General features: G+C 44.7%; 1 protein-coding gene across 1 annotated transcript; it reads right to left on the bottom strand.

Annotated features, from left to right (window-relative positions):
* Positions 1-42850: 42850 nt before the first annotated feature.
* Positions 42851-117320, bottom strand: TENT2 (terminal nucleotidyltransferase 2). The gene is made up of 14 exons (XM_077462603.1): positions 117213-117320; positions 101999-102124; positions 84676-84928; positions 80154-80268; positions 79986-80077; positions 74780-74846; positions 69382-69448; positions 67070-67146; positions 66336-66464; positions 58167-58210; positions 55291-55427; positions 51849-51940; positions 50295-50374; positions 42851-43294 (listed from the first exon to the last, which is right to left on the bottom strand). Exons 2-14 carry the CDS (start codon positions 102112-102114, stop codon positions 43214-43216), a joined length of 1350 nt encoding a protein of 449 aa, XP_077318729.1. The 5' UTR covers positions 102115-102124; positions 117213-117320; the 3' UTR covers positions 42851-43213.
* Positions 117321-144179: the final 26859 nt, after the last annotated feature.

Genomic DNA, 144179 nt, shown 5'->3' with positions numbered 1-144179 from the left:
ATACCACAGCAGTGGCGTACATAAGAAGGCAAGGGGGTACCCGAAGTCTATCCCTTCTCCAGGAGGTGGAACCGATCATGACCTGGGCTCAGAGGAACCTGAAGGATCTGACAGCATCTTATGTCCCAGGGATTCAGAACGTTCAGGCAGACTTTCTTTCCCGGATACTTCTGGACAACAACGAGTGGTCTCTCCACGAGGAAGTGTTCAACTGGATCCTGACAATGGGGCTCTCCCCAGAAGTCGACCTGTTTGCCTCCCCTTGCAACAAAAAACTGGAGAAGTATTATTCAAGGTACAGGGATCCTCAAGCCTACGGGGTGGATGCCTTGACAGAGAAATGGTGGTTCCACAAGGCCTATGCCTTTCCCCCAACTCCTATTATTCATCAGTTCCTGAGGAGACTCAGGTCAGAGACAGCAGAAGTGATAGCCATAATTCCCTATTGGCCCAACAGACCCTGGTTTCCGCTTCTGATGCTCCTCAGTGTCAGGGATCCAATTCCTTTACCATCCAGGCCAGACCTTCTGTCTCAAGGGTCGAGATTACATCCTTGCCCGGATCACCTGCGCCTAAAGGCTTGGTTTTTGAAAGGGGACGGTTGAAGGCTTTAGGCTGTCCTGAAGAAGTCATTCCCACTCTTCTTAGTGCTCGAAGAAGCAGTACTAACCGGGTATATGAGAGAATTTGGGCGAAGTTTGCAGATCACTTGTCTTCAAGGTCCAGTTCCTGTAATACCCTGACAGTCCGGGACGTCTTAAGCTTCTTGCAATCAGGATTGGATATCTCCCTTTCGGTTAGTTCTCTCCGGGTCCAGGTTTCAGCAATTTCAGCTTTTTCTGGAGTCGCATGGGCCAATCATCCCTTGGTCCAACAATTCTTCAAAGGAGCAGTCAGGCTTAGGCCACAAAGGAAGCCTAGATTCCCCAAATGGGACCTTCCATTGGTTCTAGATTTCTTCTCTCAACTTGACAGAACACTCTCAATCAGAGAATTAACCCTTAAAACATCTTTTCTGGTAGCCATAACTTCGGCGAAGAGAATCTCCAAAATTCAGTCTCTAGGTACAAAGGAACCTTTTCTCACCTTCTTTCCAGATAGGGTAGTCCTAATTCCGATGTTGGGGACAAACCCCAAGGTGACCTCTGTTTTCCATGAAAACCAGGAAATCACTCTTCCTACCTTCAATTCTGCTGGAAGTCAAGATCCACATCCACTCGATTTGGGAGTTACTCTAAAACAATATCTGGATATTACAGCTTCTTTTCGTCAATCTGACTTCCTCTTTGTACTATTTAACGGGAAAAGTAGAGGCGCCAAGGCCTCCGTTAGATCCATCGCTGCTTGGGTGGTTCAGGCAATTCAATGGGCTTATAGAGAGAAGGGCTTGGCTCCTCCTGAGGCGGTTACAGCTCACTCTACCAGAAGTCTCTCAACCTCATGGGCAGCTTCGCGCCACGTTGCACCTGATGTAATCTGCAGAGCAGCCTCCTGGTCTTCTATTCATACTTTCATGTCTCACTATTGTGTTGAGCCAGCTTCCTTATCCTCTGTTGATTTTGGTTTGAAAGTCCTGTCGGCCGACAGTGTTAAATAAATCTTTTGTTCAGCATTTTTGCCCACCCGGGTGTGTTTGGCGAGTTATTTCCCACACGTTGCTGCCATGGAGTCTGTCAGGAAAATGGAAAATTCCTATCAAAATACTTACCGTAATTTTCCTTTCCTGATGGACTCCATGGCAGCAGGAGTTCCCTCCCAAATGGCTGGAGTAGGCTAGTTACCGAACACGGCCAGGGGCAGGGAGCAAAGATTTATGGGAGTAGTGTCCTATGGGTAGTGGAGGCGGGACTTAACCCACACGTTGCTGCCATGGAGTCCATCAGGAAAGGAAAATTACGGTAAGTATTTTGATAGGAATTTTCCATTTTATTGTTCAAAATTTTCAGTCTTTTTTCATTTATATCAAAAAAAAACAACCCAGTGGTGATGAAATGCCACCAAAAGCTCTATTTTTGTGGAAAAAAAATTGTATACATTTTGTTTGGGTACAGCATTGGATAACCATGCAATCACCATTTAAAGTAGTAGCATAGTGCCGAATAGCAAAAAAAAATGGCCTAGTCATGAAGGGGGTAAAATCTTCCGGAGGTTAATTGGTTAAATCCAGTTATTCCATAACTGGATATTGGTTCTTCTCTGTGCAGTGCAGGCAGATCAGGGGCTATACATAGCTTCCTGAAAACATAGCTTCCAAAATCAACAGATCGGAAATCCAATGAATGAAAGCAGCAAGCTCACAGTGTGCAGTGAAATCATAGCAAACTATTTCAGTACAGAATAGGAACATGTACAACTGTGCAAGACTAAAGTGAAGGCTGGAGTCCAGCTTTAAGCTGGGTTCACTCTATAACGTGATGCGGATCGCACCGGAGCGCTGTGCGTCCCTGTTCCCCGTTTCAGGGATGAATCAAGGGCAATTCTGTGCCTAAATTCAGCCCTGAAATGGAGCCAAAGACGCACAATGTTTTTGTGCAGTGCGCTCCGCAGCCGCCCCAGAGATATGTGAACTGGCTCCATAGGGAGCCAGTCACATTCTCCTGCTATGCGATTTAGATGCGGGGAAACGCACATCTAATTCGTATATGTGTGAACGGGGCCTCAAAGTGTTTGTGAAGCTAATATTTTTTTTTCTATAGTTCCCTCTGATATATAGCAGTGCATGTACTTTCTAAAAATACAGTGCCTTGCAAAAGTATTCACCCCGTTTGGCTTTTACCTATTTTGTTACATTACAGCCTTTAGTTCAATGTTTTTTTAATCTGAATAATATGTGATGGAACAGAACACAATAGTCTAAGTTGGGGAAGTAAAATTATAAAAATTTATACAAAAACGATTTTTCAGAAATAAAAAACTGATAATTGGCATGTGCGTATGTGTTGAAGCCCATAAAAAGCTTGGATTCAACCAATTACCTTCAGAAGTCACATAATTAGTGAAATGATGTCCACCTGTGTGCAATCTAAGTGTCACACGATCTGTCATTACATATACACACCTTTTTGAAAGGCCCCAGAGGCTGCAACACCTAAGCAAGAGGCACCACTAACCAAACACTGCCAAGAAGACCAAGGAACTCTCCAAACAAGTAAGGGACAATGTTGTTGAGAAGTACAAGTCAGGGGTAGGTTATAAAAAAATATCCAAATCTTTGATGATCCCTAGGAGCATCATCAAATCTATCATAACCAAATGGAAAGAACATGGCACAACAGCAAACCTGCCAAGGGACAGCCACACAACAAAAATCAGGGACCGGGCAAGGAGGGCATTAATCAGAGAGGCAGCACAGAGACCTAAGGTAACCCTGGAGGAGCTGCAGAGTTCCAGAGCAGAGACTGGAGTATCTGTACATAGGACGACAATAAGCCGTACGCTCCATAGAGTTGGGCTTTATGGCAGAGTGGCCAGAAGAAAGCCATTACTTTCAGCAAAAAACAAAATGGCATGTGGGAGACTCCCAAAATGTATGGAGGAAAGTGCTCTGGTCTGATGAGACTAAAACTGGTGGCACAGTGGTGTAGTAGGTAGCACTCTTGCCTAGTAGGAAGAAGGGTCGCTGGTTCAAATCCCAACCATGACACTACCTGCCTGGATTTTGCATGTTCTCCCTGTGCCTGTGTGGGTTTTCTCCAGGTACTCTGGTTTCCTCCCACACTCCAAAGACATGCTGGTAGGTTAATTGGTTTCTGTTCAAAATTGGCCCTAGTATATGAATGGGGACCTTGGATAGTGGGCTTCTTGAGGGTAGGGACCAAGTGTGCGATGTACAGGGACAATTGTAGACACTCACTCACTCTGGATGGATTGGTGTCTTTATTCAACCTTACTACATAAACTACTACTACGTAAACTTACTTACTATGTAAAATTTAACTCTGGCTATCAAAGAAAAAGCTATGTCTGGCGCAAACCCATCACATCATCCAAAGAACACCATCCCCACAGTGAAATGTGGTGGCAGCATCATGCTATGGGGATGTTTTTCAGCAGTCGGGACTGGGAAACAGAAAGATGGATGGTGCTAAATACAGGAATATTCTTTAGCAAAACCTGTACCACTCTGTGTGTGATTTGAGGCTAGGACGGAGGTTCACCTTCCAGCAGGATAATGACCCCAAACACACAGCTAAAGCAGCACTTGAGTGATTTAAGGGGAAACATGTAAATGTGTTGGAATGGCCTAGTCAAAGCCCAGACCTCAATACAATAGAAAATCTGTGGTCAGACTTAAAGATTGCTGTTAACAAGCGCAAACCATCCAACGTCAAGCTTGTGAACAGCAATCTTATAGTAAATACTTTTTATACCTTTCTCGTAATTTTTTATTATCTCAGTGCTGCTGGTATGCTGCAAAAGGTGGCTCTACAAAGTATTGACTTTAGGGGGGTGAATAGTTATGCACATTGACTTTTTCTGTTATTTTGTTGTTTGTTTCACAATAAAAAAAAACTTCAAAGTTGTGGGCATGTTCTGTAAATTAAATGATGCAAATCCTCAAACAATTCATGTTAATTCCAAGTTGTGAGGCAACAAAACATGAAAAAATGCCAAGGGAGCTGAATACTTTTGCAAGGCACTCTATGTGGTATAATAGCTTACTTCAGAGCGCTGTTTGGTGCTCAGCTGACTGCCCGCTAGTCTCCTCTTCTGATGGGAGGTGCTGGGAAACCACCCCTGACGTCAGCGGAGATGAGGAGAGGAGGAGACTGACAGGAAGTCACATGAGCACCGAGCGCCGTCTGAAGTAAGCTATTATGCTGCATATTTTTAGAAATGAAATGCACTAGGGAGCTTACTTCTGTATAGAAGCGGTACAGCAACGGTAAAAAAAATGCTGTTATTTTTAGTGCAGGAGGGGAGGATCGGGGGAACTGACAGGCAGAGAGGGGAGGGGGAGGAGGACAGAGGTGCACATAGGAGGACAGGAGGGCTGCAGCTGACGGAGGCATGTACTCTGACCACAGTGTCAGGGCTCAGCAGTCCTGATAATCGGGTCAGTTTACAGGGGGGAGGGTATAGCCAGGCAGGATCAGCCAGGTATAACAGGTGATACAGGGGACCAAATGACACTGCACAAGTACTTTTCTTTTTGTTAGGTTAACAAACGGTTTAAGTTTCAATAACAAATTGTTTATAGAATGAAAGTGCAAAAGAAAAAGCAGTGTCAGTTGGAACACCTAATATGTATGTGTTTGTTATACTACAGTTATGTTTCCTTGACGTCCAACAAATCTGATCACCTCCTACAATATCCTGGCTAATTGACTCATCATATGACATAGATGTATTATCGCTAAAATGAGCCACAGTGCTTCAGACTAAGTGTTGTATATTACTCAGATAAATAATACGTCACTCTATGTACAAGGCAGTAAATGTTTTCTCTCTTGTACAAATCGCAGTACCACACAAATGTTTACATCATGCACAAGGACTACTATATCTGAGTCATACTGTTTTCATAAATGGATTTATGGCAGATTTACATCCTAACTGGGTGACATTTAATTTGCTATCAAACAATTGTCATGTTTTTCTTATAGTAAATACTGTTTATACCTTTTTCATTATTTTTTTGTATCTCAGTGCTGCTGGTATCATCCAACCTCTTTGCAGGAACTTCCTGTCTACATGCGAACTCTCCAGCATTGGCTGAATTAGAATATCACTGCTCGGAACCTTCATTTTTGATTTTGATAATGGAGAAACATGTCTAAGCAAGCAGAAAAAAAAGCTGCTTATAGCCTCTTCTGGAAGCTCACGTGACAACACAAGAGAACAACTGGACAGGGAGAGTGCTGTGCCTAACCAGTACTGAATGAACGAGGACATCATCTTCAAAGCACTGTAGATTTAAAAAGATTCAAATTAACTTTGAAATGACATTACAATGTTAAAGAATATATGAGATTTTAGTGATTGAGAATATCTTGGTACACGTGCATTTGTCCCTTTCTCACTCTGTAGCTAGGAAATGCTCTGCATAACTAGTCCCACTCTATTGTGTGTCTTTAGTTTCTGTTCTGAGCAAATGTAATTGCTAGGGCTAGACATACTATAATCGTTTTGATCCGATATTCATCTATGCACAAGTTTTATGCCCCATACACAGGGTCGGATTTTCCGACGAAAAAATAAAATGTTTGATGGGAGCTTTTTGTCAGAAAATCTGACCGTGTGTAGGCTCCATCGGACATTTCCATCGGAATTTCCGTCGCACAAAATTTGAGATCTGGTTCTCAAATTTTCTGACAACAAAATCCGTTGTCGGAAATTCCAATCGTGTGTACACAATTTCGAAGAACAAAGTTCTACGCATGCTCGGAATCAAGCAGAAGAGCCGAACTGGCTATTGAACTTAAATTTTCTCGGATCGTTGTATGTGTTCTTGACATTCGGAAATTCCGACAACATTGTGTGACCGTGTGTATGCAAGACAAGTTTGAGCCAACATCCGTCGGAAAAAATCCCATGGATTTTATTGTCTGAATGTCTGATCGTGTATACGCGGCATTAGATTAACGCTTTCTATGAACTGAAAGATGTCATTTGGATCAAGACACTAATCCTACTGAGACTGTAAATTCCAGCTGTCTTGCCACAACTGAATCAGTTCAGTGCTTAGATTGGAGAGGCATCTTTTGTGGGAGATTATCATAGCAAGGGATGGTTGCAGGGATCTCCAAACTATGGGCCTCCAGCTGTTGCAGAACTGTACATCCCATGAGGAATTACAAAACTCTGACATTGACAGACATGACTTTTGGAAGCAAACCCGTAAAAAGTCACGGGGGTGTCCTTGTAGTAGGGAGACAGACCAAGGCCCTAAAGTGTAAGGCCTGAGCTGGAGAGCTGCGTTTACAAGCCAGGGGGGGCTGAAAATTGTTTACTTTGGTAGCAGGACTGAAATACTGAATACCCCTGTGAGGGAATCTTCTGTGTTTGTTTTGAACTTTCTTTTAAATAAAAGTGGGCAAAACCAGCCCTGAAACGGATGAAAGCGAGTGGTGGTGTCCTTTAAAAGGGCCACAACTGAATCAGTTCAGTGCTTAGATTGGGGAGGCAGAACAGATGTTACATCTTTTGTGGGAGATTATCATAGCAAGGGATGGTTGCAGGGATCTCCAAACTATGGGCCTCCAGCTGTTGCAGAACTGCACGTCCCATGAGGAATTACAAAACTCTGACATTCACAGACATGACTAGGAATGATGGGAATTGTAGTTCCTGAACAACTGGAGGGCCATAGTTTGGAGACCCCTGGTCTAGGGCACAGGTGTCAAACTGGCGGCCCTCCAGCAGTTGCAGAACTACAAGTCCCATGAGGCGTTGCAAGGTTGACCATTACAAGCTTGATTCCCAGAGCAATGATGGGACTTGTACTTCCACAACAGTTGGAGGGCCGTCAGTTTAACACCCCTGGACTCTAGGGCACTGTTTCTCAACCTTTTATCAGTCTTGATTAGTATTGCAATGTTTCTCTCCCTCACTTAGTGAATGTGATCCCAATGCTGGCACCCAACGCCCTCCTTATCAACCAATGATGTCACTGGTTCTTAAGGTGCTGGCGGCTGGAAGGTTGTAATGGTGCACAATAAAAACCCGTGGCTTTGTGTAAGCAAAAGGCAGGCATGATCCACCCAATGCCTTGTATGCAGTTTTTGTGCAATTTTTAGGTACCTCTTGTAGCAGGGTGGTACTTTACCAGGATCCAGGTCTAATAAACAGCCAGTTCACTAATGAGTCAGCTGTGTTCTGGGCTTTAAGTAATCACCAGACCAAACCCCTAGGCTCCCGGTTGGAGGCAACGCCACCCTGCAGACAGAGAGTCTGTGATGCCTAGGAGGGCTGCTGTTGCCCCTAGCAATGCTGGTGCAAGGAGACCAGTTACTGAGGTGTAGAGGCCTAAAAGTGGGCAGTGTCAGAAGCCCTGACAAGGCATGGAGCCAAGTGCGCTGTCTGCGGTGCAGTGAGTGGGGGGATGTTGTTTTAAGTGCCCTCTGTCAATGCAAAGAGATGTGACCAACCAAAGGTCAGTTTCTGCAGTTTGGAAGCCTGATCTGAGTGCCTGGAAGGAGCAACAGACTGCACACACAGGAGTGGAAGTGACCCCAAATAGGAGATCCACTGGTTGTGTTAAAAAGGACTTGCCTTGCTGCAGTGCCCTGTTCAGTGGAGGGAGGCAAGTGTTACATTTAAAAATGATAATGTGTTGTTAATGAGGAGATTAAAAATGATGTGTTAACCACTTAAGGACCGCCGTATTGCCATTATACGTCATCAGAATGGCACAGGCAGGCACAAGCACGTAGATGTACGTGCCTGCCTTCCAGCGGGTGGGGGGTCCGATCGGACCCCCTCCCACTGGATACGGTGGTCCGTTTCCCTCCGGGAGCGATCCGTGATGAGGGGATGGCCGTTGGTTTCTGGCCACCCCCTCTCGATCGCTCCTGGCCAATGACGAACTTCCTCCCACTGTGTATTGTTTACACAGGAAGGAGGAAGTGATGTCATTCTCCTCGGGGCGTTCTTTTTGACCGGACTACGAGGAGAAGACTAAATATAAGTGCACCAAAACACTACACTGACACATAGGTACACATAGGTACACAAACCCCCCCCCGATCCCCCCCCGATCGCCCCCCCCTCCCCCCCCAGTCACAGTGTCACTGATTGCATTGATCATTTCTTTACTGATCAATGCATTCAGTGTCAGTTGTAAAAGTAAAAACTGTCAGGGCAGTTAGTGTTAGGTCCAGGGTAGCCCCCTATCACCCCCCAATAAAGATTTAACCCCCTGATTGCCCCTAGAGTTAACCCTTTCACCCCCTTTTGCCAGTGTCACTAAGCGATAATTTTTCTGATCGCTGCATCAGTGTCGCTAGTGTCGCTAGGTAGCTAGTTATTTTTTTAGGTTCACCGCCAGGTTTTTATATCGCTAGGTACCCCGATATACTACCCAATAATGGTTTTAACATCCTGATTGCCCCTAGTTAACCCCTTTCACCCCCTTTTGCCAGTGTCACTAAGCGATCATTTTTCTGATCGCTGCATCAGTGTCGCTACTGTCGCTAGGTAGCTAGTTATTTTTTTAGGTTCACCGCCAGGTTTTTATAGCGCTAGGTACCCCGATATACTACCCAATAATGGTTTTAACATCCTGATTGCCCCTAGTTAACCCTTTCACCCCCTTTTGCCACTGTCACTAAGCGATCATTTTTCTGATCGCTGCATTAGTGTCGCTACTGTCGCTAGGTAGCTAGTTATTTTTTTAGGTTCACCGCCAGGTTTTTATATCGCTAGGTACCCCGATATACTACCCAATAATGGTTTTAACATCCTGATTGCCCCTAGTTAACCCTTTCACCTCCTTTTGCCAGTGTCACTAAGCGATCATTTTTCTGATCGCTGCATCAGTGTCGCTACTGTCGCTAGGTAGCTAGTTATTTTTTTAGGTTCACCTCCAGGTTTTTATAGTGCTAGGTACCCCGATATACTACCTAATAATGGTTTTAACATCCTGATTGCCCCTAGTTAACCCTTTCACCCCCTTTTGCCAGTGTCACTAAGCGATCATTTTTCTGATCGCTGCATCAGTGTCGCTACTGTCGCTAGGTAGCTAGTTATTTTTTTAGGTTCACCGCCAGGTTTTTATAGCGCTAGGTACCCCGATATACTACCCAATAATGGTTTTAACATCCTGATTGCCCCTAGTTAACCCTTTCACCCCCTTTTGCCAGTGTCACTAAGCGATCATTTTTCTGATCGCTGCATCAGTGTCGCTACTGTCGCTAGGTAGCTAGTTATTTTTTTAGGTTCACCGCCAGGTTTTTATAGCGCTAGGTACCCGATATACTACCCAATAATGGTTTTAACCCCCTGATTGCCCCTAGTTAACCCTTTCACCAGCGATCACAGTATAAGTGTCACTGGTGACGCTGGTTAGCCAGTTAGTTATTTAGGTTCCCCGTCAGGTTTTTATATAGCGCCAGGGACCCCCATATACTACCTAATAAAAATTTGAACCCCCTGATTGCCCCTAGTTAACCCTTTCACCACTGATCACCGTATAAGTGTTACGGGTGACTCTGGTTAGTTTGCTTTTTATAGCATCAGGGCACCCACCATTTATTACCCAATAAAGGTTTAACCCCCTGATCACCCGGCGGGTGATATCAATTAGGTTTTAGGGTCAGGGTCTGCGTCGCCCCAGGCAGCGCTAGGTTAGTGCCAGTACCGCTAACACCCACGCGCAAAGCATACACCTCCCGTAGTGGTATAGAATCTGAACAGATCAATATCTGATCTGATCAGATCTATACTAGCGTCCCCAGCAGTTCAGGGTTCCAAAAAAACGCATTGTTAGCGGGATCAGCCCAGATACCTGCTAGCACCTGCGTTTTTCCCCTCTGCCCAGCCCACCCAAGTGCAGTATCGATCGATCACTGTCACTTACAAAACACTAAACACATAACTGCAGCGATCGCAGAGTCAGGCCTGATCCCTGCGATCGCTAACAGTTTTTTTGGTAGCATTTTCTATTTAAATCCGGAAGGCAGTGCTTGGTTTTCGGGGTCCCGTACGTGGCTAGGCTCCCAAAAAGTCCCCCACATGTGGTATCCCCGTACTCGGGAGAAGCAGCAGAATTTATTTTGGGGTGTAATTTGACTTCTGCCCATAGCATGTGTGAGCAATATATCATTTAGTGACAACTTTGTGCAAAAAAAAAAAAGTTTGTAATATTCCCGCAACTTTTGGCAAAATATAAAATATTCCATGGACTCAACATGCCTCTCAGTAAATAGCTTGGGGTGTCTACTTTCCAAAATGGGGTCATTTTGGGGGGTTTTGTGCTATTTTGGCATTTTATGGCCTTCGAAACTGTGATAGGTAGTGAGGAGTTAAATCAAAAATTTGCACCCTTAGAAATCCTGAAGGTGGTGATTGGTTTTCGGGGTGCCGTGCGCGACTAGACTCCCAAAAAGTCCCACACATGTGGTATCCTCATACTCGGGAGAAGTAGCGGAATATATTTTGGGGTGCAATTCCACATATAACCATGGCATGTGTGAGCAATATATCATTTAGTGACAACTTTTTGTAAATTTTTTTTTTTTGTCATTATTCAATCCCTTAGGACAAAAAAAAAAAATATTCAATGGGCTCAACATACCCATCAGCAATTTCCTTGGGGTGTCTACTTTCCAAAATGGGGTCATTTGGGGGGGGTTTGTACTGCCCTGCCATTTTAGCACCTCAAGAAATGAGATAGGCAGTCATAAATTAAAAGCTGTGTAAATTCCAGAAAATGTACTCTAGTTTGTAGACGCTATAACTTTTGCGCAAACCAAAAAATATACGCTTATTGACATTTTTTTACTGAATAAATTTTGCCCTCAATGTATGACTAAAATTTAGTTTATTCGATTTTTCTTATAACAAAAAGAAGAAAATATCTTTTTTTTTCAAAATTTTCGCTCTTTTCCCATTTATATCGCAAAAAAAAAAATCGCAGAGGCAATCAAATACCATCAAAAGAAAGCTCTATTTGTGGGAAGAAAAGGACGCAAATTTCGTTAGGGTGCAATATTGCATGACCGCGCAATTACCAGTTAAAGCAGCGCAGTGCAAAATTGGAAAAAGACCTCTGGTCCTTAAGGTGTTTATTGGTCCGGAGCTGAAGTGGTTAAATAAGGGGTTAATGCGACCTGCTGAAACAGCAGGGTCATATAAAGCTAACAAGCAATGTGTTTCTGATAATGTTGTTGAGAAGTATAGTACTGACAAGAAACGTCTTTCAGATGCTGCTGAGCCACTCTGTCCTCTGTCTCCTGGTGCAATTGGAGCGGTACTGTGTAGTACCTCTGCTGGGAGCACAGAGAAAGTAGACTAGGACAAATGGGCAACAAGCCTGTTGGCTTTAATAAAAAGAGATCTCGGTTTGTAACGTTAGAGTGGACACAATTTCTGCTGTGCTAAATGGAGGGACTACAGAGCAGTTTTTGGACCAGGGCTCGCTTGCTGCTGTTGCAGATGGTATCCCGCACCAGACAGAAGGGCCAAGTGAGCAGATAGCAGAGGTTGTGCCAACAACGCACCAAGGATATGATGGTGTGGTAATTAATAAGGGAATGCCAAATGTGTCAATGGAAGTGCTTAATTGGGCGTCAGTAAAAGGGTTTGATTCCCAAATAAAAGAACCCACGTCTATTGCTAAAGTATTTAAAAGGTGGCCCCAAGGAAAATGGGCAGATGGCCCTTTTGGAATCACACCCGTAAAAAAGTCACGGGGTGTCCTTGTAGTAGGGAGATAGACCAAGGCCCTAAATTGTAAGGCCTGAGCTGAAAAGCTACGTTTACAAGCCAGGAGGGTTGAAAAGTGTTTACTTTGGTAGCAGGACTGAAATACTGAATACCCCTGCGAGGGAATCTTCTGTGTTTGTTTTGAACTTTCTTTTAAATAAAAGTGGGAAAAACCAGCCCTGAGACGGATGAAAGCGAGTGGTGGTGTCCTTAAAAGGGCTACACTTGGAGTGAATCCCTGACACCCTGAAGAAACCTGAAGACACCCTGAAGACACCCTGGTCTATGTTGTTGTTCTGTCTCTCACTGTTAAAATAAACCATAGACTGACCATTCTTTGTCAGTGGGCAAACGTACAAAATCAGCAGGGGATCAAATACTTTTTACCCCACACTGTACCTGCTCTGTGCAATTGCACAGAGCGGCCCCTAAACCTCCTCTTCTGAAGTTCCCTGCCAGCGTCCTCAGCTTCTCCTCTTCTTGGTGTGCACCATAGGAAGCCCCTTGCTATGGTGGTCCACCGGCAGGCTCACTCCCAAGCTGGGCTGTGTGTGTCCATAGAAACACACGCATCACGACTCATGGCTCACCCCTGCTTCCTGCTCCCTCTTCAACGTTTTTGACTGGCAGCAGCAGGAGCCGAAGGCTCTCGCTGCTGCCTCTGCCCTGTGAATGCAGAGAGAGAGAAGAGAGACCGGCTATAGGCAGGCACAGCGCTGGATCGAGAGAGTACTCAGGTATTTACTGAGGGGAGCATACAATGCATTAGTGTAAAAAATGTCTAGCCTTTACAACCACTTTAAGTTTTCATAGGGCATCACTATGAGACTGACTTGACACCCAGAGATGGTGAAAGGGAACCTGCATAATACCTGGTATTTTGCTCACCCTGTTCTCTCCGCCTAGCAGTATGTTCCTTCACAGCACATGTACATGCAGCATAGCCTGACTCCTAGTGCTGCCTTTTCCTGCTCATTCTGAGATCTGCTATGGAAATTACATTTCATTATTTTTTTAATGAATAAATAACGGCATTGGTGTTTTTATATCTGCCCAGAGTTCAGCTTTAATAAAATGCCAACCTTTCACAGTAAAATATGGTCTATTAATGGTGGCTGTACAGTGCAGAAGCAGTGCACACACTGCTCTACACACTGCGCTTCTAGCAATGAGTGGCATTGCAATTGGTATAAGGACCACAAACTGAGGTCACTTAGCGGTTTAAATAGATGAACTTTGCATTGGTAACAAAAGGTATCCATTCGCCGTACATCCTCCACAACGTCTCACATAGCATATGTTGTCACATACATGCAAAGAGAAGATCGCTCCAAATATAGTGCAGGTAAACCAAGCAACTTTTATTAAAACAGGAGTGAAACTTACAAAATTAAGATAATGCAGGCACAAATAATCAATTCCTCACCGCCACATCCTTCCACAATGGATGTAATGATATCTGTGCGCTATGCTCTGATATATTTAAAGTGCAGCGTGACCTCAATTTGTTTCCACTCTCTCTGGTAAGAGTTTACATTTGTCATAGTGATGGAATTAATGTCATGGGAGGGTATGCTAATTAGAATTGGAGGAGGATTGTTTTGGCCTCTAAAGCGCTGAAAGAACAAAGTCAAGGTCCCACAGAGTCACAGGAGAACAATGTGCACAACAACCCACACAAAGGCTTTAACTAAAGAATGAGGTCCCTGAAACAGAATAGCCCAGGTGGAGATTTGCCCCTTGATGGTACTCAAGGCCAGATGCTGGCCCTGAGAAGACTGAAAAAAAATGACAGAATGTGCTCTCTGGGGTACTTAACATAATAGAATTCTCACCAATGCAAAGAGCCTTTCAGGTATTAAAGCCAGCAACCATGAAGCAGAATGGTGGACTGGCCCTTTTTCCAGGTGATCTGGAAGAGCCCACGGAGTACCATGTCAGCATGGGCCAGTTAGGTATGCCCTTCATCTTGATTCTGCACAGCGCACAAAAGAGGAGCTGTAAAGAAGGAAAGATTTAACTGATCTGTGGGAGTCACCAAAGCATCCAATGGAAAGGCCTGAAGGTCCCTGATCTGGTGACAAATCTGTTCAGTTTGTTATTGAACCCTGCATCTCAAAAATGCACAACCTGCATCCCCAAAGGATGGCAAAAAAGTTCAGAACATCTCCTGGTAGATTGTCCATTTTCTCAGATGCAGACACTGGTGGCTGAGAAGACCCCCCTTCCATGCCTGGGATGTGGATGAAGGACAGGGTTGGAACTTGCAGTTTTGCCCAAGTGAGAATCAAGTCCCCCTCTCATTAAGCAGCACGGCATTTGGTACTTGATATGGGCCACTTCTGTAGCATTGTCATACTAAATACTGGTCAAGTGACCTTGCAGCTGAGAGGTCCAGCATGGAGTGGACAACAGAATTTCCCTGAGCTCCAGGATGTTGATGGGAAGCCAAGCATCCTCAAACAAGTTCACTGCACTGAGAGGACATTCAGGTCTCCTCTCCAATGTGATAGACTAGCATCCCTCATCAGAACTTTCCACATCTTTGGTAAAGGGTTTCTGTGACTCCAGGACAGGATTGGAAATCCAAAACGCCAAGGAGAGTCTGGTCTTGCAAGTCAGATACTTGGGGAGGTCTAAGGACCACATCTGTTTATCTTAAAACTACCAGAATGTGAAGTTGTAAAGGACTGGAGAGAAACTGAGAGTATGAACAGCCTCAAAGGAAGCTACCTTCAGGCACTCGCATAGGCATGAATCAAGAGCTGCCCCCAGTGGTGTAACTAGAACCTTCAGGGCCCCGATGCAAGAAACCATGAAGGCCCCTGAACCCCAGCCAGGGCCCTTCCCTCAGAGTCCAGTGGTGGAACTCCTGGGCGTGGTCACAGGTATGACCTTTGTGAGCCCTGTAGTTCCACCACTGGTATCAGTAGTTTTTTTTTATTATTTTTTTTTTTATTTTTAGGTGCCCCATTGGGGGACTTTCCCTAGGCAGGATGGGGTCCCTGTCCCCAGCAGAGATGAGGTCCTTTTCTCCAGGGCAGATGAAGTTACTGCCCCAGGTGAGAAGGGGTCCCTGTCCCCAGGGGAGGTGGGGGACCCTGTCCCCAGGGGGAGATGGAGGGGCTATGTAATGGTGTGTGGGGGATGGGGTCCTCTCACTCACCATGACCAAGCTGCAGGCTGCACACTCATCCATGTTGGCCTGGGCTCCATCCAGTGTGCTGGACGGGTGATCAGCATATCTCCCAGAAAGACCTTTCATCATCTGTGTATGACTGGGGGAGGAGGGGGGGCTGGCAGACAAGCCTGCCATGTCCTCCGGGGAGCCGGCTCTCATAGGGCTGCACTGCATCTGTGTGCTTAAAGTTTGTTTACTCGGGAGAAGTATGCAGTGCAGTGTGGGCCGGACTCAGGGGGGGGCGGGACTCTGGCTGGGGAGAACAGACATCGGACTGAGCGGCAATGCATGGAGCAGGAGAGGGGTACTCTGAGGAGCCGGCCAAAGACACAGGTCATGCGGGGAATGCACAACTAAAGAGCAGCCAGTGCAATAGTCGAGCATGGAGCTCTGCTAGTCACCATCCACCTCCAGCCACCTGTGTGCATGGTGCACTGGTACCCCTAGCTGCCTATGCTGCTGCCGGCCATATGTAGAGGGGGCTGCATGGGCCCCCTGCATCACAGGGCCCAGTTGCGGTCGCGACTGCTGCACCCCCTATAGTTACGCCCCTGGCTGCCCCTTTGACCAAAGGGTCTGGGTATGAGAGCAGAGGGACAGCAAATTGTACTGGTGCCGGAAGGTCCTGTTCAGGCCCATATCTAATATCAGACCCACCTACTCCATTATTGAGTCCAGGAACAACTTATGAAGGTAGAACATGCATCTGAATATCTTCACTGTCTTCTGACCATTGGCTCACAGGGCTTGGGAGGACTATGAGGGCTATCCAGGGTGCCATGAACAGACCAAGGGAGAAGGCAGCAAATTGGTAATAGTTGTTGTGTGTCAGCAAAATGCAGACAGTGTTGATGGAGGAAAGATGAAGATGTGCACATTAGCTCCCTTAATGTCCACAGAGGCCAGAAAGTCCAGGTGGAAGAGAGGCAATGACAAACGTGTGCAGTTCTATGTAGAACTTATGAACATGCAGGCATAAGTTGAATGTTTTCAGATCCAAAATGAGCTGAGTGTTTCCATTTGCCTTAGAAACAGTAAACAGGTTTGAGTAAAAACCCTGAAATCTTTCCTTGTTGTTTTTAACTATAGTAATGACTCTGACTGAAGCTGCTGCATAGAAGACCTGAAGCGGCTACTTTACACTGTAGCAAAGTATCATTCCTTCAGTGTTGTCACAAGAAGAGATATAATAAAATATTTACAAAAATGTGAGGGGTGTACTCACTTTTGTGAGATACTGTATACATACAATGACTACATTACATGAACACAATAAACCTGAAGCAAATTGAATGAGAGCACTGCTCACAGGAACCCGATGAATCATAGATGACTAGCATTCATATGTTACCAGGAAGTAAGCTTACACACCGATACAGATGGTAGGAGTCTATTAAAAGTAATGTCTGCAGCGTCAGTATCAGTTTTTCTGGAACTGATTACAGCATGCCCCATACAGCAATTATGTGTTAAGTGCAAGTAAAGCTAAAACTTATTGGCTGGCTTAAGTAAAACAGTACTTTTTCATTAATGAGCTAAAGTTTAAAAAAAAAGTAAAAAATAAGTTTACACACGATAGCCCAAACTTTTTTTTAAATCTTTTTAACGTCTGCAAAGAGTGGAGAAACTTTTGAACCACTATAAATTTATTTAATTTGTTGTTTGTGTTCCCAGAGGAAACATTTCCCTTGTCTCATGAGCCGATGTCAAGGGTATTGGAGACATGGGACGACTGTAAATCTCTCCACTAGGGACAGCAACTAAAACCTTTTTATATCTTATTTCTTATCTAGGGAATGTGAAATCTTCCGAGCTGGGCCACAGAAAAATATCCAGAAACAGAACAGAGAAGGGTTAAACCACTGCCAGTTTTCTTTTTGCTGTCTGTATCCCATTTGGGAGGTTTTTTCTTTATTTCCATTGCCAGAGAAACAGAAAATCTCTCCAATGTGAGGGGAAATTACCATGTTGCCATTGGAAACAAGCATCCCCATTGGAAGGTTTCTACTTCCTGTTATAATAACTACTGTAACCTTTTGTACTTTCTGCCAGTGACTACGGTAATCAGTACTAAGAATATAATCAGAGGGGACAGAGCAACGAAAAACTGACGTATGTCCTATTCTTCCATAGTATCCAAAACAAACATGACATAAAATAATGTGTAGAAGAAACAGAAATCTTGAACAATATTTGACAATCATGGCTTGCCATATCTGTGTGGATATAAACATGTGGTGGGCTTGTGCTCAGGACAGCTTTCCTTTAAGACCTCTCTGTTTCCCTTTGTTATGCCTCAGGCTGGGTTCACACTGATACTACATGACAGTCATAGGACTATCATCCTACTGTGCTCTGCGACATCAATCCTACATAGGTCCTACATCCATCCAAATTGAATGAACAGGACACTACTTTGATCCAACTTTGTAATAGTATGATATGTCCTTTGACCAATCAAAACAATCCCAGAGTGTCCAATTCCTTTTACTGCAGCTGCAATCATAATGTCGGATGTCACAAGTCGGATGGTTAGGACAAGGATCCTACTTTGACCCGACTTCAATGTTAGTCAATGGGCTGAAGTAGGACCAAAGTCGGACCAAAGTAGTGCAGGGAGCATTTTCAAAGTCAGACCAACTTGTGTCATGCCAGTTAAGACAGCTCTCATAGGAAACCATTGATTTACATACGTCATGCGCTTCCAAAGCCGGAGCGTTTGTTGTACCGGTGTGAACCCGGCCTCATATACACAATGAGAAAATCAGATGAAAAATACCACTTTCAAAGCGATCGTACAATAATATGATCATTAGTACACAGTTTTCGAGAGCCGATCACAATAGTTCATGCAAAATTACCTAAAAGGACAGCAAGAAAATTCTGGTATCATACAAGAAAAATTAACAATTTTCATTTAATCAGTACAGTATTCGTCTGAAAAAAGTGGCCAAGACCACCACCTATGCTCAGAAACGAAAGAATACATCACTTCTGAAGTTGTATTCTGTTGTATGAGAATTTTTGTAACCTCTTCATTTTTGATATGAGACTAGTATAAAAACAGACAATCATTTGTACGATATTCTCATGGTGTGCACGAAGCTTGCCATCAGGACTAAGCTATCTAGGATGTCCAGCTGTCTTCCAGCAGCCCTTCATTGGCCATTAAGCCTACTCATTAACTACTTCGGAAATACACAAAGTTTTCCCTTTAAGTGGGACTTTAAAGTCCCACTTAGAGGAAAATTGCATTTCAATATGTTTTAGGGGCGTGGGTTGATCACCTTTAATGTTTGCAAAAATAGCATCATTTAGCTAATTCATTAACTACTTCCAGACCGCCTACCACACATATACTGTGGCAGGGCGGCCCAGCTGCGCAAAACAACGTACCAGTACATTGTTCACACTTCCTGGTCAGGGGCGCGTATGCGCCACTGGCGACCCGCTCTGATTGGGCACAGCGGGCCCAGTGGCCACCCCTGATCGTTCAGGGGCATGACAGAATGGCGGTCTGCCTATGTAAACAAGGCAGACCTTGGTTCTGTCACAGAGGAAGAGAGAGATCTGTGATTCCTACTAATTAGGAACACCAATCTCTCTCTTCGTCTAGTGTCAGCATCCCGCACACAGTTAAAAAGCACACATAGTGAACACATTTAATCCTTCAATTGCCCCTGATGTTAACCCCTTCCCTGCCAGCGTCAATTATACAGGGTCAGTGCATTTATTTATTTTTTTGCACTGATCACTGTATTGGTATCACTGGTCCCCAAAAAGTGTCACTTGGTGCCCAATTTGTCCACTGCGATGTCGCAGTCCCACTAAAAATCAACGATCGTGACGGTCTTGCCTGCCCAAATCTACAAAACTATTTTTTTGCATTTCAGCTTACCAACATCTATAACTGGTTGCACTCTGCTCCTCTGTCACCCTCCTTTCTGCTTTTTTTGGCCTTTTCACCTCTCTGCAACATGAACTACACAGATCAATTGGTTTAGATATGCTCAGTGTTCCCCTCTTCTCTTCTCGTGTCGCCACGGGTCCCTTTATGGACTAACCCCAATCTCTCTGGGTTCTATGGTCATCCCTACTTACTCTAGTGGGGTCGCTATGGTGTTACCCATATCTCTCACATCGTAAATAATATCTTTGTATCCTTTGAAGCCCTAAAAAGGTAGTCACGGTGTGGATAATACATTTTCCTTTAAATACCTTTTGTTTTGCCATGCTACCCAGACGCAGTTTGGGACTCTGACCTTGGAGCTCATGGAATCCCCACTGGAGGATTTATTATCCTATCCAGAAGTCACTAAATTGGTATCTACCTTTTATAGTTGTCTTCAACTGGCAGGGACCAACCCATTTTAGAATTCCTATTGCAAGTGGCTTTTGTGACTGCCTGAGCTTTCAGAGGAGGGTTGGGAGGAAGCCACTGAAGTTTGTTTTAAGGATATGATTAGTACAGATCAATTTATCCAATTTAAGTTTATTCATCATTTACACTACACCCCAGCTAAACCCGATTGGATGGAATTTGAAGCTGCTGTCAATTTTCCTCTATGTGGACTTGCTGGGGCAGATCTGCTTCATGTTTTGGAATTGTCCAGGTCTAAGGATTTTTTGACAGGAATTATAAAAAATTTTTGAAAATACAATTAATATTCCAATACCTCAAACCTTAGGAGTTGCACTGTTCGGTATTCTAAATGACTTCTTTCCAAGGACTCATGCTCATATTTTGTTACGTATGTTACCATTTTATGCACGTAATTAATGCACGTAAGTAATTTTGTTACAATGGAAGGATGCTAATCCACCCACAGATTCAAGGGTATCCAAGTTTAAATTAATTTATAAGGGCAGGGCGTGCTCTAAGAAATTTACTCAAATATGGCAAACATGGTTGGACGTGTCTAATTCCTTTTTGGGAGCAGTTCTATCCTCACAAATTAAGGGGTCTATATGTTTCTAATATTTGGTTGTAATCACGGTTGGGATTAGCTACTTTAGGATTCCAGTCGCAATTTGTTGGCCAATCAAGGGACTATGGCGATGTTAATACAATCTTATTTTATTGAAATAGAAGAAGCAAGATAGAGAAAATACAAAATAAACAAACATACTCAATGTACAATGATACGTAAACAGAAAAATCCAGCTCTGCTACAGTGGTGTCAAACTATCACTAGGTTAAAGTGAGTTGTTGAGCTTCGGTTTGTTTAGTATGGTGTAAGAGCCTGTATACCTACAATGTCTAGTCCAAGTTAAAGTGGGTGTGTGCGCACCACTATATACTCAACAAGTGATGCCCACTCATTACAGGTAGGCTAGGGCTATTGTTTTTAATCTGACCACGTTCTCTCTGGGGGGAAGCTCTGCGTGTGCCACCATTCCGGTCTAATGAGTCTAGAGGTCATGAATTAAATAATCGGGTAGTACTGCAACATGTAAAGGGGAGGGAAGAAAAGGGGAAGAGAGTAAGGAAAGAGGGGTCAGGACAGTAAAGAGCTTAGGGGTCAAGAGGTAGACATTCCACCCTGGTTACACAGGTGTATCGGTAAAGTCCTCTGTGGCCCATGGGATAAATTCTGAGGAATATCGAAACATAGACCACGAGGTCCAGGTCTTGGAGAATTGTTCCTCCCTACCCGTTTCCTGTGACAACATTCATTCCAAACTATTCATTTGGTCCACTTCAATTGCCCAATCCCCCAGGGAAGGCATGCCCGTCATCTTCCAATGTCTGGGCAACACCATTCTAGCAGCCGCCAAAAAGTGACGCAGAACATCTTTCTTGACTGACTTAAGTGGTCCCGGGAGCAGAGATAGCAGAGCTACCTCAGGAGAGGGAGTGATTGAGGTCGCCATGAGTCTGCAGTACAAGTCGAGGATCTTTTGCCAGAACTTCCTCACAGGGAGGCATTCCCATCAAATGTGAAGTAAGGTTCCCTTAGTTGACAAGCAACGCTAGCAGGTATCCAGAAGCGTCGAGTTTATCCGATGCAAAGTCGAAGGGCATCTGTACCAACGGGTCAACAGCCTGAACCCCTTTTCTTGAGAATTGGAGGCTAAGGACATTTTGTGAGTCAGTATGAAGCACTTTTGCCAGTCTACAGGCGAGGTGGTGTGGCCCAGGTCTTCCTTCCATGCTTGTGTGTATGGGGGAAGGTCAGGATTATAAGCCATATGTAAGAGAGAATATAATTGAGAGACTACATGTGTAAGGGGGTGGCCTGGAGCAGCATGCTCTCCAAGTCTGTTAAGTCAGTGAGTACATCAGGTAATGAAGGGAAGGTACAAATTAAGGAAATCACCTGTTGCCTCTACAGCCAATGCGTCGAGGCATGAGAAGATGGGTCGGAGGCAACGTCATGAGTCAGAGAGGGGTCTGAACGTAGGAAGTCGTCTGTGGTCCTCCTCACACTAAGGTCCAAAACTTGCTCCCTGGAGGGCCGGTGGAAAATCCGGAGTCCCAAACAGAGGAGTCATGGGTCCCTTCAGGGGAGATAGGGTCTTGGAGGAATTCATTCGGGTCCAGATTTGTATGGTTTGTCGGGTGTATGGTTTGTCGGGTGTATGGTTTGTCGGGTGAGGTATCTCTCCTTTCAGGAATTCAGTAGGTGTCCACGGCAAAGCACAGAGATCTATTGGGTTAATATGGCTCTCTATCTGTACCCACAATTTGGAAGAGGAATGGTGGAACCAGTATACGCGTGAGCACATCTGCTCTATAGTAAATGGAGGCGTCTGGGGCTCCAGCTCCGCCACGAATCTTGGGGAGCAATAAGGTCTCATAGCGTATCCGGGACGAGCCCCTCCCCAAATAAAGGAGGAGAATAATTGGCGGAGCTTCTTGTAAACCAGGAGGGTATGGAAATGGGAATTGTTTGGAACAATTAGAGAAACCGAGGAAGGACGTCCATTTTTAGGGCATTCACTCTGCCTAGCCATGATAGGCATTTCTTATTGTAGTTTGAGAGATCCGTCTTGGTTCTAAGCAGAAGGGGTGCATAGTTCAATGAGAATAATTGGGATTTCTCCATAGGTATATGGATTCTGAGGTAGCGGATGGAGGTAGAACCTGTTTTAAACGGGTACCTAGCGGAGACCTGGCGGAGGACCTTCTGGGACAGTGAGATGTTCAGGATTTCTGATTTAGTATGGTTTACTTTGAAATTGCTCAGCATGCCAAACCTCGTGAATTCCTGCATTATATATGGTAAAGATATATGGGGTTGGGTTACAAACAATAGCAGGTCATCTGCGAAGAGCACCAGTTTAGAATGAGTGGGGCCTATCGATACACCTGAGATAGTGAATAAAATAGGCCTTCACGCTACTATTTGCAGGTGAAAAATATGAATAAAAAACCGGGTAATAATATACCTCATAAATGAAATCAATATGCGAATAAAGTAAAATATGTTAAACAAAAAATAATACAATGAATAAGTGCACGTGCAAATATCGCAATAGAGTGCTAAAAACTGCAGCTGGACCTGATAGCGTTACACAAAACTACCAAACAGAAAAAATAACAATAGAAAATGGTCATGTGCAAATCCACTATAATCATACATAAAGTGCTACGTGCTAAAAAAAAATAATATATATTGTTAAATATATAAAAAGCAGGCATAAAATAAAGTCCATATAATAGATAGAAGTATTCAAAACAGTTCTTTAGAAAAACAGCAGGTAAAAGGTACTTCTAAAACACAGGAGACTAAGGGCTCCCAGAACTCTCACCTCCAATTGCAGAAAAGTAGGCACATCAAGCAAAGCAAAAAACCTCCATTCTTGTTAATAGCCACCAGGGGGTCCTCAGTTATGGCTGACTAGGGAACAATATTCTCCACACTGGGCCACAAGGGGGCCATGTATCCCTGTGCCGACTGTCTTGTAACTGCAGGTGGTGGTTTCCACAGGAGTATGTAGCTCCAAAAAATATTAACATGGAGACATGGACATTGTTCCCTAGTCAGCCATAACTGAGTACCCCCTGGTGGCTATTAACAAGAATGGAGGTTGTTTGCTTTGCTTGATGTGCCTACTTTTCTGCAATTGGAGGTGAGAGTTTTGGGAGCCCTTAGTCTCTTGTGTTTTAGAAGTACCTTTTACCTGCTGTTTTTCTAAAGAACTGTTTTGAATACTTCTGGCGCCATTGAACAAGATTTTGATATCTATTATATGGACTTTATTTTATGCCTGCTTTCTATATATTTAACAATATATATTATTATTTTTTTTTTAGCACGTAGCACTTTATGTATGATTATAGTGGATTTGCGCAGGATACACCTGAGATGTTGGGGTTATTGCGTAAGGCTATTGCTAGGTGTTTCATGACAAGGACATAAAGAAGGGGAGATAGAGGGCAGCCCTGCCATGTTTCATTAAGAATGGCAAATGCAGGTGACAGTGAACCATTTACCCGAATTCTGGCGGAAGGTGAGGAGTAAAGGGACATAATTCGGGATAGCATTTTGGGACCCAGGCCATCTGCTGCAGAGACATCCGAAGGAATTGCCAGTCGACCCGGTCAAATGCTTTTTTGGCATCGACCATCAAAAGGCAGAGAGGGATTTCATGGGTGCGGGCATAGTCGGTAAGAAGCAGGGTTTTCAGGGTGTTATCCCTTGCCTCGTGGCCACTTACAAAACCCACCTGGTCCAGATGTATAAGGCGGGGGAGCAGCGGTTGCATTCTAGTAGCTAATATTTTGGCATATATTTACAGGTCCACTCCAATTAATGAAATGGGCCTATAATTTGCGCACAAGGTAGGGTCCTTATCTGGTTTTGGGATAATGGTAATGTGGGCTTTGAGCATTTGTGGAGGAAACGCTGAGCCTTCCAATAAGGAGTTAAACACCGTAGCCATAAAGGGGGTCAGTAAAGGAGCAAATGTTTTGTAGAATTTAGGGGTAAAACCGTTGGGTCCTGGGCTCTTCTACAGTATCGCCATCTAGTCTAGGGAGCTTAGTTTCCTCAATATAGGACTGTCCGTCGGGCTCAGAAGTATGGGATGGGCTAGAGGTGATGCCGGTGGGTAGGTTGTACAGTGTTTGGTAGAAATCTCGGAATGTTTGTGATATCTTGGAGGGCTCGTTAAGCATTTCCCCAGAAGGGCCCCGAATATGAGGTATAAATGTGGAAGACGTGATTGGGTGAAGGGCGTGAGCCAACAATCTACCGCATTTATCTCGTAATCGGTACTGATGCAAAGCCTCCATGGCAATTCCCAGAATGGCGTGGAAGGGATCAATAGTGTCAAATAAATAGGCGAGTGGTCAGACCAGACCATTGAGTCTATTTCACATTCAGGTGACCAATCTAAGCAGCTATGGTCAAGAAGAAAGTAGTCGATACGACTATAGGAGTGATGGACCTGTGACAAATGAGTATAATTGCAATTTGTTGGAAACAGAACCCGCCAGATGTCGATTAAACGGAGGTCGTATATGGCCCGCTTAAAAGCCCTCAACTTAGTAAAGGAGATGGATGAGCGAGAGGTTGAGGAGTCTAAGAGTGGGTCTAGGGGAGCGTTAAAATACCCGCCTATGATTAGCTTACCTTCTGCAAAGTCTAACAAGATCTTCATGTATCGTAGAGCAGTCGAGATTTGGTTAGTGTTTGGTAGGTAGAGATTGGCTATAGTGAATTTGGTGCCCCATAGGGAGAACTTTACAAACATATACCTTCCCTGGGGGTCCGAGAGCTGGTCTATCAGTTCAATCGGGAGCGTTTTGTGGAAGGCAATAGAAACGCCTTTAGTTTTCTGAGAGGGGTTTGTACTGTGGAACCATCTGTTGGAGCAGGAAGGGGTGGAGTTTGTGTGGAAATGCGTTTCCTGTAACAGTAACACGTTGACCTGTTGTTTATGCATTTGGTAGACGATTTGTCCTCTCTTGGATGCAATATTAAGGCCATTAACATTGTAAGAGCAATACTTCAGGTGAGGACGAGATAGTACTGTGTGGGCCATAGTGGAATGAGGATAAGAAAATCAGGTTATAGACAGTGGGGGGAGGAGAAGGAAAGAGGGAACTTATAAGGTAGCAAAAAGCGTACTAGTACACAACTAAGTAAGGAGGACACCTAGGTAAGGAGCCTAGCAAATCTAAGGAGTCCATAAGAACGGGACACCCCGTGAAAATTCACGTATATAGGTACTATTCGTGCCCGGCCTATTGAGGGTGGAGGGTCGAAGCAGAGAACCTGAGCCGTGAGCCCAGTAGCATGACAGGCATGTATAACTTTACTGAGGCACATCAATATAACAAGACATTAAAACAGAGCACATATCAGGTCCTCCATGAAAGGGGGTGACGGTCCGCACGGGCAATAGCTCCATACCAGCCCGCCCCCCCTCCGCAGAGGAAATAGTCCGCGAGACACCCCACAGGAAGGGAGCAAACACCTGCAACACAAGTTATCCACATACCCCAACAGGGGGCCCAGAGATCAAATCCGTGCAGTAATACTGAGAGCATGTTAGGGTGAAACTATCCGGTGTATAAGAAACCGTGAGTAGACAACCATGGAAGCCCACGTGGATCGTGGAAAGAGACCGCGGACCCGGTCAGTCCATCTGTCGCCCCTCCATCCGTATCCAGGTGGGCCATTACCGCTAAACACCTAGAGATTATACCTGTACAGTAAATACTTTTAGAAACTCAACATTTGCATAACTAAGTCAAACATTAGCTGCTTGCTGTTCCATTGCCTCTCCCAAACCCCAGCCAGGTACAATACACTAGCAAAGGACAGGGAGAAGGTCCGTCATTTTGGTGCACCAGCTGTCTTGAGGCATTGGTTTATGTAGCCGACCACCCCATTTCCCATCGTGGCATAACCACCAGAATATATGGAGGAGCAAGTAAGATGAGAGGAGGGGAGAAACAACAAAAAAAGAAAAGCTTCCCCAAAAAAGAAAAATTGCGGTCTGTCCAGGAGACAAGGGATAGGCATAATAATGAGATGATGCTAGTCATACGATGAGCATTGAGATAAGTCCAAAAAGATTCTTGGAGCTTCTTTAATCTTCTGGAGATGTAGGATGACGTGGTCCAGGATCAACAGAGTGTGATGCGTACCTCGGATGTCTGTGGCGTTGTGGGAGAGGGTCATGTGTTTGTACCCTAGCACGGTCGTCTGGCGGGTCCAGCCAGTTAGGTACATCAGTTGGATCTTGCTCCAAAAAGCTGAAAAAGGCTGGAAGTTGATCCGGATCAGAGAGGACATATTTATGCTCGGCCCTGGTCACCTTGATGCTGAAGGGGTGCCCCCAAGTGTACGTTGCTCCGGCTTGATGTATCAGGTCTAGCAGTGGGCGGACCATTCGGCGCATGTGGAGAGTGTTGCGAGAAAGGTCTGGTTATAGGTGGATAGCTGAACCGTCAAAGTCCACAGGACCCAAACGCCATGCTTTGCGCATAATTTCCTCTTTAAGGGTGAAATAGAGAACCCTGCATAGGACGTCACGTGGCGGTCACTATGTTCCCTCCTGGGCCCCCCACTCTGTGCACCCGGTCTATCTCAATAGGGGACGAAGTCTCTCTTCCTAGGACTAGATTGAGAATGGCAGTGACAGATGGTTTCAAGTCCATACCCGCCGTGGCCTCCAGTATGCCCTGTAGTCGTATGTTATTCCTGCGGCTCCTATTCTCCCCGTCTTCTATGCGTAGTTGGTGTTGGTGAATACGGTGCAGTTGTTCCTTGGAGGCCCGCTCAAGGGACGTGATGCGGGCTGGATAGTCAGATTAAGTATCAGTTAGGGCAGAGATTGTGGTCTGATTAGTGGAGACCTGCTGTTGGATGGCCTGAAGGTCTTTGTGGAGTGAGGTCTCCATTTTGACCGCCCAGGACTCAAACTCCGCTCGGAAGGCCGCCAAAAGAGTCAAGGCTTCAGATCTAGGTAATTCTCTTGAGATTTGAGGGGCCTCGACTCCAGGGCCTACATCTGGAGGCGGGACAGTAGAGGTGCCAGAGCTGGACGCCACACTTGGAAGGTCCGAGTGCTGGGTCGGGGGGTCATCTGATTCATCGCCGCTGTCCGTTGCCGGTTGAGTAGGGGGAGGAGGTTTGCACTTCCCTGGGTTACGTGTGGGTGCCATCCTGTCTTTGGGAGTGCCAGGATCGGACTGAGATGTGCGGAGCAGGTATAGCTGGATTGTGCTCCGTTATAGATCCGCTGATTCATTCGATCGAGAGCTGTGCGTGGACATGCTTTTCAGGGATGTGCAATGTCTGAAGTATAGCCTGTCCGCTACGGGCAGTCACGGGACTCAGCAGATCATTTCTTTAGCCAGACATGATCGTTTTGTTTCTCGGCGGAGTTGTATGGACAGAAACCCCAGGTGGGCACTTATCTTACTGGACTGCTTTTGTGGCTGTGTAAGTAGAGATCCAGGCTCGTAGGGATGAGGGACCTCAGGAGTGTGTGTGCATACAGCAGCTTGGGTGAACCAAGATGGCCGCCTTTCTTGGTTTCTGGGACCATATCAGCAGCCCGTGCATTAATGGGGGGTAGAGCTTTGAGGGTATCCCCCATCTATGCCCACAGACTGCCAGGCCAGGATGTCTCAGGGGATTAGTAAGTCTAGGATGGGGCCCAGAAGAGGAGACGGGGGTGTAGCAAAATGGCCGCCACTCTAAGACTCAGTAGCCAGGGCCCCAGCTGTAAATACAGCCAGATAAAAGTGTATGCCCCCTTAATAACACCTTTGGGGGGTCTCTGCTGGTCAGGTTAGAGTGCTCCTGGGGGTGGATGGGGACGGATTAAGCACAGGGAAGTCAGAGAGGCCACTGGGTGTACCAAGATGGCCGCCGTCACTTACCAGGGCCCTTCTGGCTGATCCTGGGGCGACTTAGGGAGGACTTCGGGCCCCAGGTGGCAGGCTGGATGTCGCTGGGCTTTACAAACCGCCAGAGCACGGCCTCCGGGTGGAGCCAGATGGCCGCCGCTCCTTGCTGCAGGCCGAAGCCTCAGACTTTCCCGCCGGGCGGTCGGATCTCCGTGAACGGCGAGCCCGTTCCAACTTCTTGCCACAGCCTCCAGTGGGGTCTGTCACGCTCCAGCGGACGGGAAAGCCCTGGGTGTGCGCTCTATTAGAGGAGCTCACCCCAGGCATGTCCACTCGGGTCTCCGCTCAGCCACGCCCCCCTATGGCACTGTTATGTATGTTGTATGAATGAGATTATGAGTGTGTGCTTGATCTTTTCCCTCTAAGGGGTTCTCAGCCCCCATGATTTCTGTGAGGTACCACTGATGTTCCTCCTCCTTCCCTCACCCATCTCCATTATTCTACTTGGGAATGAGTGGGTTCTGGAAGGGATAGCCTTGGTTTAACCCTTTTATAGTATAAATCTGTACACTGGTGATATTTTTATTAATATTACACACGATTTATATAGCGCCAACAGTTTACACAGAGCTTTTTACAATGTGGGGGGGGGGGGGGGCAGCACAATTACAGTACAGTTCAATACAGAAGGGACAGGAAGGCCCTTCTCATAGAGCTTACATTCTAAAGGGAGGGGGTGGTGGTACAATAGGTAATAGATGCAGGGAATGATTTGATGGGGTGGCTCGGGGACAGTTGTTAGGTGGGTGTGGGATAGGCTTCCCTGAATAAGTGAGTTTTCAGGAATCTCCTAAAGGTGGACATACCGGGGCAGGGAGTTTCAGAGGATGGCAGAGGCTCTGGAGAAGTCCTGAAGGTGAGCAGGGGAGGAGGTAATAAGGGAGCTAGAGAGCAGGAGGTGAGGGGACGATTTGGGCGATCTATGCAGATGAGGTCAGTGATGTAGTGGATGGCCTTGTATGTTGTGGTTAGCATTTTGAATTTTATACAGTGGGGTAGGGCATGCCAGTGAAGGGATTGGCAGAGAGGAGAAGCAGTCACAGATCAGTTAGTGAGGTGTATTCATTTAGCAGCAGCAACATTCATAGACTGAAGGGGGGATTTTTACTGACTGTCTCTTCCAATGATGCCTTCTATTTTGTGTGATGTTTTCTTGTTTGCTTTTATGAAAAAGAAAATTTTCAAAAAAAAACACCTATTTAAAAAAAAAAAAAAAAAAGTCCCTAAATTTAACCCATAGCTTGTAGATGCAATAACCGTTGCATAAACCAATCAATATAGGCCAAATGGGATTTCCTTTCTACCAAAAATATGTAGAATACAAATTGGCCTAAATTGATGAAGAAATTAGATTTTTTTTTTTTTACATATTTATTGGACATGCGTTATAGCAGAAAGTAAAAAAAATAATAATAATATAGGATTTTTGTACTCACCATAAAATCCTTTTGTCTGAAGTTCATCGACGGACACAGAAGCTCTTCTTGAACTTAGGGTTATAGCTCCCTTTTAGGAGATGACTAGGCAGAAAGTGTTAAAAACAGAAACACTTGCACAGTACCACCCAGGGGGCGGTCCTACTGGCTATAACCCCCTCACACTTCATCCAGCAGCTCAGTTTGTCATAAGCCGCACAAACAGAAATAGGAGGGGTGAGTGCTGTGTCCGTCAGTGAACTTCAGAGAGAAGGATTTTACAGTGAGTACAAAAATCCTATTTTCTCTATCATTCATTGACAGACACAGCAGCTCTTCCTGACCCAAGCAGTGTCAAAGAAACGAGGGTGTCATGGTTATGCAATAGAGTTTCGTCTGCTTACCTGTCTCCATGTGTTCATCTCTAGAGACCAGCCGACCCTCACCTGACTGCTTTTGTAATCCATCCTCTGGCATGACTCCACCCTAGCTCCTATCAGAGAACTCTATATTAACCTGTGCACTGCAGGCCAACCCTGCTGATCAACCTTTGTGCGTTAGCTTCCTGTTACCTGCTGTGTGCTCTGCTGTTGTTCCGTTACCGACTTTGGCGTGTCCTTGACTATCCCTGTTTGCCTGTGATCCTGACCTTTTGGCGTGTCCCTGACTATTCCTGTCTGCTTGTGGCCCCAACCTTGGCTTTGTCTCTCACCATCCCTATCCTCCTGTTGCCTACTGTGGGTGTGAGCTGGGGGACCCTGGGGGTCGCGCCCTGGAGCCAGTTGCAGCCAAGTCCATCCTCACCACTAGAGGCTCTGGTGAACACCTGCTGGCTCTTAGACTCCGCGCCCCAGGGAATCTTATGCTCTAACCCCGGTGGGATCCATCTTGGTGTTCTGGCGGCCCTGCCTTCCTATCACCTTGACCCCCGTCCACAGCAGTCAGCTGTAGGGTCCACAACCTTGCGGTGCACTCCTGATCCCTACGGTGTGCATCTGTCACCTGGCCTCAAGGTGACCTGACAGAGGGGTGGGAACAGCAAACAACAATAACTCCACCCAAAACAGCCAGAGCTCCTCAACGGAGGAGCTGCAACCTTAAACAGCTGCCTGCAAAACCTTGCAGCTGAAGCAAGCATCCAAAGATGCACTCACATCAAGCTTGTAAAAGTGTGAACGGATGACCAGGTCGCCACTTTACACACCTGAGAAACAGACACTTGACGTCAGAAAGCCCAGGAGGCACCAATTACCCTGGTAGAATGCTCCGTGACAGGAAAGGGAGGCGCCCGTCCCCTTATGGCATAAGCCTGAACTACAGTCTGTCTGATCCACGAGATGGTGGCCAATGAGACCGCCAGTCCCTTCTTTGGACCAGCCACTGATACAAACAATGAGTCCAACCCCCGAAAAGGAGCCGTAGCAGACCATGTCCAGAGAATGCAAAGCCACTTCTTTAGGGTGCGACGGCCGAGGACATAAGAATGGAAGCACAATGTCCTCATTTAGATGAAAGGCCGAAACAACCTTTGGAAGAAACAAAGGCTGCAGACACAGCACTGCCTTATCCTTGTGGAGGATCAAGTAGGGAGACTTGCAAGACAAGGCCGCCAACCCAGACTAGAAAGACCACCTTCTGAGAGAGTGTCAATAAGGGAATCTCCCTAATGTTTTCAAACGGCAGTTTCTGAAGCACGAGAGCACCAGATTCAAATCTTATGGAGGTAGCGGTGGCCGGATTGGAGGGGCCACATGTCGAACACCCTGAACAAATGTACTCACCAATGAATGAACCGCCAAGGGTTGCTGAAAAAAAAAAAAGACAGCCAAAGCTGATATCTGCCCCTTAATGGTGCTTAATGCAAGTTTCTGATCCACTCCTCGCTGAAAAAAACAGCAGGATCCTGGAAAGTGAATATGTACGCCAGGGATGTCCAAACTTTTTTCAAAGAGGGCCATATTTGATGAACTGAACATGCGTGAGGGGCAACCATTTTGCCTGACATTCTTTGAACCATTAAAATTCGGTCTAAGTGTGTTCGTCCGAGCACTAATACACTGCCCAACAAGAATTCTCTTGCCTTTGTAGCTGTGTGTGGTGAAGAGATGAACTCAAGTGTATTATTTGGATACACCGTATTTATTGGCGTATAACACGCACCTTCACTTTAAGAGGGAAGCTTCAGAAAAATAAAAATATTAAAATTTTAAATAAAGAAATGTGAAGCAAAATAAGGGTCAGTGCCCATCTGCAGACCCACAATTGCTAGGAATGCAGCGCCCACAATTGCAATTGCCAGGAATTCACTCACCATTGCCAGGAATGCAGCCCCACAATTGCAATTACCAGGAATGCAGCCACCATTACCATCAGTGCAACCATGGAGGGCAGGACAAGCGACAAAGACATCCTACAGGAGAATTTCCTGTTTACACAACGGCCTCTTTAACCACTTGCCGCCCGCCCTATTACAAATTGACGGCGGCAAGGTGGTTTCGTTATCCTAACATCACGTCATATGACGTCCTGTAGGATACAGTGGAATCGCGCGCCCCCGGGGGCGCGCACCACGGCGATCGGGGATGACGCTTGTCCCTCGGACACAGCGCTTCCCCGATCAGGGTAAACAGCCAATGAAATTGGCTGTTTACCATGTGATCGGCTGTATCCAATAACAGCCGGTCACATGTCAAAACAAACCCGGCCGCGCGCAATGCGCGCCGCCGGGAGTGAACAGTACGCCGATCGGAGATGGTATATGTCCCTCGGACATATCCCCATCCCGATCTGGGTAAACAGCCAATGAAATGGCTGTTTACCCACGTGATCGGCTGTGTCCAATCACAGCCGGTCACAAGTGTAAACACAACAGGCAGTATCCAGGGATCTCTCCTTCTCTCTCCTCACACCGATCGTGAGGAGAGAGAAGGAGAGATCTGTGAGTTAGAACATTTCCATTTTATGATACTGTGCTCAATAATCAAAATCCCCAATAAAAGAGGACCTGTCACAGCCCATCAGGACCTGTCACAGCCCACCTGTCACAGCCCACCTGTCAAAGCCCATCAGGACCTGTCACAGCCCACCTGTCACAGCCCATCAGAACCTGTCGCAAGCCCATCAGAACCTGTCGCAGCCCATCAGGACCTGTCGCAGGCCAGCAGGACCTGTCGCAGGCCAGCAGGACCTGTCGCAGCCCGCCATCAGCACCCCCATCGGTACAGCTATCAGCACAGCCACCGCCATCAGCACCACCACCGTTACCGCCATCAGCACAGCCACCGCCATCAGCACAGCCACCACCATTAGCACCGGCATCAGTATCATCTGAATCTTTTTGCTATGTACATGCTATGTGTTGGAAATATCTTATAAATGGACAACTTTGTGTAAAAAAAAAAATGCATTTTCATTTTTTTCCCACTTTTTCTGAAAACTTCTGGAAAAAAATGAACCGTTAAAAAGACTCATTATGCCTCATAGATTATACGTTGGGGTGTTTGCTTTCCAAAATGGGGTCATTTTGTGGGCGTTTCCATTGTCCTGGTGCTCCAGGGCCTTCAAAACTGAGCTTGGTCATCATGAAATTATATGTGTAATTTTACTCCTAGAATGCCTGGAGGTGCTACTTGGATGTTAGGCCTCTGTATATGGCCAGGCTGTGTAAAAGTCTCACACATGTGGTATCGCCATACTCAGGAGGAGTAGCAGAATGTATTTTGGGGTGACATTTTTGCTATGTACATGCTATGTGTTTGAAATATCTTCTAAATGGACAACTTTGTGTAAAAAAAATGCATTTTCATTTTTTTCCCATGTTTTCTGAAAACTTCTGGAAAAAAATGAACCGTTAAAAAGACTCATTATGCCTCGTAGATTATATGTTGGGGTGTTTGCGTTCCAAAATGGGGTCATTTTGTGGGCGTTTCCATTGTCCTGGTGCTCCAGGGCCTTCAAAACTGAGCTAGGTCATCATGAAATTATATGTGTAATTTTGCTCCTAGAATGCCTGGAGGTGCTACTTGGATATTAGGCCTCTGGATGTGGCCAGGCTGTGTAAAAGTCTCATACATGTGGTATCGCCATACTCAGGAGGAGTAGCAGATTGTATTTTTGGGTGTTGTTGCAAGTATGCGCATGCTGTGTTCAAGAAATAACCTGTCAATACAATAAGTTTGTGTAAAAAAAAAAAAAGTCTTAATTTTGCAAAGAATTGTGGGAAAAATGACAACTTCAAAAAACTCACCATGCCTCTTACTAAATACATTGGACTGTCTACTTTCCAAAAAGGGGTCATTTGGGGGGTATTTGTACTTTCCTTGATTGTTAGTGTCTCAAGAAATGAGATAGGCCTTCAGTACATCAGGTGTGATCAGATGTGATCAATTTTCAGTGATTTGCACCCTAAATTGTAGACTCTATAACTTTCACACAGACAAAATAATATCCACTAATTTGGGTTATTTTTACCAAAGATATGTAGCAGTATAAATTTTGACCCAAATTTATGAATAAAAATTACTTATTTGCAAAATTTTACAATAGAAACGAAAAAAAAGTGTTTTTTTTTCAAAATTTTCGCTCTTTTTCCGCTTATATCGCAAAAAATAAAAAACTCAGCGGTGATTAAATAGTATCAAAAGAAAGCTATAATTGTAAGAAAAAAATGATACAAATTTTGTTTGGATACAGTGTAGCTTGAAAGAGTAATTGTCATTCAAAGTGTGAGAGTACTGAAAGCTGAAAATTGGTCTGGGCAGGAAGGTGTTTAAGTGCCCTGTATTGAAGTGGTTAAGAGAAAGTCCCGTCTCCGCTGATGGACAGAACAGTCATTCCAATGGCAGAGATGGGACTTCCTATTACAGCTGCCGTATAAACAGGAAATTCTCCTCCTGTGTGCACTGCACTTGTCCCGCCTCCTCCCTCCGAGGCAGCCAGACTATATATCTTTTGTGACCCCGGTGCTGGGAAATCGCCAGGGGCCACAAAAGATGTATATGTTTAAATAACCAGACGGGCCGCTCAAAACCGGACAGCGGGCCGGACTTTGGACATGCCTGATGTATGCGGACGCCACCACATCTCCTCACACATGGAGATGTTGCCTTCCACGTACGATGATAAATCTTCAGAAAAGATGGCTTCCGTGCCCTCAACATAGTGGATATTACCAAATCCGTCAGACCTCGGTCCCTTAGCACCTGCCTTTCAACAGCCACGCCGTTAAAGCAGGATGAAATATTGGACCTTGCGACAGAACGTCCTCTCGCATCGGCAGTCGCCAAGGAACATTAGCCACCATTCATACTACAGTGCCTTGCGAAAGTATTCGGCCCCCTTGAACTTTTCAACCTTTTGCCACATTTCAGGCTTCAAACACAAAGATATAAAATTTCATACTGACCGTTTTCCGCGCACTCCAAACTTCGCTTGGGGAAAGCAAGAAGTTCGGGGAGGTCCATCCGTTCGCCCAGTGGGGCGCTGCAGCAGGATGTCCTAGGTCCCCCTGTGTTTGCGGTCAGCTTGGAGCTGGGGGCAGGACCGGATGACGGGCGACATCAGTTCCGGTGGGGGCGGACATTTTAGTTGGATCCGTGTCTTCCGGTTCCGGACGCGGTTCGTGAAAGGGGACCAGGGTTCGGCTGGTGCAACCTCTTTCTCTAAGCTGTACAGGCAGCTGTCGGAGGCATGTTCATACCACTCTTCCTCAACAGGAGAATGTCCGAAGCAGAGGCTTCAAGAGCTCCTGGGGACAACAGCACCAGCCACTCACAGGTAAGGGGAACCCTGGGAGGTGTTCCCTTACTCTGTAACACCAGTGGAGCTACTGGTTATTCCCCCTTGGTGGTCGGGGGGGGGGGGAAGGGGAGTGTATCTGGGATCCTGGTGGTGGTTGGTCCTGGGGGGGGCAGTGGTCCTCTAAGGAGCGCTGGTGTTTTTTTAAACTTATGCTGCCCTCTTTTATTTCTGTATTTCAGAAAGCCACGAGCAAGTCCCCCCATGGTTCTAGGAAGAAGTGTCCTTCATTCCTCTATGGGGAATTCCTGGACCAAGGCACTTTGTAAGGAGTGTATTGAGGGGTTGGTTAGGGAGCAGGCAGCAGAACAGGGTGCAGACCTGGCAGTTTCTGTGAAGGAACTCTCTAGTACTTTCCAGTCCTTTAAAACGCTCTTTTCTAGTTTCCAGTGGCCTCAGCCCCAGAGCACTCCTCCACCAGCGCAGCAGAGTGTACCACCTAGCCCAGTGGCTGTTCCTCCTGTGAGTGGGGAGAATCCAGGGGATTCCAGAGAGGAAGTTGAGAAAGAAGTTGACAGTGCCGCCTCAGACGCCCAAGGGGAATCTGATGGAGAGGGATTGGATGGGGAATCCAAAAGAACCTCACGGTATAAACTTTCCCTGGAAGAAGTGGAGGAGCTCTTAGGAGCTATTCATACCACTTTAGGTATACAAGAGGAAAGGCAGGCATTGTCACTCCACGATCAGATGTACAAGGGCCTGGGGGAACAGAAAAAGCGGGTGTTCCCGGTTCATGACGTCTTGATCGATGCCGTCAAGAAGGAATGGCAGGATCCCGAAAGAAAACCTTTCCTTTCTGGTGCGTTGAAACAAAGGTTTCCTTTTGCGGATGAGGAGGCTCTTGTCTGTAATAAATCTCCCAGGTTAGATGCTGCCTTTTCTCAGGTGTCCAGACATACTGATCTGGCTTTTGAGGACATGGGGGTACTTTCAGACCCTATGGATCGAAGGATGGATTCACTTCTGAAGGAAGCCTGGGATTCATCACAGGGAAATCTTAAGCCTGCTATGGCAGCCGCAATGGTGGCTCGTAATATGGAGTATTGGCTTACCCAGATTAAGGCACACATTGAAGCAGGGACGGCAAAGGAGACTATTCTATCCTCCTTTCCCATGCTGCTTAAGGGGGTAGCATACAATGCGGATGCTTCTGCTGAATCTGTGCGAATGTCTGCAAGGTCTACGGCCCTGACCAACTCAGCCAGGAGGGCCTTATGGCTGAAGACATGGCAGGGGGACAGTGCATCCAAAACAAAGCTCTGTGAGATCCCTTTTACAGGGGACTTGCTGTTTGGGCCAGGTCTTGAAGCAGTGCTAGATCGCACGGCTGATAAGAAAAAGGCCTTTACCGTTAAGAGGAAGTATGGGGAGCAGTCAAAAAGAAAGACTCGTCCTCAGAAAAAGTTTGAAGCCCCTAGAACTGATCAGCAGAAGAAAAGTTGGGGGCTGAAGGGCAAAGGGCGTCGGGGAGCGATTTTTCACCCTCCTGAACAGCCCAAAAAGTCTCAATGACAAGGTCACGGTGGGAGGAAGGTTTGGGGCCTTCCTCCCACAGTGGGAGATGATCACCTCCAATCAGTTTGTGTTGGGGATCATCAGAAGAGGTTACTGATTGGAGATTTCAGAGCCCCCTCTCTGAGACTCCTTGTCACGAGCTGCCAAATTGTGCAGAAAAATAGTCTGCCCTTCTTTCCTCTCTACAGGAGTTAGAGGAACAGGAGGTGAGGTACGGGTCCCAGCAGGAGAGACAGGCAAAGGCTTCTATTCTCACATTTTTGTGGTTCGCAAGCCTTCGGGAAAGTTCAGGCTCATCCTGAACCTGAAGCCTCTGAATGTCTCAGTCACCTACAGGAGGTTTCGGATGGATTCAGTTTACTCGGTAAAGGCACTTCTTCCACCAAACTGTTTCACGGCATCAATGGATTTAAAAGATGCATACCTGCATATTCCCCATCGCAGAGAGCCACCAGCGTTTCCTCAGGTTGGCAGTGAAAAGCTCAGTAGGGGTGCTACACCTCCAGTTCAAAGCACTTCCCTTTGGGCTATCCTCTTCCCCCCGTATCTTCACCAAAGTGATGGTAGAAGTTCTGGCATTCCTGCGTCTCGGGGGAAGCTCAGTGATCACATATCTCGACAATCTTCTCGTTTGCCCCTTCTCCGGCACAGTTGACGCGGGATCTACAGGTAGCAAAAGACCGGTTAGTGAACCTGGGGTGGATTCTGAACCTGGAGAAGTCCAACTTAATTCCACCCCAAAGGGTCACTTTCCTGGGGTATGTGTTGGACAACAGAACAAAAGGTCTTCCTTCCCTTAGAGCAGGGATCTCAAGGCATTGCAACAGCTGGAGGGCCACCAGTTTGAGACCCCTGCCTTAGGCTGCTTTCACACTGGGGCGGGAGCAGCGTCGGCGGTAAAGCGCCGCTATTTTTAGCGGCGCTTTACCGTCGTTTTAGCGGCGGTCTGCGGGTGCTAGCGGGGTGGTTTTAACCCCCGCTAGCGGCCGAAAAAGGGTTAAACCCGTGGGTATTGCCGCGGTGTCCCATTGATTTCAATGGGTAGGAGCAGTATAGGAGCGGTGAATACACCGCTCCAAAGATGCGGCTAGCAGGACTTTTTTCACCGTCCTGCCAGCGCATCGCTCCAGTGTGAAAGCCCTCCGGCTTTCACACTGGAGGGAAAGGGGCTGGTTTTTTTCAGGCGCTACACAGGCGCTATTTTTAGCGCTGTAATGCCTGAATACCGCCCCAGTGTGAAAGCAGCCTTAGAGAAAATCCAAAAGGTGGACAAAGCATTGTTGTTTCTCCACTCTACCATGTGCCAGAAAATCCCCATGGTAGAGTGCAGTGAACCGATTCCATCCTGAACCTTTATACTTTCACAAAGCTGTTGAGGGCTTGAGGTCCAGGACCGGACAGACCCCTTCCTTCTTTGGGACTACAGATTGGAGTAGAACCCCTGAAACTTTTCTGGTGTTGGTACAGGTACTATCACCCCACACAGCAGCAGGTCCTGTACTGCCTCAAACAGGGCCTCCCGACGAGCCGGAAGACGAAGGTTGGTGGGAAAGATCTGTTTGGCGGACATGAAAGAAACTATCTTGTACCCTGATCAAACCTAGTACGCAGACCCACTGGTCGGAAAGCAGGGAGGTCCACAGAGCTGCAAACTACCGAAGTCGACCCCCCCCCCACCCGAGCGTCAGGCGGGCACAAACCTTCATGCAGTAACAGATTTGTTCGCAGGCTTGCGAACCCAGGGATGCTTTTGTCCCTCAGCAGGCACCTTTTTCAGACTGGGAACGCTTACCTGCTGACCCGGGAGAACGAAAAATCTGCTTCTGAGCGGAAAAGGTGGGCCTTGCCTACGGCGTGGCTCCTTACCTTTCCTGGACTGTGGGAGCAACGTACTCTTACCCCCAGTAACATTCTTAATGTTGTCATCCAGCAAGGCTCCAAATAGCCTCTCTTCCTGGAAGGGCCAGTCTGCCAGTGCTTTCTTAGATGCCTGGTCCGCAGACCAGCGTTTCAGCCAAATCAGGAGACGTAGCACTACTGCCGATACCGAGGCTCTAGAGAGCAAGTGGGCCGTATTTAAGGCCTCATCACAGACATAATTAAGGCCCTGCACCTACTGGTCTGCCAGCTCCATGCAGACCAGAGAAGCCTGTTGCTTCTCCAATTCACGGTGCAACAATTTAGCCCATTCAGTCAGTGTCTGTGATACCAGGGCTGTGGCTAACACTGGCCGCAATGCTGACCCCCTCCCCACCATGGTAAACATGGACTGGGTAACCGCCTCAGCCCTTCGGTCGGTAGGGTCCTTGAAAGCAAGAGTCCCTTCCACCGGAATCGGGTTTACTTTATTTAACCTGGATATCGGGGGGGGGGGGGGGTCAACAAGACATTTTGTTTGGGTACAACGTCGCACAACCGCTCCACTGTCAGTTAAATCAACGCAGATCTGTATCACAAAAACAGGCCTGCTCACTAAGGGGGTAAATCCTTCTGGGGCTGAAGGGGTAAAGATCATGTATACAGGTGGGCAGGTCTTACCCCAGAAGTCATGCTAGTGTAGAGGGTTCCACCCCATAAAAAGCAGTATCAGGTCCCTGCATACACAGGATAGAAAATCAGTTTGTGATTACCTCAGCTGCTGGTCAATCCAGCAAATGTAGACTGTTCTAAACAATAATTTGGACATAATGAAAACCATTTTACTTCATGAGCACAGAGATACCAAGCCTAAAACTACACAATTTCACGTTCCTTATTTTCCCTTTATTTAATATATTATTTTACAAAAAACAAAACATCAAAAAGAACATACATTACTCATGTGAACGGAAACAAAAATTCAATGTATATTACACAGAGATGGGCAGGAGCAGTTGTACTATGATGTGTGCATCACACACTGTCATGTATGTCACCTGTTATTTTCTGAGAGGGAAGATGACCACTACAGAGTACAAACTGAGCTACTTGGTACCCTACCTCGTTACCTCAGCTGGACATCCCTTCTGTGTATGAACAGCAAGAAAACTTCTTCCCTCAGCTCTATGGCCTCACTTATATCAGGCTACATTTTCCAGTTAACCCAGTTCCTTTTGCAGGAAAAGGCAGATATGTTTTTGCAGTGGGAAAACACAAAAACAAAGCATGTTTCCCTACAGAAAAGGATTGCTGTATTACACCCATGTGGGGCTATGGTTCAGCTGTTTACAAATGGATTTTAGGAAAAAGGGTATACCCTCTATGTAACAATGGAAGGGGTCATCAGGCATTTTTTGTTTTCAGGGTTGCAGTGAACACCTACAGCGAGAACTACACAGTACTGCAGACCTGTGATGTAGCAATGCCTTTAGAACTTTGTGTGCAGCGGAGTCCTTAGTCCGCAACGGCTAAAATTCGTATATAAAGAACATTTTCCTCTAACCACTCAAATTCCTATTGGGAGAACATTGCAATTTACAGCATGAGAGAATGAATGTGTTTGAACTGCAACAATGCACCGAAGGTCTCAGGAAAAGGGTTTATTCACAAACTGTACTTGTCACCCATACAAAGCAGAGGTAGTTATACTTCGAAGGTTATGAAATAACCACTTACATGTATAAGTATATAAAAGCACCACTAAAGGTCTGTAAGGTATTTATTGAGAAGTCTGTTAGTCATGCATGAATTTTCTCTAGGTAAGCTCATTATAAAGGGTTGATTGTTTTGCACTGCACTGAACTCCGCTTAAATTACTAAATGTGGCATTATGAACATATGGGAACTTGCCATTTAGAAAACATACTTTAAAAGGCACCATTGGACACTGAGGCCTGGTTTCACCTTTGCATGTTTTAGTTTTGCAGAAACACACTAAAGTCCATTCAACATGGTTTCCTACGAGTCATGCTCACATCTGTGCATTTTATGGAAAGGTCTAGGGACTTTTGTTCTGGTTTTTGGTTCCATAGACTTTAATGGATCAAAAATGTGTATTTAAAAATGCAAAAAGCACCTGGAATATGTGCAGTGTGAACCAGACCTGAAGGACAAGTGAGGCTAGAAATGATGTCTGGGGTAGTGAAAGCCATCCTTAGGTGATTAACTTTTATTTGCTTGTGGGGCCACAGCAATGGCTATTGGTTAGTCTTGATTGGTAGTTTTAAGAGAACTATTGTTTCATTAGCTCAAGACTAACATACAACCCAACTATGTCTACCCTGCTGGTTTTAAAGTAAACCTGTCATATGAAGTGCGCAACTACCTTTCCAACTCTCCCAGTCTTTTATACTTACTTGGACTACCTCTTTAAAGCGGAGGTCCACCCTAAAGTGGACCTTCCGCTCATCGGAACCCTCCCCCCCTCCGGTGCCACAATTGGCACCTTTCAGGGGGGAGGGGGGGTGCAGATACCTGTACAGTACAGGTATCTGTACCCACTTCCGGGATAGCTCTCTGCGGAAAGGGGCGTAGATTACGCCCCTTTCCGCAAGTGCCCCGCTGCCTGCTGGGAAACTCACAGATCCCAGAGGCAGCGGGGACCGTCCTTATTGCACAGCGCGACTCGCGCATGCGCAGTAGGGAACCGGGAAATGAAGCCGAAAGGCTCCATTTCCTGATTCCCATACCCAAGATGGCGGCGGCAGCACCCGAGAGACGATCTAGAGATCGGCTTCGGGTGCCGACATCGCGGGCGCGCTGGACAGGTAAGTGTCACTATTTTAAAAAAGTCAGCAGCTGCAGTATTTGTAGCTGCTGGCTTAAAAAAAAAAAAAAAAAAAAAAAAAAAAAAAACGCGGAGTCCCGGCGGACTCCCACTTTAATAACAGTATTATTGCACACAAAAGACTTGGCTTGTGTCCCAAACATTTTCGGACAAACCCCAGTTGCCAAGGCCCAGGTAATTGACTAACAGACATGCGACACAGTGGACCACAATTGAGAAATGCTAAGACCTCACGGGGAGCTGCATTTATAGGCCACACCTAGATAATTTTAATAAAACATTACGTAACTTTGGAACTTATAGTAAAAAAAGGCAACTTACAAAATGTAACCCTAGTGAAACGGGCCATACAAACATTTCCTGAAGTATTTAGCTGCAACATTATGTAACGTGTAATTTATCAACTGGAAAACAGATGGGGGGTGCATTCATTTACGTTTTTTTTTTAAACCTACAACCACTTAGAGCTACAGAGAAGCAGCAAGTTTGATTGGCATGCCTGCGCTAAGTCAAAGCGGCGATTAAATTAGAACTATACCCATCGATCTTCACCGATTACCAAACCAGTTACAAGCAAGGCAAGTCATTAATTCTAACTGCCATGGTTGCTTGTAACACAATAGTCAAGCCATTAAATGGTTGGTTTGATAACTGATCACATATGCAGGCCCATGGCAACTGCAGATAGAGGCTAAGATGGCAGCTTCCTTGGCTGTAAAAAAAAGGGTATAGTTCCCACTTTAAGGCCTAAACAGGACAGCTCCCCTAGGATCGGGAAGGTTCTCCAGGTGGTGAACTGAAAATATAGATGCAAGCAGCTTTTGATGCCAGTTCTTCAGCTACACAATTATAGTCTGTACACTTCTGGAGTCAGGTTTCCTTTATTTTCTATTTAACATAGCCCTCTCTTTTTCTGCATTTTGAGCCCAATTCAACAAAAGGAGATTGCTTCCAGCGCAAAAGATTTTTTTTATAACAGGAACTCAAAACACATCAACTGAGGTAAACAGATTCAGGCTCTTATTTTAATCTCTATAAACAAAACAGCAGTACATTGCTAGAGTGGCCGTATATTCATACAGACTAAGACGTACATTTTATCAAAGTGTAGTGCAATTCTAGAACAGATTTCATAGAACAAAGGCATTGGTTCCATTCTCACAATGAGTCACGACCAACATACATAAAGAAAACAAAAAAAAGCACAATAAAAAGAAAGATTATGTACACAAAAACAATTTTTTTTTTTTTTTTTTACTAAAAGTTTTTTCTCCTTATATATTTAATTTCTGGGTTAAAAAAGTAGTCCATAAACTCTTGAGGTGTAAGGTGTTTTTATATATTCAAAAAGGGAGAAGCTACTATCTTTTTGGCATGCAAGTAATTCTTCCCATAGGGAGCACACTGTTTAGGTCTCTGTTGTCCCGTAATATGACCCATGCCTGAAAAAGAAATAAAATTATGATCAGGAAACATGTACACCAGAATTTACACAGTTGTAATGTACATAAATGAACTGCTTTATCTGCCAAACAATATGTAATGCTTCCTAGACACTTCTACGGCTAATTAGCCAACTTATTGCATCAAAAGCTGCTGCCCTCAGCCAGAAAGTGGTCAATGGGAAGAAGGTTTCCAATATGACAATGACCCAAAGCACACAGCAAAAATGATCACACGATGGTTGAATGAGAAAAAAGGTGAATGTCCTTGCATGGCCTAGTCAGAGACCAGACTTAACACTCATTGAAAATCTGTGGAATGACTTGAAGACTGCAGTCCACAAATGGTCATCATCAAATTTAACTGAAGTTTAGCAGTTCTTCAAAGAAGTGCAGATGTAAAAAATTAGTAGAGACATGTCCCAACAGACTAAAAGCTGGAAATTACGCAAAAGGTGGTCCAACAAAATACTGACATTTGGGGGGAAGATCCTTTTTCCAATTCAATGATTCAGTTTTTGACATGTTGGTGTTCTCTATTGGATGTTATAAGCTGCACTGAGTAAATACTGCTGAATTAAAATAACGGTCTTCATTTCAGGCAGCAAAGCAACAAAAATGTGATTGTTTTAAAGAGGGGCAATTCTTTTCTATACCCACTGTACAAAAGGGGGGTCTCCAAACTTTCTCAACAAAAAGGGCCAGGTTATTTTCCTTCAGACTTTAGGGGGTCGGAATGTGGCCTATGGGAGTAAATGGCACCCTATTGTTGGTGTCAGAGGGAGGAATTGTGCCCCATTGTTGGGGCAGAACAGAATTCCATTAAAAACTTTAAAATGGCATATTGAACCCAGAAGTCTGCAATGTCTCAGATTCAGACTGGTGCAAATGTCAAAAGACTTCCCCCACTATGAGAAGGTGACCTGGTCAGTATAGTACTATTTTTGGTACCCATCTCTCTTTATATACATGTGTAGCCATGTGCACTTATGTTCATGCTTACTTTCCAGATAAATTATCTGCCCAATCTTTTCTGACACCTCTAAAGAGGAATCCTAGAAACGAGTTAGGTTTTGTCATATAAAATTCTATATCATCACGTTTATCTATATGATCTTTTAGTATGTTCTATAAAAGTTTCTAATCATTTGTACCAATAAAATTATTATATTTTTAAACTACCCTTGACCTTCAGCTAGTGCCAATATAATCCCACTATTAGAGGGGTATGCATGTAATATATAGATATAGATATAGATAGATATATATCTATATCAGCTGCACGATTCTGAAATTGGGCTAGCTTTACTGTTTCTTTTTTTTATTCATTGAAGTGAATTTTTTCCCAAAAAATTGCATTTGAAAGACCGCTGTGCCAATACAGTGTGACATAAAATATTGCAGCAATTGCCATTTTATTCCCTAGGGTGTCTGCTAAAATACATATAATGTTACAAGTAATTTTCTAGCAAAAAATATTGATTTTAACTTAAAACCGACCTCCACCCTCAAGTGGAAGTTCCACTCATTGGAAGCCCCCCCCCCCTCCGGTACTACAATTGGTACCTATTCGGAGGGGAGGGGGGTGCAGATACCTGTACAATCCAGGTATCTGCACCCACTTAAGGGGACAGATAGCTGCAGATCCTCCTCCCCCCCCCCCCGGTGTGTTCTGGGAAACACACAGGTGCCAGGACACAACGGGGACCAGTCAAGAAGCACAGCGCGACTCGCACATGCACAGCAGGGAACTGGGCAGTGAAGCCGCAACTCTTAACTTCCCGATTCCCTGACAGGAGGATGGCGGCGGGGGTAGCCAAGAGACAAGCGATTGCTCATCTGCTGCCAACATCGCTGGACCCTGGAACAGGTAAGTGTCCATTTATTAAAATTTAGCAGCTGCAGTATTTGTAGCGGCTGACTTAATTTTTTTTTTTTCAGGTGGCATTCCTCTTTAAAGAAAGAAGTGTCAGAAAAAGATTTAGACTAAGTGGTTAAACTTCCTGCATTTACATGTTGTTGAAAACTTGGCAGTCTGCCTAGATTTACACAGAAGTTCTATCCCTTTGATCTAAGAAGGAAGCTTAGTTACAATGTTGCAAGTTAAAAAAAACTTGGCAGACTGCCCAGATGTTTACTTTTGACAGCTGAGTTAGCAGATAGTCTCTCCACTTGTTTATATTAACCACTTGGCACTCAACCTACATCATATGGAGGTTGTGGGCCACAGACATTCAGATATCAGCATTTTCAGCTGGCGATTCCCTGCACCATAAGAACGCTCATAGCGGCTGTTTCACCACTCGATCGTTGTTACGGGCGGTGGGAGGGGACGCCTCCCCCTCCCGCCGCTCTCTGGTGCTTGTACCGACTCACTGCTTCCATCGGTGAGATTGTCATAGGATCCGCCGGCCCCCGGATGATACCATAGAGATTTCCGGCGGACCAGATGGTCCCCAAAGTCTCTATGATTGTTGGGAGGCCGGGCGCGATGTTATGACATCACCTCTGCATTCAAATTAACGCCGCCATTTTGGCTGGGAAGCCAGGTCATCAAAGACAGGTTTATGGTGTCTATCCATTTGTCTTTTACAATTAGCAAGAGTCTGGCAAATACACATGACAGTAATTGCTGGCTGCAGAGTTGGACCTGCAAGTGCAAAGGAGGCCTTTTTGATTAATATATATATATATATATATATATATATATATATATATATATATATATATATATATATATATATATATATACATATATATATACACATACATATACATATATATATATATATATATATATATATATATATATATATACATACACACACACACACACACACACATACTCTATATCATATATATACTCAGAGATAGAGATGATAGAGATGGAGCATATAATCTCTAATAAAAAAAGAAAAAAAAGAAAAAAGAAGAAGAGTTAATAAAAGGAGGAACATTCTCAATAGGAAATGCAGGGCATTCATCAAGGACTTAAATAGCAGGATCTATGCAGTTATTCTTAAAGTGGAGTTCCAGGCTTTTTATGTTCATTAAAAGTCAGCAGCTACAAAAAGTGTAGTCGCTGACTTTTAATAAAACAAACACTTGTTCCACGGTCCAGCGATGCGGCCGAACAGAGCACCGCTCCTCTCCCACTCCTCTCCGCCGGCGCCTCCATTGCCACTCTGGGCACCCAGCCGTGACAGCTTTTGGCTTCACGGCCGGGCACACACTGCGCATGCTTGAGTAGCGCTGCGCTCCTGGAGTGGACAGGCGATCTCCTGGGACCCGCCACGTGTCCCAGGAGATCACCTAGAGGGAGGGGCTGCCTAAGGCGAAAGGAGGAGTCACCTTGGCGGTCCCTGGGTGGAAGGAGGAAGTGGGACAGGAAGTGTTCAGCAATTATGGAAGGGAGGCGTGTTGCTATGAATTCTGGATGAAAATATTCATCAGATTTGAAAATAAGGTAGATATTTGTTGTGCCAAAAACATGACACAATTACAATAAGGAACACCATAAAGGACTAACTCCCCATTCCTATGCCTGTGTATTTGCTTTGTGTGCCAAGCAATGCAGGTTGTCGAATAGGCAGAAAACAGTCCCAGGGAAGCCCTGTCTTACCTTATCTATGTCCCTGTGCCCATTAGTCCAGGTCTCCTGGTCACAGTGGGCATACCCTGAAGGGGTCTTCACAGTCTGGATCTATAGGAGATGGACCATGGCCCTGGACATCAATAGCACCCTTCAGCTAACTACACACGTGGCACTTCATGTCAAGTTAAAGCGGGAGTCCACCGGGACTCCGCGTTTTTTTTTTTTAAAAGCCAGCAGCTACAAATACTGCAGCTGCTGACTTTTAAAATAGTGACACTTACCTGTCCAGCGCGCGCGCGATGTCGGCACCCGAAGCCGATCTGTAGATCGTATCTCGGGTGCTGCCGCCGCCATCTTGGGTATGGGAATCAGGAAATTGAGCCTTTCGGCTTAATTTCCCGGTTCCCTACTGCGCATGCGCGAGCCGCGCTGCGCAATAAGGACGGTCCCCGCTGCCTCTGGGATCTGTGTGTTTTCCCAGCAGGCAGCGGGGCACTTGCGGGAAGGCGCGGGCACTTGCGGAAAGGGGCGTAATATACGCCCCTTTCCGCAGAGAGCTATCCCGGAAGTGGGTACAGATACCTGTACTGTACAGGTATCTGCACCCCCCTCCCCCCTGAAAGGTGCCAATTGTGGCGCCGGAGGGGGGGAGGGTTCCGATGAGCGGAGGTCCACTTTAGGGTGGACCTCCGCTTTAAACACCTAATGCAGGATCCAGTGCCCACACAAAAGGTTTGGCGAATGGTCCCCAAGAGGTACCAATCTGAAATTGCTGCACAACCCATAAGGACACTAGGAAAAAAACAAAAACCTGTAGTCTCATGGGGTGGATTGGGTTATACAATTGTCCATTTGGGGTTAGGGCTCCAACATGTTTTTTGCCAGTGTCAAATCACCTGATGGATATACTATACACACACAAACACACACACAATATAAAGTCTACACACCCCCGTAAAAACGTTTGAGATTAAAAAGGAAAAAAAAAGAATAAGAAAAATTATTTAAGAAATGTTTCCACCCTAAATGCGACCAATGATCTGTACAATTCATCTATACAAAAGTGAAATGGTTTGGGGGGGGGGAATGTGGCTGCATAAGTGTACACACCCTCTTATAATTAGGGATGTGGCTGTTTTCAGAATCGATCGCACTCAAACTGATGTTAAATAGTAATCCATACACACCTGCCATCAATGAAAGTGACTCAGATTAAGCACATATAAATATATAACTGTTCTGGTTGCCTCTTAGACCCCTTTCACACTGGGGCGCCTTGCAGGCGCTACAGCGCTAAAAATAGCACCTGCAAAGCACCCTAAAACAGCCACAGTGCGCTTGCAGGATGGTCAAAAAAAGTCCTGCAAGCCGCATCTTGGGAATGCTGTATTTACCGCTCCTAAAGCACCCCTTCCCATAGAACACAATGGGGCAGCGCTGCGAACCCGCCTGCAAAGTGTGGGAAAATGTATTATGGTCTGCTGAGACCAAGACAGAACTTTTTGGCAAAATCACCTGCACATCACCAAAGAAAAACACCATACCAACAGTGAAGCATGGTGGTGGCAGCATACTGCTTTGGGGCTGGAACTGAGGCTTTCATCAAGGTGGAGGGACATGAACATTTTGTAAATTTTAGCACAAAACATTCAGGCCTCTGCTAAAAAGCAGATGAAAAGGAATTTCACAAAACAGCATAACAACCCAAAGCATACCTCCAAATGAAAAACTAAAGAAAGGAAAAAAAAAAGTGCTTCACCAAATGATCAGCATTTTGGAATGGTCCAGCCACAGCCCAGACCTTTGGGGTGACTGTGTACAAGAGATGCCCAAAAAGACTGAATGCGGTCATAAATCAAAAGGTACTTCAAAGTCTTAGCTTAAGGGTTTGCATATTCATGGTAACTTATTTTTTTTTCCTCCTTTAAAAGCGGTAGGTCCTACAGAAAAGAAAAAAACAAACCCTGCAAGGTAAAGGCATAAAGTGCTGTTGCCACTAGAGAGGCTTATATCTTCACCTGGTTCTTCCTTCCAGGTTTGCGGGCTACAGCCACTTGAATGACTGGAGTTGCAATGACGTCATTCACGCACATGCATGCTGGGGTCACCGTTTATGGCCCAGGTATACTGTCCCTTCAGAGCACATGCGTTGGTGACATCAATGGCTGCTGCGTCCTCCAGTGCACGTTTAGGAGATATTCCTTTAACTGCTTGCTGCCCGCCAACCATCAAATGATGGAGGGGGGACGGCGTGGCTCTCATTCTGGGTGGACGTCACATGACAGCGCACCCGAACAGCCGCGTTGCTAGGACACGGCGTGACCCTGATCTCTAAAGAGCTGTGACCCTTTAACCATGTGATCGGCTGTGTCTAATCAGAGCCGGTCATGTGTAAACACTGAAATGCCGGTAACCGGCCCTCATCCCCTCACACTGACAGGGTGTGTGGCGAGGAGAGCCGATCAGCGGCATCTCCTCGCAGGGGACATCAGGACATGTAATCAGGGCACTTATAATCAGTGCCCCGATTACAATAAAGTTCCACCAATCAGTGCCCACAAGTGCCACCAATCAGTTCCCATTAGTGATGCCAGTCAGTAGCACCCATCAGTGCCTATAAGTGTGGCATATTAGTGCCTCTTCATAAGTGCTGCCTCAAATTTTTTTTTTCTTTTTTTTAAACAAAATTTAGCAAGAAAAAAAAAAAAATTCTCAACATTTTTGGTATTTAAAAACAAACAAAAAATAAAAAACAGCAGTGATTACATACCACCAAAAGAAAGCTCTATTTATGTGAAGAAAATGATTAAAATCTCACATGGTTACAGTGTAGCATGACCACCCAATTGTCATTCAAAGTGTGACAGCACAGAAAGGAGCCTCTCCCATCCTCTGGAATTCCCTGCCCCAGAATATCCGATCAGCCCCTACCCTGTCCACCTTTAGGAGATCCCTGAAAACTCTTTATTCAGGGAAGCCTATCCCACCCCCACCCCCATCAAATCATTCCCCACATTTATTACCTTTTGTACCACCACCCCCTCCCTTTAAAAAGTAAGCTCTACGAGCAGGGCCCTACTGTCCCTTCTGTATTGAACTGTACTGTAATTGTGCTGTCCCCCCTCTACATTGTAAAAAGCGCTGCGTAAACTGTTGAAGCTATATAAATCGTGTATAATAATAATAAAATAAATAATAGTACAAACGTACAATGTGTTTGTGCCTTACTGTTGCTCACTACAAGTCTACTAATGTGTTCATGCTGACTGAAAATACATTTAGTGTGGCCCATCTTCCAATATTTTCAGTTGTTTGGCAGGGATGCTAAAATAATCCTATATCCATAGCTGCCTGAAAATATATGGCAGCTTCTGTAAAAATATAGCTGTATATGGCTATTCTTACCTTCCTGAATTCATCTTGAATTATGTCAAACTTCAGTTTTTCATGTACTGCTCTAGCAGTGTTTGTTCTGTCAAAGGGCTCTGGAATAGAAAAACACATCCTATATGGTATTCTGTTTAACATGTACCATCATGTATGCAATAGAAGGCAATAGTTAGGTTAGGAGAAGTGGACATGGGCATTTGCTTGCAGTCTAGAAGCTAAGGAAATCAATATCACTGATCTCTATTATTTCATGGACCCTTTCTCCATCTGCTTTGTAAAGAAACATCAAAATGTGACCATTCTACTTACAGCAAAAGTAAAGTATGCTTGTACTCAGATCAAATGAGTAAAGCCAATTACCGTATTTAATCGGCGTATAACATGCACTTTTTTCCCCTTAAAATCAGGGGAAAATCGCGGGTGCGTGTTATACGCCGATCCTCCGCGATTTCTGAGCGATTTTTTGGGCTCTGGGTGTCTGCCACCTTCGGCCCTTCTCGCCGAAAACCGCCAAGGGCCAAGAGCGGCCGAATGCCGCCCAGTATGGCCGAGAACTACCGGGCGCCGCCGAGATACACAGGACATCTCGGCGGCGCCATTTTTAAAAATAAATCTGACAACGATGCACAAGGCTGCAATGACGGACAGGCTGCAGATGGACACTGATAAGGCTGTATTGATGGGCATTTAAATGTAGGTTTTTTTCCCTTTAATTTCCCTCCTAAACTTGGGGTGCGTGTTATACGCCGATAAATACGGTTACGCTTTGACAGCCTAATGTAAGCTTAAACACAGGTTTTTCTCCTACCGCTGCCTGCAAATCTGACACATTTTAATTTGTACTGTACTACCAAATTGCAGTAGAGGAAAGCCAAAACTCCAAACTGCCTATGCTGCCTGACAGAGCAAGTTACTTTTCAGAAATGGATAGAAAGCGAGCAGTGCACATCTAGGTGATCCCTATAGTAACCCAGGGGTCTGAACTGCTAATAAAATCTCAAAAAAAAAAAAGTACCGTATTTATCAGCGTATAACAAGCGCCGGAGTATAACACGCACCCCAAGTTTAGGAGGTAATTTTAAAAGGAAAATAACTTTTAGGAGGGAAGTTTAAGGGGAAAAAAAAAACAACTTACATTTAAATGCCCATCAATGCAGCCTTATCAGTGTCCATCTGCAGCCTTGTCCATCATTGCACCCTTGTCAGTGTCATATGCAGCTTTTTTTTTTTAAATGGCACCGCCGAGATACAGAGCCAGGTGTCCTGTGTCTCTCAGCGGCGCTTGGTAGTTCTTGTCCGCTTTCAGCCGTCAAGAACAGCCGAAAAGGCGGGCGAGAACGGCCGAAAAGGCGGGCGAGAACGGCCGAAAAGCCACCCAGAGGCTCAAAACTGTGGAGGATCGGTGTAGAACACGCACCCACGATTTTCCCCTGATTTTAAGGGGGAAAAAAAATGCGTGTTATCCCCCGATAAATACGGTAAATATGTGCTCTCTACCTGTGCTATGCTTGTTAAATGTAAACAATTTAGTAAAAACACAGTTGGCAATTGCATGTTTCTTCGCTTCACCTTCCACACAGATGTACTTGTGTCGCCATTCAATGCCATCCGTTCTCTGCATAGCTTCTCCTGTTCGCACAGAAACGATCTTGTCTGTGCAGCTAAGAAAAAAAAAAAAAAAAAAAAAAACACATGTACATAAGTAAATCCCTCTAAATTATTACATAAAGCACGTTACAAACACTGAACGTATACTAGAAATGTGTGGGATAAAACTGCAACCAACAGACAATACATCAAGAATCTGTATAAAATTTGAACTCATTACTCCTCTCCGAGATTAGTCAATCTGGGGAGGGGCTTTACCAGAATTGTGACAGGCATCTGTTCATTTCCTTATTTTTGTAGAATGGGTGACAATTTTCTGATGTAACGCAAAAAAACATAAGCTGTACCTAAGGTGTGCTAATCCTGGCCTAAAATACATTGTTTACTCTGGGTACTAGCGGGCCAGTATCTTTGGAACAGAGCAGGCTTCAGCGGTTAATCAGAATCCAAATAGGAAAAAAAAAAAAAAAAAAGCTGTAGACATATGAAACTGCACATTTATGTAGTTATATCATTGAACACTACTACACAAACGTGAATGGGTTACCGTCTCCAATTGTCTGGTCTTGAACTAGTTGTCCAAAAAACTGTACTTTGAAGTTGTAGAATACATAAAGCAGTAAGCCAGGTAGGTCTGACCAACTCATGATCATTTCATGCGCAATGCACATGTGGATAAACATAAGATTAGACGATGAACCTGTCTGGCGTGTTTTATGGATCATGGAACTATAGAACTATCATTAGAATTGGGCTGATGTAGTAGGGGAACCACATTTAAAACATGAAGACCTTTAGTGGAGAGGCAATATGGACTTTTAAAGATATCCATAACTATTACAAGTAAAGGATAGAGGAGATGGAGATACTGCTTCCCCCCACTCCTACCTATGCTATATGGTCCTGGAAAAAAAAAAAAAAAAAAAAAAGAAATATCTAAATAACAGTCTCTGAAACAGAAAAAAAAGGGAAACATCACCCTTGATTGTGCGCTAGTATTTGGCTCTCTGCACTATCACAAAGTGAAGAAAGTCTTCCATATCTGAAGATAGACCTTGCTGGAAGTAGATATCCAAGCTTTTAGCACCTTGGAAATGACAGATTTGAAAATGCCTCAGAACCTAGGCTTCAAGAACCATGCCATTAAAGCCAGCAACTATAAAGTTGAGGGATTGACAGAGAGGGGGGTAGCAGAGACAGAGAGAGCGATTGGCAAGGTGGATGCATGGCAAACAAGATTGAAATGGCAGCAAAACAGACTGCAGATCAAAATTATACCTGGCTCTTTGCAAGCAGGGACAATGCAAAGATGCTTTTTCAATGCTGTATGGCAGGAAAAAAACGTGGAGACTGCATGCAAGTGACACTCTGCCAGCACATGACAGTCTCAAAAAGTTACCACATTCTGTGGGAAAAATTGAAAGGAACAAGGAATAAATTTAGTGACCTATAATGATGAAGCCTGAAGAGTGCTCCATGCAGAACGCAGAGCCTGAAAGTCTCTTCCAGGCTATCCCCATAATCTCCTGTCCAATGGAGTCTGGACACAATACACAAAAACCAGGCTGAGGATAAAGCCCCATACACACTATCGGATTGTCTGCTGATTTTTTTCCTTCAGATTTACCAAGACCATATAATATGAGGTCAAACCTTAGGAGTTTCAATTTGTATACAATCAGGCAGGCCCTTGCACTACATGGTTTTGGTAAATCTGAAGACAAAAATCTGCAGAAAATCTGGGCTTTAGAGTGCTAAATAGCTGCAATCGAAAAGTCTTGATTGATTAAAAAAAAAAAAAATAAATAAAAAATAGACCTCCACCCTCCTAGAACACTAGGAAAAAAAAATAAAATAAATGGAGGCATGCTGGTAGCAGAGGGGTTTATCCTGGGTGGCCAACAGTTTCTCTTCGTCAGCGTCCAATCCTGCTGATGGACAAGAAATAATCTATTTTACCATCTTAACCACTTAAGGACCAAGCCTATTTCTGACATTTGTTGTTTACAAGTTCTTATAAGTGTAATTGTGAGAGCCGAGGTCTTTTTTGACCCCAGATCTCACATTAAAGAGGCCCTGTGCTGCTTGTTTCTATTACAAGAGATGTTTACATTCCTTGTAATAGAAATAAAAGTGATCAAGTCGCGCCCACATATGTAAACAGTGTGAGGTATTGCCGCGATCGTTAGAGCAATAATTCTAGCACTAGACATCCTCTGTTACTCTAAACGTGTAACCTGTATAAAAAATAATTTAAGGCATCGCTTATGGAGATTTTTAAGTACCGTAGTTTGTCACCATTCCATGAGCATGCACAATTTTAAAGTATCAATTTTACTTTGCATAACATCATCTTTCACATTATTCCAAAACATTGGGCTAACTTTACAGTTTTCTTACTTAAATAAAAGTAGTGTCTTTTTTCCAAAAAATTGTGTTTGTAAGACCGCTGCGCAAATATGATGTGACAATTATTGCAAGGAGGAGCGCCATTTTATCCTCTAGGGTCTCTGCTTTAACAAAAAAAAAAAAAAAGGCTATAGAAAATAAATTATATATATATATATACATATACATACATATACATACATATACATATACATATACATATATATATACATACATACATATACACACACACACACACACACACTTTTTTTTATACAGGTTACATGTTTAGAGTAACAGAGGATATCTAGTGCTAGAATTATTGCTCCAACGATCACAGCAATACCTCACATGTGTGGTTTGGATACTGTTTACATATGTGGGCGTGACTTGATCACTTTTATTTCTATTACAAGGAATGTAAACATCTCTTGTAATAGAAATAAGCAGCACAGGGCCTCTTTAATGTGAGATCTGGGGTCAAAAGAGACCTCAGCTCTCACAATTACACTTATAAGCAATAAAAAAACTAAAAATAAAGAAAAAAAATGGGCCCTTTAAGACCAGAGGGCAGAAGTGACATTAGACATTGCTCTAGTCCTCCAAGGGCAGAGAGTTGAGTGGTGGCCATCTTGCCCTCACTGACTTCCTGCCCATCACTCCATCGGATAGTTTCCGCCGCTGCTGATCTATCCGGTAAGCAGCGGAAATGACTGGGAAGCAGCAGGGGGGAGGGGGGGCACCTCTGCTGCTGCCCAGAAATCCTGTCGCGAATCCGCCCCGGGTCCACTTTTATGTGAAAGAGGATAGCCCACTGTGTAAAAATATACCGGGGTTATGGCAGCTAGTTGCTACCATAACACCGGTAATTAAATGTCAAATTAGCGATGTGCATACACAGTGGGCAGTCCGGAAGTGGTTAAAGTCACTGTATTAAAATTGCTAAGAAGGTAGAGGTATGTAAAAACACCACAAATGAGAGAAGAATGGTGCTCTGTAATCATATGCAACTTACTCAAATTCCGTAGCAAAATATTTTAGGAAACCTACAAACAGGTCCCCCAGGGAGGTGTTGTTTTTGGACTGGTACTTTGGAATATGGCGAGGAGCAAGGTGTACAAGGTGCAGCTGCATTGAAGGGTTAAAACATTCCTGAAAAGAAAATAAAAAAACCCAATTAAGAAAAAATAAAAATAAATCTTTAATCAAAAAGGAAAAAACTCCACTTTTGTGGTTCTCGACATCACCAGGATATCCCAGAAAATATTTCTATTTACAGTGGCACAACAGAAAGCTAGTTCCTAGGTATAGAGATTCATTCATTACAGTACACTTATTTGGGTGTTCTACTTGTGCCTTTAAAGCGGTAGTAAACCCGCAATTTTTTTTTCTTTTTTAAACCTGCAAAGCAAAATGCATAATGAGCTAGTATGCACCGCATACTAGCTCATTATGAAATACTTACCTTAGAACGAGGCCCCGACATCTGGCCCGATCCACGCCAAGGGAGCCGACATGCTCCCTCTGCGTTTCTTCCGGGTATCGCGGCTCCAGCGCTGTGAGTGGCCGGAGCCGTGATATCGTCACTCCCGCGCATGCGCGCGGGAGATTTCATTCCGGCCGGCGGCCACTGCCGGATTTTCAGGCCGAGAATCCCCTTATGCGCATGCGCCGCTGCAGTCAGCGGCGCATACCGGGGGGAATATCTCCTAAACCGTACAGGTTTAGGAGATATTTTTTACCTACAGGTAAGCCTTGTTATAGGCTTTCCTGTAGGTAAAAGTTAAAAATTTGGGTATACAACCACTTTAAATCTACAAAATGTTTAGTGAAATGTGTCAGATATTTTTAATTTAAGTTACTTATTGGTGTATTACATGGTATTCATAGTGAAGGACTTTTGAGATAACAGTTATTAAAATTATGTCCCAGGGTTAAAGTGTCTGTAATACTCAAGGTTTTCACCTTAATGCATTCTATGTGCAGCAGTCCCCCCCCCCCCCCCTGCCCCTTTTCTTACCCGGGAGTGATCCAATCCAGCGATGTGCATGAGTGCGGAGGCTTCAGCCGCTGCCTCTCTCAATGTACATATTGAAAGCAGCAGGAGCCATTGGCCATCAGCCAAATCCAGTGGCACAGTAGCAGGGTCCCTGGCCGGAGTCCCACTGTTTGTGTCAATGGATGCATCAGGACTCAGGAGTGAGCCTGCGCACAGGTGCCCCTGTGGCTTTCCATGGTGGCACGCAATGAAGAGGAGATGCCAACAGCGCTGGGCACCCCGAAAGAAAAGGATCAGGGCTGCTTTGTGCTTAACGTCTACACAGGGCAGAAACGTTTTATTTATTTTTATTTTTTTTTAAATATAAAAATCTCAAACCCGGGTTTACAACCCCTTTTAAGCTAAATGTCTGGATGTGTGGAATTGGAGAGGGCATATTATGGGTGCATTAGTATCTAAAGCAAATTGAAGAGGTTTCAAACAGAACATTAACCATAACTTGATGACAAATAAATGTTCTTTAGAAAGGAGCAACCAAGTATGCACAGAGCGATACAGTGTATTACTGGATTTTAAACAGTAAAGGCAATTATTTTTAATGTTTTACATAGCTATACCTGCAGCCTAAAGAGGGGCCAGCCTGAAGAGTACTTTTAGGACTTAATTTTATGACTAAAGTTCCACATTAATGTGTACATGCACAAGTTCAGATGCAGCTGAAATAAGTTTAAAGTAAACCTGTTAGGTGAACAATCTAGAGGCTGGCACTGCGCTTCTGCCGCCAAAAATACAACTGGTAAAAGAAATGGTTAATTTTTGGGACCTTGCTTTATACATAATAGTAAATTATAAATTTGTGTCAAGCACAGAAATCCTAGTGTAGACATGGCCTATAAAATTAGCTCTATATTGTGGGCAAGTCTTAGGCAGGCCATACATTTAACTTTTTTTTTTTTCCCCCCATTCAACCAGTGCGTTGAATGGGAAAAACACAAAAGCGCCAATTCCCTCATCCATACTTTTGAGGCACCTCCGCCAAGTCACTTCAGGTTTCCCCTGTAATTAGGTCAGGAGGACGAAATGTATCAGGCGTGGCTATGTGCCAACCAGATGGGACGTCAGAGCCGACACCTGAAGTGCCGCGGCGGAGGTGCCCAAGGTTTATGGAGGTCGTGAGACCACGATATAGTACTACCTGACACCACTTGAATTTGTGATGAGCACAATTTGTTTTTATGCTTGTGACTGAATTTTTAACCAATAAAAAACGCATGTGGATGATTTTACACTATGGGAAGTGGTTTTATTTTTCTTCCTTATACTAGGTTATGCTATATGAGCCAGATGGAGGAGGAGTGACCCAGTGGGGTATTACACATCTAGGAATCTTTGGTTTATTTACATTAACCTCTTAGTGCTGGCTATACATATATATGCAGCCGCTCAGCAGATGGGCCCTAATGCAGAACAGCTGCATATATACAGTTCTGTTAAAACAACTTACTGTGTGGAGAGCACACTCCCCACATGGTAGCTGGCGGGGATCTGTAAGCTCCCGATGCATACTTGCAATCGGGAGCTTTCTGATCATGTGACCCTTTTAGAACTCTTAAAGGGCTGAGAGGCAGTCGGTGTGAAGGGGTCAAGTGCTTTGTAGCAGTCATGAGAATGGGTGGCATTTTGCTCCAGTGAATTTCTTCCTGAAGAGAGGGATCTCGCACTGCACGAAGTGTGATTTGTAAAAAAGTTTGACATCTTTTTGCACAATTTATATGAACTTGTATTATGAACTTTTTTTTTGTGTGCATTAATTTTATTGTGTATAATCTATAATTTTTTTGTGGAGGCAATAAGTCACAGTGCTAGTTTGAGGTTTTATATGCTGTACTTACTGGGTAATCTTTCTGTAGAGATGGAAGAACTGGTTCAGGTAGAGCTTAAAAAAAAAAAAAAAAAAAAAGGAAATGTAAAAAAAAAAACACATTTTACTCAAGTTTACAGTTATACAAGAATAATTTATCCATCTTGAAAATGTACATTGAGGAATACAAAATAAATCCACTTTCATGCAGTCATGCTCCATCATATGGCACATGGCTTGTACACAGGTATCTCTATCAATATTATACAGGACTTATGGTGTCAGTTTGCATAACATTTTACAAAAATAAAGGGAGACCATGCGGTTACAATATAATTCAATGCAATACCTCGTACGAGCAAGCTGATACAAGCTGACAGGAAGAATGAATGAACCGATAATGAACACAGAATGAACCTAGATCATTGTTAGCTGCTTCCCTGACTACAAGCCCAAGAATGACAGCTCTGAAACTGGAAAAGACATGGTCACTTCTGGCTTCAATCACTACAGAGGAGACTGAGGAAGGAATGTTCCTCAGTCTCCTCCAGCTTGGCGTCATCATGTGAAGCTGCCTGGTAATCACAGGGGAAGGGGGCTGGTGGAGGAACTGCACTGACCGCACTGTAAAAGTCATCACTTCTACTTTACAGCCAATAGCCAGCTGAATAACGCCAACACAAGTATATGGCTGCTACTGCGGCCATGAGGCTGCGATTAACCATTCGCTCTCGGATGTACCATGTACATCCGAGAAAGTGGGGCAGTGGTTAAAAGTCAAATTTTTCTACCTTTTTGGCAAGGTTTGCTTTAGTGCTCAAACTGGTGCCCCTCCAGCCATTGCAATACTACAAGTCCAATGAGGCACTGCAACGCTGACAATTACAAGCAGGACTCCCACAGGCAGAGGCATGGTGGGGCTTGCAGTTTTGCAACAGCTGGAGGGCCACCAATTTGAGACCCCTGCGTTTAGTGGGTATTGTCACTTAATGACTGGTGGTGAGATGTCTTTTCTTAAGAGTCCAAATATACACACCAGCAGCAGACACTACCAATTTGATTTTTAATTTATTTAATACTATGATATAGAGATCGAAACATCCAAGCTGTGCCGGGACAGAGCCAGAACTATGGCAGGGACAAGTTAAAATGGTTGTATACCCTTAATGCAGAAGTCGTACCTATAGTTAAGCCTATAATAAGGCTTACCTATAAGTACTGTAAAGATCTCCTAAAAATTAGCTTCTGAGCCGCTTCTTTACTAGCAAGTGCCATGACTGACGGCTCAATGTCACGCGACTCTGGCCAGTCACAGAGTCGGAGCCCACGCCCCCAGAAGGACAACGGGTGATGATGGATGCAGCCAACGTCGGGGACATTCCGTGCTTCGATTGCAGGTAAGTGGCACATAATGGGCTAGTATACGATTCATACTAGCCCATTATGCTTTTACTTTGCTGGGGAAAAAGGAGGAAGTAAAAATAAAGCCCCTAAGATATAAAGTAAACTGTAAACCAGGAGAAATACAGGGGCTGCAATTACTGACCTCTGCCTGACAGCACTAGCCATCACAGACATCAATACATGGAGCCACTAACACAGATGAAGCATGTTGCAAGTGAAGTCAAAAGAAAAAAGTCAAGATTCCTGATCTGTATACTTAGGACACGGACTCAAAGGGCACTGAAGATAAAATGGCCAGAGTGACAACTAAGGGCTGAGAAAGATGTGCAACATTTCCTTCTGGAAACCAGGAGGCAACAGGGCGACATTTTATCAGGCTTCATCTATAAAACTAAAATAACAGGTTTTTTCCTACTTTTTTTTCCTACCTGCATGGCAAAGGCATATTGTGCTAGTATGCATCACATACTAGCACATTATATATAACATATATATTATATTATATATGAAAACTAAGCCATCCAGCTATGCCATCGCTTGACACACCTTCCATCTTCACCCGTCTTGCTTTCGGGTTCGCGGACTCTGGTTCTGTGACTGGCGGGAGCCGGGATGACGTCACTCCCGCAACCGCAGTACTCCTGACATAGTGTTCCGCAAAAGCCCCTCAATAGGCAATAAAATGACATCTAACCAATACACACCGAGCAGTAACATTATACTGACCAAGCGAGGAATGTTCATTTGTGGACAATGTATGTATTGCCCTTGGGTGCAGACAGGCACTAGATTCCGCTTACCCAATGGGGAAATGTTTTATCCTCATTTTCATGCAACCTGCAAATACCCATGGAGTTGTATATTTGATGGTGTGCAAACGTGGAACATTTTATGTAGGCAAGACTATCAGCCAACTAAAGCAACACATACGACCATGTTTACTACTCTCAATCTGCGAAAAATGCTTACACTGGTCAGCCACCACTTGGGTCTATATCACAAGTTTGATGGCACTTTAGTCTCCTTTATTGTGTTAGAGGCGATACCTAGGGACCCACGTGGCGGTGACTGGGATAAACGCATTCTCCAGAGGGAAACTCTGGATCGAGCGTCTTGAAGCGACTAGACTGCCAGGTATCAATGAAGTGTTATCATATCGCCAATTACTGTGAGGGCCTTTGGGTGGCTTCCCTTGTCCCTGACTTTCTAGCATATAAGAAGATGTGGGCCATTTGTTTTGGCCTCACGCCCAATTATAATGATCAGGTATGCTTATTTTGATGGCCTGGACAATTTGTGGATAATTGTGGAAATGTTGCTGCACATTTGGTGCTATACCTAACAAAGCGTTAGGTCTTTTTTTAAGTCAATATTTCTATTGAACTAAATGTACGAATATAGCAAACGTCCAATTATATTGGTCTGCTAAACTAAACAATTGTATTTGCCAGGAACATGTGCCCTGGCATTATATTTTGCAGAATATTACTGTGCATTTGTCGCCTGTTTTTTTGTGCTGGAGTACTGACTGCCATTCTCCTCTGACCACGGGGGGCATCAGCTGGGGAATGCCGTTGGGGGTGCGCTTTTGGGATGTGCGGCCACCCAAGCTGCGGCCCACACTCCTGTGTTTTATGCCTGGGATGAGTGGGATCATGTATCCACCTGCGGCAGCCTGGGGACACTCTTCCTCTGTCCCCCTGGCTCACTGTAGCTGCTGAAGATGGCAAGCACTTGGACCGGAACGTCTGGCTCTTTAGTGTGCATGTGCAGTGAACCACTGTATTTATAGAGGGGGTATGACATCCCCCAGGTATCCTGATAGTGTGTCCGTCCGCTCCACTGTGTACCCCGGTATTGTGTCTAGCACCTCTTACTGTGACTGTTTTGGTGGTAGTATGTGTCCATACTGTTCAGGTTTCTTCATGGCCATGTTTGTTTACTTTACTTCCCAGGGGGGTTTGGTTCATGTATTCGTACTAAATAACTGCATATTATCTGGGAACCTACACATGACTTCAAGTTTTAATTGTGGACCAGCTAATTAAAGTATTTGGCTAAATTTCCCCTACCTGTAATTTTCCCTATGCCTATATGTCAGTGCCATTAATTAGTTAATAAGCCTGGGAGGACCAACTCTATGGTAGGTCTTTTTAGATTGAAAAGCACCTGGCTTCATGTGACAACACACAGTAGTGAAGGTAGATTAGATCTTATGCTAGTATGCGAGTACGGGACTTAATTATTCTCATTATGTTTTGATCAGCATCGAAGTAGTTGTTAATAAATCAGTCTATATTTATAGCTTTAATAAATACTTGGCACTATTACTCTTTATATTCAGTTTTAAAAGTGCACCCCCCACATTCCGATTGATTGTGCCCACGTTGTGGCTACCACTTGGCTTTGGTGTACTTGGTGGTCATATCCATATGAAGGGGGTTTTCTTAGCAGTTGCTCCTATGGTACAGATAAACATTGTAACTATAAATTGGAAAGGTTTCCCTCGGGAGGTTCTGTATTGGTAAATATATTGAATAATTATAATTCATGTGCCAATATCAATATATATTGTTGTTTGACTTCTAAATGATTCTATTTTCACGATGTATTTCTCTAGAGTCTTTTTACTCTTTTCCCCCAGAAGACGACCTTTACTGTTAATGGTCGGAACGCGTCTGGGTTTTCCAGTATGATTATATATACCCATATCATGCTATTTTTTCCTATGTATATTTAATGGCTGTATTATATTGTACTTGCAATAGCCTCATTCACAGAGCTCATGTTTTAACCCTTTCATGACTACGCCCATTTTTGGCATTTGGCGTTTACAAGTTAAAATACATATTTTTTGCTAGAAAATTACTTGGAACCCCCAAATATTATATTTTTTTAGCATAGACTCTAGAGAATAAAACGGCGATTGTTGCAATATCTTATGTCACACGGTATTTGCGCAGTGGTGTTTTAAATGCAACTTTTTGGGAAAAGGGACACTTTCATGAATAAAAAAAAAAACGAAACCGTAAAATTAGCCCAATTTTTTGCATAATGTGAAAGATAATGTTACACAGAGCAAATAGATACCAAACATGTCACACTTTAGAATTGCATGCACTCGTGGAATGACGACAAAACTACGGTAAATAAAAATCTCAATAGGCGACGCTTTAAAAAAAAAATTCACGGTTACCATGTTAGAGTGACAGAGGAGATCTAGTACTAGAATTATTGCTCTCGCTCTCATGATCGCAGCGATACCTCATATGTGTGATTTGAACACCGTTTACATATGCGAGTGCGACTTCCATATGCGTTTTCTTTGCTTCGCGGGCTCGCGGGGACGGCGGACGCTTTAAAAAAATATATTTTTTTATTTATTTTAAAATTAATAAATAGTTTTTTTTTTTGATTTTTGTAAAGATCCCTTGTGACAGTAATAGGTGGTGACAGGTACTCTTTATGGAGGGATCGGGGGTCTAAAAGATCCGATCCCTCCTTTACATTTCAATGTATTCAGATCACAGAAAACGGCGATTCTGAATACTGTATATATTTTTTTTAAAACCAGCGCCATTGGCAGCCGAGTAAACGGGAAGTGACGTCATGACGTCGCTTCCGTGTTTACAATTAGGAGACTGGAATGAAGCTGCTTAAGGCTTCATTCCAGTCCCTGCCCAGCAGCTGGAGGCATCCGATTGCGCGGGAGCACCGGTAAGAGCGGTGGGAGGGGGGACGTCCCCTCCCACTCCTCCGGCATAACAGCCGACTGGCTTTTAGCTGGATAGCCGATCGCCCGCTGTGAAAAATGGTACCGGGATGATGCCTGCAGGTGCGGGCATCATCCCGGTATAACCCCCGGAAGCAGAGTACACACATCTGTGTGCGCTCGGCGGGAAGGGGTTAATACCCTTTTTAATGTAACAATTTTCTAAATTAATATTTTTTCAATTTTTGAATTTCTTGCTGCAATACAAAACCCCACGGGGAAACTAGTATCGCTCTCCATTTTCAAACATTGTGACAATTGTTTCAAGCGAGTACACATACATACACACAATTGTATTAGTATGATTAATTTTGTACTGTCTTAAATTTGAGCAAATTTCTCTAAATAGAATTGCTGAAGCTCATGAAGAAGCGTCAGCAGGTCGCAAAACATGTAGAGAGAGCAATACTTTTTAACATACGAGGACTGTGGGAATCACCAAGGGGATGCTACATCATTGTGTGGACATTTGTTCCATTTTGCCACACGGAGAATTTTCAGTGTTGCCCCTGGGAGTTAAACACTGTGTCCCACATTGCTTTAAATATAAATATTTTGTGCATGTACTTCATGTGAATTAATAACATTTGTATTTTTTATATACGTGCCTACAAAGTCCATTATTCACATTATTAGCATTTATAATTTACATAGGATGTGGCACACTCATAGGTGTTCGATTGCTACCTGAGGGCAATGCAATCAATTCAATGTCACATGTGCATATGCACGCAGAAGCCGCCAGTCACGGCACAGGGCTCTGAAGAACAGCACGGATGGCCGTTCCTTCAGAGCGCATGCGCCAATAATGTCGCTGGCTGTAAAGATCTCCTAAATGGTGCATGTTTAGAAGATATTTACACTTCCTACAAGTAAGCCTTATTATAGGCTTACCTATAGGTAAAATTTGAAGATGGAAGTTTACTTCCTCTTGAAGCATCTCGATAAACCCAAAGAGCCCAATATACTGTAGCTGGGATAATGGTGTACATTACAGTATACAAATTAGATTCATAAGCATCGGATATCAAACATGGGTGAACCCCTAGAAGGCAAATAACAGTACAGAGATGTACATTCAGCAAGGAACAACATCCAGTCCCATCAAGAATCGGTGTAAAAGATAAAGCAGGTCAACTGACTGATCATGGAAAGGAAACAGGAGAAAAGTCCAGCAAGGAGGATGATAACCAAGCAGATAAAAAAAAAAAAAAAAGCAGACGTATCAGCAAAACAGTGTGGAGGATGGTGGGAATTTATGCTCAGGAACGATGCTCAAGTGCTCTTTTTTAGAATCAAGAGGTAATTAGATAGAACACAAATATTGAGCCATTTGAAAGATACTAAACCAGTATCTACTGTAAATAATTAGGGGGCAGCGCCAGAGCATGTGGATTAGAGTGCCATTACCTAGAACAACATGGAACATCCATTTTACCCCAGGAATTACTTTTTTGGTGTTTATAATATACCATATGTAGTATAAATAGGAACGTCAATATCTAGGGAAGGGGAAATACACTATATTGTCAAAAGTATTGGGACATCTATATTATTTCACACACACTTTAATGGCATCCCAGTCTTGGCCCATAGGGTTCAATATCGAGTTGGTCCTCCCTTTGCAGATATAACAGCTTCAACTCTTCTGGGAAGGCTGTCCACAAGGTTTAGGAGTGTGTCTATGGGAATGTTTGACCATTCTTCCAGAAGTGCATTTGTGAGGTCAGACACTGGTGTTGGACAAGAAGGCCTGACTCACAGTCTCCACTGCAATTCATCCAAAAGGTGTTCTATCGAGGTCAGGCCAGTCAAGTTCCTCCACCCCAAACTCACTCATCAATGTCTTTACGGACCTTGCTCAGTCATGTTGGAACAGGAAGGATCATCCCCAAATTGTTCCAACAAACTTGGAAGCATGAAATTGTCCAAAAGGTCTTGGTATGCTGACTTAAGATTTCCCTTCACTGGAACTAAGGGGCCAACCCCAACCCCACACCATAATCCCCCCTCCACCAAATGATTTGAACCGGTGCATAAAGCAAGGTCCATAAAGACATGGATGAGCGAGTTTGGGGTGGGGGGAACTTGACTGACCTTCACAGAGTCCTGACCTCAACCCGATAGAACACCTTTGGAATGAATTAGAGCAGAGACCGCAAGGCAGGTCTTCTCATCCAACATCAGTGCCTGACCTCACAAATGTGCTTCTAGAAGAATGGTCAAACATTCCCAGAGACACACATAAGCCTTCCCAGAAGAGTTGAAGCAGTTACAGCTGCAAAGGGTGGGCCAACTCTATTAAAATCATATGTCCCAATACTTTTGACAATAGAGAGTAGATACAGCAAGTACAAACTTCCAATGCAGCTGTGCTCATCTATGTTACCCACGCCTTGCCTCCATTCCTCTCCACATTGTAGATATACACAACCAGTATATGAGTAGCGTAGATATCAGACACACTTTTTGGTAGTGCTCAACAGGGCTACCATGTTAAGGATAGTTACAAATGGTTTTTACCACAAAACCCTACACATTATCCTGACCTAGATTACAAAGATATAAAAAGGTACAACTGTTTATTGTAATAATATACAACACAATTATACAGACTGCATGATAATAGCCTCTTTTAAATGAGATATTGAAAATTTGATAGGAACTGAACAAGCGCAATCCAGGATTTCAATATGAAGAGGTAGCTTAGGACTCTGCAGAGATGTCTTCCCCCTCATTTTAGCCCACTCCCTGTTCATCTTTCCACGAAGCCCTTTCGCCTCCTGTGTATGGCTAATCATGCAAACAGCGCCTTTCTTCACTAATGATGACTGTTCTGCTGCAGAGTCAGTTAACAGCTGTGAGTAACAGTCAGGCCCACAGGGAGAAAAGGATCAGACTCAGCCCACACAAGATCCAGCCAACACACTCTTCACTTCCCAGACAAAGCTGTGCACAGAGTAAGAGCACCTGCTGTGCACATTTATCTACGAAAAACACCAAGAAATTAGACGAGTTACTTACTTTGTAAATAGTGCAAAACCATTAAAACAAGACTATAGCTGCTCAGGGTTCCACGGCTGGCATCATTTATACCATGGTGACTTGCCCACCTCTTAACAACCAGAACTAAAGGACGAACACGGCTCTCTACTGTAAAATCAGAAGGAGAGAGTCTGATTAACTTCACTAACTGTTACCACTGTTATCAATACATTTCATAAGATATATTGAGAAGACTTTGTTAGTACAGTCACCTGTCTGTGCATGTGCAGCTGCTTTACAATGGAACAGAAGGCAGACTGCCCCCGCCCCTGGTGTCAGTGGGAGGAAGGGGTGCCCCCGCCCCTGGTGTCAGTGGGAGGAAGGGGTGCCCCCGCCCCTGGTGTCAGTGGGAGGAAGGGGTGCCCCCGCCCCTGGTGTCAGTGGGAGGAAGGGGTGCCCCCGCCCCTGGTGTCAGTGGGAGGAAGGGGTGCCCCCGCCCCTGGTGTCAGTGGGAGGAAGGGGTGCCCCCGCCCCTGGTGTCAGTGGGAGGAAGGGGTGCCTCCGCCCCTGGTGTCAGTGGGAGGAAGGGGTGCCTCCGCCCCTGGTGTCAGTGGGAGGAAGGGGTGCCTCCGCCCCTGGTGTCAGTGGGAGGAAGGGGTGCCTCCGCCCCTGGTGTCAGTGGGAGGAAGGGGTGCCCCCGCCCCTGGTGTCAGTGGGAGGAAGGGGTGCCCCCGCCCCTGGTGTCACTCTTATGAAGAGAAAAATGTACTTACTCTGTGCATAGGTTCGGAGAAGGAATGTGTTTCTGATTCCCACAACATTGTTTACATTCAAGTCAAACTCCACACCACTAGCAAAAGAAAAAACAGGTAAAGGTAAAAGATGGCTCTATAAGAACCCATTTTATGCCATTCCACTTATTTGTTACCACAGATTCAGGTTTACTTGAAATTGAAGACAACGAACAAATAATACCATTTTGGAAGGGGGGGTGTGTGGAGAGAAAGTCTCGTTCGGTGGCTAGGGGTAGCAGCCCTACCCAAAAAGTTAAAGCAACAGAGCGAGGGAGCACAAACATTGCTAATCTGGCCTGAATTGGCAAACTAGTTAGTAGCGCAAGTTCATGGAAAAGGGGAAGTTCCCCTGGTTCTCCTACTCCCCCACCTGCCACATTTGGCATTTTTTAAGGGGGGGGGGGTTCGTCAGGTACCCGCTGCGGTGATCTGAACAGAAATAAAGCCCCTCCTTCCCCCCGTAGCTTTCTGGGACACAGCACAGGTCTCAGAAGACTGCGGGGCTATTCAACTCATGCAGGTGCAGTCCCTTAGTCAAGATGCCGGTGCCTGCACCCGAACCTGAGACTGGAGCTCCTCTTTAAAGGCTTCCAACCATCAGGTTTGTCTATAAGAATTACAGAAGAGTCAGCACAGCGCACAACATATGTAAGGGCTGGTCTACACTTGTGGTCAGTAAAGGTGGAATTTGGCGGAAAAGGCAGGCAATTGAGCAAGATAGGTACACTGAAATGACAGTTCTTTGACTTTTTATTTCTGACCAAAATGCCTAATGAGACTGGTGGTTCTAACTGCTTTTATCAGCAAGCCTGAAAAATAAAAAATAAAAATTCACTCTCATTCTAAGAGGAAAAATATACACCATTTGTGGAAAGTGGCCAAAACAGACCTAAATTGTTTCAGACGTCTTCCTAATAAGGATTACGATTTTAACATGGAGAAGGGATTCATATTCAAGCAAAAGTGAAAAAGTGTCAGTCAAAAGGGAGTTGATTATTTAGCTCAGCAACAAGATTTCTCCACTAACACAGAAGAATAAGGTTTTACAGGTTGTATTAAATTTAGCATTTTCCCTTCAAGAACTCAACTGAAACACAGGTAACTAAAGTCAATATAGGTTTGCTGCAATGGCAAGCCTCGAATAAAATCTGCCTCTTTAATACACTGTTTGACATTTGCTAGTACATTTTTAGAATACTCATACGGCTAAACCCACAGCGGTAATACACAAACATAAAGACCTTTATTTTCAAAGCGTCACTTATTTTTAGGCGAGTTCAAAAATTTGAAAACGACAGTTGCACGACTGAAATAAAGAACCATATCTGTGCTTTTCTGGTGCATTTTGCATTTTTTGGCAGCTTTTTTAATTAATTTTGCCAGTCTATTGTCATGCTAGAGAAACCAGCAAAAACTAAGCGGAAACACAACACAAGCACTGCGTTTTTGATGTGCTTCCACTGAGGTCTATGGAACCAAAAGTGCAACCTACTGCAGGCAAAAAAATCCGACCATTTTCAAAAAAAAGGCAATGGTTGAAACCACATATATGTGAATGTGACCCAAAGGTGATCATGTTAAAATGGACTGTAGTGCTTTATGCAAAACTGAAAACGCATAGATGTGAACCTAGCCTCTAGCTTGAAGAGTTACACCCAATACATGGCAAATAAATGCATCAGTCGGGAAAATGTTAAAAGAGAGCCCATAACTGGTACTGGGTACATGCAGCCGCGGCATCCTACTTCTATGGACTACTTGAGCATAGCTCCGAGGTGGATGCAGATGCAGCAAAAAAAAAAAAAAAAAAAAAAAAAAAAAAGGAGGCCCAGCAGCCTCATCAATGCCTTTTTTTAAACTAGTTTTAGTTAGTTTGCAGCCTCACCATCTCTCATATAAGCAGCTTGAATCAGGAAATCACGAGCCGTCGACTCCACTCCACTCCCGCCTCTGCCATCGGCATTGGACCAGCTCCTGCGATAGGCAGAACACTGGTCCAATGCCGGGACTGTGTGCTTGTGTGATGTGAGCCAAGTAGAGGAGATGATGGCTCAGTGAATTCCAGCAGCACTCGCCCCCCTCCGAGGTACGCTGATGGCGTATAACATGCACCCCTGATTTACCCCCCAATTTTCAGGGGAAGAAGGTGCGTGTTATACACCAATAAATATAGTAATAAACAAACATCATGATTATTAGCAGTACAAGACTTAAATCCTCTAGTTTGAAAAGGAAAATGCAAAAGCTGCATTTCAGCAGACTAGCATTCACAAAGGCATAAACAGAATTACCTGACTTTGTCCCTGAACTTTACAATTGGCACTTTTGCTCTGATAAGTTGAGGTCTTTCAATATAAGCTAAAAAAAAAAAATATATATATAAAAAAAACATGCAAGTCAAAGTAGGCAAATCAAAAAGATTTAAATACATGTTCATATTATTCTAAAACAGTACAAAATAAAGCAGACTAAAAATACAATACCAGTTCTTTACATCTCTATACTTAAAAACATAAAAAACATTGGCAATATTGGAGGGGGTTTGACATTTTGGAGTATAGAAAAGACATTTAAAAAGTGTCATTAAAAAAGGAAGATTTTTTTTTAAACAAAAAATGTTCTACTTACCGTATATACTCGAGTATAAGCCGAGATTTTCAGCCTCTTTTTTGAGGCTGAAAGTGCCCCCCTCGGCTTATACTCGAGTCATCGCTGTCTGCCCGCTCGATCAGCGTGTCGAGCAGACAGACAGCGGCCATTCTATAATTCAAAAGCCGCGCCTCCGGCTCCGCCTTCGCCTGTGATAGGCGGAACACTGAATTTCCCAGCAGCCTGTGTTCCGCCTATCACGGACATCGTATCATCCTCGTACTACGGACGAGGATGATACGATGTCCGTGATAGGCGGAACACAGGCTGCTGGGAAATTCAGTGTTCCGCCTATCACAGGCGAAGGCGGCGGCGCAGCTTTTGAATTTTACAATGGCCGCCGAGGCGCCGACGAAGAGGGCACGGGACGGAGGCAAGGCAAGGCACGGGACGGGACGGAGGCAAGGCACGGCGGCAAGGCACGGCACGGGACGGAGGCAAGGAGGCAAGGCACGGGACGGAGGCTCGGGACAAAGGCTCGGGACACAGGTAGGCTGGACACACACACACACACACACACACACACACACACACAGGGATGGATGGATGGATGGAGACACACACACACAGGGATGGATGGATGGAGACACACACACACAGGGATGGATGGATGGATGGATGGATGGAGACACACACACACAGGGATGGATGGATGGATGGACACACACACACACACAGGGATGGATGGACGGACACACAGGGATGGACGGACACACAGGGATGGACGGACACACACACAGGGATGGACAGGCATGTCTCACCCTCGGCTTATACACGAGTCAATAAGTTTGCCAGTTTTTTTGGGGGTAAATTGGGGGCCTCGGCTTATATTCGGGTCGGCCTATACTCGAGTATATACGGTAACTGCTTTGTACATTTTTTTTTTTTTTGCACAAAGCTGCCCCCGATCCTCTGCCAGTGCTCCTGGCCCCTTCCTTCTGCCAAGTGGAACCCAAGCAGGCTCACTCCCGAGGCGCTGTTCTGTGTTCATTCACATATGGATCATGACTCAGCAACCCCTCACTCCATCCTCATTGGCTGTTATTGACTGGCTCCCGCTGCTGTCTCAGTCAATGAGTAGGAAGATGCCAGCTATTCCCGAGTAAATCGCTGGATCGAGATGGGGGGATGTGTCTTTTACTTTATGCATGGAATGTATGAAGGTACAAAACCCTGAGCCTTTGCAACTACTTTAAAAAAGGATAAAATTCACTTTTTAGAACAAAATAAATGCTATTTTTTTTTTTTTGGGAGCCTGTAAAGAATTGAATCAGACATCAGCAGATGTGGAGAAGATCCCCGCTAGCTGTCATATTGGCGAGGTGTGACTTACCCCATTCATTGCTGTCACACCTGTCTGGAGACCCCTGAAATTGACTGTTTTTTGATTGTATACTTTTCTTTTTTATGACCACTTGTCAATTGTACGCTGTGTGTCACTCTATGTACTACCTGTAATGCTATTCCTACTTGCTTACTTTACCTATTATCAAAGTATTTTGCTTTGTTTTATGTCACTCTGCATACTGTGCGATACCAATAAAGCACCTTTAAAATGTTACAAAAAAAATTGGGGAGGTGCATGGGCCTGTCCAATCGTAACATGTTACACCCTCAATATTGATGTAACATGTTAACAAAAGGTGAACTTTTCTTTTAGGCGCTAGAGAAGACAGCCTTTTTAAAAGAGCCCTTTCAAAAAGGAAGCCCTATTGGATACATGAAGCCAATACAAATGGTCCCAAATAGTTTAACATTACTATAGACCTCAATTGCTATATTAGTGATTTATGAGATTGTTTCATTAATATATTGTTTATTCCTGTCCTTCTATTTGATATATTTTATACACTATCATTTTAGGATTATTTAATCCAATTTTAAATATATCTATACATTTTAGATTAACATGTGCAGGAGTAGCTATATGGGACTAACTTTGGAAGGGGGAGGAGAATTATATATGAGCCATTTATGTATTATTTTTTTTTACCCTAATTGTCACTTCTGTGTTTCCATAGTTATATACTGGGGCTGCCGCTCTTTACGATTAGTAGTTCGGTATGCCTGCATATACGGGTTTTAAAGCTTCACAGCTAAACAGCCTGCTGGTACAGCCGAAGCAAGATAAATACACTGGCTGTAATTGCTTCACTTTGAGCCCCTGATGACGTCAGCATTAACAAAAAAACTGTGGCAGGGGTCTAGCAATCCTGGAGTGAGCAGAGTACATGGTGTGGGTTGGAGGAAAATCGGGCAATTGTCAGTGCTTTACAGGAATTTCTATCCGGGCAGCGCCATTCTCTCCTGTGCCTTGTACAGCTGTGGATATTTTTATTCTACCATTTTTTTTTATTAATTTAGGCAAAAAGGAGAGGCCCAGGGACCCCCGATACAAAACATCAAACATAACGGGGTGTACAGAACGTATATAAAACAAGGAGAAAAGTAAACCAGCCATCTGCTCAGCTCCAGCAAAAGGCGCAATGAAGGAGTACGGAAGTCTCACATGGCTCTCCCCCTTCATTTTTAATAATATATAACACAGATATGAGAGTAACTAGAGCCAGCCACAGCCATGGAGGCTCAGAAAAGCTCTGGATATTTTACATACTACTTATAGTATATGTGAGCGCATTACTTTTTATCCACGTTTATAATAAATCAAATACACAGAGCACTATACCTTCCTTGTCTTTCTTTGTTAAGGAATCCAATGTACATAATGATAATCAGAAAATGTCTATTTGCTTATGTGTATACATGTTCCCACTCTCCTTACTTATTATGTAATATACAGATTGACTTTCTGTTCGGAGCCAAGATGGCGTCTACACCCTACATCCCCCGCGTTAGAAGAATTCATTTGAGATAAGGGAACCAGGGTCAACCAAACTTCAAGCATCAAGTTTCTTCATTTCTCTTGTATTGTAACCAATGAGATGTACCTATTAGACTGACATAGCAATGATGTATCTTTCTGTATAAAATATTAACACCGCCCACCAATAAATCAGAAGTTAGAAGTAGCCTGAGCTGAACGTATCTCAGAGAGTGTTTACTTCTAATGTGCATGCACATTTATACTTTTTAATTAGAAATAGCAGCAGATAACCAAGAACTAATTTGTAGTTCTTATCCATTACATCTTGTGCTGGGTTACTTAATTCCTGGTTGATTGGATTCATCTATGAACACACAGCTTAGGCCTGGATTTAAAGGGATAAGCCCGGTAGACCTTTGCAGTAAAGGTCAAACCCCATGGTAAGATTATGCCAAAAAGGGGATGGTGAAGGTTCCCCTTGTGATATGCACATTACCACCCTGTGCAAGAGTTTGTCATTGTATTTAGGAGGTTTTTTTTTTTTTTTAAACACAGACTGTTATTTTGATAGAGCTAAATATTCACAATATAGACACCTATGCACAATGTGTACATCTTATTTATAAATTCACATCAATTTATGTGAACACAATTTTTAGCACATACACACTCACCAGCCACTTTATTATTATATTAGGTACACCTTGCTAGTACTGAGTTGGACCCCCCTTTTGCCTCCAGAACTGTCTTAATTATTCATGGCATAGATTCAACAAGGTGTTGGAAACATTCCTCAGATTTTGGTCCATATTGACATGATAGAATCACACCGTTGCTGTAGATGTGTTGGCTGCCCATCCACGATGCAAATCTTCTGTTCCGCCACATCCCAAAGGTGCTCTATTGGATTGAGATCTGGTGAGTGTGGAGGCCATTGGAGTACAGTGACCTCATTGTCATGTTCAAGAAACCAGTGAGCTTTGTGACATGGTACATTATACTGCTGAAAGTAGCCATCAGAAGATGGCTACACTCTAGTCATAAAGGGATGAATATAGTCAGCAACAATTCTCAGGTAGGCCATGGCATTTTAACGACGCTCAGTTGGTACTAAAGGGCCCAAAGTGTGCCAAGAAAATATCCCCCACACCATTACACCACCACCAGCCTGAACCATTGATGCAAAGTAGGATAGATCCACGCTTTCATGTTTATGCAAAATTCTGACGCTACCATCTGAATGAAGTGAATAATTATTATCAGCACACCAGGGATTCCTCAAAAGGGTCTAAAGCTTTATTTTGGTGGTCACATCGTAAACACATGGCAATGTCACAGGGCCCCTTAGTCAGACAAGTGACAAAGTGCAGTGCAAAACAACAAGTATTTAATAGACAATCCACCAATCAGTGCAGATAATTGCAGACTAGCCCCGCCCCTTGGCATCATAATGAGGTCATAAGCCATTATTCTCAATTTAAATTTATGACATAACTGTACCAGTACCAATTGGTAAAGAAATAGCAATCAAAACGGGGGGGGGAGAATGAAAGGGAACAAAAAGATTTCCTCTGAAATCAATGCTAATCACACCAAGCAACGTTTTTTCCAATCGTTTATCCTGCACCTTTGGTGAGCCTGTGCGAATTGTAGCCTCAGTTTCCTGTTCTTAGCAAACAGGAGTGGCACCCAGGGTGGTCTGCTGTTGCCCATCTGCTTCAAGGTTCCATGTGTTGTGCGTTGAGAGATAGTATTCTTTGTAGCAAGTGGTTATTCAAGTTACTGTTGCCTTACTATCACCTCGAACTAGTCTGCCCATTCTCGTCTGACAAGACATTTTCGTCCACACAATTGTCACTCACTTGATATTTTCTCTTTTTTGGACCATTCACTATAAACCACAGAGATGGCTGTGCGTGGAAATCCCAGTAGATCAGCAGTTTTTGAAATATTCAGACCAGCCCATCTGGCACCAACCATGCAATGTTCAAAGTCAATTATATCCCCTTTCTTCCCCATCCTGATGCTTGGAGTGGAACTTCAGCAAGTCGTCTTCATCACATCTAGATGCCTAAATGCAATGAGTTGCTGCCATGTGATTGACCGATTAGCAATTTGTTTTACTAAGCAACTGAACAAGTGTACCAAATCAAGTGGCCGATGAGTATATATGCGCATAAAGGTAAATTTAGCATGGAAAAAAGTTAGATACTTACAAAGTCGGGTGTAGAAATGTTTTTGGAGTAAGCTGAGTATGTGTCTTGCTTCTGTTTTCTGATTCATCTGCCGAAAACAAAGAGTTTCATGTCCAATGGGAAAAAGTGGTGTTGTATATAACATTTTTGGCAGGTACATATGAATATTCTGTGCTCTCTTTTCACATTTACCTGCCTATTCTTTTAATAGCTCAAGTTATTTGCAACCAGAACTTAATAAAATTCTTACTCCAGCACTTTCAATGCTGCTGGCTCCTGATCTCAGTGCTGCTTCCCTGAACATCCAGCCTGCACTTCCTGCATGCAAAGTTGGCTCCAGAGGACACTGCAATAGTAAGGAGCCACCCTGAATCAAGAAACCTGGAGCAGCGGTCACCAGTCTTCAACTGGAGCTCCGACAAGAATTAAAAATAAAGAGTCTGCAAACCCAGTAAGTGATTGAATCGGTTACTGGGAGTGCTTAAAAAAAAAAAAAAAAAAAAAACAGTTTAATGTCACTAAAATAACAGCATGTGAAATGCATCACTTTTTTGGTATTCATCCATCATTATATTTTGCAATGTTAAGCATAACCAGGGCCTATATATATATTTTTTTTAAATCACAATCCTAAAATGCAGGTCGCAGCATGAACCTTGTGGATCCCTGCGGAGTTCTCTCTGCTTAAAGCGGAGGTCCACCCTAAAGTGGACCTTCCGCTCATCAGAACCCTCCCCCCCTCCGGCGCCACAATTGGCACCTTTCAGGGGGGAGGGGGGTGCAGATACCTGTAAAGTACAGGTATCTGCACCCACTTCCGGGATAGCTCTCTGCGGAAAGGGGCGTAGATTACGCCCCTTTCCGCAAGTGCCCGCCCCTTTCTGCAAGTGCCCCGCTGCCTGCTGGGAAACACACAGATCCCAGAGGCAGCGGGGACCGTCCTTATTGCGCAGCGCGACTTGCGCATGCGCAGTAGGGAACCGGGAAATGAAGCCGAAAGGCTCCATTTCCTGATTCCCATACCCAAGATGGCGGCGGCAGCACCCGAGAGACGATCTAGAGATCGGCTTCGGGTGCCGACATCGCGGGCGCGCTGGACAGGTAAGTGTCACTATTTTAAAAGTCAGCAGCTGCTGTATTTGTAGCTGCTGGCTTTAAAAAAAATAAAAAAAAACGCGGAGTCCCGGCGGACTCCCGCTTTAACACAGAAGACAGATCTGTGAATAACTTGGTCATATGAAATGTCACCCTGGATTCTGCGACTCCATGACTAAAACCACTGGGTCAGTATGCTATCCAACTAGCATTTTTAGAAGGAGGGATTCAGCAATGGCAGCCCATATTTCAGCAAAAATGTCTTCTAAAAAAAGGAACCCTGTAGCCAATATCAAACTGAAAACGTGGTTACCTGATGAAAAGAGCATAACCACTGCAAACAGCAGGAGAGGTAAGTATTCATCTTTTTCTTTTCAGGCAACAGCTTTATTTATTTTTTCTATTTGATATCGGTGACTGGGTCACTTTAGGGTTCTCCAGGCATCCAACTAGAATGCCATAGAAAAGGCTCCCTTCTTAGAATGAGGATGCCAGCGCTCTCATTTCTCTGTAGGGAATACAAAATGACAAAATGTCAATTTACACTCCTCCATTACAGGAAAAAACATTAGATAACTGCTCGTTTTCCTATGCATGTATGATTTTTTAGCAACTACCTGCCCATCTACTTTTAATTTTCTAATAGTGTGAGGTGTTCTAGTTCTTTTGGGTTAGTCTACATAAAGTGGTATTTCAGGTATATGCAGTGCTTAGTACAATTAGTCATCCCTTGGCTAGAATAACTTGCATGTCCCGAGGAGACTCTGATGGTTAGATCAACACGCCCTGGAGTTTTTGTTGGATCCACACCCATCTTTGGATTCTCCCATTAAACCTCCTTCATGTAAAATAAACTTTCATAGGCAAAGCAGGTATGTCCACCTGCTGGATGCATACTTATGAGCTGTTTTTTTTGGTTTAGAATCACACTTACCTAGGTGGATGCAGCATCAGTCCCCTGGCGCCTCTGCCGTGTACACACTGTCGTATATTCAGACGGAAAAGGTCAGATCGGATCATATTGTCAGAAAATCCGATCATGTGTGGGCTCTATCGGACTTTTTCCATCGAAAAAAAAAAAAATTTGAAAGCAGGATCTCAAATTTTCCAACAAAAAAAATCCGATCGGACTTTTTCCGATAGTTTGTAGAGAATTCCAATCGGACAAAGTGCCATGCATGCTCAGATCAAATTACGAGACCAAAGCTAATGGCTACTAGCCTCAACATAGTCCTGTCGTAATGAACGTACGTCACCTCGGTCCGAACGATCAGATTTTCTGACAACTTTGTCCAACCGCCAGTATGCAACACCAGTTTAGGAGAAAATCCGTTGGGGAAAAAACCCCCGTTGTCGGAATGTCTGACCATGTGTACAAGGCATTACACTGAGAACTGAGCAATCAAACACCGCTGATCGCTCGGTTCTCACAGCTCCCTGAGCAGAGAGCTGGTGACTGTCATTGGGTGAAAATATAAGGCATGTCAACTTCATGTTAGTGGTCCGCAGGATTCAAAATTGTGAGTTTGGTGGTCCGCGAGGTCCAAAAGGTTGGCAACCACTGCTCTAGACCAGTGCTTCTCAACCATTTTTCAGTCAAGGCACCCTTTTAAAAAAAAAAAAAAAAAAAAAAAAAAAAAAAAAAAAAAGGGACAATCTCAAGGCACCCCATTCTAAAATGCAAAAGCTATAGTTGTTCATAATGCAGCAACATCCACACATGTAGAACGCCCAATGTTAGAGGAGATTTATTCCTCCAAAGCAAACTGGTACTGACTAGTATCCCAATATCGCTTTTCCCTCAGTTTTTCTCCATCAGTTAGCCAATGTGAAACCAACGCTTGAAGCAGCCATTTTTTAGATTCTGATCTTCTATCGCCAATTTAAGCATATGATTTATGTAGAAATTACAGGAAACTTAGCAGCCTAGCATTGTGCAATATGGGGGGGGGGGGGCTTGCTTTCTTTTCAGTTCTACATTTCAGTTGTAAATGCTGTACAGAGAATAGTCTATATTGCAAAACTACCACGTGAAGCAAAAATACAACACTTCCCTCAACATTGGTTTTTCTCCCATTTCTCATACATAGGATGAGTGTTGACTTCCATTTACAGGAGGTGCAGTATGATGGGCTCCCAGGTTTGCCTGCTTTTTGGACTTGGGGTTAAAAAAAAAACAGGCCGCAAGTTTACCTCATAAACTTCACTTCAGGAAGTTAGTTATAAGTAAGATTTACAAAAAACTAAAGTTAACCGCTTGTCGACCGCCTCACGCCGATATGTCGGCAGAAGGGCTCGTACAGGCACAATCACGTACCTGTACGTTGCCCTTTAAGAGGCGGCCAGCGGGCACCAAGCCCCACGAGTCCGGTCGCGGGACTGCGGACTCAATCGCCGCGGGGATCTCTGCGATCGCCTCACGGGGAGATGCTCATGTAAATTAGCATCTCCCCGTTCTGCCTGGTGACAGTGTCACTGATCTCTGCTCCCTGTCATTGGGAGCAGAGATCAGCAACGTGTCACATGTAGCCACACCACTCCCCCCCCCCCCACCCCAGAATTAGAAACACCCCAGGACACACTTAACCCCTACACTGCCCCCTAGTGGTTAACCCCTTCACTGCCAGTGTCATTTACATAGGAATCAGTGCATTTGTATAAATGACAATGGTCCCAAAAATGTGTCAAAAATGTCCGATGTGTCTGCCATAATGTCGCAGTCAAGATAAAAATCGCCGATCGCCGCCATTACTAGTGAAAATGAATAAAACCGCCATTAAACTATCCCCTATTTTTTAAACACTAACTTTTGCACAAACCAATCCATAAATGCTAATTGCGATTTTTTTTACCAAAAATATGTAGAATACGTATCAGCCTAAACTGAGGGGGAAAAAAAAAAATGTATATCTTTTTTTTTTAATATTATAGCAAAATGTAAAAAATGTGTGTTTTTTTCAAAGTTGTCACCCTTTTTGTTTATAGCGCAAAAAATATTAAAAAAATAAATAGCAGGGGCAATCAAATACCACCAAAAGAAAGCCCTATTTGTGGGAAAATGCCAAATCACAAAAAGTGCTCTGGTAAGGAAGGGGGTAAATTCTTCCAGGGCTAAAGTGGTTAAACAATATTTATTGATCTTATAAATCATGTTCAAAGCATGCAGAAAAAAAACCCCTCAAAAACACACACATACTATTAAAATGGGGCAATAATTACCATAATTTTTTTTCCCCTTTAAAAAGGATGGGTCAGTTGTGCAATTCATTTTGCAATCCTGTGACCAGTTTCCAGCAGAGAGCGGTCTGAAGTCCGGCCTCTGCTGACGTCACTGGAATCTGTCCAGGCACCGCGTCATCATGACAAAGTCTGGCTCCACCAGGTGCCTGGATTGATGCCTGTCTCAGCCTTTTAGCGAGCCGCTGAGAGGCTGAGACAGCCACTCCCTGGCCCTCCACAGCTCAGCACTACAATGAGCGTGGAGGAGCAGACCGGAGAGCTGCTGATTGACAGGTAGCAGCATTCCGCTCGGTGAGTTGAGAGAACCGAGCCATCGGCAGTGTTCGATCGCTCAGTTCTCAGTGCAGAGACGCTGGGGGACAGATGCAGCATCCACCTAGGCAAGTATGATGGGTTAAAAAAACAAACAAAAAAAAAAAACCCATGCGTCTCTTTTAAAGAAAGTGGATGTAAAAGACCTTCATTCCCCCTGGCCTTCATGTGGGAGCAAGAATCTTCAAACATGCAACTTGCAGGTGCAATGACTAACCACTGGTGACTATGAGTAAGCGCTATTCAGTGTGAAACGCGGAAGAAATTAAGCCTTCTTTATGTTGCTCTATTAAGCCTTGAATAAATATTTTACACACAGCATCTCTATATCTTGCGGGGGCTACCTGCCAACACCTGGCTATAGCAGGATGCACTCTATAGGTACCCGCACTTCTGACTCTAAAGAATCTGCATCTAAAAAGAGGAGAGGGTAAAAAAGGAGGACCATTCTAAAAAGGTCCACTTTATTATTTAAAATAAAAAAATTACACTGGGTAACAGTGTCCCTTTAACGCAGCTAAAATAAAACTAACTGGCAATTCCACATTCTATATAACGAAAGCTGAGCACAAGTACTTACTGGCTCCTCTTTGATAACCAAGCACAAATCTGCATCGCTGCTCCTTGTGCCAAACCCATTGAGCGAAGAGCCAACCAAGTATAGCCTGCTCTCTAGAAAGAGTAAAGGATAATGGTGAAACAAAATAACAGGCAACAAATAGTTCAAACCAGCTGTCTAAGTACCTACGGGGAAAGATTTGCTGAATTTCTCTCTGGAGTTCTGCTCTACAGACATCTTTCTTTTTCAAGTCAGTAACTTGCTGCTGACAGGCTTGAAACAAGTCCAAAATCTGCTGGCTCAGCTGCAGAGGAGTAACAGAAGTCAAAAGCATATTTCAGGTCACAGAACATACATTCATTTTAATGTTGCATTTTACAATGGTATGTGGATTAACATCTCTAAAACATTACAAGCAAGTAAAGCTGTAAATCACTAAGGCCCCTTTCACATTGGGGCAGGGGTGCGTCAGCTGTAAAGCGCCACTATTTTTAGCGGTGCTTCATCATCGGATTTGCGGCTCTATTCGGCTGCTAGCGGGGCGGTTTTACCCCTGCTAGCAGACGAGAAAGGGTTAAAAACTACCGCAAAGGGCCTCTGCCCCATTGATTCCAATGGGCAGGTGTATACACCGCTCCAAAAGATGCTGCTAGCAGGGCTTTCACCATCCTGCTAGCGCACCACTCCAGTGTGAAAGCCCTGGGGGCTTTCACACTGGAAACACAGCAGCGGCTGTTTCAGGCAAGTTTGCAGCCGCTATTTTTAGCGCAATAGAGCCTGCAAAATGACCCAGTGTGAGAGGGGTCTAAAGTTTGCACATTTGCAAATGAAAGATGCACTGCCTCTCCACACTGAACTCAGGAAGGGGTAACATAGAAGGTACCACCAATAACCAGCTCATTACAGGAAGCCCATTAAAGGGAATCTGTTAAGACAGAAATACAGGAGGCAACATTGCCAACTAATCCTTTTGAAGGGGGCCTATACTTGCACACAAATTTATATATTATATACACTAATATATATATCTGTCTAGCCAGCCCCAAAATTGACTTCCCTTACACAGCACGGCCAGATAGATGACTCCACCTTCTAGTCAAAGAATACGGTGGTGCAAACTCCCTGCCTCTACTAAAAAAGGGACAACGAGAACAGCAGCAGACTGATGGAATCATCTCTCTACTCCTCCTATCAGCATAGTCCTTGTCTGAACAGTTGCATGCAGCCCAGCCTGAATGGTGCTGTAGAAAGGATTGTGAACAGAAGATTATTCTAAATTCAACTACTTACATTTGCTGCTTTTTAAAAAAAGGACTTTAAGCTGCAAATAAAAAGCCTGAACAAAAAAAACATTAAGAGCCTATTCACAACAATTGCGTTGGGCTGCATTGCTTAAAGCAGAGCTCCACCCAAATAGGGAAGCTCCGCTTGTCTGCCTCGTCCCCCCTACTCCAGTGCCACATTTGGCGGATGTGGAGGGGGGGGGGGGGGTGTCAATGCTTCACTGCCTGTTTCCCTTACCCAAGAATAGCAGCGCCAGCATCCACGTGCCAATTCAATGATCCTTGAAAAGGTAAGTGCCAAATAGTAAAAGTCAGCATAAGCTGGTGGTGGAGGCTTCGGCTGGAGTTGAGTTCCGCTTTAACGTAGATTAAATGCAATAAATAAATACAAAATCCATTGCTTTCAATATTTTCAAACCAACATGTTGCATTTGGGTTCGCTATGTGAAAATGGAACATGCTTTATTTAAAATACAGCCAATGTACTCTGGTGCACTACAATCCACAATGCATCACAGATTAGTGCATGTTAAGGAAAGAAAAATAGTGCATTTTGTTGTCTGCAGTGAGCAAAAAAAAAAAAAAAAAAAAAAAAAAAAAACAAACCTGAGCGTAGCGTTTTCAAGCAGAAAATTGCACGAATTTGCCTCGTCTTTTACCACGATTTGCCACGATTTTGTGCAGGGCAAAAGGTCACCAATGTTAAAAGAATAAAAAACCGCCCAAATCTGCTCAAGTCGAGTGACAAAAAAGGGTCCGGAACTTGTTTGAGCTTCAGGCGTTCGGGTTCAGGTGACGTGACCTGGAGATGTGAACCATCTCCATTGAGAATAATAGATTTTTTCCCCTCTAGCGTTTTGTAGCTTCAGGCTTCAAGCTACAAAATGCTCAGGTGTGAATGGGGTCTAAAAGAAAAATATGTGTTTCCTTTATTTTTTGCTTACATCTATTCTATGTGAGCTGCTGATATCTATAAATCCTTCCAGCCCTCTCAGAAGTGCCCCCATTCTGTTAAAATCAAGCTAAATACCTGTGGGAGGGGCTACAGACTTTCATACAGTGTAATACCGACAATGGTCTGGCTCTGGATCCACCCACTTTCCTGTCATTTTGTTTGATGTCGCCCCTCTGCTCGCAGCGTAGCTGCGCCGTCTTCCCCTTCATCCCCCCTCCCTTCTACCTCTGCAGCATGTTTTGATCGTCAGACAAATCCAGCAAGGATAAGAGCACTTCAGTCAGTGACTAAAAGGTAGGAGAAGTCACGGATGGTAATATGTAGAGGAGATTTACATACACAGCACTATCTTCCAGAGTGAAAACAATATATTTGTAAAGCAGAATACACATATAGATGTGACAGCACACAGGCATTGCATGCATTACTGGTATAGTAAAATGAAATAAAATCAGAGCTAACATTATGAATGAATCCTTTTATTGATTTATCTGGATTTTTACATGAGACAACAAAACCATCCATTCACATCTACTTGTATTTTCATACTGAAGCACAGAGCTCCTCAGACATGGACAGAGCTTTGATCCCCCATAATTTGTGCATTACCTATAGTAGTAATGTTCCCTTCATTGTAAATCGTGTATTACAGGATCACACTGGGGATGATGGGATTGTATAGGAGTACAGAGGATGGGGTGGGGGGGGGGGATAGGATCAGTGCAGAGGGATGGTGGTGACAGAGACAGAGGTACGATTTGTACGTACAATAAAAAAAGGAGACTCTGGGGACATATCAGGTGTCACTTTAGATGTGGGAGAGGCGTCAGTCTCCCTCTCCTATGTACTGTACACAGGCATGCTCTCTACACATAGCACTGTGTTAATTTCAGAGAACAGGCACAGGTCACTATGATGCTCACCAGGTCTCCTCTTTTGATATAACAGTGCTGTGTGCAGAGTTTACCCGTGTTCATATGAGTTTTCGGTGACAATCCCCCCCTCCCCCCCATCGGCTGGAGGAGACACTGACATGAACTTTGAATAAGTGATATGGGGGGGGGGGAGAATTCAGAGGACTCAGGAAGGAACATCAAAGTTCAGGGAAGAGGCGACCTTGCAGATAACATCCAGGGAAGAGGTGAAGGTGAGAATTTCATTGTTTATCACACCGTCTCTGCTTCCGGGTTTTAGCTGGGGACACACTGCCATGGAAAGAGGAGGCATGTGAAGAACGTGCTCATTCTAGATAGCAGCCTGGGTGTGCACCTTTTCATCAAACACTCCCACGTGTCCTCCAGAGGGAGGGAGTGAAGGAGAGGCTGAATTGTGGAGCCGTTTCCACCCCCTAAAAACGTTTCAACTGAGAAACAACCATTAGAGGCTGGATTCTGGACACTTCAAAAGACTATTCTGCAAAAATTATAAGGCTGAGGAAAGAAAGAAATGCAATGCAGGTATGAGGGTAGCATGTACTACCTAATCCTTTTTGCATTTCCATAGTTCTCCTTTAAATATTTTAAAGTGGCTGTCAACCCACTTCTATAAAAAGCTCACATCGCCTCTTTAATAGAAAAAGTGCCCGTGAATATAATTATATATATATATATTATATACACACACACATATACACACACACACACATATATATAACTTTCGGCTTTTTGCCCGATATGTTTCGGCGGCCGAAATTTCGGTGCATTTTTATAATTATATATATATAATGCCGATCTGTACCTATATCACAGCAGCTCCCAGCGATCAGGGGACTCCTTGGCTCTCTCTCTCCTCTGCCCGGGCCGACAGATCCAGCGGGCAGGGCCGAGCACTGCCACCGACGTCAGCCGGAGAGGAGAGAGACGCGCTGTGTTATAGGTGCAGATAAACTTTTTTTTTATATAACACAGGTGCACTTAGTATATTATAGGGGAAGGTAGCATTTTATATTACGAGAGGAGCAGGAGCTAAAGGGGCAGGCACTGACAGGAGCAGATAGGCAGGGAGAGCACGGGGGAGAGGACAGAGGAGGGCTGCGGATAATGGAGGCACAAACTGAACACGGCGTCAGGGCTCAGCAGCCATCATACACTGTGGTCAGCTTACAGGGGGGAGGGCAGAGCTAGGCAGGATCAGCCAGGTTGTTTTTAGGTGTGACATGGGGCCAAAATTACACAGCACAAGCACTGTGCCGTATAACATGCTTTAAGGGAACAGGATCTGGGATTTTGTTTGTTTGGGGTTAACAAATGCTTTAATGTTTATTGTTTAATTTTACTTTAAGTGACTCCTATAGCATTACCATACTAAGACCACTTTTCAAATGTAACTGTGTTACCAAACTGCAAGCCCAGTTGACCTTCAGAGCTGCATAAGAGCTTACAAAAAGAAACTCACTTTTTCCTGAACAAGCAAGTCAAATTCCTACACATTGGTTATTGTATTAGAAAATAGTAGTAGTAGTATTCACAAATACCTTGTCTTTAGCAACAGGCAAAGTGGTATCTATAAGGTCAAACAACCATGCATCTCCAGGCGTTGAAACCTGCCCATTTAACTCGTGTGGTGGTGGCGCCAGCCTAAGCGGCAGTCCCACAGATCCTGGGAAATGGTGGCGGTGGTCATCTCTTAAAGGCACTGCTTGGTGGATAATAGAGGAAGGCTGTTGAGGGGATTGAAACCTTTGCCTTTTAACATCATACTGCCCATTGCCTTCGTCGCTTCTCCTCCTGTAGATGAAAGAAAAAAAAAAGAAAAGAAAAAAAAGAAAAAGAAAAAGAAAAAAGAAAAAAGAAAAAAAAAAACACAACGTAGTGTTGTCATCTCTTACACTGTAAAAACCACCACCAGCAATGAATGTACAAATAAGTGATATATATGAAAGGACTCCAGTGATTTGGTGAAAGTGAAAGATGCTTAGCACAGAACAGTTTTCTTTAAGACAAGCAGATAGAATGACAGGATAAACATTTAGATATATCCCGTCAGAGAAATATGGGGGATGCCACTGCTGACCACTTCTTAAAAATGCTGGTTGCCTGGCTGTTACACTGACCTTTTGGTGTCAATACATTCTCCATTAATCAGCCGTAACCAGTATGGAAATAGAAAAACCCAACTTTTTTTTCTCTGTGTCAAAATACTTGACGAAAGTTAACCAAAGTATTTAAACAGGATGATCGGCATAAAAGCCAGAAAGTAAGCTTTTTTTATAAGGAGAGTGCATCAATGGCATGCTTCTCTTATGATAGGTTGACACGTTATACTTTAACCCATAAAAAAAACAAAACACACACTATACTCAGCAGTGCATAAATTAAATTTCTTGTTATAGTGAGGAAAATGGAACCTGAAGAGCTTACCGTAAAAGTAATTCAAAATGTAGAATCTGTCTAAGTAAAAAGGATAATCTGGGCAAAAAAGAACCCAAATTGGCACGTTTTTACATCTTCAAATTGCAAACAAAAGCACACGGTTTATAAAGATGGAACATTTAAAACAGTACCATAAAAAAAAAAAAAAATATTTTACCTTTAAATAGCAGTGACTGAGCACCAACCAAGTCATTGTACCTAGGCACAATGGGGTTGATTTCCTAAAATTGGAGAGTGCAAAATCTGGTGCAGCTGTGCATGGTAGCCAATCAGCTTCTAACCTCAGCTTGTTCAATTACACTTTGACAGATAAACCTGGAAGCCAATCTACTTGTATGGCAGATTCTTACTACGGCACTGGCCTTCTGGGGAGAAGTTGGTACATGGTGCAAGTTAAATCAAAACTTCAGCCAAAAGAGGAAGGACTGCTCGTTTACCTCCTTCCCACCTCTTTAGCACTTTGGTTACTCATTTGGGGGGAGCTCATGTACGTGTTTTGCGATCCCATAAAAAAATTATGAGAATGCTCAACTCGCTTCAAGCAGGTCAAACTGATGTCATCCGCACAATCCCTTACAGCAGGGGTGTCAACCTTATTTCATCCTGGGCCACATCAGCATTATGAATGTCCTCAAAAGGCCGGTTTTATCTGTAAGAACAGTTGTCCATAGAACCGCTCCCCCACCCCATTACAATAGATCCCTCCAACCTCCCTTACATCACTGTACCCTCCTCCATCCTTAATATTTTCTGCTGCATCGAAGAAGCTGGGGGGGGAGGGGGGGGGGGAAGCAGAAAGTGCAGGGTCTGGAGGAGGACCAGAGGACGACTCTCCTCTCTGCTGCCGACTGTTGAGATGAGGTGGGTGCAGCAGCTCCAGAAGAGGTGCAAGGGCCACATAAAATGGCCTGGTGGGCTGGATTAGGCCCACAGGTCTTGTGTTTGACACACGTGCCTTACAGTATTAACAGCATTTAAAATCGCTTTATTTTGAAGCTGAAGTTTAGGGGGGGGGGGGGGGGGAGAAAACTTGAGTGGTCCTTATCATAAACTATTCAAAGCCGCTTGTTCACTCCTGCATGCCTGTTAAAATTAGTAGGAGCGGCTGTATCTGTACAGCTACTACATCCCCATAAAGTTACATAGGTCTGCCTGCACTCAGTTCCTATAGGCTCCAGATACATAAACAAAATCTGCCCATTCATGCTGTACAGGCCAAGGCACCCATGTGAACAAGACCTAAAAGTTAATAACTAATAAATTATATTGCTTGCTTTACAGAGACAGGGTGTGTTTTATTTTTTAATTTTGCAGCCTAATTTCTGTGTTAAAGTGGATGTAAACCCGATTCATGAAATTTGAGCTGGGCACAGCCGTTTTCTCATCTCTCTCCAAAGCACTATGTCTGGTAGCTGTCTTTTGCTCGTAGCTCTGTTATCAGCCTGATAACTTCTCACACGTTCTCCGAGACGGGAGATAGACGTATGTGTGTCGGGGAGGCTGCTATAAATAGATCAGCAGTAACCTTGCGGTCTAATGGCAGGAATACACAATAAGAAAGTTGGGTGAAAATGTCCATTATGCGAACGAGCGGCCGATTTTCTATTCGTTGATGACCAGCAAGTAATATTCGATATTGAGATTGTGAACGAAAAAGACAGATTGAAAAAATGAAAAATTTGTGTTTGTATCTTTTGCGAATGATATTCTATTTGTTGGTGTGAAGGTCAACTTAAAACATCTCTTGAACATGATCATGCATGAGATGAACTAGTAGACAACCCCACTCGTACACGAGACGTCAACACTACACATTAAATATATTGCCCTTTTAAAGATTTTTTTGACCAATTTAGACCAATGAACGCTGTTTCGTTGATCGAGCAATCGGTCGATTTTCTAATCCTGTATTCCTGCTATAAGAGCAGACGTCTGCACATTCCTTTCTTACTTTGCCTATGAGGAGGGGCGCGTGTGCCTTTTCTCCAATCAGCTGTCTTGGCTGTATGCCAATAATCCACTCCCAGTGCTAAGCAGGAAGAGGAAAACAGGAAGAGCACTTTCTAAGGGATATACAGTATACAGCAGATATACATGTAAAAATTATAGGGAGATGCGTTTCATTTCTGTGTATCATCTGAGGCAGTTCACTTCACTGGGTATATCTGAGGGTTCACATCCACTTTAATTTATGTATGTATACAGGTGCATCTCATAAAACTAGAATATTAAAAATGTATTTCAGTAATTCAAAAAGTGAAACTCACATTTTATATACCTTATTTATTGGCATATAACACGCACCTTTTTCCCCTTTTTTCAGGGGAAAAATGTGGGTGTGTGTTATACACCGATTGCGAGCTCTTCTGCCGGTCTTGGCAGCTTTCGACCGCCGCCGAGAATGGCCGAAAGCCGCAGAGAACAGCCGAAAATAGGCGAGAACGGCCGAGAGATACCAAGCGCCACCGAGATACACAGGACATCTGCTCTGTATCTCGGCGGCGCCATTTTTAAATGGAAAGCCTGCAAAAGAAACTGACAAGGCTGCTAATGACATGCGACGGCTGCAATGGAAGGCTGCAAACGACATGCGACGGCTGCAATGGAAGGCTGCAAACGACATGCGACGGCTGCAATGGAAGGCTGCAAACGACATGCGACGGCTGCAATGGAAGGCTGCAAACGACATGCGACGGCTGCAATGGAAGGCTGCAAACGACATGCGACGGCTGCAAACGACATGCGACGGCTGCAATGGAAGGCTGCAAACGACATGCGACGGCTGCAATGGAAGGCTGCAAACGACATGCGACGGCTGCAATGGAAGGCTGCAAACGACATGCGACGGCTGCAATGGAAGGCTGCAAACGACATGCGACGGCTGCAATCGACATGCGACGGCTGCAATGGAAGGCTGCAAACGACATGCGACGGCTGCAATGGAAGGCTGCAAACGACATGCGACGGCTGCAATGGAAGGCTGCAAACGACATGCGACGGCTGCAATGGAAGGCTGCAAACGACATGCGACGGCTGCAATGGAAGGCTGCAAACGACATGCGACGGCTGCAATGGAAGGCTGCAAACGACATGCGACGGCTGCAATGGAAGGCTGCAATCGACATGCGACGGCTGCAATCGACATGCGACGGCTGCAATCGACATGCGACGGCTGCAATGGAAGGCTGCAAACGACATGCGACGGCTGCAATGGAAGGCTGCAAACGACATGCGACGGCTGCAATGGAAGGCTGCAAACGACACTGACAAGGCTCCATTGATGGGCATTTAAATGTAAGTTTTTTTCCTTAAACTTCCCTCCTAAAAGTTTTTCTTTAAAATTCCCTCCTAAACTTGGGGTGCGCGTTATACGCCGATAAATACGGTAGATGCAGTACACACAGAGTGAAAGATTTCAAGCATCTCTCTTAATTTTGAGGTGTATGGCTTTCAGCTAGTGAAAACCCCAAATTCTGTATCTCAGAAAATTTGAATATTACATAGTACCTGAAAAAAAATGCATATAAATGTTGGCTTATTACTAAAAAGTATGTCCATGTACAGTATAGTGTGCATTCATTACTTGCGCCTTGGAATGGAACCAATCAGCCTGGGGCACTGCTGAGGTGCTATGGAAGCCCAGTTTGCATTGATAGCAGCTATCAGCTTGTCTGCATTGTTGGGTCTGGTGTCTCATCTTCTTGACAATACTCCACAGATTCTCTATGGGGTTTAGGTCAGACGAGTTTGCTGGCCAATCAAGCACAGTGATACAATTGTCATTAAATCAGGTATTGGTACTTCTGACAGTGTGGGCAGGTGTCAAGTCCTGCTGGAATATGAAATCAGCATCTCCATAAAAGCTGGTCAGCAGAGGGAAGCATGAAGTGCTATAGCATTTCCTGGTAGAGGGCTGTGCTGACTTTGAACTTGATAAAACACAGTAGACCAACACCAGCAGATGACATGGCTCTCCAAATCTCCACTGACTGGAAATTTCACACTGAACGTCATGCAAATTGGATTCTCTGCCTCTACACTCTCTTTTATAACTCTGGGACCTTGATTTCCAAACAAAATGCTAAATTTTCCAGTCCATGATGATTTGAGGAGCCATGTCATCTGCTGGTTTTGGTCCACTGTTTTATCCAGTCCAAAGTCTGCCCTCTACCAGGAATTTCTAGAGCACTTCATGCTTCCCTCTGCTGATCAGCTTTAGAGATGCCAATTTAACTTTCCTGCAGGAATTGGCACCTGCCCACACTGCCAAAAGTACCAAATGCCTGGTTTAATGACCATGTCGTCACTGTGCTTGATTGGTCAGCAAAACCTTGCCTGACCTAAACCCCAGAAAGAATCTGTGGGGTACTGTCAAGAAGATTAGACACCAGAGCCAACAATGCAGATGAGCTGATGTCCGCTATCAAAAGAAACCTGGGCATCCATAACACCTCAGTAGTGCCACAGGGTGGTCGCCTCCATGCCACGCTGCACTGATGCAGTAATACATGAAAAAAGGAGCACTGACCAAGTATTGAATGCATACTATACTGTACATGGATATTCAGTAAGCCAACAATTCTGTATTAAAAATATTTTTTTTTATTGGACTTATATAATATTCAAATTTTCTGAGATACTGAACTTTGGGTTTTCACTAGCTGTAAGCCATAATCATCACAATTTAAAAAAATGCTTGAAATATATCACTCTAACACATCTCAAAAAAAAAAAAAAAAAATTGAATTACTAAAAAAAAAAAAAAAAAAAATGATATTCTAATTTTATGACATGGTTTACACTAAGGTATTATAAAAATACCTTAGTGTAGACCAGCCTCTAAATCTATTTAAACACATAGGAACCATTAAAGTAACTTTCAGGTTCCAGGAACTCCCTGCTAAAAAAATTTGAACTAGAACTCATGATACATTGTGGGAAGAATGCTCCCTATGCTTGTGGTTAAAAATCGCTATAAAGATAAATGGTGTCAGTGGGAAAATTGATACAAAAATTTCTCAAGGAACCCCTACTAACCTCTGGAGGAACCCTGGTTAAGAAACCCTGGTGTAGACTGCATGGATATCATTAATGTGACACCAAAATCAACAAATTTTTTCCTAGCTGAGAGAAATCCATTACACATACTTAATTTCTGTACAAGGAAAGAGGTTTGGTTTTAAAGCAATTCTAAAGCAACAAGCAGGCATAACAGCCCCATGGAGACATGGCTCTGTTGCACATGCATACTCCAAGGACACAAGTCATTCAGTGGTTACAGATGAGACCCTTTCCATGTAACTAGGCGTTTACCAAGAAGGTAAAAAATATACTTAATATGTACCTTAAGGGGTAAACCACAAGATACATACATTTCCTCAGGGCATTCCTCTACTTCGAGAAGTTTATATAAGCTTATTTCCCATTGTTTTAATGTCTGATTTGGAAACTATCAATACTGCCTATATGTAAAGTGGACAGGGATGAATGCCATTTTTCTTCTTTTTTTTTTATTTTATTTAGAACAGTCTTTATCCAGGGATGTCCAACCTTTTGGCCTTCCAGGGCCACATTGTAAAAAGAGGAATGGTCTTGGGCCTCACATAAAATACATTAAAAATAAAGCTTGGTACACACAATCTGAAAATCAGCCAGTTCAGCAGGAACTGGATGACATTCTGCGCAGCTGCCTTTCCGACAGAAGCCAGTCTCACGACCGGCATCCAACCAGCAGCCGATAAGCGCTGGCAGCACTGATAAGTGGGGGGGGGGTTACTGGTTTGTCAGAACACAATAGCACAGCAGGCAAGACCACGCACAAACATCGCTTTTTTTTAGTATGGCAATCTTCATCAGTTTTTTTTTCCCATTCGGATTGCTGGGTTAAACAAATAAATAAATAAAAAAAAAAACTTAATGTCTGTACCCAGCTAAAGCATAGCTGATGAGCAGAAAAGGTTGGACAGATCACAAGTTAACTTGTGCTAGATTCCCATCTGCCACAGATCCCCCTGCACATGTACTGTAGTCCTAAGGCACGTGTCCACCATGAACCTTTTCAGCATTGTCTGTTCTGGAACTGACACTTTCGCTAGTTTTACAGAAAGCACCCCCCAAAAGAACCTTTAGTAAAATAAATTCAGAGCCTAAAAAGCCCCCTAGATCTAGCACTTACTTGCTTAGGGAGTCTCTGAATTTGCCACTGTGGCTGCTATGACCAAACTTGGCATCCCCCAACATCCCCCCATAAATTGTCCCTACAAACCCCAGCTATGTATTCCATGTCATGGACGGCATCCCTACAGCTGTGTCCGGGCTGCATTCTTAAAGTGATTTATTTTTATTTTTTTTAATAAAAATAACAGCCTTTACAAACATGTTTTACTTACCTGCTCTTCTGTAGTGGATTTGCACAGAGCAGCCTGGATCCTCTTATTCTTGGGTCCCTCTTCGGCTCTCCTGGCCCCTCCCTCTTGTCACGTGCCCCCACAGCAAGCAGCTTGCTATGGGGGCACCTGAGCCGAGCTGCAGCTTTGTTTATCCATCCAGACACAGAGCTGCCATTCAGGCCCGCTGCCTCGCTCAACAGCGCTGCTGCAGTGTCTCAGCCAATCAGAAGGGAGAGTCTCAGACAATGCTGAACAGGGATGGGGCTCAGGTAAGTATTAGGAGGTGCTGGGGAGGCTGCTGCACACAGGTTATTATCTTAATGCATTAAAATATTTAAAAAAAAAAAAAATAAAAAAAAAAAAACACCCCTCTGCCTTTCCAACTCCTTTAAGGCAGAATTCCAGGAAAAAAATAAAAAAATAAAAAAAAAGAAGAAGAAGAAGAAGAAGAGCGAAGATATACTTGCCCAACCTACTGCTCCTGCAAGCACAAGGCTGGTTCCTGTAGCTCCTGCCAGCCCCCGCAGTCTTGTGTCTGGACTGTTCCTGACATTATTGTGCCCATAAGACCAGCTCTGGAAGTGTTTTCCGGAGGATCAGGTAAGCATAGCTTTTCTGTGTGCCCCTGGACTAAACTAGCAGTTAACCCATGCAGTAGCACACTTTCTGACCCAACATACAGTATATGGCAGTCTTCTTCCAACCCTTTTTAAATCAGGGCGCCCCTGAAAAGAGTTTTTATTCTTGTGGCACACCAGTCTCCTGACACGCACACAAATACGTGGATCATTTGCAGATCTTTAGCAGACACGCAATGGTGTCATCAATTCAGAATGGCACACACCATGTTTTAGTGTGTGCAAAAATGGTGCACAAGACAAGAGGTTGGGGTGAAATGGTAAAAATCCCACTGTTTAGCTACTCTTTTAGCGTTGATGCTCTCACTCTCTCCTTGGTGGTAATGAGATACCAGCAGGAGCCAGTGGCTCTTGCCATCAATCACAGGCAACGAGGAGATATCTGGGGGGGCTGAAGGGCCAAGCCACACAGTAGGTGGTGGAGCGAGCCTGCGTGAGTGACCCCATAGCACCCAGCAGGGGAAAGGAGACGAGCGTCAGAAGGGGACATGAAAAGAAGAGAATCAGGCCGCGTACACACGCGCGGACTGTTTGCCCAACCTTGTTCGTCAAACAGTTTCGGCAAACAGTCCGCTCAAAATTTGCATGAGCGGACTTGCCCACACACGAGCGGACTGTTTCAACGAACTGTTTGCCAAACAGTCCGCTCAACTTTTGAAATGAACGGACTCGCCCACGTAAGGCGGAGGCAAATCCGCCCATTTCGAGCGCGTGTACAGGTAGGCGGGGCCCGCGAAGGAGACGTCGCGGGCTCCGCCGCCTGGAATGGGCTTAAAGGGGAACTCCAACGCCGAAAAAAATCGGCGTGGGGGTTCCCCCAAAGTCCACACCAGACCCTTGTCCGAGCACGCTACCCGGCTGGCCAGGAAAGGGGGGCGAGCGAGCGCGCCCCCCCTCCTGAGCCGTACCAGGCCGCGTGCCCTCAACATGGGGGGGTGCCTTGGGGAAGGGGGGGCCGCGCGGCCCCCCCACCCCAAAGCACCTTGTCCCCATGTTGATGAGGACAAGGGCCTCTTCCCGACAACCCTGGCCGTTGGTTGTCGGGGTCTGCGGGCAGGGGGCTTATCGGAATCCGGGAGCCCCCTTTAAGAAGGGGGCCCCCGGATACCGGCCCCCCACCCTATGTGAATGAGTATGGGGTACAATGTACCCCTACCCATTCACCTGTGAAATAAAGTACAAAAAAAAAACACAACACAGGGGAAAAAATATTTTATTGCACAGCTCCGGGGGTCTTCCGTCTTCGGGGGTCTTCTCGCCGGACTCCTCCGCTATGTGTGTGTAGCTCTTTTACTAGCGGAGGAGTCCGGCTTTCTTCCTCCCCGCCGCCGGCCTCTTCTCCCGACTTCGGGGGTCTTGTCCCCCTCTTCGGTTCTTCTGCCGGGCCACCGCGCCTTCTTGTAGCTCTTTTACAGGCGGTGGCCCGGTCTTCTGTCGCCGCTGCCTTCCGTTCTTCTGTCGCCGCCTTCGGTTCTTCTGCCGGGCCACCGCGCCTTCTTGCAGCTCTTTTACAGGCGGTGGCCCGGTCTTCTGTCGCCGCTGTCGTCGCCGCCGCCGCCGCCTTCCGTTCTTGTTCTTCTTCTTGTTCTTCTGCTTCTTCTCCTGGAGATGTTGACTTGACGAGCTCTCCGGCCGGAATGCCAGAGCCGCGCTGTGCGGTCATTTATATAGTGACAATGGGGCGGTGTCACATGGTATATGTCACATGGGTTGGTCACATGGTGACCCCGCCCCCTTACGATGCCATAGTCCCCATGTGACATCAACCCATGTGACCAACCCATGTGACATATACCATGTGACACCGCCCCATTGTCACTATATAAGTGACCGCACAGCGCGGCTCTGGCATTCCGGCCGGAGAGCTCGTCGAGTCAACATCTCCAGGAGAAGAAGCAGAAGAACAAGAAGAAGAACAAGAACGGAAGGCGGCGGCGGCGGCGACGACAGCGGCGACAGAAGACCGGGCCACCGCCTGTAAAAGAGCTGCAAGAAGGCGCGGTGGCCCGGCAGAAGAACCGAAGGCGGCGACAGAAGAACGGAAGGCAGCGGCGACAGAAGACCGGGCCACCGCCTGTAAAAGAGCTACAAGAAGGCGCGGTGGCCCGGCAGAAGAACCGAAGAGGGGGACAAGACCCCCGAAGTCGGGAGAAGAGGCCGGCGGCGGGGGAGGAAGAAAGCCGGACTCCTCCGCTAGTAAAAGAGCTACACACACATAGCGGAGGAGTCCGGCGAGAAGACCCCCGAAGACGGAAGACCCCCGGAGCTGTGCAATAAAATATTTTTTCCCGTGTTGTGTTTTTTTTTGTACTTTATTTCACAGGTGAATGGGTAGGGGTACATTGTACCCCATACTCATTCACATAGGGTGGGGGGCCGGTATCCGGGGGCCCCCTTCTTAAAGGGGGCTCCCGGATTCCGATAAGCCCCCCGCCCGCAGACCCCGACAACCAACGGCCAGGGTTGTCGGGAAGAGGCCCTTGTCCTCATCAACATGGGGACAAGGTGCTTTGGGGTGGGGGGGCCGCGCGGCCCCCCCTTCCCCAAGGCACCCCCCCATGTTGAGGGCACGCGGCCTGGTACGGCTCAGGAGGGGGGGCGCACTCGCTCGCCCCCCTTTCCTGGCCGGCCGGGTAGCGTGCTCGGACAAGGGTCTGGTGTGGACTTTGGGGGAACCCCCACGCCGATTTTTTTCGGCGTTGGAGTTCCCCTTTAAGCCCATTCCAGGCGGCGGAGCCCGCGACGTCTCCTTCGCGGGCCCCGCCTACCTGTACACGCGCTCGAAATGGGCTGACTTTCCGAGCGGGAACAGTCCGCTCATTTCGAAAGTACAGCGGACAGGCCCACACACGGGCGGACTGTTCGCTCAAACACAGTTTCAGCGGACAGTTTTTCGGAATTTCCGAAAGACTTTGTCCGTCCAACTGTCCGCTGAAACTGTCCGCTGAAAGCCCACACACGAGCGGACTGTCCGTCCAAACACTGTTCAGCGGACAAGGTTGGGCGAACAGTCCGCCCGTGTGTACGCGGCCTTAGAGCTTCTGGGTGTATATTTATAGTCACTTTAAAAATTGGAACACACCTAATCCCACATAAATACACACATGAACATACACAGTTACACACAGAGCCATTTTAAAGAAATTTGCAATACTGTACCTTTATCACTGAACTGTATGGGGGCAAGTGGAGAGCTTAGGAAGATGCCTTCCCCTTCCGTGCTTTGCACTTTACCAGCTTTACCAAGCTCCCGCTGTGCCATGAAGTGGTAGCTCGGTCTGATGTTTAAATGCTCTTCCCCTTTCACAGTGTTTTCTTCAGACTTACAAAGCATAATTTACTAGCCACTTGATCTCCCTAAGATTTTACCCTCTTCATGACCAGGCCATTATTTGCTATTCGGCACTGTGCTACTTTAAATAGTAATTCCACTGTCAGGCAACGCTGTACACGCAAATACAATTGATACCATTTATTTATTTTTACACAAATGGAGCTTTTGGTGGTATTTGATCACCACTTTATGAAATTTAGCCCATAATGTATTCCATTACATATTTTTGGGAAAAAAAATCCCAATAAACATATTAAATTGGTTTGTTAGGCTCCATTTACATCTAGGCGTTGCAATTTTACAGGTGCTTTTCCGGCGTTATTGCAGCATTTTTGTACAGGCGTTTTGAAGTTCAAAAGGTCACCAATGTAAAAACTAAAATGCCTGTAATCTGCCAAAAAAGAAGCTCATGTACATTGAGAGACGGGCGTTTTTCTTCAGGAGACAGAACGCTCAGATAACAGGGCCCATTGATTGAAATTAATGGGATTTCTTATTAGGCCTTTTTATAGCTGCGGATTAGAGCAGAAAAATGCACAAACACACCTAGATGTGAACGGAAAAGCATCTAAAAACTATGGGATATACATTAGAATTTTTTTTACATTTATCTTTACAGTAGCGATTATCTGCTTTTTTCTACAATAAAGGGCTTATTTTAGTTTTTTTTTTAACCCCATTATGTTACTAAACGTCTTAGACCTGGTTCACATCTATGCGTTTATTGGTGCTTTTTGCAGAAATGCACTACAGTTCATTTATATGGTTTCCTATGGGACACGTTCACATCTGAAAGGGTCAGGGACTTTTAACGCAAAATGGTGCTTTATTGGTTAAATATACTTCAATGGAGAAGCAGCAGAAAAGCATGTAATGCGTTTTTGCAGCAATTTGTTTTTTAATCTGCCCAAGAAAAAAATAAAAATAAATGCAAATTGCAGTAAAATCATGTGTGCAAAAATCAAAAAAATGTACAGCAAAAAGCACTGCAGAAAACGGATCAAAAGCAAACTGCATAGGTGTGAATCGAGCCTTATGCTGGTCACATAGATCAATTTTCAGATGAAAATATTCAGACGAAAAATCTTTGTACATTCGCTGAATGAAAGAATTTTGATTGAAATTTCCACTTGTTTTTAACATTAGGTTTTTAAAATGAAAGTAATTTCTGAACAAAAACCACATACATTGTCTGAAAATTCCTTTGACTAAGAAGTTTTCTATTTCCAAATTTTCCCGTCACTGTGGTTGAAAAAAAAGTCAATTTGACCCATCGGTTATTAACCAATACAATAATCAGCCAACTAATCGTTAGTTGCAGCCCTACTGAACACACACAGAGCTCTCTCCTGTCACTACCTCCACAGATAGGTGGGTCCTGGTGATAAATCATTGGTCGAGACCTGGTCATTGGCGCACATTATATATTATATATATATATATATATACACACACACACACACACACACACATATTTATTTTTTTATTTTATTTTTTTTATACACACACACACTTTTTCCCACTGCATGTATCACACATTCTGCAAAAAAAAAAAAATGTGTACACTTTGAGGGTTCAAAATATCCTAAGTTTAGCATACAGAGTTGTAAATTATAGCAAAGGGCTACAGTATGCAAAGCATGTGCCTGTTCGGGAATGCCGTCATTGTGGCCTGGCCTATCAAATGGTCAAAAGTATGGGACCCGGAAGGAAGAGCAGGTGAAGATGGAATCACCGGGGGCCCACTGGATGGGTCCCAGCGCTGTGCTGGATGACCTCATATGACAGGTAACTATGCCCTAATGTAGTAATATGCTGTGCATACTAGTACATTATGGCATAGCCCCTCTGGGGGGGCCCAAAAAAAATAAAGTTATAGCGGACTTTACTTCCGCTTTAAGTGGGCGGTCAACATGTCTCCAAGCAGGAGAAAAAAAAATAAATAAAAAATTGGCCCTTAATTGCTTTTTATATTACTCACATATGTGCACTGAGCTGCATTACAGTGCATTGTATATGTGCATTTGGTTGCAATTTAGAATGATTTGCAAAGCACCACAATGCAACAAATATAGTGAATTACCAACTATTGAAGTAACATGTGATAAACTATTTTGAACTAGCAAAAAGGTTTCAAATAGGCCATGGATGCTGAGGAACAATGCATCAAAGTAACAGGGACTGGATGTTCTCCTGAACAAGTTTTTTCTCTAAGGTGCACTACATGGCTAAACAGCACTTTGAGTTTTGCTAAATTATAAAGCTTGTTAGCTTTATAAAGTAGCCACAGCTTGAATAAAAAGCCTGCTCACTGTGAAAGCAGTGGTCTCTCTGAATAGCTCCGATGTGCCCCCTACTAAATCCAGCTATAGATGGTTCGAAACTCTGCCGGTTTAACACAGACTGGCCAAGATTTGATACATCTATGGGCAGGCTGACCACAGGAGGGATTCCCTCCCATGAACAGTTACTGTATTGATAGGAAGGCCATAGACGATGCAATTTTCCCTATAGACCTATAGCTTTGAAATGAGCTCTATATTAATTGGAGGGCACAAACTGACTCAGCAGGGGGCCTCTGCAAAGGGGTCATTGCTTCCACAGAGAGCAAGGGCTCTTCACACAAAAAAAAAAAAAAAAAAAAAAAAAAAAAAAAAAAAAAGGAAGAAGGACAGGCTCTGAGTTTCAAATTTTTAAAGACTGAACAGATATTATATACTAATATAATCTAAAATTATTTTACTGTGTAATCCTAGTGTCACTGAAAGAGTGGTAACAAATGTGAAAAAAACTGCAACAAAAATGTGAAACACACACAATAATCAAAATAAGAAAAGAAAAGCTGCGATGAATAAATTATGTGATCAAAATTTAGTGACTTGTAGATATTATCGGTACATCAGACACAATAGAGATATAAACTCTACATGTAACCCAATGTTACATCAATAATAAAAACACAACACTAATGAAGTGTACATAAAATGGAACAACGAAGACTGCAAGAACTCTCCAAATATCCAATCAGCTCCGGTGGGTTGCTAAAAAAAGATGTTCCACAAGCTATATAGTTCAAAGTGACAGTTCAGACGATGATTCCTCAACCCTCTATTCCGTAGTGACATGAAACCACGACACCCAAGAAGTGACAGGGTATAACAGGAAAGAGCATCCACCACTAATACTGCTGCTTACCAGCTTGCTAGATTTCTGGTTTAAGGAGATCACAAGTGGCTGTGGCTTTTTCCCCCAAGCCCCGAGTCTCTGTGATTGGATAGCAAGATGTTCCCAGATACTCCACTCAGGATATCCTCAGTACAAATGGTATCCACTCATTCCCCATGTAAGGATAGAAAGGCTTCCATAATGTAATTCTTTAAAAGTATTTATTAGTTAAAAACAACAATATTGCACTTTTTTGCCATAGGTATAAAAGCGCCTCGGATAGTAATCGAGCCGGCCGGCTCTCAATTGCTGCCCGTTGCTTCCGGGACAAGCGTGGTATGTGGTGACGTCAACACGCTGCTCCTCTCTACGCCATTTTGTCACAGATGACGTCTTCCAGGGGCACGGGCTGACTCGCACCATATATACACACACCCCAAACAAAGTGGGGATGTTAATGACTCAGGATCAAAAATTTGTAATAAAATAAAAGATCCTTAAAATAAAATCTATAATATCTTGGTCCCGCTCCTCTCTCTGCATCCAGATATGAGGATGATATAATTTATCTAATAATTATTAGTCAAGATATTGTAGATAAAACTCCACATCACTCCCACGTGTACAACACCCCCGAGTGGAGCCTTTGAGCGACTGGCCACCAAACCACTCCCAAAAATTCCTCAGCCTATGACAATGGGACAATTATATCACAGGGTCACTTGTTAGATTTAAAAAAAAAAATAAATAAAAAAAAAAAAGTTTCTCTTCTATTGTCAAATACCCCCTTTAGTTCGAAACGAGAGGGAGTAGACCGATTGATGTACTCTTACTAAAATACCCACTCTCCCGCCCATAAATGAATAAAACCATGGGTGGAGAGATAGGGAAGCAGCAAGCAACACATTAGAGAGTCTATTACATTAAAGTGGCCTAAATATTGTTAAAGTAAATAATAACTAAAGACTCGCTTAAAAAGAATCAACCCAACCTGCTCAAATACAACCAATAGGGTCAGCAAGGAATTCAGAGCAAGTCTACATCATTATCCTCTAACCATCATCGATATATGCATTGACATCTGTGTCAATGTTAAGGCCATGTGGGGTGTAACAGCGTACACTATGAATACATGCCATCTCAAGCCTGGCTAGTACCCCAGCCAGGGAGCTACCCCTCCAACGAGCACTGAATTTGTCAATCCCCAAAAACAGTGTATTGGCAGGGTTGCCATCGTGATGAATCGCATAATGTTTGGAGACAGAATGGAATTTGAAACAGTTTTTTTTATATTGGTGATGTGCTCCTCCAGACGAACCTGCATGGACCGTTTGGTCCTGCCAATGTACTGAAGCCCACACGGGCATTGTAATTAATACACAATGCCCATCAAGCTACATGTGATTAACGGCTCAATTTGATGTTCTCTAGAAGTACTTGTTGAAACAAAGGACTCTGTTTTCCTGTTTGCTTTTATTCAATGTGCACATCTGACACCTGCAACACTGGTAGGATGGGCCGCAACCCTATCTTGAAGGGAAGGAACTCCCCTAAAAATCAACTGTGGGTTGGCAGGTAGAAATGTTTTGATAATCCCATCATTGTCTAGCAGGTGTCCATTGTCATAGGAGAAGAATGTTTTTGATTAAATAATGTTGGGTTGAGAAGGTTGTAATAAACGATATAGCAGGTCTCTCTTGTGCCTTCCTAGGACTATCATCCAACAGTATGGATCTATTTCTGCTACCTATTCAACCGTTCTTTCCAAAGAGTCTGAATCATAGCCTCCCTCTTCCAATGTATCTTTTAGAATGCCAGCTTGAATTCTATAGTCATTCATATCTGTACAATTCCGTCTCATTCTTACGAGCTGACTCTTCAGAATTGACTTAAGCCAGGAGTCATAATGACAACTCCCCAAAAGGTATGAAGGCATTTCAGTCAGTCTTTTTTTAAAAACAAAAACCGTCTTGAATGTACCTTCACTTTTTGAAATTGTGAGGTCGAGAAAATTGATTTTTTTTTCTTGACTCGCCTCATGGACTAACCTGATAGCCCCATTAGTACTGATGGAGGAAAATAATTCAGTCAACTGGGAGGTGGTGCCATCCCATAGGAGGACATCTATATACCTAGGCCAAAAATATCAAAATGTGGGCTTCAGTCTTTATAGAGGACATCCCCCTCCCATTTGGGACTTGCGGAAAGGGGCGTAATCTACGCCCCTTTCCGCAGAGAGCTATCCCGGAAGTGGGTGCAGAATACCTGTACTGTACAGGTATCTGCACCCCCCTCCCCCCTGAAAGGTGCCAATTGTGGCGCCAGAGGGGGGGGAGGGTTCCGATGAGCGGAGGTCCACTTTAGGGTGGACCTCCGCTTTAAACAAGAGATCTAGCAAGCTGGTAAGCAGCAGTATTCTTAGTGGTGGAGGATCTTTCCCGTTATACTCTGTCACTTCATGGGTGTCACGGTTTCATGTCACTACAGAAAGAGGGTTGAGGAATCATAGTTGGAACGGTCACTTTGTCCTATATATCTTGTGGAACATCTTTTTTAGCAACCCATCAGAGCCGATTGGATATTTGGAGAGTTCTTGCAGTCTTCATTGTTCCATTTTATGTACACTTCATTAGTGTTGTGTTTATTAGTGATGTAACATTGGGTTACATGGAGAGTTTATCTCTATTGTACTTATAATATCTACAAGCCACTATATTTTGATCACATTTATTCAGTACAGCTTTTCTTTTCTTATTATATACTAGTGCATTTCCATCATCAATACGTATTCACATCTTTGCAGTTGTAAATCAATGCACAAGTTTTCCCAAAATACAACAGAAAGATTTGAGAGAGTTTAACAGAGCCACCTCAAAAAAGACATTACACAAAGACTCACTTCCTGTTCTGGAATGGAGAAGAGGAACTTGGGCTGACTAAAGGGCTGGGACTTCCATGTGACCACGATGGTGAGGACACAGGAGGCATAGGCAGAGCATTTCCACTCATCAGCATTCTAGAAAGACTAAAATATATTAGCATGTTAATACACATTTAGGAAAGTAATGATAAAAAGCAGAAACTTTTGAAACCATGTTGAAACCATAAAAAAGCAGAAACTTTAGAAACCACGTTAAAGAGAGAAATCTTCTGAAAACCAATATCTGGCCTACTCAATCCACTGCTTGTGAATGTGGAGTTGTTTAGATCTTTAAATATAATTTACTGTATTAACAATGAATAAAGACAAAACACAAAAATGAAATACATTACAGCTTACTAATCAAATGTGGTGGCTGCATTTGTTTTCTTTAATTTCCTAGTTTTTTTTTTCCACCTGGTGATGCAGCCATTGTGTCTTATTCAGACAAATTACCCCAGTAAAAGTGGCAGTTTGAGGGTTAAAACAAACCATTTAACCTTGTTATGGGGGCTTACAATGGTCAGATTTGATTTTGGTAAGATCTTTAACCACTTCAGCTTCAGATGTACACCCCTTCATGACCAGGCCTTTTTTTGCGATACAACACTGCGTTACTTTTTGTTTGTGCTTAGAGTTGCACGATTCTTGGAAAAATTTTAATCACAAATTTTTTGCTTGGAAGATAATTATCTCACGATTCTCATGGCTTAAGATTATCTTTCATATTATAGAAAAAAATTTTTTTTTTAAATTGGGCTTACTTTACAGTTGTTTTTTTCAATAAAGTACTTTTTCCCCCCAAACAATTGCATTTGAAAGACAGCTGCGCAAATACAGTGTGACAAAAAATATTGCTACCACCATTTTATTCTCTAGGGTCTCTGCTAAAATATATTTTATAATTATTTATATATATTTGGGGGTTCCAAGTAATTTTCTAGCAAAATAATGATTTTAAATTGAAACCAATAAGTGTCAGAAAAGGGTTTAAGTGGTAAACTTCCCTCATTTACAGACAAGTTAATTCCTTTGATCTAAAGAACAAAACGTTAGAATGTTTATAGCTCGCTCAGCGGCTGAGGAATGGTGAGAAACTTGGCAGACTGCCTGGGTTATTTATTTTTTTGACAGCCGTCGGCTTGAGCAGAGAACGCTGCATAGAATCGGGAAAATGCTTTAAGATATTTTTACTTTCTCCTATAAAACATTCCAAAAAAAAAAAATCTAAAATTTCTTCATCAATTTAGGCCAATATGTATTCCGCTACATATTTTTGGTTAAAAAAAAAAAAAAAAATCCTAATACCTGTATATTGATTGGCTTGTGCAAAAGTTAGCATCTGCAAACTACGGAATATTTTTATTTTTTATTTTTATTTTTTACTAGTAATGACGGCGATCAGCAACTTATAGTGGGACTGTGATATTGTGGCGGACAAAATCAGACACTTGACACTCTTTTGGAGACCAGTGACATTAATACAGTGATGAGCACTTAACAGTCCCAATAATGTGATATTGAAAGTGCTTGTGCTCAATACATCCGTGTTGCAAGGTGCCCAGACTGGGTGCCCCACATAGTTTGTTAACTCATAGGGGTGACTGTACATCTATCTCTAGTATGGTCATTCAAGCATGTGGGGAAACCACTGGAGAGATCAGTGGCTGGTGTATCTTGCAGTAGGTTACTTCATATAAATGGATAGGAATAACAGAAAAGAATCCTCATTGCGCAATTCCGTTGAAAATTTAAATGGTAAAAACAATTAAAAGTTACGCCCACATGCGTTGGTGCTTAAATATACTGGCACCTGGCATGTATAGCAGGTGATTTATTTGGGGAAATCGGCCCACAAAATATAGGATACCACTGGCCATGTTTTGGCTCGATTCCCGGAGAACAGCGTGGGCAGAAGTGTGTCGCGGTGACAAGATAATGCCTTGACACGTTCCAGCCAATCAGTGGGCTTCCTAGCCACCATAGGTAAAGCGACATACCCGTACATCGCTGCCTACTTCCTGGGTTTAGGGCAAGGCTTGACAAATTTGCTTGGAATCTAGGAGCCAGGTCCGCATCGGCAATCTGGACCTGTCCCTGGCCTGACATGGAGACGAGTGAGGGGGAAGATAGGTGGGCGCGCCTGTCTCCAAGTCATTGCCCATAGCTCTTAGAGGGACATTTTATTTTTATTTTTTCAAATGACAATTTTTTTTTAAAATTGCATTTTAGTGTAAATATGAGATCTGAGGTCTCTCTGACCCCAGATCTCATATTTAAGAGGACCTGTCATGCTTTTTTCTATTACAAGGGATTTTTACATTCCTTGTAATAGGAATAAAAGTGACAACAGTGGAAAAAAAATAAAAAGTTAAAATAAGAAAAAAAAAAATTTTTTTTTTTAAACGTGCCCTGTCCCGCCCGCATATGAAAGCGGAGTTCAAACCACACATGTGAGGTATCGCCGTGATCGGTAGAGTGAGAGCAATAATTCTAGCCCTAGATCTCTAACTCAAAACGTGCAAACCTGTAGAATTTTTTAAACGTCGCCTATGGAGATTTTAAAGGGTAAAAGTTTGTCGCCATTCCATGAGCAGGTGTAATTTTGATGTTGGGTATCAATTTACTCGGAGTAACATTATCTTTCACAATATAAAAAAAAAATAAAAAAAAAAAAAATTGGAGCTAACTTTACTGTTGCCTTTTTTATTAAATTATTTTTCCCCCAAAAAAGTGCGCTTGCAAGTCCACTGCGCAAATACGGTGCGACAGACAGTATTGCAACGGCCACCATTTTATTCTCTAGGGTGTTAGAATAAAAAATATATATAATGTTTAGGGGTTATAAATAAAGGGAAGGAGATAGGCAGGCAATGAAAAGAGGCAGGGGAAGCTCCATTAGCATTGCTGGTTGTCATACCAACAGCCACCACAAGAGGGCGCCAGATTCCAGAAGGAATCATAGGACCGCAGAAGGCCTCAAAGCCGCGGCCTCAATTACCAGCCACCGGCGGAACAGTCCGACGCGATCACGCCGGGGGGGGGGGGGGGGGCGTCTACGGAGACAGGATACCCCCAGCTGTGCTGCCCCAGGTCACTAATTCTAGTCGCAAATGCGACCTGGCGCCCGGGTTTTGTCGAGCCCTGTTTAGGGCATGTGCGCTTGTCCCCCCCGCCCGGCTCCTACTGTAATTGTACACAGCAGGAGCCTGTCAGCAAGTCCCAGTCAAAGATTCAGGAGTGGAGCCTGCTGATGGTTGGTAAACACAGAGCTCTGTAGGAAGGAAATGATCTGTCAGTTTCAGATCAGTTAGTACAAAGCAGCACGCATTACACATAAAGTGGTTGTAAACCCTGTAACATCACTTGTACCTACAGGCAAGCCTATAATAAGGCTTACCTGTAGGTACTGTAAATGCCTCCTAAACCTGCAAGGTTTAGAAGATATTTACCATAAACACTTGCGCTGACGTCATTGGCGCATGTGCACTGAAGAAACGGCTAGATCATGCTGTTTCTAAAAGGGCCTAAAGGGGCCTGTGCCATGACCGGCGGCTCCCACACACATGCGTGGGAGTATGTCATGGCAGCTCCGGAGCCCACGAACCTGGAAATAACTCTGGGAGACATGTCGCCCAGACTGTGTTTACTCTTTAAATCATAACAGTAACAGAAACTACCCAAATGACCCTGATCAAAAGTCTACACACCCCAGTTCTTAATACAGTGTATTGCCCCCTTGAACATCAATGACAGTTTTAAATCTTTTGTGGATAAGGCTCTTTATCTTCTCAGGTGGTAAAGCTGCCCATTCTTCTTGGCAAAAAGCTTCCAGTTCCTGTAAATTCTTGGGCTGTCTTCCATGAACTGCACATTTGAGATCTCCCCAGAGTGGCTCAATGATATTGTGGTCAGGAGACTGAGATGGCCACTCCAGAACCTTCACTTTTATTCTGCTGTAGCCAATGACAAGTCGACTTGGCCTTGTGTTTTGGGTCATTGTCATGTTGGAATGTCCAAGTACGCCCCATATGCAGCTTCCTGGCTGACGAATGCAAATGTTCCTCCAGTATTTTTTGATAACATACTGAAATCATCTTGCCATCAATTTTGACCAAATTTCCTGTGCCTTTGTAGCTCACACATTCCCAAAACATCAGCAATCCACCTCCTTTTTTTCATAGTAGGAATGGTGTACCTTTCATCATAGGCCTTGTGGACTCCTCTCCAAATGTAGCATTTATGGTTGTGGGCAAAAAGCTCAATTTTGGATTCATCACTCCAAATTAATTTGTGCCAGAAGGTTTAATGCACATCTGTGGCATTTGTGTAGTAATGCCTTTCTTCTGGAGACTGAACCATGCAGCCCGTCTTTCTTCAAGTGCCTCCTTATTGTGCATCTTGAAACAGCCACACCACATGTTTTTAGAGACTTTTGCATTTCACCTGAAGTTATTTGTGGGTTTTTCTTTGCATCCCAAACAATTTTCCTGGCAATTGTGGCTGAAATATTTGGTGGTCTACCTGAACGTGGTTTAGTTTCAACAGAACCCCTAATTTTCCACTTCTAGATTAGAGTTTGAACACTGCCGATTAGCATTCTCAATTCCTTGGATATCTTTTTAGATTCCTTTCCCGTTTTATACAGTTCAACTACCTTTTCCCGCAGATTCTTTGACAATTCTTTTGCTTTCCCCATGACTCAGAATCCAGAAATGTCAGTGCAGCGCTGGATGAAAGATGCAAGGGTCTGTCGGGAGTCCAGAAACTCATTGGCGCGCGCATAATAGATATATATATATATATATATACACACACACACACACATATACACACTACAAGCAAACAGATCACAGGTGAAGATGGTTACCTTTAATAGCCATTCAAACCCCTTTGTGTCAACTTGCGTGCATGTAATCAGGCCAAAATCACCAGGGTAAGTAAACTTTTGATCAGGGTCATTTGGGTAGTTTCTGTTACCATTACGATTTAAAAAGAGTAGAAACAGTCGATTGATAATAAATGGGTCAGCCAAACACTAACCATGAGTGAAAAATATCTGTAATTTATATTTTATGAAAAATGGCCAAGAAATCATAAATTTTGCCAGGGTGCGTAAACTTATGAGCACAAGAGTGTGTGTACAGGGTTTTTTTTGTCAGAAAATAGGTGCAGGAACTCAAGCACGCCCCCTCCCTCAAACCACATCAAATAGTGAATGTAGAGTGTGTGTGTGTGCGCGTGTATATACACACACAACCACTTTAAGCACATATTTAACCCCTTCATCGCCCTAGATGTTAATCCATTCTCAGCCAGAGTCATTGTTACAGTGACAGTGTATAGTATCAGTGGCAATTAGTTCCCCCCCAGCGTCACATTGACTTCTGCAGTATCGCAGTCCTGTTATAAGTCACTGATGGCCGCCATTAGTATAAAAAATAAATAGGGGTGCGTGTGTATATATAGATATATACACACATACACCAGTTTGTAGACGCTATAACTTTCACGCAAACAAATCAATATATAAAAATAAAAAAAAACACGTAGCAGAATACATTTTAGCCAGTAAAAGTCTTTTTTCCTCTAAATGTTTGGTCTTCTGTCGTTCATATCGCAAAAACTAAAAAAATCTAGTGGTGATCACATGCCACCAAAAAAAATAAAAATAAAATAAAAAAAAATAAAAAAAACACACAACAACACTATTTTGAATAGTTACTGAGCTGCAGAAAGTGTCAAAGGACTACAAGGGACCTGATCAGCGCACTTGTAGTCTATAGAAAACTACTGCTGTGGTGGAAGACGCGACTTGTAGTTCATTCAAAGATTATTGCCCCACACAGCTATGCCAATTTTAAATGTGACAGCAGCTGTGGGGGGGGGGGGGGCTCAGGGGGTGAATGTTGGAACATGTTGCAAATTACACCCTGGATATGGGGAGCAACATGTTCAAAAAAGTGAACAGACCCTTTAAGAATTGGTACGCTGTAATATATTTGATTCTAAAACACGAACTTACATGTGGGTTACACCATGCAACCCTATACGCAACATTAAAGTGATCGTAAACTCAACTCCTCCTTTCTGGTCCTGGCTTTACCTCTTCTCAGTGTGCCACAACAGGAAGCCACTTCCTATTGCGGCACACCTGTGGACTCGATCCCGAGCCACGCTGCCTGTGTCCATCGACACAGGCAGCAAGTGTGGATCAGCCCCATATTCCGCTCCCTAGTCACAGGATTCCACTTTGTGAGTTTATGTAGATGGGCTTTGTTTCTGAATGTTTTCAGTTGGACAATGCAGAAACAAACATTTGTGCAAATATGGTGCCTAAATGGTGTTTCACCTGCTTTCAGAACAAAGTCCCATCAACAGCTGAGCATTTGCTAGTTTTTGTAAAAACGGAAACAGAACTGAATACAACCAGCAAGCAGTTTCTAAATCAAAAGCAGATAAACACCTCTAAGAAAGGGCATCTATACCACACAAATTCAGTATATTAAAACCTGCAATCTTTAACAACTTGCTGACCGGTGCACGCCGATGTATGTCGGCAGAACAGCGCGGATAGGCAAATGGGCATACAGGTATGTTCCTTTAAATTTACCGCCGTGCCATCACGTGCGCTCACCAGTCGGACCCTCCGTGAGTCCCGAGGACTCGATCGCCTCACGTGGTGATGCTAAAGTAAACAAGCACCTCCCCGTTCTACCTAGTGACAGTGTCTCTGATCTCTGCTCCATGTGATCAGTGTAAAGGCCCATACACACGATCAGACTTTTTGACAACAAACATGCAAATGAGCTGTTTTGGAGCAACATCCGACTGTGTGTACGCTCCATCAGACAAACTTTTTTGGTTTTCATCGGACTTTTGTTGGCTGTGCGAACGGACAAACTTTCTGGCAACAAAAGTCTGATGGAGCAAAGTCTGACCGTGTGTACAGAAAACCATAGGATTTTTGTACAAAGTACAAACAGGCATGCTCAGAACCAATGCAAAAGATCAGACAATACAGAAGTTGACCACAGGTGGCGGTAAAGAGCAGAAAAACCACGTGATTTGGTGAAAGTTGGCTGAAAAAGTCCTGCTGTGTGTATGCAATACAAGTTCAGGGCCGACGCCCTTTGTACAAAAATCCACAGGAAAGTTTGTACAAAGTCCTATCGTGTGTATGAGGCTTAAGACAGCCACGCCCACCACAGTTAGAAACACACCCTTAGGACACACTTAACCCCCACACTGTCATCTAGTGGTTAACCTTCACTGCCAGTGTCATTTACACAGGAATCTGCATTTGTATAGCACCGATTGCTGTATAAACGACAATGGTCCCAAAATGTGTCAAAAATGTCCGATGAGTCAGTTTTTCTCAAAATGTATGCTTTTTTTTTGTTTATAGCGCAAAAAATAAAAGCTGCAGGGGTGATCAAATACCACCAAAAGAAATCTCTATTATGGTAAAAAAAGGATGTCAATTTTGTTTGGGAGCCACGTCACACGACTGCGCAATTGTCAGTTAAAGCGACACAGTGCCGAATCGTAAAAAGTGGTCTGGTCTTTGGCCTGCAAAATGGTCCGGTGCTAAAGTGGTTAAACACAAATGCAGAAAAACCAAAAGCAACCTACATAAGCTGAATGGATAAGTTTTTTTTTTTTGAAATGTGAAAAGTAAATGCACATCTTTTTGCAGGAAAAGGGTGAATTTTCTTCCAATTTTAGGATTGTGAACCTTTCTGCCCATTGAGGCATGCAAATTACTAAATGACAGGAAGCATCAATCAACTACCTAGAGCACGCATCAGTGACTTGGAAGTTCACTGAGAACTACAACCTAACAAAGTCTATCAGTACTTGTAGTTCATTCAGAACTCTGAATGAATGAGGCAAAGCCCCACACTGCTGCATGTTTTTCAAATTGTGACAGCGAGTGCGAGGAGAAGACCACAAATAGAAGGGGGATTGGGGAGAAGCTGCAGGAGCATGTTACCTGATCCCCCCTACAAATGCGTGGAGCGTGTAACACTTTCCCAAAAGGTGAACTTCTCCTTTAACAACCATATGGTACAGAGAATAATCAATTGACTTTATAGCTGTGTATTACCGCAATGCATGGTAATACAGTATGCACATTTTAGAGCATTGTGTTAAAATGATTTCTGAACACCCCAACACATTGATGAAACAGACCTGCATTGCAGTGCATATTAAGGCACTAGTATCCATTGTGGTGCTCTGTGCCAGGAAAAAAAAAAAAAGAGGGTCACTTCCCGATTTAAGTGTTCTGGGCTGCACTAGCAGCTCATTCCACATGAATGGACTGCCTTAAAACAATGCACGTTAACATGCATTTGGTAATGCATTACAAAGGTCTGAAGGGAACCTTAAAAGAAAACTATGGGCAAAGATATTTTGGTCATACTTCTCTTCTGGGTCACAGGAGCACACTTATGTTTTGCCTCCTGTGACCCAAAATAAGCTGAGAATGAGCTTAGGCCATCACAGAGGACTCTAGGCTCTGGAAGGATCCTGACCATATTGTCAGAAAACACCCAGAACTCTGACTGACAGTTACTCCGATTCCCAGTGCTCTGCTGACAGCTTAAGCCAACTGAACCAGCCCCCTCTCCATTCTGGCACTCCAGTAAACGGTGTAAGGGCAGAACAGAGATTTAGTGATAGTCACCACTCTCTGCTCAGAGCTGGCCGATAGCTGAGCAATCGGCAGTTATGTGATCACTCCAGGGCCAGTCAGGGGACTGATGCTGCAGCATGGAGATGAGTAAGTATGTTTGTTTTTTAATGCACCTTAAACTTCTCATTTAAAGTTTTTTAACCACTTGCCGACCAGCTCATGTACATATACGTCAGCACTTTGAAGATGGATAATGGCAGCTGCTGCCACAACTGAGGTATCCATCTTTTTAGGAGCTAGTCGTATTTACAATAATGGTGGTCTCTGCGGCGGAAAGTTATCGGCGGCGGGTGAGGAACCCCCCCCCCCCTCTTCTGCCGCTCTCCTGCACCCTCCGCTGCTTACTGGAGCCGTGGGCAGCGTCGGAGGCAATCGGGTCCTCTCTGTGCCTGGGAATGGAGACGAGTCAGGCTAAGATGGCCCCCCACCAATCTCCATACCATAGCAGGACGGAAGCCGACGACGGAAGACGTCAAAACCGTTACTTCCGCCCATAGCTCTTAAAAGGTACATTTTTTCAAAGTCATTTTTTTTTCAAATGACAAAATTTTTTTTATTTATTGCATTTTAGTCAAAATATGGGTTCTGAGGACTTTTTGACCCCAGATCTCATATTTAAGAGGTCCTGTCATGCTTTTTTTCTATTACATGGGATGTTTATATTCCTTGTAATAGGAATAAAAGTGACCCCAATATTTTTATTTTTTTAAACAGTGAAAAAATTGATAAAAGTAAAATAAGAAAAAAAAAAAAAAAGTTTAAAGCGCCCCGTCCTGACGAGCTTGCGCGCAGAAGCGAACGCATACGTGAGTAGCGCCCGCATATGAAAACGGTGGTCAAACCACACGTGCGTTTTGCCACAATCGTTAGAGCGAGAGCAATAATTCTAGCCCTAGACCTCCTCTGTAACTCAAAACAAATGCAAACCTGTAGAATTTTTTGAATGTCGCCTATGGAGATTAAGGGTAAAAGTTTGACGCCATTCCACAAGCGGGCACAATTTTGAAACGTGGCATGTTGAGTATCAATTTACTTGGCGTAACATTATCTTTCACAATATATATAAAAAAAAAAAAAAAAAAAAAAAACTAATTTGGATAACTTTACTGTTGTCTTATTTTTTTTATTCAAAAAAGTGAATTTTTTTCCCTTAAAAAAAGTGAGCTTGTAAGACCGCTGCACAAATATGGGGTGAACAAAAAGTATTGCAATGACCGCCATTTTATTCTCTAGGGTGTTAGAAAAAAATATATATAATGTTTGGGGGTTATAAGTAATTTTCGAGCAAAAAAAACGATTTTAAACACCAAAATCTCAAAACGAGGCTAGTCTTTAAGTGGTTAACCGGTTCCCAACCAGCGCACGCCGATGTACGTCGGCAGAATGCCACAGGCAGGCAGGTACGTCCAATCTTTAATGCCGCCCTGCCATTGCGCCACTGGCAGCGCGCTTGCATGCTGGTCGGGACCCCCGTGGACTCAATCGCCGCGGGCATACCCGCGATCGTCTCACGGGGCGGCTGAACAAGGAAATGCGTTGTAAACAGCATTTCCCAGTTCTGCCTAGCAACGCTGATCTCTGCTCCAAGTGATTGGAGCAGAGAGCAGTGTTCACTAAATTAAAGCCCAGCCCCCAACAGTTAGTAACACACCCCTAGGAACACTTAACCCCTACACTGCCACCCACTGGTTAACCCCTTCACTGCCAGTGTCATTTACACAGGAATCACTGCATTTATATAGCAGTGATTGCTGTATAAATGACAATGGTCCCAAAAATGTCCGATGTGTCCGGCATAATGTCGCAAAAAAAAAAAATCACGCTGATCGCAGTCATTACTAGTAAAAAAAAAAAAAAAAAAAATATTAATAAAAATGCCATAAAACTATCCCCTATTTTGTAAATGCTATAACTTTTGCGCAAACCAATCGCTCATTCCGATTTTTTTTACCAAAAATATGTAGAAGAATACATATCGGCCTAAACTGAGGGAAAAAGTTTTTTTTTTATATATTTTTGGGGGATATTATAACAAAAAGTAAAAAATTAGTTTTTTCAAAATTGTCGCTTTATTTTTGTTTATAGCGCAAAAAATAAAAACCGCAGAGGTGATCAAATACCACCAAAAGAAAGCTCTATTTGGGGAAAAAAAAAGGACGTCAATTTTATTTGGGAGTCACGTTGCACGACCGCGCAATTGTCAGTTAAAGCGACGCAGTGCCGAATCGCAAAAGGTGGTCTGGTCTTTGACCAGCAAAATGGTCCAGGGCTGAAGTGGTTAATGGGCACATTACTACGTGTTTTTTTGTTTTGTTTTTTTATGAATAAAGAGCACAAGGCAGGTTTTGTTTTTGTCTTTTTTTTGGGGGGTTATATGTTTATTATTTGCAATCGGGACAATTAATTCACTGGCCATTGCCGATATTTCCTAGTATTCCCAGCTGCATCTTCAGGGCAGCAAAAGAAGGAAAATCTCCCAAGTGGGACCCAGGCAAAAAAAAAAAAAAATTAACCAATGGCTGTCTTAACCCCCAATTATAAAAAACAAATAAAAGTTGGACCACAGGATGCAGAGCTCAATCACGGAACAAAAGAGGGACATATTTTTTAACCCCCAGACTGTAAATGAATGAAAATTAGAGGCACTGACTTGTCTGAAGCCCCTGTCCACACCCATTTCCAAGCCCTGTCCCTGCATCCGCCCCCCCCCCCCCTTCATTCATTCATACTCCAGCCCTGTCCCTGCATCCCCCCCCCCCCCCCCGGCTCATACTCCAGCCCTGTCCCTGCATCCTCCCCCCCCCCGGCTCATACTCCAGCCCTGTCCCTGCATCCTCCCCCCCAGCTCATACTCCAGCCATGTCCCTGCATCCTCCCCTCCCCCCCCCCCCCCGACTCATACTCCAACCCTGTCCCTGCATCCTCCCCACCCCCCCGGCTCATACTCCAGCCCTGTCCCTGCATCTTTCCCTCCCCCCTGGCTCATACTCCAGCCCTGCCCCTGCAACCTACCCCTGCCTTGGCCTTGAGTCTTAATTCCCCTCTCCATGACTTGGTCCCAAGCACCGTCCACTATCCATGGCTTTGTCCCCTGTGTTCCACAGCTCTACAACCCACCCTTCCTCTGTGCTTCTGTTCCTTTTTCAATGGCTTTTTGTTCATTCTCTATACTCTTCTCCATGGATCTCTGTCAACTCTTCAAATCTCTGTCCCCTCACAAGACTCTCTCACTTGCCATGACTTCCTCCCCCCCACTCTCTCTCCCCCTTTACCCCCTCCATGGCTCCCACTAACTTTCTCTCCCTCTCTCCATGACTCTCTCCCCCCCCCCCCCCCCCCACTTTGCTCTCTCCATGCCTCCCTCTACCTAAATCTCCCTCCCCCTCTGCATGACACACGGGCGCTGCCACCCCCCCCCCCATGGGTTTTACTTCCTCTTTTACTCGCTGCTGCAAAGCCTGCAAATGAAAAGCATAATGGGCTAGAATGCATGGCATACTAGCCCATTATGTGGCACTTACCTGAAAAAGAATCCAGCGATGTCCCCTGTGTAGGCTGCGTCCATCTTCTGGCCCCTTTTCCTTCCAGGCTGTGGACTCCGGCTATGATTCGCCAGAGCCGTGTGACGTCACTCCCATGCATGCGCACGGGAGCCGCGATTAAGAGCACAGGCTAGGGAAGAAACGGCACTTAGTTAAGTTTCTTCCCCGCGGATGCACCGTTGGAAATTTCGGCGGACTAAAAGTGAAATCTCTCCTAAACGGTGAGATATTTGCACTACCTATAGGCAAGCCTTATTCTAGGCTTACCTATAGGTAGAATTCCAAAAAGTGGGTTTACAACCACTTTAAGTGCACCGTGTTTGGGCGCTGGAAACAGTGCACTGGGAAGTGCCACGTCAAAGCAATCACGAGATTGCAGACGAGGTGCTTCATCTGCAGGATTTTTACCTGCTCTGTGGCACATTACATCGTGCCGAACAACTTCCTCCCGCAGGGCTCGACAAAACCCGGGCGCCAGGTCGCATTGGCGACTAGAAATAGCGACCTCGCGCCTGGGGCAGCACAGCTGGGGGTATCCTGTCTCTGTGGACCCCCCCAGCGTGATCGCGTCGGGCCGTTCCGCCGGCGGCCAAAAATTTAGGCCGCGGCTTTGAGGCCTTCTGCGGTCCTATGATTCCTTATGGAACCTGGCGCCCTCTTGTGGTCGCTGTTGGTATGACAAACCAGCAATGCTAATGAAGTTTCCTCTGCCTGTTTTATATTACCTGCCTCTTCTTCCCTTTATTTAGAACCCCCTAAACATTATATATATTTTTTATTCTAACACCCTAGAGAATAAAATGGTGGTTGTTGCAACACTGTCTGTCACACCGTATTTGTGCAGCGGACTTACAAGCGCACTTTTGTTGGGAAAAATAATTTAGTTAATAAAAAAATAAGACAACAGTAAAGTTAGCCCAATTATTTTTTATATTGTGAAAGATAATGTTACGCCGAGTAAATTGATACCCAACATGTCACGCTTCAAAATTGCACCTGCTCATGGAATGGCGACAAACTTTTACCCTTTAAAATCTCCATAGGCGACGTTTAAAAAAATTCTACAGGTTGCACGTTTTGAGTTACAGAGGAGGTCTGGGGCTAGAATTATTGCTCTCGCTCTACCGATCATGGCGCTACCTCCTATGTGTGGTTCGAACACCGATTTTATATGCGGGCAGGACAGGGCGCGTTTAAAAATTATTATTTTTTCTGCTTATTTTAACTTTTTTTTTTTTTCCACTGTTCCTTTAAAAAAAAATGTTGTGTCACTTTTATTCTTATTACAAGGAATGTAAAAATCCCTTGTAATAGAAAAAGCATGACAGGTCCTCTTAAATATGAGATCTGGGGTCAGAGAGACCTCGGATCTCATATTTACACTAAAATGCAATTAAAAAAAAAATTGTCATTTGAAAAAAAAAAAAAAAGGGGGCGCTGCTATCTTCCCCTCACTCGTCTCCATGTCAGGCCAGGGACAAGTCCGGATCGCCGTCACGGACCTGGCTCCTAACTTTTTAAGCTGGCTCCTAGATTCCAAGCAAATTTGTCAACCCCTGTCCTCCCGTATTATTGTTCTAGTTAAGAGGTTACTTCCGGTTTCCCTGTGCCAAAGGGAAACAGAAAGTGATGTCTGAAGCTCCGTGGAAAGCACGGCCTGAGTGGAACTGGTAAGGCTCTAAGGCTGCAGTCCACTCAGCTGTATTAGGAAAGCGAATGACTATTCCCTTTGATAACACTGAACCGCCTCTCCGTCCAATCAGGTGCTCAGGTATGTTACCCGTCACCTGATTGGCTGAAATAACGCCTACGGAGGAGAGGATGGGAGATGAGGCAGGAGAGGAGACGCATAAAGGACCTCGCTTGTCGCTGTCACCTGATGCCCCACAGACACAGGGCAAGTGGCGAGCAGGCGGAGGGGAACTGGCAGCATTTAATGGGCACGCTGGCAGCATACGATGGGCACAGTGGCTGTGTTTGATTTTTGTTTTTTCAGTTTGTTTGCACCCCAAATTGAACACCAGCCACCATTGGTATGTACCTAGGAGGGTTCCATAATAATTCCCTCTACTTATCCGTTATACAGATCCCCCCCATATACTGTATGTACCAAGAAGGGTTCCCAGACATCCCAAAACTCCCGCACTTCTGTGGCGGCTCCCGCACACCTGCAAGTGCCTCACGATCTCCCGGGAATGGTCGGTGCGGTGGAGAACAGCTGTGAACACCGATCTCCTTTGTAACGATTTTTAGCTGACAGACACTTATCCTGCTCTCCCTCCTGTGGCTGTCAGCTAAAAAGCTATACACGGAGATCGGTGATCACAGCTGTCCCTCCCGCAGCACTGATCATCCCCAGCTGTTCTGTGCACTCCTCATTCCCCCCCCCCCCGTTCTCCTCTGCCTCACCTGTCCTCCTCGTCCCCTGCAGCCTGCTCCGGTTGCAGGAGGGGGGGTTGTGGAGGTAAAGAGGAACTGTCAGGAATTGGACACAGCGAGCGAGATCACTCCTGTGTTTACTCTGCTCATTTTATGAATGGACTGGAGCCTCTGTCTCCTGTTCATTCATCTTTAGTGCGGAGAATGGGACGGAGGAATCTGTGTCCTCAGTCCCTTTGTCTGTCTCAAGGGGGAGATGTCAGGGGTCTGTTTAAACCCCTGACATCTCACCAAAGCCCCCCCCCCCCCAAAAAAAAGAAATTCTAAAAAAAAAAAAAAAAAAAAAAAAAATGACTGAAACCACTCTCCCCTGCCCCAACCCCCTCCCCCGAAATGCATTTTTGGGGGAAAAACAAAAAGCCACCTCCCAGAAAATGGGCTCCACAATAAATGCATGTGAACTCCCTCTACTCATCCATTATACAGACCCCCATATAATGTATGTACCTAGGAGATCTCTATACGGAGCTCCCTCTACTCCTCCATTATACAGACCCTCCCATATACTCACTTGTGGTGCAGCAGGCGCTCGGTGCTCAGCGTCTCCCCGCTGTGGTGCTGTTGATGGGGGTGAGAGGGGAGCAGAGGAGCGGGCTCAGGCTGGGGAGTGCGGGAACATCCTCCTCCGCCTCCCGGCTCGGACCGCACATTAGCCTGGGGGTGCCAGGCCGCAGCCGGCCGCTCGCCTGACTGGTCAAACCGAGGAGGAAGGAGGCGAGGGGGGCGAGATGTCTGACAGGAAGTCGGAGGCTCTAGAGGAAATGGCGGACAACAGTTGTGAGGAAGACACGGGGAGGGGGCGGCGACAATACGGTGTCACGGGGAAGCCGGGGAGGCACAGGACGACATGAGAAGCAACAAGCATCACATGGTCAGGGGTGACCAATCAGGAGACAGAACCACCCCCCACGAGCGATCACCGAGCTTCCCTTTCTGTATGGGTGTGAGCTGACAGTGTGTCTGGTCATGGGAGGTCACAGCGCCCCTAGCGGGTGGATATGTGTGGTGACAAGAGGAGGACAAACCGAGCACTGCACTAAGAGTAGGCGCTGGCAGTAATCCTGAAGAAGCTGACATGTGGATTTCACTTCTTTCCCAGTAGCAATATTTCCACCTTGTCTAGCATAGCTCCTGTCCCCTAACTGCAGGCATAGATTAACCACTTGACCCCCGGAAAAGATTTACCCCCCTTCATGACCAGGCCATTTTTTGCAATACAGCACTGTGTTACTCTGTCAATTGCGCAGTCGTGCGATATTGTACCCAAATAAAATGTATGTAATTTCCCCCCAAAAATAGAGCTTTCTTTTGGTGCCATTTGATCACCTTTGTGTTTTTTTTATTCTATGCACTATAAACAATAAAAATATATATACTGTATTTTTTCATTCTGCTATAAAACATATACAATAAAAAATGTAAAAAATCTCATTTCTTCATCGATTTAGGTCAATAAGCATGTATTGAGTGGTTTGCACAAAAGTTATAGTGTCTACAAACTATGGGATATATACTGGAATTTTTATTTATTTTTCTTATACTAGTAATGTCAGTGATCAGCAACTTATAGCGGGACTGCAATATTGTGGCGGACATTAGGACACTAACTGACACTTTTGAACTTTGTTGGAACCAGTGATACTAATACAGTGGCCAGTGCTAAATAATATGCACTGCCACTCTACTAATGGCACTGGCGGGTAAGGGGCTAGACATCTTGGGCAATCAAAGGGTTAACTGTGTGCCTAGCCAGTATTTTTGTGTACTGTGTTAGGTACTTTTACTTAGGGAACTGATGGATTTTACGGGGCACAAAATCCACCCCCCCCCCCACATCAGAACAAAGCTCCGTTCTGTGTCTCTGCCTGGCGATCGGCGGGTGCTGCAGATTGGCTTCTACTGTAAATAATCACAGCAAAAGCAGCACGCCAGCGCCCCTCCCAGGCGGAAGTGCAAAATCACATATATATGTGATTCTGCACAGGAGGGCTCTGTATATCTGCTATGGGGCAGTCTTTAAGTGGTTAAAGCTGTATTAAACCCAAAAGCAAACATTTACTATTTTGCAGCTTACCAAATCTGCATTAGTTCCTTTTTAGGTGATCCAGATGGGAAGTCTGTTGTTTTTCACAGCACAAACTCATCAGCTGAATTTATCAGTTTACATGGATGAGACAAATAGTGATGGACGAACTTCCGACGGAACGTTTCGCGAACGCGGCGGGCCCCATTGACTTCAATGGGAGGCGAACTTTGCAAACCTACAGGTCAAATTTGCAGCCACAAAATAATTACTAGCTGTGCAAACATAGTCCCACCACATGGCCAATGACATAACACATGAATGAGGTGAATCTGGGATCGACAACTACAAGCATTCTTTTTTTATATGTGAAATTGTGACAATTCAGGACTGTGGAGCGCATGAAGGCAATGGAGGAGAGGGAAGGTCAGGGTAGGCAAAGAAGAGGGTGCAGGAGATAATCAACCGCACCGTGACATACAGCAATGACACCTGCACCATGATAGAGTCATCTGACAACAGCACCGTGATAGAGAGCACTGACATCAGCAGCGTGACATAAAGCACTGACACCAGCACCGTGATATACAGCACTGACACCAGCACCGTGATATACAGCACTGACACCTGCACTGTAAGCAGCCCCAGGAGGAAGTCAGCATAGCACAGGGATGGTGGGAGCCCCTCATAATGAGCATAGCACAGGGATGGTGGGAGCCCCTCATAATATGCACAGCAGAGGTACAGCCCCAGGAGGAAGTCAGCACAGCACAGGGATGGTGGGAGCCCCTCATAATAGGCAGCCCCAGGAGGATGTCAGCATAGCACAGGGATGGTGGGAGCCCCTCATAATAAGCAGCCCCAGGAGGAAGTCAGCACAGCACAGGGATGGTGGGAGCCCCTCATAATGAGCATAGCACGGGGATGGTGGGAGCCCCTCATAATATGCACATCAGAGGTACAGCCCCAGGAGGAAGTCAGCACAGCACAGGGATGGTGGGAGCCCCTCATAATAAGCAGCCCCAGTAGAAATATGACACCGCTCAACCTCTTCAAACAGGAGGGTACGGGCATATAGTACGGTGTGCTTTTTTTGGACAAGGAAGTGAGCCAAATGAAGAAAGAAGGTCTGTGTGCTCGATTAAAAAAGTAGTTTATAACTGTACTCTTAAGTGTTTTGCATCTTCGCACCTGCCTGACCTGGGTGGACATACCCCTGACTTCACCCTGACCAACACATGGTCGTTGAACTGTCAGACCCATTTTGCCCTATATACTCTCTCTCCAACCTGCCTTTTTTGGGTCCTGACCCTTCATCGCCCCCACACCCCCCCCCTTTTTTTTTTATCTTCTTTCCCCACCCTCCTTCACCATTCACCATTTTCTTCTCTCCTCCCAACCATTTCTCTCTTTCTCTCTTCTATCTTTTTGCTTTCTCCCTCCTACCCTCCCTTACCTCTATGGTCGGTTGGCTCGCCCGGGGTCCAAAGTGGTCGCCTAAGATTCTTCCCCCTCATTTGCAATGGCCCCCTTGAATATTTTGTCCTTAAATGTTACGGGACTCAATTCACCCCAAAAGCGGGTCAAAGCATTCAGCACCTTTCTCTCACTGAAAGCCGGAATAGTAGCTCTTCAGGAAACGCATTTTACCTCTCACTCCACGCCCAAATTTTTCCACTCTAAGTACCCACAAGTATTTACAGCCTCCTCATCCACGAAACACAGAGGAGTCCTTCTTGCTTTCCATCACACTCTCTTTTTTACTCCTAAAACTGAAATCAGGGATCCGGAAAATTCAAGACACGGAAGCCACATTTGTCTCCTACTACGCCCCAACACGAATCCTAATCCATTTTTCTCTCACGTCCTCCAGACTATCTGATCGCATCGCGTGGGCACTCTTTTTATGTGCGGGGATTCCAATTTGGTTCTCCACCCGCATTTAGATAAGTCACCTTACCAGAACACCTTGCCCCTTCAGTAAAACTCCGCACAAAAACTCCAACAGGCAGCCTTGGTCGACACCTGGAGAGAATGTAACCCCCTCAAAAGAAACAATACTTTCTATTCCAACCCCCATAAGTCCTTCTCTAGAATTGATCACATTTTAATACCTGTAACCTCTTCCCCTACTCTCTTATACTCGCGTATACACCCTATCACCTGGTCTGATCACTGTGCAACAATCACAACCGTATCCTCCATTCTACCACTGACCACAGATAGGGTATGGAGTATGAATGAAAATCTCCTCTCCAATCAGTCTTATTGCCTAGATATCCAGGTAGCCCTTGCAGACTACCTTGCCCACAACAATACCCCAGGCATATCCCCAACCCTTCTTTGGGAGGCGCACAAACCTGTCATTAGGGGCACCTGTATCTCTGACGCCACGCACCTTAAAAGGGACAGACAGATGAAGTCCCGCCAAATAGAAACGGCCCTCCAACAACACTTCCTTAGGGTCCAATCTAATCCCACAGAGTCAAACAGGCTGACTCTTGAAAGGACGAAATTGGAGTTGGATTTGATCTTAACTGAAGAGGCTGACAAGCACGTCCACAAATCTTCTCATACCATCTATACTAAAGCCAACAAGCCTGACACTTTCTTGGCCATGCGCTTAAGAAACCCTGAGAAATCTTATAAACCTATTAGACTCCGATTAGCGAAAGGGGGACTCACCAGTAATCCCACAAAAATACTCACTGAGTTCGGCACCCAACTTTCCAGACTGTATGAAGCCAAAGCCCCTTTTTCTAGTTCCCAAGCTGACACCCTGTTTCAGCCCTTGCAGCTTCCCCAGCTATCCTCCGCAAGTCGCGATTTAATTGAAGCACCCATTACTTTGGTGAAAGTTCTCACAGCTATCAATTCCCTTAAACCACATAAGTGACCGGGAACTGATGGATTACCGGCATCCTACTACAAGAAATTTGCTAACTAACTCATTTAACTCCATACTTCAGAGTCACTCCCTTGGCAGGGACGCCCTGACAGCCGTTATCACAATGATCCCCAAACCCAACACTGACAACACAATCTGGTCTAATTTCAGACCTATTTCATTACTCAACGTTGACGTCAAGATCTTAGCCAAGGTCCTGGCGCTTCGCTTGAACCCGCTCATTGGTAGGCTTGTTCATAAAGATCAGGTTGGGTTTATCCCCCAGAGGCAGGCTAGCGACAATATTAGGCGAGTGATACTCCTTCAGCGTATAGCGAAAACTAGGAACATCCCCATGAACCTACTCTCCCTAGATATACGCAAAGCGTTTGATACAGTATCCTGGCCCTACCTTCGCTACATTCTGCAACGCTGGGGTTTTGGCCCCCATTTCCTCCGCTGGATAGACGCCCTGTACGCCCAACCCCAAGCCTATGTCAGATATGCTGGTTCACGTTCGGTAGCCTTTCCCATCCAACGGGGGACGAGGCAGGGATGCCCCCTCTCCCCCATATTATTTGCATTGGCAATCGAACCCCTAGCTGCGCTGATTAGAGCACATCCTGATATACGAGGCCTTGAAGTAGCTTCGACACCACACAAACTATGTCTGTTCGCAGATGATGCCCTGCTTTTCATCACTACCCCTCACACTACACTACCTAATCTCTGTAAATTACTGGATAGGTTTGCCAAAGTCTCGGGTTTGGAAGTCAATCACGCTAAATCTAGAGCCCTCAATGTTTCCCTGCCAACGGACGAATTTAAACGTCTGCAAGCTAACTATCCTTTTCTATGGTCCACAACCTCAATACCTTACTTGGGAATCCAATTGTCGAGTGACCCAGCTTCACTTTTCCAGTCCAATTACCCCCCCCCACTCAGAAAACTTACAAGTATTCTAACGTCGTGGCAACCGCTTTGTGTCTCGTGGCTGGGCCGAATTACAGCAGTTAAGATGTCTATGCTACCAAAATTGCTTTACCTCTATAGGATCCTGCCTATTGCGATCCCTCCATATTTCCATCGCATTATGAAAAATAAAGCAATCAAGTATATATGGGGTCCCACTAGACCCAGAATTTCTAAAACTATACTCTTTCGCCACAGGACACAAGGCGGTTTAGGCGTACCTAACTTCTCTCACTATTACCGAGCGGCTCAGTTAGCCCAAATTGCCCTCTACCACGCAAAATCAGAAGTGCCCTTTTGGGTTAGTCTTGAAGCTATGGATGCTCACCCGGTTACTGTTTCGAATCTCCTCTGGTTGCCCCCCCCTCTGAGAGCCACACTCACTAACCCTGTCACACTTCATTCCCTGAAAATTTGGGACCTAGCCCGAAAATCTTTCACACTTAAATCCGAGCATACCCCCCTACTCTCTCTTCTTGGCAACCCGCTTTTGCCCCCTGCTTTCTCGGAGCCGGGGCTTATTTACAGCCTGGTCTCGAGCAGGCGTGGACAAGGTCTCTGATCTTCTGAAAGGTGGTTCACCAAAGTCCTTCCCAGACCTGCATACTAAATACCATATCCCACACAAGGAATGCTTTCGCTACCTCCAAATTCTACACTTTGTACAATCACTACCTAAGCCCAATCCTGACCTGGATCGCATGTCAATCTATGAAAGGATATGTGATTCAGATCCACATGCCCCAGGCATTATATCACAATTATATGCCCACTTTGCATCTCCTCCGCCCTCTCTGCCAACATACGCTACACGATGGTCGACAGACCTTGCTGTGGTTTTGGACACTGAGACCTGGAAGGAGATCTGGACCAATACTAAAAACGCCACCCAAAATGTTGTAGCCTCCGAGGCTAACCTCAAGGTTCTAATGCGATGGTATCTAGTCCCAGCTAGAATAGCCAAGTATGTTCCGGGCTACTCGGCACTCTGTTTTAGGGGCTGCACTGAGGCGGGCACCCACCTGCACATCTGGTGGACATGCCCGATAGTTCAGCACTTCTGGGTTGCAGTGTTCCAAATGGCGTTGACTTTGCTACAGTTCTCACTAAAACCGGACCCTACTCTTGCTATACTTAACATGACGCCCAAGCACTGTACTCACAATCAACTTAGACTCTTCCTCCAACTCACCACGGCGGCCAAACAAACCATTGCACAGGCCTGGAAGACACCGTCCCTGCCCTTACCTGCAGTCAAGAATAGGGTAACTCAGGCCATGATACACTGCAGAATTGAAGCCAAAACCCTGGACCGCCTCCCCCAACATAATAGGATATGGCAGCCGTGGGTGGATCATTTCCTACCTCCTGACCTAGACCTTGCTTCACTAGAATATTGAGATTGACCACTATTACCTAAACCACTACAGGGCTTTGGCCCTTGGATCCATGCCTCATTCATTTTTAGAAATGTGAGGTAGTTAACACTATTGTGAGCTAGGCGAGTACGCTTATCGGTCACGATCCCCCCTGCTGCGCTGAACGTCCTTTCGGACAGGACACTGGACGAGGGGCAAGCCAACAGTTCGATTGCAAATTGGGCAAGCTCTGGCCAGAGGTCAAGCCTGCCCACCCAGTAGTCCAGGGGTTCATCACTCCTCAGAGCGTCCACATCGGCCGTTAACCCGATGTAGTCGGACACCTGACGGTCTAGGCATTCCCTGATGCTGGATCCGGATGACACCTGTCGATGGGTCGGCTGAAAGAATGACCTCATATCCGAAGTCACCAACACATCTTCAAACCGGCCTCTTCTTGCAGGCGCTGTTGGATTGGTACCCGCAACTCCTTCTCTGGGAGTGGGAATTGCTCCTCTGCCAGCGCACGCAAAAGCAGAATGCAGCATTTCTCGAAGCAAGGCCTGGAAGTGCTCCATTCTGACAGCCCTCTGTGACGGCGGTAACATTTCCACCATTTTGTGTTTGTACCGGGGGTCTAAGTACGTTGCCACCCAGCACTGGTCCTTGACCCTTATGCTTTTTATACGGGGGTCCCTATTAAACCACTGGAGCATGAAGGCCCCCATTTGCACTAAACTGGAAGCGGTGTGGTGGCCTGGCTCCTGCTCATCATCCAGGATAATGTCTCTTCATTCTCCTCTCCCCATCCACGCACAACAACAGGGATCCCAGAAAGGTTTAAAGCATGCTCTTCTTGCTCCTCCTCATCTGCCCCGGCACCATCTTCCTCTGACTCCTCTTCAGACTCCTGTTGTTCACTTGTCTCAGATAGAGTATCCCCCCCTGGGAATTCATCCAGCATTGCGACTTCCTCATCTTCCCGCTCCTGCTCCTCCACAGCTTGATCAATGACACGCATGCACGCTCCATAAAGAAGGTATAAGGTACCATGTCACTGATCGCGCTATGGCTGCGACTGACCAGTTTGGTGATCTCCTCAAATGGGCGCAGAAGTCTGCATGCGTCGCGCATGAGCAGCCACTGGCGCGGTGAAAAAAACCCCAGCTCCCCAGAACCTGTTCTGCCGCAGAGTTCATACAGGTAGACGTTAACTGCACGTTTCTGCTGAAGCAGCCTATCATGCATATAGAAGGTTGAGTTCCATCGCGTCGGGCAATCGCAAATAAGACGTCTGACCGGCAGATTGTGTCGCAGCTGAATGTCAGCAAGGCGAGCCATGGCCGTGTAAGATCTTCTGAAATGGGCACAGATTTTCCTTGCATGCTGCAAGATGTCCTGGACCCCAGGGTATTTGACAACGAATCGCTGCACGACCAAGTTTAAGACGTGTGCCATGCATGGCACGTGCGTAATTTTGCCCTGTTTCAATGCGCTAAGCAGATTGGCACCGTTGTCACACACCACTTTACCAACTGTCAAATTGAGCGGTGTTAGCCACTGATCTGCCTGTGAACGCAAAGCTGAAAGGAGTGCCGGGCCAGTGTGGCTCTTGGCTTCCAGGCACAACAGACGCAGCACGGCATGGCAACGTCTCACCTGGCATGTCGAATAGGTTCTGGGGAGCTTGGGCGGCACAGCAGAAGAGACGCTAGCAGCGGAAAAGGAGGAGTCAGCCGAGGAGGAGAGGGAGGAGGAGAGGGAGGAGGATGGAGTAGGAGGAGGAGGAGAAGAAGAGCCAGGCCTGCATGCAATCCGTGGCGGTAAAACCAAATCTACACGGGTGCCACGGGTTACATGCTTGACGGCCGTCAGAAGGTTCACCCAGTGGGCAGTAAAAGTGATATACCTTCCCTGCCCGTGTTTGCTAGACCACGTGTCTGTGGTCAGATGTATCTTGGCACCGACACTGTGTGCCAGAGATACATTCACTTGCCACTGAACATGACCATATAGCTCTGGGATGCACTTCTCGGAGAAATACTTCCTTCCTGGGACCTTCCATTGTGGTGTTCCAATGGCCACAAATTTTAGAAATGCCTCCGAGTCCACCAGTTTATATGGCAGTAGTTGGCGGGCTATCAGTTCTGACAAGCCAGCCATCAACCGTTGGGCAAGAGGGTTATCCGGCATCATCATTTTTTTTACGCTCGAACTTTAGGCCCACGGAAGCCTGCCTTTTTGCATAAAAACATGAGCTTGGCGTGATGGAAGGTGGAGTGGAGCACAATTGTGAGGAGAGAGGAGAAGGAGAAGTAGAAGACGAGGCTGGACGGTGAGAGCCTGGAGTGTGGCTTTGTGTGTTCCGTTGCTCCCACTGGGCTCGGTGATGGCTGCTCATGTGCCTTCTTAAGGCGGTCGTCCCTAGGTGAGTGTTGGGCTTACCGCGACTAAGGCGTTGACTGCAAAGATTGCAGATGGCAACACTATTGTCAGCAGCGGACACGCTAAAAAAAGCCCACACTGCGGAGCCATGTGCCGGCGTCCTGGGAGCGCCAGATGTGACCGTACATGGTCGATGACTCGCTCCTGATACATTAGCAGTCTGCTTTGTCCCTCCTGTGCAATGTAAGTTATTCCTGCTTCTCCTCCCTATCTGCTGGTCCATATCTCCCTCTGAACTCCCCTCCTCTTCCTCTCTTGTGGGCACCCACGTGACATCACTAGACACGTCATCATCGACGTCACATTCCCCACCGCTATAAGTAGAGATCTCGGAGTAGGCAGCAACACCGGGGACCAACCTCCTCCTTGGGCTGATCTGGGTACTGTCGTCAGACTGCTGAGTGGCGGTTGTTGCTACCTCCTCTTCCTGATCCAATGCCAAGAGTGGCTGCGCATCAGAAATGTCTTGATATGGATCAGAAAATAATTCCTGTGACTCAAGCGGAAGGTATGTGGTGGCGGTGGTGGTGGTGTTGTTGGTGGTAGTGTCTTTGGGGGTGCACATAGCAGAGAGTGAAGAAGAGGGTGCAGATCGAGAGGATGAGGAGGGTGCAGAAGAGTAAGGCTGAGTGAGCCACTCAACCAAGTCTGGTGCGTCCTTTAAAGTAATTGAACGCACCTTCTGCAACTTCCCACTTTGGCTCAAGCCTGTTGCTCCTGCCCTACCCCTACCACCCCTGCGGAAGGGCCTGCCTCTTCCTCTGCCTGTCATTTTTTAAATGACCCTGTGACAAAACTCTCAGTCCCTATACTGATAAAGGACTGCTGCAGAATAGGGCAGCAGTCAGCAGTAGTGCACCTCAACCCTATATATTGTGGACCTATACCAGTCCTTGAGGATTAGCAGACTGTACCTCACTCAACCCTATGTACTGTAGTACACTATACCTTACCAGTCCTTATAAGGACCTTTGTGGAACTAGTAGGTTGTGATTAGCAGACTGTACCTCAGTCCCTATACTGATAAAGGACTGCTGCAGTATAGGGCAGCAGTCAGCAGTAGTGCACCTCAACCCTATATATTGTGGACCTATACCAGTCCTTAAGGAATAACAGACTGTACCTCACTCAACCCTATGTACTGTAGTACACTATAACTTACCAGTCCTTATAAGGACCTTTGTGGAACTAGTAGGTTGTGATTAGCAGACTGTACCTCAGTCCCTATACTGATAAAGGAATGCTGCAGTATAGGGCAGCAGTCAGCAGTAGTGCACCTCAACCCTATATATTGTGGACCTATACCAGTCCTTAAGGAATAGCAGACTGTACCTCACTCAACCCTATGTACTGTAGTACACTATACTTTACCAGTCCTTATAAGGACCTTTGTGGAACTAGTAGGTTGTGATTAGCAGACTCTACCTCAGTCCCTATACTGATAAAGGACTGCTGCAGTATAGGGCAGCAGTCAGCAGTAGTGCACCTCAACCCTATATATTGTGAACCTGTACCAGTCCTTAAGGAATAGTAGACTGTACCTCACTCAACCCTATGTACTGTAGTACACTATACCTTACCAGTCCTTATAAGGACCTTTGTGGAACTAGTAGGTTGTGATTAGCAGACTGTACCTCAGTCCCTATACTGATAAAGGACTGCTGCAGAATAGGACAGCACTCAGCAGTAGTGCACCTCAACCCTATATATTGTGGACCTATACCAGTCCTTAAGGAATAGCAGACTGTACCTCACTCAACCCTATGTACTGTAGTACACTATACCTTACCAGTCCTTATAAGGACCTTTGTGGAACTAGTAGGTTGTGATTAGCAGACTGTACCTCAGTCCCTATACTGATAAAGGACTGCTGCAGAATAGGGCAGCAGTCAGCAGTAGTGCACCTCAACCCTATATATTGTGGAACTATACCAGTCCTTAAGGAATAGCAGACTGTACCTCACTCAACCCTATGTACTGTAGTACACTATACCTTACCAGTCCTTATAAGGACCTTTGTGGAACTAGTAGGTTGTGATTAGCAGACTGTACCTCAGTCCCTATACTGATAAAGGACTGCTGCAGTATAGGGCAGCAGTCAGCAGTAGTGCACCTCAACCCTATATATTGTGGACCTATACCAGTCCTTAAGGAATAGCAGACTGTACCTCACTCAACCCTATGTACTGTAGTACACTATACCTTACCAGTCCTTATAAGGACCTTTGTGGAACTAGTAGGTTGTGATTAGCAGACTGTACCTCAGTCCCTATACTGATAAAGGACTGCTGCAGCATAGGGCAGCAGTCAGCAGTAGTGCACCTCAACCCTATATATTGTGGACCTATACCAGTCCTTAAGGAATAGCAGACTGTACCTCACTCAACCCTATGTACTGTAGTACACTATACCTTACCAGTCCTTATAAGGACCTTTGTGGAACTAGTAGGTTGTGATTAGCAGACTCTACCTCAGTCCCTATACTGATAAAGGACTGCTGCAGTATAGGGCAGCAGTCAGCAGTAGTGCACCTCAGCCCTATATATTGTGGACCTATACCAGTCCTTAAGGAATAGCAGACTGTACCTCACTCAACCCTATGTACTGTAGTACACTATACCTTACCAGTCCTTATAAGGACCTTTGTGGAACTAGTAGGTTGTGATTAGCAGACTGTACCTCAGTCCCTATACTGATAAAGGACTACTGCAGCAGAAGGGCAGCAGTCAAGTATAATATTCTTTCTATATTTGGAAGAAAGAATATTATACGTGTACAAGCCTATTACCGTACCAGTCCTGAAAAGAACCTTTGTGGACCTAATAGTATCAGCTACTGATTAAACTGACTGTCCCTCACTGCCACACACAGCTTCCTGCCTGTCCCTATTTAAACTGACAAAACACAGGCTGCTGCAACAATAACTTGAATAGCACTCAAAACTATATCCTGTACTACTTTACCATACCAGTCCTGAAAAGGACTTTTGTGGACCTAAAGCCCCGTACACAAGAGAGGACTTATGTCCGACAGACTTCCGAAGGAGTTCTGCCGGAGTTCTGCCGGAGTTCTGACAGAGTTCTGACGGACTTTTCGGCTAAGCGGACTTGGCCACACACAATCACACTAAACTCAGACGGATTCGAACGTGATGACGTACGACTGGATTCGAATAAGGAAGTTCATAGCCAGTAGCCAATAGCTGCCCTAGCGTCGGTTTTAGTCCGTCAGAATAGCATACACACGAGCGAATTTTTCGAAGGGACCGGGTCCGGCGGAGTTCCGTCGGAAAAATTTGAAGCATGTTCCATATTCTAAAGTCCGTCAGACTTTGGTGAATCAAAAGTCCGTTGCAGCCCACACACGATCGAATAGTCTGACGGAATCAGTCCGTCGGACTTTGGATGTTGAAAAGTCCGCTCGTGTGTACGGGGCATTATAGTAACAGCTAATGATTAAACTGACTGTCCCTGCTGCACACAGCATCCTGTCCCTCTCTCTACACTGACAAAAGACAGGCTGCTGCAACAATGACTTGAATAGCAGTGCCACAAACCTATATCCTGAACTACACCTAACACCTATACCATACCAGTCCTTAAAAGAACTTTTGTGGACCTAATAGCTAGCGATTTGGGTCACTGCAGTCTCTCCCTGCTCCACACAGCAACCTCTCCCTATAGTGACATACGAAAGAATGTAAAATGGCCGCCGGATCGGGTCTATTTATAAGTTAGGGGGAATGTCCATGTGTCCATGTGCTGTAATGTCTCAATTGGCTGTCCTGTACCACATGATGGATGTGTCATCATAGGTCAAAGTTCTTTTACACAGTAAACACGGAAGTCTGCCGGGCGAACAGCGGCAATAGTCCGCCGATCGGGCGGACCGCGAACAGCCGTAATTCGCCATAAAACGACCGCCGTTCGGCCATCCCTAGAGACAAACCACTCAAAGGAAGAAGTACAGCCAAAGCTCATTTGGCTGTACTTCTCTTGTTCGTTTTGCACTACTGTGACCCGTTTTCAGCTGACAGCAGCTCCACTGATTGTAGGGGGCAGAGCAGAGAACCAGTAGCTGACAGTCACTGGCTCTCTGCTCACAGTGCTCTGAGAACTGAGCGATCTGCGGTGTCTGAATGCTTGGTTCTCTTTGTCAGAGGTGGTGGGGACAGATTCAGTAAGTATGATAAATTTTTTTTTAGAAAACCCTTACGTCTCTTTTAACACTGGCAGGATTACTTACAATGATCAGCTTTTATTTATTCATGCAATGCCCTTACACACGACCGGTTTTCCCGTCGGAATAAACTCTGAAGGTTTTTCTGACGGAGCTCCGACGGAATTCTGCTGAAGCTGTCTTGCGTACACACAATCACACCAAATTCCGACCGCCAAGAACGCGTTGACGCACAACACATATGATGGGACTATAAAGAGGAAGTTCAATAGCCAGCGCACCACCCTTTGGGCTCCTTCTGCTAATTTCGTGTTTATCTCTGGTTAGTAGTTTGTAAGTTTGGTTAGAGACGATTCGCGCTTCTCAGACTCGTGCTTTTCAGATTTAACTGCTGTTCAGTTTTTGCTTGTGGGTTTGTATCTGTTCTTCAGTGCGTGTAGTCAGTTCGTATCTGTTTTTCAGTGCGTTGTTGTCCGGTCCACTCATTGCTGATTTTCAGCTCGCTCTTCACAGGCCTTTGTCAGTACTAGAATCCCTTTAGGACCCAGCACAACTCACCTGACACAGCCTGTGTCTGGGAAACAACAGTGATTGGCCAGCTCACGTTTAAATCACCTGTATCAGCATTCAGTCAGTGCTCGTGTTAGAGTTCACTCGTGTTTGATCCAGCTGATATTTGCTCTGTGACTTTCGTGTTTGACCCGGCTTGTTTGACCCTCCTTACTTGCTTCTGATTCTGTACCGTTTGGATTCTGATCTACCTGTGTATGACCGAGCTTGCCTAGACTACGCTTTCCTGATTCTACTAGTACCCTCATCTGCAGCAGTGAACCACAAGGTCCAGCAATCATCTATCCTCATCTACAGCAGTGAACTACAAGGTCCAGCAATCATCTACCTTTGTCTGCAGCGGTGTACTACAAGTCCCAGCTGACCTGCTCTGCTTAGACCTGCTCATGGTATGTGCTTTGAACTCTTTGTATAATCAGCACACCTGAACTGTTACTTGTTATCTGCACCTAGCCTGACAGCCTTGCTGTTCTTCAGTGAGTTCTGTTAGTTTGTTCTGACCAGCCAACCGTTTTGAAGCCATGTTGCGGGTATGTACTCATTGTAGATTTTGTGCTGCGCGGGGGCTTGGTGTTGGGCTTCTAGCTTTGACACAAGTCCAGTCCATGAACAGGGCGAGGAGGAGGAGTTCATAGACCAAGAATTGTTTCCTCTAGCGTGACATATTCTCACACATGCCTTTGCTGTGTGAGATCCAGGAGAATAACCCTGATGATTTCAGGAACTTTCTCAGGATGACGGACCCCCGTTTTTCACCATCTGTTGGTTTTGCTGACCCCTTTATATTAGCAGGTAGGATACCTGCATGAGGCAAACCACCACTCCGGAGCAGAGGCTAGTTGCCACATTGCGGTACTTGGCGACTAGTAGAAGCCTTCAGGACCTCAAGTTCTCAACAGGCATCTCCCCCCAGGCTCTAGGGATCATTATTCCAGAGACATGTTCTGCCATTATTCAGGTCCTGCAGAAGGACTATATTACGGTAAGATTTCTCCTTTAACATCACATTCTATGTATTTAATGTTTGCTAATGTATTGTATTTCTTTCATCATTCCCTAATTACCATGATTGTAATATGCTGTGAATGTCCCCTTTATCCTCATGCATGCTGTAAGCTTTTAATGCTCCTTTTTTGGCCTACATGCATATTTGCCATCACTAACCTCCCCAGAAGGCTATCCTGGGCCCACAGACACCTAGCCTAGTCAAGTAACAATGTATTTTTCAGCTCCATTGTAGTGCTTTACCCTAAACACCCCCTAAAGTGTGTGTGTGTGTGTGTGTGTGTGTGTGTGTGTGTGTGTGTGCTTAAATTCAGGCAGAGTGCCAGAGGCTTTTTTATGGGTCCCAAACTCAGCTCAAACCCTCCCCCCCCCCCCCCCCGCCTAAATTTTTTACAATGGGCCATCAGAAGGGCGGGGGGGGGAATCTGATAAGTGGACCTTAGATTTTTGTCTTTAAATACTCCTTAAAATAAATGTTATACCGATGTTGGCCAAAAATGTTTTTGTGTAACCTTCTTGCAATATTATGTGCAAAAGTACTAAAAAAATTTTTTCTGGTTTGACTCCAGTTTCCTTCAATGCCACAGGAATGGCAGACTGTGGCCTAACATTTGGCCGACCGTTGGGACTTTCCCAACTGTGGAGGGGCTATAGATGGGAAGCAAGTCCACATCGTGCTACCACCCCATACGGGGTCTTACTATTATAACTATAAGGGGTTTAATGGTATAGTGTTAATGGTGACGGCACAATATGAGTTCCTCTATTTGGACATGGGGAAAGAATGGCCAGATGTCGGATGGAAGAGTCTTCGCCCAAGCAGAGTTTTACCAAGGTCTCCAGACTGGTGGCCTGGCATTGCCACCTGATACGGACAACGTGGAAGGACTCTCCTTCGTTCTGGGCGAGCACCTGATGAGGCCATTCCCCCAAAGGACCCTCACCCTGGAGAGGAGAGTTTTTAACTACCGGCTGGTCAGGGAGAGAAGAGTTGTTGAGAATACATTTGGGATAATGGCCAACCGGTTCCGCCTGTTTCTGAAAGCAATCCATATGGCGGACTACAAACTCAACCATATCATCTTATCCTGCTGCATATTGCACAAGTTTTTACAGACAAATCCCCAAAATGATCTTGCCTCAGTTGGGCCTGAGGCCGGACTTATTAGTGATAATCCCCTGACGGGCCTGCTTACTGGCTGTACTGGCTTGGCCCCCCAAAGCGCCCGTGAAGTTTGCCATAAATACATTAATTGTTTTATGGGTAGGGGGGCCATTGCTATGCCAGACAATGTGTAAACATTTTTTTAATAAATAAAAAACTGATAGAATCTTGAAATTTCTTTATTGCTTGTGTTTCTTTTTGGCTGTCTCCTAGGTTCTCCTAGTGCACTTGTAGTACCAAGTGGATTTTTCTTTAGTAAATAAGCCCCATTGTCACTGTAAACACAAAATTACTTCAAAAACTGGTATTGAGCTTGAAAGAACAAGCTACACATTGTTGATTATCAAACTTTTTATTGTGTGCACATTCACACATGTGCGTTCTAAAATTTTTGTGTAAAATCATATTTTTTTTTCAATTTTTTTATAATTAATTTTTTTTGTTCTAAATAGGCATGTTTAAAAACATAACATACAAAACTCTGGAACTTACAAAGTACAACGTGGAAAAACTGAAGGCAATATCAGACATTATAGTATGTCCAAAATGTCTTGATCTTGCCTTCATCAGATGGGCTGATGACACCCCTGTAAAAACCAAATTTTGAAGATGCACACAATTTGGGAGTCAAAATGGGTATTTCCCTCCTAATCCCATGCCTAATGTCAACATGTGCTAGCTCCCATCATGGGGGGTCAATGGACGTGTTTTGGGGGTGCAACCCTTTCCTCTCACCTACTTCATTTGGGAGGAAGGGTTGCACTCACAAAATGCGTACATTGATCTCCCGTGATGGCAGATAGCACATGTTGACACACTGGGGGTTATTTACTGAAGGAAAATCCACTTTGCAGTGCAAGTGCACTTGAAAGTCCACTTGGAAGTAAAGTCGTTGTAGATCCGATGGGGACATGCAAGGAAAAGAAAAAAGAGCATTTTATCTTGTACATGATTGGATGATAAAATCAGCAGAGCTTTCACTCATTTCGGATCTACCCCTTAGATTTAGAGCGACTGCACTTGCAAGTGCACTTTCAAGTGCACTTGCAGTGCAAAGTGGATTTGCCTTTTGTAAATAACTGTGTGCATCTTCTGAATTTGGTTTTTAAACATTTGCAAAAAAAATTGGTTTTCTAAAACCAGAAATCTTACTACAATGTTTGCATTTTGAAGATCTTTTATATTCTCCCCAACACATCAATCATGTTCTTTGTTGATTTGTTGTTCAAGAACATTTTGTTTATTCCTTATGATGTATGATTGATATGATTCCACACCCTGATGTCCTGTATTAGGAGTTGTGCACTTGCACTTGTGAAATGTTGATCTTGCTCTTGCACAACCAGCACATCACCAAAAAAAAAAAAATTGGGAAAAATATGTATTATAAATATGCAGGCATACATATATTACTTGAAATGTGGAAAACAGTGCAGCGCTTAATATATAACACGTGACTGAATGTAGTGAAACAATAAATCAGGAAAAAAACTTTCAAAGATAATGTTCCCAAAAAGTAAAACATCAATAATAAACAATACAAATGTGCATATTGTGCAATAAACAAAAAATGGGTTATTAAACCAAAAGAAGGGTCAAAAAAACCACTTTTAGAAGAACAAATAATTATTTAGACTACAGCTTGATGCTGTGAAGCACAAACTTGTGATTAAGTGAGAAAAATAAACAACAAAATTGAAAAACAAATCAAAACAAATCCCATGCTTTGGATAAATGAAGTGATTTACAAGGCCCCATACATGTGAAGATATAAGTTCGTTAAATGGAACGTGAATGGAACTTTAAAGTTGGTCCCAGGAATCACTGGTATAGGTGCTTGACCACGTAAATTCTTTCACTGTACAATTTTAGTAAGTAGTAAAGGCTTACCAGAACCACCTTTAGTGTGCGCAGATACGAACTCCCCAACGATTGTACAGTGAAAGAATTTACGTGGTCAAGCACCTATACCAGTGATTCCTGGGACCAACTTTAAAGTTTCATTCACGTTCAACTATAAAGTTCCATTCACGTTCCATTTAACGAACTTATATCTTCACATGTATGGGGCCTTGTAAATCACTTCATTTATCCAAAGCATGGGATTTGTTTTGATTTGTTTTTCAATTTTGTTGTTTATTTTTCTCACTTAGGCCCCTTTCACACATGCTGATGGTATGTCCGTATTTCATCCATCCGTTTGCGGATGAAATACGGACATCCATTCATCCCTATGGGATAGCGGGTGTCTGCGGATGAGCATCCGCAGACACCCGCTATTGTCCGCCTCCGCAAATGTCCGATTCTGCAGACGGAGGAAAATCCTATTTTTCTGTCCGTCTGCAGAGCGGATCGGATGAACACGGACACACGGTCCGTGCTCGTCCGATCCCCATAGAGGAGAGCGGAGAGCTGACAGGGCGGTCCCCGCACAGTGTGCGGAGACCGCCCTGTCCGCAGCCGGCTCAGCAGGGACAACGGAGCGATCCCCGCTGAGCGAGCGGATCATCACGGGGCGGATCATTACTGATCCGCCCCATGTGAAAGGGGCCTAAATCACAAGTTTGTGCTTCACAGCATCAAGCTGTAGTCTAAATAATTATTTGTTCTTCTAAAAGTGGTTTTTTTGACCCTTCTTTTGGTTTAATAACCCATTTTTTGTTTATTGCACAATATGCACATTTGTATTGTTTATTATTGATGTTTTACTTTTTGGGAACATTATCTTTGAAAGTTTTTTTCCTGATTTATTGTTTCACTACATTCAGTCACGTGTTATATATTAAGCGCTGCACTGTTTTCCACATTTCTGTTAGTTAGACCTAGTATCTGGTTTTTTGTGCTCAGCTGCTATTTTCTTAATTGATTTTTCTCATAACAACAAATTTTTTACCAAGCGCAAGTTTTACTCCTTTTGATACATATATTACTTGAAGCTGGGGTGTCAGACACTCACCTGTTGTGGTGACAAGTTCACCCACTTCCTCCACCTCTCCTTCCTCCAGATCCTCGGGGCGGGGGGGATGTTGTTCTGAGTTCCCCTTCTTTCTCAGGTGGGGGGTTCCTGGTGTCCTCTGAGTGGTGCCCCCCGAGTCTTTGGTCCCCTATGAGAATGAAACAAAAGGTATACTTAGCACACATATATTTAGGCATGACCAAATGTATTTAACCCGTATCTGCCCAAAACATCATATTTAATGAGCAAACAATGTTTACTACGACTGATTACTGTGCCCACTAAGCTGAAACATGGAGCAGCATGCAAGTAATAATAATAAGAACACAAGAAAAATAATTACTATTTCGAAGCACTTTCTTGATCCTTCTGTACTGATCCTGCTCTCTGTTTCTGGTCTGACCAGTGCTTCTTCAATTGCTCCTTGGATCGTCGTACCCCAAAATTTCAATGCAGACATGATCTTGGCCTTTCTTACATTTGGGTTTAGGTACAGTCCATACTTCCCATCATAGTCGGTTGTCCTCAAGATGTCCACCATCTCCACCATATCACCAAAGGACATATTTGAGGCCTTAAATCTTCTCCTCAAGGATAAGGACGTTTCTGCCTCCGGGCTTTCCTCTTCATTATTACTACAATGAACACACACCTGCTGTGTCTCCACCATGTCGTTTCTACTGCGCGCCAAAGGAACGAGGCGAGAATAGAATAGAACGTCAGGGACGGGCGACGCATACACAGTGTATATAAAGTAACACGCGTGTGTCGTACGTACGTTCGCTGTGTTAAGGAAGGAGGATAAACATTATAATGAAGGTAACATCTTAACTTTGGTACATCAAGATTGAGGCCTATATTGGGATAAGTTTATGAGAGTTTAGGCTGACATTAGTGTTTTTGTCTTATGTATTGTCTTACAGAAAATATGAATCACTTTCAGGACCCAGAATTTATGGCCAGTTTCATTGACAAGTACAGGGAGGTCAGGAATTTGTGGGAGGTGAAACACAGCTTATATTATAATAAAAAAGCTAGGTCAACGCTGGAGAAAATTCTGGAATTTGTGAAGACTCGGGTCCCTGATGCAACCATCGTGTTCTTGGAAAAGAAAATTGGGATTTTGAGGAACATGTATACGAAGGAGCATAATAAGATCCAGAACTCACTCAGATCAGGAGCATCAGCAGAGGATGTGTATGTACCCAGCTTCCCTGCAGCCTTTCCTCCACCCTTCCCTCAACCCCAGCAGAGGATGACGAGGAACAACCCAGGCCTTCCATCCTGGAAGAAGTGGATGCGCCCAGCTGGAGTCAGGTATATTATTTTTACACATATTTTTTGTCCTAATATTAATGGTAAGTAGATGTTATAATTGATAACAAATTAATGATTTAAAAAAAAGTCATGTAGACATATCAATAGACAGTAGGGGCCAAAAATGTTTGGAACAAGAATGAAAAATGCTGGGGTCAGAATGATTGTCTTTTCTATTTATTAACATTCAATTTGCAAGTCACGAGCTGAAAATTGTGTGTGATTTATGAACCTAAAACTATGTCCCTTTTTTATACACAGGATGAGCTCAGCCAGGAGGAGGTTCTGGAAAGTGTCAGGCAGGAAGAGGCCGTGCCCAGTGTCAGCCAGGAGGTCACGTGGACGGGCCCAGTGTCAACAAGGAGGTGAGCGGCCTCACACAATAACAGGTGCCTCCCCTCTGCCTTACAACCAAAAGGCCCAGGAAGGGTAGGATGACGGAGGAGGCAGAACCTAGCGAAGCAAGCTAGGTCCTCGGGAGCCCCCCCCCCCCCAATGCTGAAGAGGCCTATGGCTGCTATATGAACACCAGATTGCAAAAATTGGAAGAGGGCCAACACCTCCTCTGTGAGGGTATTTTTGCTCAGACCCTTCAGAAGGGGTTGAGGGGCCAGCTGACTGACACCAGCCCCGTATTGTGAGCTCACCCATCCTCCTCCTCCTGCCACAAGTCCACCACCAGACCCACAGCCTTCAAGGAAGGGTGCAGGGAAGGCTGCAGGGAAGCCTAGAGGGAAGGCTGCAGCGAAGAGTAGAAAGTGATGACCTGGCTTCAGTCTGGTCTGACAAAAGATGCAGGCTGTTGCAATACCCCAGCCTGGGGACATATATTTCATCTGCTGTTGGTCCTGATCTCTGGGAGTCCTAGACCAGATTGGGCTCCAAATTATATGGACTTCTCGAGATAACAATTTTCTTTTCCACAGACTTGATGTGTGCCCTGGGGTCCCCAGGGCACACATCAAGTCTGTGGAAAAGAAAATTGCAAAAATGCCTTTTAAAATATGATATTTTGAGGTGCATCCGTCATGACAGGAGACAAGCACAGGAGATCAGATCTATGGGAGCCATTGGGAGACAAGCTGTCACTTGTAAACACATAAGCCAGACTTCTGTGTTTACTAGTGATAGTGGTGAGCAGGGAGCAGAGGGCCTGAGCCAAAGGTGGTGGAACTGAGTTCAAGCTGAAAAAAGCCCTGTGTAAAACATTTATCACCAAAGGAACAAACCTGTTTTCTGTAACTGATTATGAAGTGTGAGCTGCAGTTCCCACTGACCAGATCACCAGGTGAAAACAGAGGGAAAAAGCCAAAGAAAAGAAAAGTAATGCAACCATCATATCTGAAGATTGGTAAGCCGCAATATAATACATTTTTGGTTTTGGATTGAATACTTTCCAAAGCCTTGGTGCCCTATCTTCAGCCCTGTGGCCACATGTAACCACCATGGTCCCTGCAGACAGTGGTCTGTTTTGATGCATACACAGGCCAGTTGAAAGAAAAACATTTTAAAGTGAATTAACCCTTTCCCGCCGAGCGTACGCAGATATGCGTACTCGGCTTCCGGGGGTTATACCGGGATGACGCCCGCACCTGCAGGCATCATCCCGGTACCGTTTTTTGCAGCAGGCGATTGGCTATCCAGGTATAACAACCAATGCGGCTAAAAGCCGCTCGGCTGTTATGCCGGAGGAGCGGGAGGGGACGTTCCCCCCCCCCCTCCCGCCGCCTCTCGCCGCTGCTACCGGTGCTCCCGCTCGATCGGGAGCACCGATTCCGTGTCCGATGCCTCCGGCTGCTGCGGAGGAACTGGAACGAAGCCGTAATCGGCTTCGTTCCAGTCTCCTCATCGTAAACACGGAAGCGACGTCATGACGTCACTTCCCGTTTACTCGGCTGCCAATGGCGCCGGTTTTAAAAAAATATCCGGTATTCAGAATCGCCGTTTTCGGCGATCTGAATACATTGAAGTGTAAAGGAGGGGTGGGGGGTCTTTTAGACCCCCGATCCCTCCATAAAGAGGACCTGTCACCACCTATTACTGTCACAAGGGATGTTTACATTCCTTGTGACAGCAATAAAAGTGATCAATTTTTTTATTTTTTTTTTAAAACAATTTAGTTATTTTAAAATAAATAAAATAAATAAAAAAATAAAAAAATTTATTTTAAAGCGCCCGCCGTCCCCGCGAGCTCGCGAAGCAAAGAAACGCATACGGAAGTCGCGCCCGCGTATGTAAACGGTGTTCAAATCACACATGTGAGGTATCGCCGCGATCGTCAGAGCAAGAGCAATAATTCTAGCACTAGACCTCCTCTGTAACGCTAACCTGGTAACCGTAAACATTTTTTAAAGCGTCGCCTATTGAGATTTTTAGGTACCGTACTTTGTCGTCAATCTACAAGTGCGCGCAATTATAAAGTGTGACATGTTTGGTATCTATTTACTCGGCGTAACATTATCTTTCACATTACGCAAAAAAATTGGGCTAATTTTACTGTTTTGTTTGTTTTTTATTCATGAAAGTGTCCTTTTTCCCAAAAAGTTGCGTTTAAAACACCACTGCGCAAATACCGTGTGACATAAAATATTGCCGTTTTATTCTCTAGAGTCTCTGCTAAAAAAAATATATATAATGTTTGGGGGTTCCAAGTAATTTTCTAGCAAAAAATATGGATTTTAACTTGTAAACACCAAATTCCAAAAATAGGCTTAGTCATGAAAGGGATAGTAGTTTATTGTTTGGTTTATGTATGTTTACACAGCGCCTAGAGGCGATTCAGTTCGCATTGCGCGCTATATAAGTATTTCATTCATTCATTCATTCATGTCTTTCACAGCATCTTACATTTTCTGTGCTGTCAATCTCCTTTCTCTTGTTATGTTTTGTTTTCTCCACTGATCTTTTATTATCGGGTCTTGCTAAAAAGAATATGAAAATGTGTCATGAGTGCATTTTGTGAAGCCTTCCGGGAGCACAAATGTGGAAACACTGACTTCAATAGTGCTTGTGGTCCCTTTAAGCAGCCCAGCAGATAACTTACCCTGTACATTGTACAAACTCTTGTCTTACCTCTCTTCCCTGCTGTGATAGCCCATGGAGTTATCAGGACTTTGGGAACTCAAATTTTCTGCTGTTGCAGCCTAGTTTTAACAATCCTGGGGCAGGAGGAATTGGCCGCTAGGGGGCAGAAGAACTGTTTTTGGCTGCTGCACATCCGAGTTAAGCCCCAACTGTTCGATAGGAACCCATGTGTATAGGGGGCTGCCTGGACAAAGCTTCAGAGACCCACATGGGGGGAGTCGAGTGGGGAGTGGGACCCCCTGGAGCTGCATGTAAGCCAGCAGAGTTTCTTGAGCAATTGTGAGGCAAGGGTCAGGATATGCTGCTGTTGTTGTTTGTGTGTCTTGAGAGAAGGGGTGGGGGTGTATCAGGAGACCCAGAAAAGTTGCTTTGTGTTCCAGTTGCCAGGAGATGGGCTGTGTGTCAGAAAGCAGTGAGCAGACCATGCAGTTGTGCTGTGCTTCCAGCAGGAGAAGCTAGGCTGAGGACTTTGTTGTTGTGAATCCACAAGTGACAGCCTGAGAGCTATTGAAAGATTCCTGCTGGCTGCAGGTGAGGTAAGCTGACTTGCAGAACCACATGCTGTGTGCTGCTATTGCTATATGTCTAGTGGGGCACCTTGAGGCTGCTGCTGAAAGAGACCATCTGCAACTGGGAGCTCAGGACCACATGGCTGCTGTTACTGCCAGTCGTTTCAGTACCCTGCATTTCCAGTGTTCTGCTGCCCAGTTCTGCTGCGGTTACAGAGTTAGGCCGCGTACACACGCACGGACTGTTGGCCCAACTTTGTCCGTCCAACAGTTTGAGCGAACAGTCCGCTCAAACTTAGCATGGACGGACATGGCCACACACGACGGACGAACAGTTTGCTGAAACCGTGCGCGATGACGTGAACGGCACGTACGACGGGACGAAAAATACGACGTCCTATACACTGCAATGCAACCTTCCGACGTGGAAATCCTTTCTGAGCATGCGCGAGACTTAGTTGGCCGAACAAGCCTACACACGAGCGAACAGTCCGCTGAAACCTTGTTTCAGCGGACAGTTTTTCGGAATTTCCGTAAGACCTTGTTCGGCCAACTGTCCGCTGAAGCCCCACACACGAGCGGACTGTCCGCCCAAACACTGTTCAGCGGACAAGGTTGGGCGAACAGTCCGCGCGTGTGTACGCGGCCTTAGGGACCTCCAAGAGGGAGAGGCTGTGAAAATCATCCTTAAAGGAGAAGTACTGCCAAAGCTCGTTTGGCTGTACTTCTCCTGTGGATCACAGGAGTGTAGCTTATTCTGCACTCCTGTGAGCTGTTTTAAGCTGACAGCGGGCAGAAGTCCGCTGTCGGCTGAAACCACAGAACTGGTCCAGGCTCAGGAAAGATCGCAACCATATGGTCGGGATCCACCCACATGCCTGGACCAGCACCTGGCTCAGCCTGAACCAGCAGCTCCCACCCCATCCACAGCCCAGCGCTCCAATGAGCACACGGGGGCATCAGCCAGTGACTAACAGTCACGAGCTCTCTGCTCAGGGAGTTGTGGAAACCAATCGATTGGCAGTGTTAGATCGCTCGGTTCTTAATTTTAGAGTCGGCAAGGGACAGATGCATTTGGCGGGGGAAAAGTAGGTAGGTATGATTATATAATAAAAACAAATCCCATACTTCTCTTTTTTGTATAATTTTTATTTTCAAGTTTTGAACAAAAAAAGGAACATCATAGGAAATCAACATACATAAGGGAAATAAGGGGAGGGAGGGGTAGACCTTAGGGGAGGGGGGGGAGGAGCGGGGAATACATACAACGTGGTCCAGGTACAGGTGAACATACATGGCGACAGAGAGTCATTTCCATACAAGATACCCAAAACAAAACCCCTCCTACCCCAGGCATTTGGTCCACATGGGCAGGCCCTTCCCCATACTGGAGGAGGGTGGTGTGCCCCTCTGTCGCAGTTTAAAAGGCTTTCACAAATGACTCCCGCCTTAAATATAACAAAGATGGACTCGAAGTACCCAGAATGGTCAAGAAACCACCAACCACTCAGGTGATACTTAAAGCGTATAGGAGGGAGAATAACAATAAAAAAACAAAAAAAAAAAACATTAACTAGTACAGTATAGGGAATAGCAAAGGGGGAACAAAAAGAGAAGAAAGTTGGGAGGGGGAGGAAGTGCAATCATCGTGTCTCACCGGATTCACTAATCTACTCACGAGCAGAAGCTGTAGTTGGTGGAGGAAGGTTCGCCTGGACAAGTCTCCCAAATTCTGGATCCGCTAGAGCAAGAAGCGCAACATCTAGACTGGACGGAGCCGTATTTGCGGTCTGGACATGGATTTTCCAAGCTGCCCATGTGAGCTTGAATTTCTCCCTGGTATCCCTACAGGTGGCCAGCCAACTCTCCGCCTCCATAATCTCTCCCACCTTCCCCAACCAGTCCTGCTTGCTTGGGACCTGCGAGCTTTTCCAATGTAGTGGTATTAAACGTTTGGCTGCATTGTGGAGGTGGGGGAGTGCACTCCTTCTATACCGTGATAGAGGCATAGGGGGAATGTGGAGCAAGAAGTGCTTAGGCAGGGCCGGGATGTCCATGCCCAGTCTATCTGAGACATGTCTGCGGACCATGGTCCAGAATGGCACTAGCACAGGGCACTCCCACCAAATATGTAGGAAGGTGCCTTTCATTCCACATCCCCTCCAGCATACATCTGAAGTGTTTGGGAAAATTCTGGCCAAGGTGATGGGCACCCTGTACCACCTTGACAGAATCTTATAATTATTTTCTTGGGTCTTAGAGTCGATCGAGCTGGTATGTGTCAGGTGGTGTAAATGATGTAGCTGGTCACCTGCGAAATCATGCTGGAGATCTTTTTCCCAGTCTGTAATGTAGTGTGGCTTGGGATTGGGTGTGGTGGACTCTAACAGTCCATACATCGCCGAGATCACGTGTGTCAGTGGCTCTGTGGATGCCCACATGTTCTCAAAGTCTGTTAGCGTCGTCCTGAGTGGTGTTTGTCTATGGCACTTAGCTATGAAGGCCTCCAGTTGGCGGTGTCTCCAGAAATCAAAGGGGATGCTACCATGTCTCTCCCTCAGGGTAGAAAGCGGTATCACCACCCCCCTTCTACAAATCTTTCCAAGCTAACCTTCCCATCCCTTGTCCATGGGCCGAATGCAGCCATCTGTTCCCCCGGGGGGAACCACGGGTACCCACTCACCGGTGTCAAAGGGGATAACTGTGGTACCAGTGCAAGGCGTGTGTTCAACCTATCCCATGTTTCCAGGGAGTGAACTGTTAATGGGGAAACCCACCTAGAGAGCCCCCTGTCTCCTGCAGGGACCCAGGGTGCATAGGCCAAGTCTGCCCACCATAGTTTTTGCCTGGGGGACCCATAACTTAAGGGACGTATGGAACCTCCAATTTAAAATGCGTTGCAATGGGATCGCTTGGTAGTATTGGAGTATGTTGGGTACGCCTAGGCCCCCTCTCAGCTTAGAGTGTTGGAGCATTGTTATGGCCAAGCGTGGCTTCTTTCCACCCCA

This window comes from Lithobates pipiens, unplaced genomic scaffold (assembly GCF_037356315.1).
Source record: "Lithobates pipiens isolate NorthernLeopardFrog02 unplaced genomic scaffold, aLitPip1_a1.2 Scaffold_3, whole genome shotgun sequence".
Classification (NCBI taxonomy): Eukaryota; Metazoa; Chordata; class Amphibia; order Anura; family Ranidae; genus Lithobates; species Lithobates pipiens.
The sequence above is the reverse complement of the archived record's forward strand: the minus strand, read 5'-3'. Positions and strand labels throughout refer to the sequence as shown.

Excerpts from the sequence above, each read along its gene's own strand:
- TENT2 (XM_077462603.1), bottom strand. The coding sequence starts at position 102,114 with ATGCTGATGAGTGGAAATGCTCTGCCTATGCCTCCTGTGTCCTCACCA. Across the intron at positions 80,269-84,675 it reads TGCCTGTTGCTAAAGACAAG|CTGAGCCAGCAGATTTTGGA; the intron begins GTATTTGTGAAT and ends ACTCCTCTGCAG. Across the intron at positions 55,428-58,166 it reads CTCTACAGAAAGATTACCCA|GAATGTTTTAACCCTTCAAT; the intron begins GTAAGTACAGCA and ends TTTTCTTTTCAG.